This window comes from Mesoplodon mirus (genome assembly GCF_964341445.2).
Source record: "Mesoplodon mirus genome assembly, chromosome: 5".
Lineage (NCBI taxonomy): Eukaryota > Metazoa > Chordata > Mammalia > Artiodactyla > Ziphiidae > Mesoplodon > Mesoplodon mirus.
In genome coordinates this window covers 39622878-39760514 of record NC_138980.1, presented here as the reverse complement: position 1 = coordinate 39760514, position 137637 = coordinate 39622878, and the positions used below count along the sequence as shown (strand labels likewise).

The following is a 137637-nucleotide window of genomic DNA, read 5'->3' as shown; positions in this document are numbered from 1 at the left end:
AGTGGCTCAGGCTGAAGGGTGAGGGTTCAGGGTCTGTGCTCCATTGGAACCCTCCAAAACGGCACCTTTTCCTTAACCTCATTGCCCGCAGTGGTGGCCACCACACTGAAGAACGCCAATGCCTCCCTCGTGTACTCGTTCCTCTACAAGACAGTGGAGGTAGGTCCTGGCCTTCCATTGGCCGGCTGGTCTGTCTGTCTACCTGTCTTGCCCACCTCTTTCGGAATCCATCTCTCCTAGGAAGCTTTCCCTGGGGGTGTCACCATCAAAGCCCCATCACCCTGGGTTCTCATTAGCTGCTGTGGGATCATCTCTCCCTATAGGGTAGGAACCAAGGAGGTCTCCGGTGCTCAAATCTGAACCAGAGGGAACTGGGTTCCAGACCCAGCTCCCCCACTTCCTGGCTGTGTGACCCTGAACAAGTCACTTCTCTCTGTGCCTCTAAACTGGGTTTAGTCCTGCTGCAGGGTTGTTGTACGAATTAGTCAAATTTGTACCTCTAAAGCGCCTAAAACAGTGCTCAGTATACAGTAAGTGCTCAATAAAGGTTTGGTATTATTGTTAGCATTACCACTAATGTTGTATCATACTATCATATAGTAATTTATTGAGCCCTTACTATATGCCATTCTCAATGACTGAGAAAGTGCTCAGTAAATACTTTTTTTTCCTTTGGCCACCATGTGGCTTATGGGATCTTAGTTCCCAACCAGGGATCGAACCCACACCCTCAGCAGTGGAAGCAGAGTCCTGGACTTCCCTGGCCATCCAGTGGTTAAGACTCCGTGCTTCCACTGCAGGGCACACGGGTTCGATCCCTGGTCAGGGACCTAAGATCTTGCATACCGCACGGTGCAGCCAAAAAAAATTCCTAGTAAATATAATATACTTTGACAAACAAGAGATCTGTATTGAGTTGTCTCCTCTCTGCCAGGCAGAGGTAGGGACACAGCTGTGCATAAGACAGGCACGGTCCCTGCCTATGCTGAGGAGTTAAAGGGCAAGAAGGAGGGACTTCCCTGGTGGCACAGTGGTTAAGAACCCGCCTGCCAATGCAGGGGACACAGGTTCGAGCCCTGGTCCAGGAAGATCCCACATGCCACAGAGCAACTAAGGCTGTGTGCCACAACTACCGAGCCTGTGCTCTAGAGCCCGTGAGCCACAACTACTAAACCCGTGCACCACAACTACTGAAGCCCTCACGTTCTAGGGCCCATGCTCCGCAACAAGAGAAGCCACTGCAAAGAGAAGCCCGTGCACCGCAACAAAGAATAGCCCCCACTCCTACTCGCCTCAACTAGAGAAAGCCCGTGTGCAGCAACAAAGACCCAAAAAATAAATAAATATGTATATCAAAAAATAAAGGGCAAGGGCTTCCCTGGTGGCTCAGTGGTAGACAGTCCACCTGCCGATGCAGGGGACATGGGTTCATGCCCCGGTCCGGGAAGATCCCACATGCCGCGGAGCGGCTGGGCCCGTGAGCCATGGCCGCTGAGCCTGCGCGTCCGGAGCCTGTGCTCCACAACGGGAGAAGCCACAACAGTGAGAGGCCCGCATACCGCAAAATAAATAAATAAATAAATAAATAAATAAAGGGCAAGAGGGAGATTCAAAGGGACATTGTGATAACCAGTCACTGGGGTGCTAGTCTCACCCTGATACTCACAGGGGTCAAGGGATAGTGGTGGCTTCACTGAGGAGCTGAGGCCTGTCACAAGGAGGCTGCTGTGAGGAGAGTGTCCTAAGCAGTGGGCATAGCATGTGCAAAGGCCCTGAGATGGGAACAGAAAAAAGGCCAGAGAGGCTGGAGCAGGATGAAGGATGGGGTTTCCAGTGCTGGGTGACTGACAGGTTCTCTGCTGTGGTGATACCTATTAATCCCAGGGACTCCCATCTTGGGGTCCCCCAAGTCCCAAGGGCCCCTGGATAGAATTCAGGGAGTCCATGAACTGAGACGTATTTCTGTGTAACAGTTTTCCTTTGCCATCTTGCGGTTCTTTTTGTTTTTTGCTGTGCATCACGTCTTGGCTTGTGAGATCTTAGTTCCCTAACCAGGGATGAAACCTGGGCCCTTGGCAGTGAAAGTGCAGAGTCCTAACCACTGGACCACCAGGGAATTCCCATCTTGTGTATTTTATTTCATGCATTTACAAACCTTGTTCTGAGGTGGGTCCATTCCAGGAGGGCAGAGACCCTGTTGGCTTTGTTCACCATTAATATACCGACAGTGGTATATTGTAGGCTCTCAATAGTTGCTTGTTGGGTGGCTGGCTGGGTGAGTGGGGACTCAGCCCACAGCTACACCAGCCACACCTCTGTGGATATCGGTCTCCCTGCACCCGCAGGTATTCTCTGAATACTTCAAGGAGCTGGAGGAGGAAAGCATTCGAGACAACTTTGTCATCGTCTACGAGCTGCTGGATGAGCTCATGGACTTCGGCTTCCCACAGACCACGGACAGCAAAATCCTGCAGGAGTGAGTGGGCCATGGGTCAACCACAGGGTGGGCCATGGGTAGAAGAAAGTTGGGGAGGGCTGGGGAACTGTCCCTGGGCCTACCTGCTCATCTCCCTGCCCTCCTGCCAGATACATCACGCAGCAGGGCAACAAGCTGGAGACGGGCAAGTCGCGAGTGCCACCCACTGTCACCAATGCTGTGTCCTGGCGCTCGGAGGGCATCAAATACAAGAAGAACGAAGTCTTCATCGATGTCATAGAGTCCGTCAACCTACTGGTGAGCCCCCATACCTCTGCCCCACCCCTGCCACGGCCTTAGGGCAGGAGAGTGTGTCCTATGCCTGTTGACCCGCCCATGTGTGCATCTTCAGGTCAACGCCAACGGCAGTGTCCTGCTGAGTGAGATCGTGGGCACCATCAAGCTCAAGGTGTTTCTGTCAGGAATGCCGGAGCTGAGGCTGGGCCTCAATGACCGCGTGCTCTTCGAGCTCACTGGCCGTAAGTTTCTGGAAGTGGGTGCAAGCGGGAGCTTGAGACTTCGTCCCATCAGGGGTGGGTGGTACCGAGAGACTTGCAGTCAGTTCTGAAATAGCACTCGCCCGCCCTCTTCTGGTTGTGACCAGTACTGCAGCTGCTGGTTCATTGCGCAAACAACTGCTTCATCATTGAGTGCCAGGCGCAAGGACACCACAGTGAAGAAAAAAATCCCTGCCCTCATGGATCTGACATTCTAGCGGGAGTAAGAGACAGAATAGCATCATATTTAACAACCTGGCAGCAAGAGCCTGATTCCCGGAGTTCAGATCCTAGCTCCGCTCCTGGCCAGCTGGGTGACCCTGGGCAAGTTACTCATTCACTCCGGGCCTCAGTTTCCTCATCTGTTAAATGGGGATGATCGTAGCGGTAGAAAGGGAAGACAAGGATAGGTACCATGCCCCGGGCTCCAGGGTCGCCCCAGGCTCCAGGATCACACTGCTAACTCGGCTCCGAGTTTCAGGGAGCAAGAACAAGTCCGTGGAACTGGAGGATGTGAAATTCCACCAGTGTGTGCGTCTATCTCGCTTCGACAACGACCGTACCATCTCCTTCATTCCGCCCGACGGTGACTTCGAGCTCATGTCCTACCGCCTCAGCACCCAGGTAAGGCAGGGTCAAGCCCCTGGCAAGGGGTGAGAATTGACCCCTGAGCCTCGGAGAACTCCCTCTTCCTCTGTCTGTAGGTCAAGCCGCTGATCTGGATTGAATCTGTCATTGAGAAATTCTCCCACAGCCGCGTGGAGATCATGGTCAAGGTGGGCCCTGGGGAATAATTACTCACAATGCTGATCCGCCCCTTCATACCCACCCCCCACATCAGTGTAACCTCATCTCCTACCTTCCTCCCCGCTCCTCACTTCCTTCCAGCCATGTGAGTCTTCTGGCTGGTTCTCAAACATACCAGGCATGGTCCCTGGCTATTCCCTGGATCATTCTGCCCCCAGCCACCCATATATCCACATAGCTTGCTCCTTCACCTCCTTCAGTTCTTTGCTTAAATGTCACCTCCTCAGAGAAGCCCTCCCTGACTTTCCCACATCCCTTCTTTGCTGTAGTTTTCCCCTTATTACTTACCAGCATCTGACACATGATCTGTTTTACTTATTTACTTTCATACAAGTATATAAACCATATAGTGTATTTATATGATTTAAAGATTAATAATAAACCACACAGCTTATTTGAACGTGCCTGGCTCCACCAGCTCCTCTGAACCCCCGTCTGCCCCTCCCCCAATTACTGCTCCTCCTCTGCCCGCAGGTAATCAAAATTCTGAATTTCCTGTAAATAATTTCTTTGCTTTTCTTTATAGTTTTGCCACCTGCATTTATAACCACAAATATTTCATTCTTCTGGTTTCTGACCTTTACATCCATGGACTGGAGCTGTATGACTTTTTGTATAATTTGCTTTGTTCAGGTAATGTGGATTTTTAAGAGGAATCCCAGCAGCCAGAGCTTAGTGCCTCCATTTCTGTGGCTGTAGAATATTCCACCGTGAGAATCTTCTGTCCCATCTCTTGCACGGGTTGTTTTCAGTTCCTGGCTACTCCGGTTCACCTTCCCATGAATAGCCCTGTGCTTGTCTCCCAGTGCCCCAAGCAAGAGCTCCTCCAGAGCGTATAGTTAGCCCCATTTACAGATGGGGAAACTGAGGCCCAGAAGAATTAAGATGTCATTCATCTAGGAAGGGAGGGGGCACGTTGAACTTGGGTCTGCCTGGCTCAAGAGTCTGTGTTCTCAGATTTAACTTTGTTCCCCAGTCTTAGAGTCTTCGGGGAGCTGGGTTGTGGAGTGGACGGTCACGGGGCGGGGGTGTTGACATCCCCAGTGTCCCCATCTCTGCAGGCAGGGAAAGTGGAAAGGGTCTTAAAGCTGGTGTCTTCCAGAAAGAACAACCCCTGCCTTGTTTTACCTCCAGGTCCTCTGCCCCCAATCCCACCTCTCATATATTCCCCCCCACCACCAAATTCATAAATAAGAGCAGTCATCATAATGCTAGCTACTGCACATGGACACTTAGAGTCCTTGTGTTAAAAGCTTGTCCCAAGTCACACAGATCTAGATCTGCCTATAATGTTGTAACTTATCTGTAAGGAGAACATGTGAGGATTGAGAACACAGGCTTGGGTCAAATCCCTGCTGTGCCGGTTATCAACTATGTGACTCGGGCAAAATGCTCTCTGTGGGCCTCAGTCTCCTCCTCTGTAAAATGGGCCTTAGGAATGGCTCCTACTTTAGAGAATTAGTGAGAGGGCTAACTGCTTGGCACAGGGCCCAGCACATCGTAGGGGGTCAGTAAATGTCAGCTTTCAAATGAAAACTCTGTGACGGGCTGAGGACCCATCAGGCTTTGCAGTCAGAAGCTTCGGCTGCGAGTCTTGGCCAGGAGCCTTTACTTTCTTGTCTGTGAAGTGGGCTGAGAGCAGAGCCTGCCCTAGGGACTGCTCAAATGAGGGATCTTTTGAACGAGGCAAAGGTGTATGACACTTTCCAAACGGAAGGCACCAAAAGCAGGGCCTCTGGGGGACCTCCCTGGCGGTCCAGTGGTTAAGACTTTGAGCTTCCACTGCAGTGGGCGTGGGTTCCATCCCTGGTCGGGGAACTAAGATCTTGCACGCTCTGTGTGCAGCCAAAAAACAAAACAAAAAAACAAAATCAGGACCTCTGGAGTCTCTCCTGGGTGTGGATCCCAGCTCTGCCACTTGTTGGCTGTGTGTCTCCAGGCAAATGCTTTAACTTCTCTGTGCCTCTGTTTCCTCATCTGGAAAATAGGCTGGATTATGGTCCCCACTTCAGGGCTCTTGATGAGCTGGCACATGAAAAGGCCTTGGTGAATATTTGCCTGAGTGAATTCCTCATGCCCCATGTTCTCTCCACTGACAGGCTAAGGGGCAGTTTAAGAAGCAGTCGGTGGCCAACAGCGTGGAGATATCTGTGCCAGTACCCAGCGATGCCGACTCCCCACGCTTCAAGACCAGCGTGGGCAGTGCCAAGTACATGCCAGAGAAGAACGTCGTTATCTGGAGTATCAAGTCTTTCCCGGTGAGCACCATGGATGGGCGGGGGATCTGGGGGACCTACCCGTGCTTCTTGAGGGCAAGGCAGAGAATAAATCAGAGAGCCACCTACGTGTGCACATGGCCATCCTTCGGGGATGATAAAGCTGGAAACCAGACCAGCATAATAGTTAAATTCTCCCAATCCCAGACAGCCTTGGGAATCCCACTTCCTCTCATGGAGCCTCAGTTTGCCCATCTGTAAAATAGGCAATATCATGTTACCCACATCCTTGGGCTGCTGGAGGATTGGTCTGTCCCTGGGATATTGGTGGGGCTGTTCATCGGGGCCTGGAAAATGGGAGGTGATCGTTAGAAGGTTCCTGACCAGGCTTTGCAGTCAGAAGCTTTGGCTGTGAGTCTTGGCCAGGAGCCTTTACTTTCTGGTTTGTAAAATGGGCTGAGAGCAGAGCCTACCCCTAGGGGCTGCCATGAGGATGGTCTGGGGTATAGAGGGGCCCCTCAGTATGTCTGATACTTCCATGTGCCCTCAGGGGGGCAAGGAGTACCTGATGCGTGCCCACTTTGGCCTCCCCAGCGTGGAGAAGGAGGAGGTAGAGGGCCGGCCCCCCATCGGGGTCAAGTTTGAGATCCCCTATTTCACCGTCTCCGGGATCCAGGTGAGAGAAGTGGGCAGAGTGGCTCCTCTTCTTGACCTCAGTGGGTTCCCTGCTCTCCTGTCTCTTAGCTTGGATCACCTCCGTTCCCTGGCCTGGCTCATCTCTCCTTTGCAATCATCCTTGTCTTTTCCTGGAACAGTGTTGCCTCTTCTGCTCTCAGCCTGGGTCCCCTCCCCCTCCCCCTCTTACTTTGCCCTGTGCCTAAACTGTGCTGTGTCTATTCCCTTATACTGGGCCATCTTTCCCACTGTCCTGGACCACCTCTCCCTAACTCCCCCACACACTGTCCTTGCCACATCTTTGCCCTGAGCCATGTTACTTCATTTCTCCCAGCCTGTGCTTCCTATTTTTTTTAAATATTTATTTATTTGGTTGCACTGGGTCTTAGTTGCGGCCGGCAGGCTCCTTAGTTGTGGCATGCGAACTCTTAGTTGCAGCACGCATGTGGGATCAAGTTCCCTGACCAGGGATCGAACCCCAGGTCCCCTGCATTGGGAGCTCAGAGTCTTAACCACTGTGCCACCAGGGAAGTCCCTAAGTCTGTGCTTTCTTATTCCCTGAAGTTGTGTTATATATTTTCCCCTGGCCCCAGCCAGCTCTCTCCCCCTAGCCTGGGCCACCTCCTTTCATCCCTTTTCAGGTCCGATACATGAAGATCATCGAGAAGAGTGGTTACCAGGCCCTGCCCTGGGTCCGCTATATCACCCAGAGTGGCGGTAAGGCAGCCCAGCTCCCTGGGATGATGGAGACAAGGAGATGAAAGGGGATGGATGGTCTTGGGGCTTTAATACATCCTGTCTCAGAGGACTCCAAAACTCAACAGGCCTGGCCCCAAGTCTATCCTGTCTCTGTCAGTGTGCCATCCTGGGCCTCAGTTTGCTTATCTTTAAAATGGGGACAGTTGCCAGCTCCAGGGTAGTGGTGGTGGGGTTTGGATGAGGGGCTGAACACATAGCACCCCCATCTACTGCCTGGAAGCAGGCTTGTTTCTGTGGTTACAATCCCCATGTTTGAGCCAGTCCATAGCCTTGTTACATACCTGTAGGGTTGATCATGAGTACTGGGGAAGGGGCTGGATTTGGGTGGGGGGCCTGTCCCTTTGTCTCCTTTCCCCAATTCTGAGATGGTCCCTGCTCATTGTTTCCCTGCAGATTATCAACTTCGTACCAGCTAGAAGGGAGAAGAAGTGGGGGCTTGAACACAGGCCGTCCTCTCCCCAGGCCCCGACTGCGAACTCTAGAGAGAGAGAGGGAAGATGGGATGCGTGTGTGTGACGGCAGTCCCTGAATTAGCAGTTTCTTAAGGGCTGTCTGGCTCCCTCCCAGCCTTTTCCTTTACCCATAGGCTGGGAGGGATGTTCTCCCTGTCTCCAGGCTCCCGCCCCTCCTCCCTCCCATTTTATATGAAGAAATAGAAAAAGGGCTTGAAGTCCCCCTCATGAGTGCCTTCTTGCAGTGACCTGCCTTAGGAGGTGTGGGGAGGCCCCCCTCCACAGCTGCTGAGCCCAGAGGCCCCGCTGGCCCATTCTGAGTTTTAGGATGGCATTAAAAATGAATCTAGCTGCTGTTATGTGTTTCTTGGCTGGGGGCTGGGGGTGCCAGGGCTGTCCCTGAAGTGCTGGGATAAGCGTGAGCAACACATATCCATTTCTCTTCCCGATGGTCACTCATCTGGGCCCTCGCACTTGCCCCCACTTTGGTTCCCAGGGCTCTGGGCTTCCCTCCCCCACGTCAGCCAGTTACCATCATAGCCGCCAGAGGGCGCCCGTTAACTCCTAAATCAGATCATGGCTCAATTCTTTTTAAAAAGTAAAAGTCAAGCGCTCGCAGCAGCCCACAGGCCTGATCAACATTACCCCTCCCCCTCACCTACCTGCCCTCACCTCCTGCCCCCTCTCTCCCTCTATACCTCACTCCTCCTGGACTTACTAGGCGTGCTCCTACCTTAGGGCCTTTACATCTGCAGCGTCTCCACCTGGTATGCTTTCCCCCAGATATCCACATGGCTCCTTCCCTCACCTTCCGGTCTCAAATCAAATGTCACCTCCTCAGGGTGGCCCTCTCCGACCTCTCTTTCAACTGCCTTCTTTTCCCAAAATACTATTACTTATCCCGTTTTGTCAGCTCCACAGTGTATACCATTCTGAAAATATGTAATTATTGTCTTCTCCAGCCCTTAAACCGTAGGCGTCCTGCAGCAGGAGGCACCCAGCTTGCTCTCCACTTGGCCGCCTAGTACACAGTAGGTGCTCCGTAAATGTTTGAAGGTCTCTGTTAAGAGCCTCCAACCGCGACTCTCGCCTCCCAGGCTCACCCACGTGGCACCTGCAGCGTGAACTTTCCTCCACGCCCTTGCACTTGCTGTGCCCCGGCTGGCCCCATCTGAGCCGAATGTGATTCCTTCCTCACCCACACTATTTCCACGTTTTATTTTCTTCACCGTGCTTAAGACTATCTAAAATTATTTAGTTGCTTGAATGTGCGCTCCCCAGAGCCGGGTTCCTGCACACACAGAACGGTTCCTGCACAGAGAGTGAATGAATCAAATAAAGCGCTCAGCACAGTAAGAGCTAATAAATACTTATCGCACGGTAGAACTCCGAACAGGGCGGCCGCAGCCCTGCCTCCCTTTCCCTCGGAGGTGCCGAGGTCCCGGAGCGGCCCGCGCTACTCTGCTCCTGACCTTTCTCCCCTGGGTCAGTTAAACCGGCCCTCTTTCCCGCCCGCCCGGCGCATTTGAAAAACCGAAAACCCCGCCATTGCCGGCGGTCTACCGGTCGCCGCAGTTCGTCCAATCAGAAGTGGACCCGCCCACGCCGGCGCGCACAGCCTCCCTGGCGGCGCGTGGCCATTGGCTGCGCTGGCCGAGTGGGCGGGGCACTACAGGGTCCAGAGCTGGGCAATGCAGCTGGGCTACAACCTAGAGAGTTCTTAAGAAAACGAATCCGCGGCGTCCGGGGGCGGGACCCCAAGCGCGCTGGCTCCGCCCCCTGGCGGCCGGCTCGGCTGCGGCGTCGGCGTCTGCTCAGAACAGACCCCGCCCGTCGAGGAGGAGGGAGGGTGAGTTGGGGGTGACCCGGCCCCCAAGGGGCGGGCGCCGGGCCGGGCGCTGCGGGCCTCGGAGGGTTGGGCCCGGGCCCACCGGCCGACAGGGGGAGGAGCCGGCTGAGAGGGCGGGGGTCGCGCAGGAGCCCCGGACTGGCGAGTCGGACCAGGAGCCTCGCGCAGGCCGGGGACGCTGTGGGAGGGTTGTTCGGGCCAGCGCCGGTGGGCTCCCCCGCACTGACCGCGTCGGGGTGGGGCGGGGGGCTTCGCAGGCCGCAAATATCGACATGCTGCTGGAGGAGGTCCGCGCCGGCGACCGGCTGAGCGGGGCGGCGGCCCGGGGAGACGTGCAGGAGGTGCGCCGCCTTCTGCACCGCGAGCTGGTGCACCCCGACGCCCTGAACCGCTTTGGCAAGACGGCGCTGCAGGTGAGGCCCGGCCCGCCCGCAGCGAGGGCGAGGAGGGGAGCGGGGCGAGGACCGGGACCCCAGACACCTTCCCTCTTCTCCCCTTGTTCCCGTTGGTAGCCGACTGGGGTCTGTTCCTCCATCGCTGGGCTGACTTGGCTCCCTGATGTCCCCTTTCTTAGGTGGGTGGTGGATGGGGTTAGGTTGGGGGAGGGGAGAACTTTCCATCTTTGGAGTATTCCTCGTTCTCTGATTGCGGAGGATTCAGTTTCCCTAGAGAAGTTCGTATTCCTTGGGTGAGCGTTCAGCTTCTTTGGATCCCGGTTTCATGAGGACGGCTCCGGTTTCTTGGAGCTTGCATGGAGGATCCGACCGCAGGAAGAAAAGATTCATGTTTCCAGGGTGTCCTCATTTTCTGGGGGGTTCTCTGAGAGGTATCCAGTTTCTGGGGGGGGGAATCTCCATTCCCGCGGGATTTTCATATTGGCATATTATTGGGGGGATCCCAGTAAGGGAATAGTTACAGATTGCATGGGAGTCCCTCTTCCCTTGGGGACATTTACAAAAGGGGAACCCCATTTCTTGAGAGGGTCAGGTACCTTTGGGAGCATCCTCACTATATGGGAGGGGGAAATTCCATGGAGATGGAGTTTCAAATTCCCTGGCCATCTACTTTCCCTTGAGGGGGCTATTCTCTGAGGTCTGTTTCCTGGCGGGGGTTTCATATTTCCTGATGATTTCCCATCTGTGGAGAGAAGTGTCTCTGGTTCCTTGGGGGAGGGTCTCAGGTTCCTTGAAAGTGTCCATGGGGCTATACCCTAGGGGGAGTGTATTTTTGGGGGGGTGACCAGTTTTTTGAGGGTCCTTATTCCCAGATCTTCTTCTGTGGGGTCTCAACAGCTGCCTGGGAGTTTATGTTCCCTGAAGTTTCTCGTTCGCTAGAAGACCTCGTCTCTGGCATTCTCTACTCCTGAATGACCCCTCTCTGCAGTCACCCATTTTCCTGGACCTCCTCCTTTGGAGACCCCCTGACCCTCTACCCCCCGAACAGGTCATGATGTTTGGCAGCCCCACCATCGCCCTGGAGCTCCTGAAGCAAGGTGCCAGCCCCAACGTCCAGGATGCCTCCGGCACCACTCCAGCCCATGATGCAGCCCGCACTGGATTCCTTGACACCCTGAAAGTGTTGGTGGAGCATGGCGCTGATGTCAATGCACCTGATGGCACCGGGGCCCTCCCCATCCATCTGGCAGTGAGAGAAGGCCACACGGCTGTGGTCGGCTTCCTGGCTGCCGAGTCCGATCTTCATCACAGGGACGCCAGGGGGCTCACACCTCTGGAGCTGGCAAGGGGAAGAGGCGCTAAGGATCTCATGGACATACTGCAGTGGCACACGGTGGCACCACTGTGACCTGGGGCCACCCACTCCGGCAGCAGGACCCGGCTGGGTTCTGTGTCAGAAGAGGAGGGAAGAAACACTTTCTCCCTTTCTTCCTCCTGCCCACTGCCGAGGGGCACCAGTTTGTGGCTTGTTGGTGTTGATTTCTGGGGTGTGTGTGTTTGAGGTACATTTCTCATTTTTTTTTTCTCACCCCTTTTGGTGTGTTGGGCAGAGAAGGGCTCCTGCAGGCAACAGCCACCTAAACGGTTCGGTTTCCTCCACGCCCCGACTGCTGGGGCTACAGACGAGTCCCAAGGGCAGAGCGTTTAAAGCCCCAGCCCTAGAGTGAGGTCATCGCTTCCAAGGCTCCTGGAACCTGTCGACCTTGGCTGGCTGTACCCAGAGAGAGACCTCAAGTGTGCACACTGCTTTCCGGCATGGGGGAGGGGGGAGTGTTCCAAATCAATAAAAGGGTAGTATGAGTTCATTCATATTTTGTTGAAAGCTTGGTTTCCAGTCCCTTGTACAGCGTTAAAGAAAAAAAAAAGTCTATTTATTATGATTTATGGAAGAAATTGTTGTGTGTGTAATTTAATGTTTTTACCCATTAAATTAAGACTTGTGCATGATCACAGCGCCGGTGGCTTCTGATTTTTGAGGCTGCGATGGAAAGTCGCGTGTTCAGGATGTTTGTGGGGGTGGGCACCGGGGTCGCGGATCCTGGATGCTTTGGGGGAGGGGAGAGAGTGGTAATTCCCAGGGCGCCACCGTGAGTGAGCTGGGTGGGGCAGCGGTTTGCGCTGTCGGAACGGAAGGGAGGCAGGAAACCGCGAGTGGAGAAAGGGCCCCCAGATGTCAGCTGGGTGCCGGGAGTCCCGGCGGGTGGGGGAGTGGGGTGGGCGGTGGCTGCAGCCTTCCCCGCAGAGGCGTGGCCCATGGGCGGGGACTGCGGTCACCGGGCTAGGGATCCCGGAAGGACCCGGGGCGGGGTTAGGTGCGGCCCATGAGGCTCCGCCCCATTTAAAGCTAGCTAGTGAGTAGCCCCGCCTTCTGGGAGGTGGGGCCTCTCCACACGCGTGCGCAGTGGGTCGTAGAGCCGCCATGCCGGAGCCGCGCGGGTCGTCACCCCTGCGGGTGAACGCGGCGTTCGCCGCGCGGTACGGCCGCTACCGGGAGCGCGAGGAGCTGCAGCGGCGTGAGTGCGGGGCGCCGGCGCGTGCAGGGCTGTCGGGAAGTGGGGGTTGATCTGGTCCCCCAGGCTGAGCTGGGGGGATCCCATCTGTGCCCCACAGTGAAAGATCGCTATGGGGATAGGGACAGCTGCGGCGACTCCAGCTCCGAGTCTGACTCCGGCGACGAGCGCGTGGTGAGCTTCCCCGCCTCCCTCCCGGACTTGCGGGAGGTGTCCAAGCCCCCCACCGCATCCCGGCCCCGACTTATATGGGGCGGCTAGCCCCCAACCCCATCGCGCCGAACGGGAGCGTCCATCTCCCACCCCCCATTTCCATGAGGGACAGACAGCGCCCTCCCCATCCCCAGGGAGTGGGCAGATCTCCCCTACTTCCCCTCCCCTACCTCGGATCTACCTGCCCATCTTGATCTGTGAGGTGTGAACCCTGTGTCCACATTTTCGTCCCTAACAGTTTAACCGTTTCTCCGTGTCTGCCTCTGTTCCCAGAGTGGGGCATCCCTCTGCCACATGGGGCACCCAGCTTTTCCCCATATCAGCCCTGATCTTCCCAGCCTCACTGAGCAGTCCAGCCCTTCCTCTCTGTTCTTATGTGCCCTCTGTCCACTTGCCCCTAGGTTGTCTATCCCTTGTTGATACCAGAAAGTACCACCCACCCCCTTGCCTGCTACCTTCCTCTGTCTCATATCCGTTACCTCTGTGTGGCCCACCCCCAAGAGGTCCCCTCTCCTTCCTCCACCTAACTGATCACTCACCCTAATTCACATCCAGCCCTCCACCCCCACCTGCCTCTACCCAGCCGGATTCCCCCCCTTCCTCCTAATATATACCCCTCTATGCACACTAATTCCCACACACTCTCAGCCCACCTGCCCCCGTTGCTTACTGCCCCCGTCACAGCCCCTTTCTGAAGTCTGTCCCCACCCCGTTTCCTGCCCTAGGAATTTGATACTCAGCAGGAGCGTGACTTTTACAAGACCCTCTCCTTACTGAAGAAGAAGGATCCGCGCATCTATCAGAAAGATGCCACCTTCTATCAGAGAACAGGTCTGGGACTACTTCTCCTGAGGCCCAGATTCCTCATTGCTTTATAGGCGGTTGTGACTGTTTAATGGATCTCCACACACATCAAAACTGATTAGCAAAGGGACTTCCCTGGCGGTCCACTGGTTAAGACTCCATTCTTCTACTGCAGGGGGAACGGGTTCAATCCCTGGTGGGGAACTAAGATCCGGCATGCCACGCGGCAAGGCAAAAAAAACAAAACAAAAAAACCACTTAGGTTAAGACCTGTTGTTACTAATAACGGCTGTGTGCTTGGCCCTGTTCTGAGTGTGAATTATTCACTGAATGATCACTGCCAAGTACTTCCAGGCAGTAGTAAGTATGATGCCTCTTTGATAGCTGGGAACCAGTGGCTCGGGGATTTGAAACCTCGGTCTGACTCTGGCCCAGCATAGTCTTACTCTCTGCCTGGGGGAGGAAGGGGTTTGTGGATGTGGGTGATGGCAGGTGTCTTCTGGTGTCCCCGCAGCATCGTCCTCGGACAGTAAGGAGGAGCCAGCAGCTGAAGAGAAGCAAAAGAAGGTGCAGCCCATGTACCTGAAGGACTACGAGAGGAAGGTTATCTTGGAGAAGGGAGGGTAAGGAGAAAGCCTGACCCCTCAGCTCCCACCTTCCTAGGGTAGGTGGACACATCAAGCACTTAGGGGCAGGGGTGGGAAGAAGCTGGTGACTCACCAGAGTTGAGGGAACCCTGGAGAGCAGGAGCCTTGGTGACCTGCCTGCACCCCACTGCCCCCTCCACCAGCTGTTGCTCTTAACAGCCCCCTACCCCATGGGGACAGACAGGCCATGGGGCGTCTATTCTGAAGCCTTCTTCCTTCTTCACACAGCAAATATGTCGATGAGGAGAATTCAGACGGGGAGGCCTCCAATCAGAGACTCCAAGTGAGTGGGGTGGAGGCTGGGTGGGGGGCTTGGGGGCGCTTGGAGCCTCAGGGCTGGGCCTGAGGCCCATGTCACTCTCTCTGCAGCAGACCTCATCGAAAAGTTATGTGGAAGAACAGAAACAGCTGAAGGAAAGGTGAGCCCTGGGGCTGGCTGAGTGGCCAGATGGAAAGCAGTTGAGGCTCTGAGGTTGGGCGGGCCTGGGTTCAAATCCAGCTCTGTCCCTTAATGGCTGTGTGCCCTTGGGCACATCGTTTGCTAGCTCTGGGCCTCAGTTTCTGCATCTGTGATATGGGGTTGGTCATGGGCTGTATGTCACAGCACAGCTCTGGGCTTGTCAGGACGAGCTCAGGGATTAGTAGACGGGGCTTGTCTTGGGGCAACGGGCAGGGCCAGCCCACCCGTTCTGAGGCTTGTTCTCTCGCATGGGCAGCTTCCGGGCATTTGTGGAGGACAGTGAGGACGAGGACAGTGCCGGGGAAGGTGGCTCCGGGTTGCTGCAGAAACGCGCTAAAAGCAGAGAGGAGAAGGTGGGTGCTGGGGCCCAGCTAGACGGGGGCTGGTGGCAGAGAGGGGGCCCCAGGGCTCCCACAGACCCTCAGCGCTGGCCTTCCCCCCAGGCCCAGGAGGATGCTGATTACATCGAGTGGCTGAAGGGGCAGAAGGAGATTCAGAACCCCGACACCCTGAAAGAACTGGTGAGCTCCCATTCTTGGTCCCTGACCCACTGAACTACCTGGTCTGCCTCCATCCAACCTTTCCCTGGAAACCGGCCCTTGAGAGGGTAGCCAGGAGCACATTCTCCAAAGATGGGGTGTGTCCCTCTCTGGGCCTCAGCTTCTACATCTATAAAATGAGGATTAGCCCACCTACTTCATAGGCCGGCTGTGAAGCTGCAGTCACTCAAATCCACTGGGTGCCCACATCTGTGCTCCTTCCCTGTCCCCGAGTCCCTGATCCGGGTCCTATTACCCCCCCTTTACCCTTAGACTCACCTCAAGGAATATTGGAACAACCCAGAGCTGGATGAGGGGGAGCGCTTCCTGCGGGATTACATCCTCAACAAACGCTACGAGGAGGAGGGAGATGAGGAGGAAGAGGAGGAAGGAGAAGAAGGGTGAGTAGCCATGTCCCCCAGGGGCCTGGAGCCAGCACTGGCCAGAAGGGAAAAGGCACCAGGCGTTTACACTTTTTCACATAGATGGTAGCAGAGTTAGCCTTTCTTTTCTTTTCTTTTTCTTTTTGGCTGCGCTGTGTGGCATGCAGGATCTTAGTTCCCCAACCAGGGATTGAACCTGTGGCCCCTGCAGTGGAAGTGTGAGTCTTAACCACTGGACCACCAGGGAATTCCCCAGAGTTAGCCTTTCTTGAGGAAAAGCTGCCGAGTGTGGGCTCTGGAGCCAGGGGGCCCTGCCACTGGATTTCCATGCCTCGGTTTTCCCATCTGTAAATGGGGGTAACGGCGGCACCCTAGCAGAGGGTTCTTGTGAGGATTAAATGAGTTAATATGCTGGTACACAGGAGTGCAGGAGCTCGGCTGACGCCCGCAGTCCCATCCCATCTCGTCCCTCAGGGTCCCTGGCCCCCCGGTCCAGCTGGCCGTGGACGACTCCTCAGACGAGGGTGAGCTGTTTCTGAAGAAACAGGAGGACTTTGAGCAAAAGTACAACTTCCGCTTCGAGGAGCCAGACGCTGCCTCGGTGGGTGGCCAGTGCCAGCTCCGGGGAGGACCTGGCCCGCAGGGTCCAGGCCGGGAGAGCCTGGAATCATCTCTGCTGCCCACAGGTCAGGACCTATCCTCGGAACATCACATCCTCCGTGCGCCAAAAGGACGAGCGCAGGAAGGAGAGGAGGGAAGAGACGCGGGAGCGGAAGAGGAGGGTGAGTGTCTGTTGGGGTGGTGCGCTGTGAGGAGGCGGGGCCCAGCCTGCGGGGGGGGGGGGGGGCGGGGAGCCCATACCCTCCCTCTCCCGTGAACTGCCGCCTGCAGGAGAAAGTGAGGAAGCAGGAGGAACTCAAGCAGCTGAAGAACCTGAAGAGGAAGGAGATTCTGGCCAAGCTGGAGAGGCTGCGGCAGGTCACAGGCAACGAGACACTGGGCTTTGAGGAGCAGGACCTCGAGGACGACTTTGACCCCGCCCAGCACGACCAGCTCATGCAGGTGTGGCCCCAGAGCCCCAGCCCGGCTGTGCAGCCGAGTGCTCAGAGCGTGGCTCTGGAATCAGCAGTCCCTTCCTGGCTGTGTGGCCTCAGAAAAGTGACTTGATCTCTCTGACCCTGTGTCTCTGTCTATAAAGTGAGTCTAACTGCAGCATTTACGTCAGGGCTGTTGTAAAGATAGCCTGAGAGGAATAGTAAATGTTAATTAACTTGGTAAATGCTCAAGGAACTGTGGATTATGGTATTTCCTTTAAACTCATTTATTGAGCCGTTAGTGTTTGTTGTTGTATTTGGGGAAACGCAGCTTCAGGCCATTGGAACAGCCGATGAGGGCTGGATGGGAGAGCACTGGGGATCACAGGCACCGCAAAGCTGCCCCTGACTAAGCCTGGGAGGTCAAGGAAGGAGACTAAGGATGCATAGGTGGGCCAGGTGAACACTGGAGTGTGTGAGTGCTGTGTGGTTGGAGTTCAGCCTTCACTTTCTAGAAGCTTCTCAGTCCTGAGCTTCAGCTTCTCAATATTTGGCAGTAGTTTCTGTCTCTTGGGGAGCTTGTGAGAACATAGTGAGATGCAGCCCAGCGCCCAGCATGTAGTAGGTGCTTATAAATGGCATAGTTAGCAATATCTGCCTTTGCCAGCCAGTGGAACAGGGGGCAGAGAGCAGGGGGGTCAAGGGGACAAGATGAGCCAAAAGTGGGTGTGGAGGGGCCCAGACACACAGGGTTCCCCCGACATCAGGAGCTGAGGGGAGTGCTGCGAGGCCATGTAAGGTGCAGGAGTACTGCCATCTGGGGGGAGTGGGCCCTGCTCACCCTCGCGGCCCCAACCCTGCAGAAGTGCTTCGGGGACAAGTTCTATGGAACCATGGAGGAGGAGAAGCCACAGTTTGAGGAAGAGGAAGGGCTTGAAGGTGAGGTCACCTGGGGCAGTGGGCTGGGGGCGGGGACTGCTTGGCCTGACCTGACCCCCCGGCCCACCCCTGCCTGCCTGTCCTCTGGAATCAGACGACTGGAACTGGGACACGTGGGCTGGGCCGGAGCAGGGTGGAGCTTGGAGCCAGCAGGAGCTGCACTGCGAGGACCCCGACTTCAATGTAGGTGCCCTGGGCGCGGGGATCTGGGGGTCCTCAGAGGGTCCCGAGGACCGCAAGGGCAGGCCTGACCTGCGCATCCCGACAGATGGATGCCGACTATGACCCCAGCCAGCCTCAGAAGAAGCAGCGCAAGGCTCCTTCGTTGGGCAAGAAGAAGCGAAAGTCGCCTTTCGCCACAGCCGTGGGGCAGGAGAAGCCTGTGTTTGACCCTGGTGAGGCCCGGGTGGGTGGCCGTGGGCAGGCAGGGGCTCCACAGGGCCCGGCACACCCTGGCAGCCTGGCTCTGTCCCCGCTCAGGGGACAAGACATTTGAGGAGTACCTGGACGAGTATTACCGGCTGGACTACGAGGACATCATCGATGACCTGCCCTGTCGCTTCAAGTACCGCACGGTGGTGCCCTGTGACTTCGGGCTCAGCACCGAGGAGGTGGGACCCTGGGGGCACCCGCTAGGCAAGGGGGAGCCTGGAGCCATCTGTGCTGCGACATGGCCTGTTTTCTCATCTCGAAAACAATAGGAATATTAGTGCTAATGACAGTACTAATGATATTACCTGCCTCGGGGGCTTCTGTGAGGCAGGGGCTGAAACAGTGCTTTGCCCACAGCAGGCCCCAGTAAATACTAGTTTTAATTCTGTTACCGTATATCGGCAGCAGGGTGACCATTAAGACTTGACACAGGGCCTCCCTGGTGGCGCAGTGGTTGAGAGTCCGCCTGCCGATGCAGGGGATGCGGGTTCGTGCCCCGGTCTGGGAGGATCCCATATGCCGCGGAGCGGCTGGGCCCGTGAGCCATGGCCGCTGGGCCTGCGCGTCCGGAGCCTGTGCTCCGCAACGGGAGAGGCCACAACAGTGAGAGGCCCGCATACTGCAAAAAGAAAAAAAAAAAAAAAAAAAGACTTGACACAGGTTCAAATCCTGGCTCAGCCGCTCACCAGCTGTATAACCTTGGACATGTGACCAGAGCCTCTGTGCCTGGGTTTCCCCGTCTGTAAAATGGGCCTCATAAGAGCCCCACCTCATGGATGTGGATGTGAAAAACATACGCTTTGAATGTCATTTGCGCCTTAGCCACGATGGTTATGGATGCTTGACAGTAAAAATAGACGATGTTTATTGAGCTTATAACATCTGCATTCACTTCATCTTCCTGATGACCTTCCAGTAGGTTCTAAGGGGGTGCCCAACTCATAAGTGAGGAACCTGGGCCTCATCTGTAATTAGCAAACCCAGTCATTGGCATGGAGACCCCTGCCCTGGTCTGAGGCTGCTGGGACCACAGTGCATGGGGTCAGGGCTCAAGGGCCCAAATTGTAATCTGAGAGTAGCCACTTCCTGGCCATGTGACTTGGGGCAAGGATCCCCTCTTTGAGCCGCAGTTTCCCCATCTGATGCCCCCAACAACAAAAAAATCAGTTAGCTTCTGCAGAAATCAGTTCTTTCTCACCATCATGACATTTCTGCTGGGTGGAACTAGCATTACCCTGCTTTGACCCATGAGGTGACTAAGGCTTAAGGGTCAGGGCCCCCTGGGGCTCACGAGCAGGACCCCACTCTCCCTGACCTTGCAGATCCTCACTGCCGATGACAAGGAGCTGAACCGGTGGTGCTCCCTGAAGAAGACCTGCATGTACAGGTGATGGGGCGGGACTGGGCCAGGTGCCCCGGGGGGAGGGGCGGGCAGGCTGAAGGCAAGCATGGGCACCACCCAGAGCACCCAGCTGCCTGCAGGTTGGAGCAGGAGGAGCTGCAGGACAGGAGGGCGTACAGCCAGAAGGCCCAGAACGTATGGAAAAAGAGGCAGATCTTCAAGTCACTCTGCCCAGAGGAGTAAGTATTGCTGGTTGTAGGGGGTGGGTGGGCTTGGGAGCCTGCCAGGCCCAGGTTTGAGTCATGCTCTGTCAGCCATCTGTCACATGACCTTGGGAATGGGGTTTCTCTTCTCTTGATACCTGCGTATCAAGTCCTGGCTGGGCTGTAGCTGTGTGATGTTGGGCAAGTCACTTTCCCTCTCTGGGCCTGCTTCCTTATTTATAAAATGGAGATAAAGATGGCTCACTTCTTGTTGGGTTTTTCTTTTTTTTTGAGGATTAAGTTAATTAATTCAGGTACAGTGCAAGTTCTGGATAGGTATTAGCTCTTGTTATTATGCCTGTTATTTCCTGATCTATAAATCAGGAGTGATAAAAGCTCACGGAGTCGATGTAAAGCTAAAATGAGTTAATTTGTGTGAAGAGCTTAGTGCAGGCTCAGGCTCAACAATCAAAATTATCAGTGACACAATCCAGCCTCAGAGTTCAATAGAAAAATCCCAGTTTGGTATTGCATCAGACCCACGTTTGAGTCCCAGGCAGGCCCCTGAATTGTTTTTTTTTTATTTTTGGCCGCGCCACGCGGCATGTGGGATCTCAGTTCCCCGACCAGGGATTGAACCCGCGCCCCCTGCAGTGGAGGCACGGAGTCTTAACCACTGGACCACCAAGGAAGTCCAGGCCCCCCGAATTCTGAGCCTCCCCTTTTCACATCTGTAAAAATGGGGGATGGAAAGCCTAACTGTGACTGGCCTGGGCTGAGCCACGCCTTCCTCCTCCAGGACTGAGATGCCCACAGAAGCCACAGGGAAGCCACAAAGAGACAAAGCTGGCCCACAGGGGCAGCTGCTGGCACCCGATGGGGCCTGTGGGAAGTGGCCCCAGCCTGAGAGCCCCCCAGTACAGGAAGAGGCAGCCCCTGTGACACCCACCGAGAAGCCGGCCCCCCAGAGGCAGAGGAGGGGCAAGAAGGCACGTCTCCTGGGCCCCACAGTAACACTTGGTGGATGCGAGTTCAGCCGCCAGAGACTGCAGGCCTTTGGCCTCAACCCCAAACGGCTGCACTTCCGCCAGCTGGGCCGGCAACGGAGGAAGCAGCAGAGGCCTAAGAGCCATCCCTGAGCTCAAGGGAGCCTGCAGGGGCCTTGGGGCTCCTCCCCTTCAATCAAGCCCCCTCTTATCGACTGTATAGACCCTCTCATCTACCTGTGGGCAAGGGAGTCTTCCCATCTTAGAGATGTGAAAGCTGAGGCCTACTCAATAAGCTTCTCCAGATGACTTGGAACCTCACCTCGAGACATACCTTGAGCCCCATCCCTCAAATGCTGGGCCCAGCCATAGCCAAGGTCAAGTCAAACGGCTTTATTAGCCCCCATTGGTCACAGCCCCTCCTCCCTCCCACCAGCCCTTGGCAGGATGGGGGCGTTGGGACCGGTGAGGGGCATGGACGGTCCAGTGCAAACTACAGTACTGAGTCAGGCCCTGAGTGGGTGCCCGGGGGCCCTCCCTCCCTGCCCAGTGAGGAGGGCCTGGCTGGTGGGAGGCAGGTGTGCAGGCTCTGTTCCTGGCTGAATGGCCCCGGCCCGGAGGCTTCCTGGACTGCTCTCAGCTGCACTTGTCAGGGGGGGAGTTCAAGCTCCCACACCCAGAGTGACATAAATAAAAAAATAAATAGGGTCATGTCTTCTCCCTCATCCCCTCCCTTTATAAAAACACAAAGTCCTCAGAGCTTGGGCGTTTAGCCTTGAGGAGCCGGCCTGTGCGAGGGAGCCGCAGTGTCGGCTGGGAGGGCTGGGAGCAGAGGTCGTCCAGGCTGTGGTCCTGAGCATGGCCCTCAACCAGGGTGAACATGGGGTATCGCTCTGTGGCTGAGGAGGAGCTGAGGACCTGGTGGGAGGAGAGAGAACAGCTCAGGCCCCAAGCCATGTTAATTAATCCTAGTAGGTATAATTATCTTAACAGGTATGTTTATCAGGTGCTTCCTGAACTCAACTCCCATCCCTCCAGGGCAGTGATGCAGGCCAATCAGCACCTCCTGTGCCCTGGCTATAGTGATTGGCTCAGTGATGAGCACATGACCCTCTGCAGCCAATGAACCACAGCTGTGGGATTTTCTCCTATCTGCTGAGAAGGTGGGGCTCCCTTTCCACTCAACTAAATAAATAGTAGGTGCCCAGAGAGCCTGGTGGCCACTTCTTGCCACCATAAGGGTAAAGCCTTGATAGGAAAACAGAGCCAAAGGACAAGGCAGGGTCCTACCACTTGACCCCCTGGAAGCAGCTGTCCCCTTAAATTTTTCATTTCATGCCTCTTTTTGCTCTAATTAGAGCTGGGCTCTTGCAGCTTGTGGTCAGGATAATAATCTTAACAACATAGCCTGGACGTGGCCTTGCCAGGCCTGCTGGCCTCAAAGCCTCTGTTCCTCTTCTACCCTAGCCCTGCCCTTTGCCTCCCACCCTCCAGCATGCCTTGCTCACCCTGGTCAGCTCTGAGCAGAGCGTCTCAAACTCCTTCCTGTCTCCAGCATAGAACCCCACAGTACAGCTCGGGTCCATCTTGGCAAAGGCCATCTTGCGGGGTGAGGTGCAATGGAAGGACTGGGGCAGACAAACAAGGGGGGCTCGGGGGGAACCCTCCACAGGCCTCCAACCCCACCCTGGGGATCCCAGCTCACCTCTAGGGGGAAGTCAGCCTGGCTGACATCCACAGTGGGCTGGCAGTAGTGAGGGTCCAGGTAGAGGAGGAAGTCATCTGCAGGGGAGGAAGCATGAGCAGGGGTGGAAGAGGGTAAGGTGGGATGGGATGAAGCAGGACGGGGTGGGCCTACCCTGATAGCCAATGAAGTACAGCGAGTGGCGTGGCTTGCCCCCTATGATGCCAAGGCACAGCTCTGAACGCAGGAGCTCCTGCAGGGAAGAAAGCGGGTGAAGGTAAGGAACCACAGCAGGTGCTGTCCGTGAGCACTGTAAGCACTGTCAACAAATGCATAGCACAGGCCCAGTGTGTGCAAACCCAAGCCTGTGCTGGGCCCTGGGGGGTAGCAGTGACCAAGATAGACAAAACCCTGCCCTTAAGCAACTGATGTTCTAGTGCGGGAGAACAAGGAACAAGATGAGCAAGTTACGTCACGTGTCACAAGGCGGTGACACTCTGGAGAAAGAATAAAGGCGGGAAGAAGGCTTTGCGATTTTAAATAGGGGAATCAGGAAAAGGCCTCACTGAGAGATGATGTTTTAGCAAAGAGTTAAGGGAGTTAAGAGTGCATCTTGGGATACATATAGCTGATTCACTTTGTTATAGAGCAGAAACTAACACACCATTGTAAAGCAGTTATACTCCAATAAAGATGTTAAAAAAAATAAAGAGTGCATCTTGGGAAAGAGTGCTCCAAGTGATGGGAACAGCAAGTGCAAAGGCTCTGAGGCAGGTGTCCTCTGAGAACAGTGAAGAGGCCTGTGTGGCTGGAGCAGAATGAAGTGAGTTGTAGAATGTGGGCAGATGGTACAGGGCCTTGTGGGCTGTGGAGAGATCTTTGGCCTTTATTCTGGGTATAAACACATCAGGGTCTTTCCAGCCTTGCTGTTTCTTTTGCCTGGAACACTCCTCCTCTGGCTTCTCTCTTGCTTCTGGCTAGAGAGGGGCTTTCCTAGGCTGTGCAGCCACCCACATCTGCCCTTCATCGTGTTAATTTTGGTTCCTTTAGAGTCCGAGTTGTAACACCACAGCTGTCAATTTGGTTCCACATACACTGCCTGTTATTCCCCCATTAGAACGTCTGTTCCCAGAGGGCATCAGTTGTTGCCTGTCCACCTCTGAATCCCCAGCAGCTGGGACAGTTCTTGGCACATAATTGGTGCTCCGTAACTACTGGATAAACCGATGAAGAGATGAAGGAAGCATGAACACCTAACCCAAGCTGAAAAAGTCTGCAGGGCTCCTGGGAGGAGGCATGGTAGAATCTGGTAGAACCTACCTTCATGCAGGGCACGTACACAGGGTTGAGAGTCTCACCACCCAGCCGCACTGGCACCAGGATGACCACGGACTTCCACTCAGCTGTGGGGTCTGGCCTGGCCACCAGGCGTGCCACATCCGCCTTGTACACTGGAAGGACAGAGCAGCAGGTCACATTTTCTCCGGCCCTTCAAGCCTCAGAGTATGGTCCTCCATCCTCAGAGGACCAACCCTGCCTGAGCAACCTCTTGGGATGACACTCCTGTCATCGGCAGAAAAGCACCTTTCCAGTGTCCCCCCAACCCCAAGCTCCCTCAGACAATCCCAGGGCCTCCAGGCAGGTGTGGACATTCCCATTTTACAGAGAGGGCAACTGACGTCCTGAGACTTAGACAAACAGTGTAAAGCTAGGAGGAGCTGGAGAGCCTTCCCCGCAGCCCAGAGTGCCTCTAGTCCTTCCCGACTCTGCGCCTGGGTTTCTAAGATGGAAATGGGAGCGCTGAGCAATCCGCCAGTCAGCTGAAAGTTCCTGTGTGTCCCCCTCAAGTCCCGTCTGCTGGTTACTCCTCTCCCGCCTCCTCCCTTGTGGCTATATGAGGCCCCTCCTGGCTGCCAGAAAAGTGCATTCAACCCTTTCTGGAGGCAGCTGCTACGGTCTGAATGCTTGTGCCCCCCTCTAAATTCTTACGTTGAAATCTTACCCCCCAAGGTGATGGAATTAGGAAGTGGGGCCTTTGGGAGGGGATTAGGAGTGAAATCACTGCCCTTATAAAAGGGACCCCAGAGAGCTCGCTTGCCCCTTTTGCTACCTGAAGACACAGCAAAATGAACCAGGAAGTGGGCTCCCAACAGACACGAAAACTGCCAGTGCCTTGTTCTTGGACTTCCCAGCCTCCAGAATTATGAAAAATAAATTCCTGTTGTTCACAAGCCACCCAGTCTATTTTTGTGTGTGTTGTTTTGTTTTTTTTGCCATGCCGCGCAGCTTGTGGGATATTAGTCCCCGACCGGGGATCAACCAAGGCCCCGGCAGTGAAAGCGCCGAGTCCTAACCACTGGACCGCCAGGGAATTCCCTGGTCTATGGTATTTTTGTTACAGCAGCCCTAACAGACTAAGAAAAAGGCTCTCCTGAACTGTTTTTGAGGGAATAATAACAATAATAGCTAATGTTTAGTGAATACTTACTAAGTGAGAAGCATTATCCTAAGGGTTTTACTTTTATCACTGACTCACTTAATCCTCATGACAACCCTATGAGGCAGAGACCCAACCTTCGTACATGTTGGAACAAGAGTGAGTTGGACCTGCGAGAGGAATTCCTTATGTCTTTTATTCTATCACTCAGGGAGAAGCCCCTGAAGTCTCCTCTCCTGGTTCCAGAGGGAGGGTAGGAATCCAGAGCAGCCCGACCCAGTGTGGGCCTCGAATCCTTTCCAAGGGTCCCTCTGCCGCAGAACTTGTTTCAGCATCTGAGGAATGTGGGTCCTAAGAGGCAGCTGAGGTAGTGACTGGCTCAGGGTGAGAACCCTGTGACCTTGGCTCCCAGCCCCTTACCTGTGCAGTCCTGAGAAACGTACACCACCAGGCGGGTGACCTCTGAGCAGCTCTCCACAGCTTTCCTGGGGACGGGAGGAAAGGCCTGAGCTCCTGGGGGTACCCAGTAGCTCCCATGTCCCCTGCAGCGGCCCTCACCTGAGTATGTGCGCCACCAGGGACGGACCATACCAGTCACCCGCCTTCTTGCCCGAGCTCTGCCCAAGCTCCACTAGCCGGTGTAGGCCGAAGGGGGCCCGGGGATGGTCAGCGAACCAGGATACAATCTGCCGGTGCCGGCGCTCCTGCTCCGGCTCAGGGGCAGCCTGGGCCCAGCGTGAAGGCATCCAGTGGGCAGGCCCACGGTACCGGTTGGGAGAGGCCAACCCCGATGGCTCAGGGGGGCCCAGGCCCGCGCCCAGGGACCACGTCCAGTCTGGTAGGGATGGAGTTAAGAGTCAAATGGCGATGGTGTAGGGGGTGGGGCACAGTTCCCACTATCCATGATTTACACACAACTTTACCGCTCCAGAGATGCCGTGTTTAACTACAATTTTCACATTCCTTCAACTTATTTTCTAAACAACTCTCACTCCCCGCCCCCCCCCACAAGCTTACTTTACACGCAATTCTAACATGACTTTAAACTCTTTGTTTACAAACCGTTCTAACACTGCTGACCTGTGGTGGGCGCTACGCTCCTACTGTGCCCTTCCCCCTCCACCGCTCACCTCTGGGCAGGAAGTGCAGCAGCAGTCCCTGAGCTAGCATCATCTGCCCACTCCGTAACATGCATCCCCAGCTACAGTCGGAGGTCAGGCAGCCCCCAGCGAGAGGTGGGAAGTCCCGGCGGTATGTGAACCATAGGCGAGATACAAAGTCCCGCTGGAAACGCTGGATGTCACCTACAAGAGCAGACTCGTCAGTTGCCACGAGAAACACCCCTGGGGGACTCCTCCAACCCTAGCCAGGGGCCACCAGCTCACCCTCGCCCTCGAAGCGGTAGCGGCGGCCACAGAGGTGGACGCTGGAAATCTTGCTAAAGCTGGTCCGGCTTTTGACTACCCAACCTGGGGAGACATGGGGCAGTGTCCAGCAAGATGAAGCACTTGCTTGGCAGACACGCAACCTAACAGGGCAGCAACAGCGCTTAAATTCTCCCACCTGTGTGATGGGGACTATCCTAGTTCCTATCTCAGGGAAGGCTCTGGGGAATCCGTGCTACATTTCTCCTGGATGGAGGCGGAGCCCCTAGTAACAGCCACATGCATGTCTGCCGTTAATTCGGGATGAATCAAAGCACGTCTGATTACTGTACCCATTTTACAGAGAAGGAAAATGGAGGCACAGGGAAACAAAAAACCTTGCCCAAGGTCACACGGAGAATCGACTGAGGCTTGTAAACACATTCCCCTTTGGACCTGCCAGCCAGCGGCCCGCTCTGGGCAGGGCAGGGCGGGGGACCTACCCACAGGTGACTCACAGGAGGGGAACAAAGGGTGGAATACCTGACAGGTGCAGGGTCTGGTTCTCCTTGACTCCCACCGACCTCCAAGCCTCCGGCCCGCCTGAACCCTCAGCTCGCTCCCACCTCAGAACCCAACCCCGGGGCCCGCCCCCTCCTCACCGTACTTGACGTTGTTCCAGGCTGTCAGGAACTTCGCTTTAAACTTGTCCACTTCGTCCGGCTCCCCCGGGCCTGTACCGGGCAACGCAAGAGCGGGGCCGCTGGCTCCGGAGGGCCCCAGGCCGTTGGGGTCCGGAGTTCGGGGGCGCCGTGGCCTGCGGCCCTCGGGGCTGCGCGCGTCCTCCTGGCTGCCGCTCCGGTACTGAGCTGCGGCCGGCGACACGGAGTTCATGGGCGCGCCGGGAGGGCCGACCGAGGGCCCCAGGGGCCCCGCTCGAGCGCCCCAGGGGCCAGGACGCGGCCAGGACGCGGGCGCCCAGGAAGGCGCTAGTGGGCCCCCGGCACGGCGACCAGGCCCCCGGGCCCTGTGCGGGACGGTGTCGCCGCCGCCGCCGCCGCCATTTTAGCGGCCCTGGCCCCGGGAGGGAGGCGGGCGTGACACAGCCGGACGCCCCGCCCAAGCCCGGCCCCCAGCCTGGGTCCCCGGCCCCAGTCCCTCGTGGCCGCGCTGTGACCTCCTGACGCCGCGCCTCCCTGCGGCGCCCCGCGACCCCCTGCACCGCCCGCCTTATCGCAGAGCCCAGGCGCGGCCGAGCCCCTGGAGGTCCTTATCGGAAGCCCCAGAGCCGGGAAGCCCGCGCCAGGCCCCGCCCCTCGCCGGTTCCGGCCCCGCCCCTCCCGGCCCCGCCCCCTCCTGCGCTGGGGGACTGACCCCCAGGCGGGGCCCCTACGCGGTTTGCACCTGCCCACGTCCGCCAGAGGATCAGAGCGCTGCTCTGCGGGCTGCGCACCCAAGACCCGCCTCGGTCGGGGGCCCAACCTGTGCGTGACACCCACTCCCACAAACTCCGCCTTCAAGCCACACCCCTACGTGCTTTAGTTTCCCCAGGAGCAGAAGGGCTCAAATACACGCAACAACATAAACGAATCTTCCTACTTTTGCTAAGGGAAAGAAGTCAGACAAAAAAGAAGAGTATATACTCGCTGGTCCCATTTATTTAAACTCTAGAAAATGCAACCTCATCTATAGTCATAGAAAGCAGATCAGTGGTTGCCTGGGGGTGGGGTGGGGAGAGGTGGGAGCGAGGGATAAAAAAGGGCTTAGGATGTGTTTAGTACCTTGATTGTGGTGATGGTTTCCAGCATGTGAAAGCTCAACTGATTGTACACATTAAAAGTGTGTGGTTTTTTGTATGTCAGTTATACCTCAAGAAAACTGTAAAAATTTTTCAGTGCATCTAACTCGGGAATGTTAGGAGGACGAGCTGAGTTCATTCTCATAAAGCGCTTAGCGAGGCGTTTGAGGCACAGTTAGGGCTCAGAGAAAGCCAATCATGACCTCAAAGGCAGGATGAGTGCCCTGGGGACCACAGAGAGGGTGGCCTCTAGTGGCCAACCCACGGGCTCTGTCCTCAGCAGGCAGAAGGAAGTTGGATGAAGGATTTAGACGAGGGCATGCAATGTGAAGAAGGCACAAAAGTACAGTCACCTCCCGGACTTTCTCACCTTTGGTTCTTCCCTCATTCACTTCCCTTCAACCACACACCTGCCTCCTTCCTCAAATTCGACAGGTACCAATCCACCTCAAGACCTTTGCACTTGCTGTTGCCTCTGCCTAGACCTCTCTTCCCTGAGATATCTGCATGGCTGTCCCTCAACCTCTTTCAGGACTTTATTCAAATGTCACCCCTGCAGTGTGGCCACCTTCATAATTCCACCCCACCCCTACCCTTGGGATCCTTCCCCCTTCCCTGCTATTTTTTTTTTCCAGAGCAGTTATCATAACCTGATTGTCTGAGTCAGCTTGGACTGCTATAACATTAGTGCATGGTGAGGGCCCTATTCCTAGCAAAGTCCTCACATGGCCTTTCCTTGGTACATTGTACACAGAGAGAGATATCTCGTGTCTCTTCCCTCTTTTTAATCCCATTAGGGGGGCTCCACCCTCATATCCTCATCTAAACCTAATCACCTCCCAAAGGCCCCTCCTCCTAATACCATCACACTAGGGGATTGGATTTCAACCTGTGAATTTTTTTGGGGGGACACAAATGTTCAGACCATAGCACTGATCTTATATTTATATGTATAATTTTTATGTTTATCATCTCTGTCCCCACAACATCACTAGAGCAGGCATCTCTGTCCATCTTGGTCACTGCTGCCTCCTCAACACTCAATGTGGGACCGGGCATATGGTAGTTATCAAACAACTTGTGGAGTGGAAGGAGAGCTTATAGCTTCACAGGGGACAGATGGACTGGGGTGGCCCCAGGTGACCCCTTCTTTTTGATTTGCTGGCTGAACCCCGCCCCAACCATGGTCACAGCTGTTGACCCAAACCCCCCGCCTTGGTCAGGCAGGATGATAACCACTTGCATGAGTTGTCTCACAACAGGAGCTCCCAATAAAAATATGATGCTGATGCCAGCCCATAATATTGTCCTACAGACCTCCCAGGATCCTTCGCGCTAGGGTCCGTCTTGGCTGAGAGATGCACACGCCACCAGAAAGGACCCTGAGTCAGACTATATATGGGCCAAGCAAGATGACTGGCCAGAGACAACCCGGAAACTAACCCCATCACCATAAAACCTAAGACTGCGAGCCACGTGGCAGAGCAGTTCTCCGGGGTTCCCTTACCCTGCTGCTCTCCACCCGGGCGCCCCTTCCCAATAAAGTCTTTTGCTTTGTGAGTACGTGTGTCCCCTAGGACAATTCATTTCCGTGTTAGACAAGAGCCCACTCTCAGGCACTGGAAGGGGTCCCCCTTCCTGCAACAGTTCCTTCCTGGAGGAGGGCAGTGATTCACAGTGTGACCTTCAATTTCTTCCCTTCACTCCCCTTCCATACAAGTACAGCCACAACCTCAGCTCCCCACCTGGGTCTCTGTCCCCACTCATCATCCAGCTCCCACCTGTATCCCCCCTGGGATGTCCCCCAGGCTCCCCAGTTTCGGTTTTTCACCCCCACTGGCTTTTCCTCCCATGCCCTTGGCTCCTCCCCACCCAGCCTTCATTGCCTTCCTTCCTGGGGGTGCGTCAGTCCACTTACTAATCTGTCCCCAATTGTCCTCATGTCCCCAAAGGAGCACAATAGTTATGGGCAGACACTGCAGCCAGGTGTCTTAGACAGGTGACCTTGCTTATCTGTACCTCAGTTTCTTCATCTGCCAAATGGGAGAGTAATAGTGCCTACTTCCTAGGGTTTGGGAGAAGAATTAAATGAATATGCAAAATGTTTAAAACACAGCAACCACCACTTCACTTTGAATTGTTACTGCTATTGTCTTTCTTATTCCCACCACTGCCCTCTGAGGTCTGGCCCCCATCACCACTGTTGCATCCTTCCTGGCCTCCTGAATGCCATCTCTGACCCCTCAAATCCACACAACAGCTGGAAGAACCTATCTATTTATAAAATTATTTTCAAGAACAATTTCCACCACAACAAAAAAATCTAGAGCAGTACTGTTTAATAGAAACATAACATGAGGTACATTTTTCAATATTCTAGTAGCCATGTAAAAAAAAATACAGCTAGTTCAATTAAAAAGTGGGCATGGGGGGGCTTCCCTGGTGGCGCAGTGGGTGAGAGTCCGCCTGCCGATGCAGGGGACACGGGTTCGTGCCCCGGTCTGGGAAGATCCCACATGCCGCGGAGCGGCTAGGCCCGTGAGCCATGGCCGCTGAGCCTGTGCGTCCGGAGCCTGTGCTCCGCAACGGGAGAGGCCACAACGGTTAGAGGCCCACGTACAGAAAAAAAAAAAAAAAAAAGTGGGCATGGGGTACGTCCCTGGTGGTCCAGTGGTTAAGAATCCGCCTTCCAGTGCAGGGGACATGGGTTCAATCCCTGGTTAGGGAACTAAGTTCCCACACGCTGTGGGGCAACTAAGCCTGTGCACCACAACTACTGAGCCCGCACTCTAGAGCCTGTGTGCCACAACTAGAGAGAAGCCTATGTGCGTAAGGAAGAGTCCACCTGCCAAAATGAAGACCCCGTGTGCCGCAACTAAGACCTGACGCAGCCAAATAAATAAATATTTTTTTTTTAAAAAAGCGGGCATGTAAGCAGATAGGGTAAGGGTCCCTGGAAGAAAAGAACCAGATATACCTTTTTGACATAAGAGAAGCCATTTTTTGCCTAAACCATTTTGTGATCTAAGGCCAGCCACAGTGCTTGCCCTTGAAGGAGTCTCAGTAATTAATGATCTTAAGGGAACAAAAGAATGCAGGAATGAACCACTGTTATCAGGCAAGAGAAGTAACAATAGCAAAGATAATAAATCAGTTGTAAAGACTTCCAGTTCTGTTTCAGTGGTAAAGAGTAGCCTGAAGCACTCTCTTGAGCTGTTTTGCAGAATTCAAACTCCCCTCAAGTGCTCAGTCACCAGATCAACTAGAACCTAAGGAATGATGATGTTGGCCTTTTCTGACCCTCTTGATTTCATCAACTTAAGCTTGGACTCTGTCAACCTTTGTCCAGATTCTATGCTGAATTCTCCTCTGCTCAAACCCCTTCATGGATATGCATATAATCTTAGCTTAAAACGTCCCCAATTTTACTGTCTGGGGAGACACTGCTTTGGGAAAGATCCCTGGGGTTCTCCTTACTTGTTGCAAGTAATAAATCCTTCCTTCTCCCGATCTTATCTTATCTTCGGCTTGGTTGTGTCTTTTGGCTTGACACCCACAAAGAGGCGGGTTTTCTGGTAACAGGCAGAGGGTCTGAATAGATATTCTTCCAAAGAAGACATACAGATGGCCAACTGGTACATGAAAAGGTGCTTGACATCACTAATCATCAGAGAAATGTAAATCAAAACCACAATGACTATGATAATAGTCATTCTAACAGGTGTTAGAATGACTATTATCAAAAAGACAAGAGATAACAAATGTTGGTGAGGATGTGGAGAAAAGGGAACCCTTCAACACTGTTGGTGGGAGTGTAAAACTGGTGCAGCCACTATGGAAAACTGTATGGTGGTTCCTCAAAGAATTAAAAATAGGACTATCATATATCCAGCAATTCTACTTCTGGGTATTTATCTGAAGGAAATGATATCACTATCTCAAAAAGATATGTGCACTCCCATGTTTATTACAGGGTTACTTACAATAGCCAGGATGTGGAAGCAAGCAACCTAAATGTCTACCAATGGATGAATGGATAAAGAAAATGTGATATAGGGGAATTCCCTGGTGGTCCAGTGGTTAGGACTCTGCGCCTCCACCGCAGGGGGCACGGGTTCGATCCCTGGTGGGGGAACTAAGATACTGCATGCCAAGTGGTGTGGCAAAATATATATATATAAACATTACTCAACCACAAAAGAAGGAAATAAGTCAGACAGAGAAAGACAGATACTGCAGGATCTCACTTATATGTGGAATCTTAAAAAAACCAAACTTGCAGATACAGAGAACAGATAGATGGTTGCCAGAGACGGTGAGTGGTGGATGAAATCAGTGAACAGAGTCAAAGGTACAAACTTCCAATTATAAGACAAATAAGTCATGGGAATGTCATGTACAGCACGGTGACTATAGTTAATAATACTGTATTGTGCATTTGAAAGTTGCTAAGAGAGCAGATCTTAAAAATTCTCATCACACACACAAAAAATCAGGGCTTCCCTGGTGGCGCAGTGGCGCAAAAAAAAAAAAAATCGAACTATGTGTGGTGATGGATGTTAAATAAACTTATTGTGGTGAACATTTCAGAGCATATACATACAGCAAAGCATTCTGCTGTATACTTAAAATGAATACAATGTTATATGTCAATTCTATCTCCTAAAAAAATTACAAGAAATAGGTGACATTAATTTTAATAATACTTTTTACTTAACCCACTATACACAAAATACGATCATGTAACAAGTATAAAAAATTATTAATGAGCTATTTTACCTTTTTGGGGGGTACTGTTCTCAAAGTCTGATATAGTTCATGTGTTTTTTTTACAACCATAGAACGCCTCAATTTGGATTGGACACATTTCAAGTGCTCAAGAGCCACATATGGCCAGTGGCTACTGTATTAGTGCAGGAAATGTAACCACTGCCCAGGTGAAGACAGGAGACATCCCAGATGCAGCTGGAACCCTGGGTCCTTCCCTCCATGTTCCCATGGAGTCTCTGCCTGAATTGCGGTGGACTCCTTGGAGCCTGGTGTAGGGCTGGAGCCCAGTCTGTATCTCCAAAGGTACTGACTCTGCTCTTTGAACCCCTTCTCCTCTCTTCCCTCCTCCTCCAGCAAGGTCCCACTACTGTAAACAAACCAGATGCCAGGCACCCCCACTGGGCCACCCCAGGCTTGTCTGAATCCGCCTGGGGCCACCACCTCAGATTCCAAATAACAATGACTCTCAGGGGCCATCTTGCCTTGTGGGCTGTATTGTTTCTCCACAAAAGATATGTTGAAATCCAAACCTCAGGTCCTTGAGGTTGTGACCTTATTTGGACATAGGGTACTTTGCAGATGTAATTAGTTAAGATGAGATCATACTGAATTAGGGTGGGTCCTGAATCAAACATGACTGGTGTCTTTAGAGAAGAGAGATGCAGACAGATACAGAGGAAGAAAGTCATGTGACCATGGAGGCCAAGATTGGGGTGATGCAGCTTTGTGCAAACCAAAGAAGGCCAGTAGGGCTTCCCTGGTGGTGCAGTGGTTGAGAGTCCGCCTGCCGATGCAGGGGACACGGGTTCGTGCCCCGGTCTGGGAAGATCCCACATGCCGCGGAGCGGCTAGGCCCGTGAGCCATGGCCGCTGCGCCTGCGCGTCCAGAGCCTGTGCTCCACAATGGAAGAGGCCACAACAGTGAGAGGCCCGCATATCACAAAAAAAAAAAAAGAAGGCCAGTAACCACCAGAAGCTAGGAAAGAGACAAGGCATAATTCTCCCCTCTCCCCTAGAGCCTTCAGAGAGAGCATAGCTCTGCTGATACCTTGACATTGGACTTCTAACTTCCAGCACTGAGAGAGAATCCATTTCTGTCTCAAGGCACCCCGTCTGTGGTAATTTATTGCAGCAGCCTTAGGGAAATAAGTGCAGCCTGTTTATCCCTTCTCTTCTTCAGGTCTTGGCTTGCCAATCACCTGCTCTAAGAGGCCTGCCCTGACCTCCAGCTTGGGCCAGGCTCTCTTTATTCTCAGGCTCCTCCTGACCACAAATGAATTATTACACCTTCACAATGGTGTCATCGCTTGTTAAAACCAGTGCCCCCTGTGAGAGCAAAAGTCCCACGAAGAGAAGAGTCACAACAGTCCTAATTACTCCATTATTCCTTCAAGAACATCCACGGTAAAGAATGAATTACTTTTTTTTTTTTTGGCTGCACCACGTGGTTTGCGGGATCTTAGTTCCCCAACCAGGGATCGAACCTGTGCCCCCTGCAGCGGAAGCGCGGAGGAATCTTAATCACTGGACTGCCAGGGAATCCTCAAAGAATGAAATTCTGCTATTTGCAACACCATGGATGGGCCTCGGGGGCATTATGCTTAGTGAAATAAGTCAGACAGGGACTTCCCTGGTGGTGACTGTGGGACTTCCCTAGATCCCACATGCATGCCGCAACTAAGAGTTCGCATGCCACAAATAAGGAGCCTGCCTGCCGCAACTAAGCCCCGGCACAAGCAAATAAATAAATTAATAAATATTTTTAAAAAAAAGAAATAAGTCAGACAAATACAAATACTGTATGTTGACTTAAGTGGAATCTAAAAAATAATACAAATAAATGAACATAACAAAACAGAAACAAACTCACAGATACAGAGAACAAACAAAAAGTTACCAGTGGGCTGAAGAAGGAGGAAGGGGCAACATAGGGGGAGGAGATTAAAAGGTAGAAACTACTATGTATAAAATAAATAAGCTACAGGCTACATTGTACCGCACAGGGAATATAGCCAATACTTTATAATGACTTAAGATGGAGTATAGTCTACAAAAATATCAATTCACTACATTGTACACCTGAAACTAATAGAATATTTTATTTTTATTATTTATTTACTATTATTTAAAAAAAATAAATTTATTTATTTTATTTATTTATTTTTGGCTGCGTTGGGTCTTCTTTGTGGCATGCGGGCTTTTCCTTGTGGTGGTTTCTCTTGTTGCAGAGCACGGGCTCTAAGTGCACGGGCTTCAGTAGTTGTGGCACGTGGGCTCACTAGTTATGGCTTGCGGGCTCTAGAGCGCAGGATCAGTACTTGTGGCGCATGGGCTTAGTTGCTCCGCGGCATGTGGGATCTTCCTGGACCAGGGCTCAAACCCGTGTCCCCTGCATTGGTAGGTGGATTCTTAACCACTGCGCCAGCAGGGAAGTCCCTAATAGAATATTTTAAGTGAACTTTACTTCAGTTAAAAAGAAGAAAAACATCCATGGTCACTCTCAGTGTCCTGCACCAGGCCAGCGATGACAAAGAGAGAAAACCAGCCATCCCGGCTCTGTGGTGCCTCTTGTGTTGTTACATGACAGACACACAGTAATTGTTTGTTAAATGACTAAATGAATGATTAAGGAACTTAGCTGTCCTAAGAGCCTCCTCCCAGCTTTTTTTTTTTTTTAATTTAAGTAGGGTTGATTTACAATGGTATGTTAATTTCTGCTTACAGCAAAGTGATTCAGTTATACATATATATACAACCTTTAAAAATTTTTATAATGAATTTTAAAATAAATTTATTTATTTTATTTATTTATTTTTGGCTGCATTGGGTCTTCGTTGCTGTGTGCGGGCTTCCTCTAGTTGTGGGAGCGGGGGCTACCCTTCGTTGCGGTGCGCAGGTTTCTCATGACAGTGGCTTCTCTTATTGTGCAGCACGGGCTCTAGGCACGCAGGTTTCAGTAGTTGTGGCTCACGGGCTCTAGAGCGCAGGCTCAGTAGTTGTGGCGCATGGGCTTAGTTGCTCCATGGCATGTGAGATCTTCCCGGACCAGGGCTCGAACCCGTGTCCCCTGCATTGGCAGGCGGATTGTTAACCACTGCGCCACTAGGGAAGCCCTATAATGATTTTTAAACAATATTTATTTATTATTTATTTTGGCTGCACCAGGTCTTAGTTGCGCCATGCAGGCTCTTCGTGGCAGCATGCAGACTTCTTAGTTGCAGCATGCAGGCCTCTTAGTTGTGGAATGCACGTGGGATCTTAGTTCCCCGACCAGGGATAGAACCCGTGTCCCCTGCATTGGAAGGCGATTCTTAACCACTGGACCAGGACCTTGTTGTTTATCCATTCTATACATAAAAGCTTCCATCTGCTAACCCCAAACCACTCCATCCCTCCCTCACACCCCCTCCCCTTTGGCAACCACAAGTTTGTTCTCTATGTCTGTGAGTCTGTTTCTATTTCATAGATAGGTTCATTTGTGTCATATTTTAGATTCCACATATAAATGATATCATATGGTATTTGTCTCTTTCTGACTTACTTCACTTCAATCTCTAGTTGCATCCATGTTGCTGCAAATGGCATTATTTCATTATTTTCTATGGCTGAGTAGTATTCCATTGTATACATGTACCACATCTTCATTATCCACGCACATGTCAACGGACATTTAGGTTGTTTCCATATCTTGGCTATTGTGAATAGTGCTGCTATGAACATAGGGGTGCATGTATCTTTTTGAATTAGAGTTTTGTCTGGATATATGCCCAGGAGTGGGATTATCATATGGTAATTCTATTTTTAGTTTTCTGCGGAAACTCCATACTGTTTTCCAATGTGGCTCCTCCAATTTACTTTCTTACCAACAGTGCAGGAGGGTTCCCTTTTCTCCACACCCTCTCTAGCATTTGTTATTTGTAGAGTTTTATTGATGGCCATTCTGACCAGTGTGAGATGGTACCTCATTGTAGTTTTGACTTGCATTTCTCTAATAATTAGCATTCCCAGCTTTTTCTGAGTCTCCTCAGTTGGCTTCTCCAGGGTTCAAGATCAATTCCCTCAAGACTTGCCCTACTGGCTTTACCTGTCTTAAGTCATTTAAACCTCAGTACAACCCTAGAAGTTAGATATAATGATTTTTTAAATAAATTTATTTATTTATTTATTTATTGGCTGTATTGGGTCTTTGTTGCTGCACACGGGCTTTCTGTAGTTGCGGAGAGCAGGGGCTACTCTTCGTTGCGGTGCGAGGGCTTCTCATTGCGGTGGCTTCTCTTGTTGTGGAGCACAGGCTCTAGGCACGCGGGCTTCAGTAGTTGTAGCATGTGGGCTCAGTAGCTGTGGCTCACGGGCTGTAGAGCGCAGGCTCAGTAGTTGTGGCTCACGGGCTTAGTTGCTCCACAGCATGTGGGATCTTCCCGGACCAGGGATCGAACCCATGTCCCCTGCATTGGCAGGAGTATTCTTAACCACTGCACCACCAGGGAAGTCCCTAGATACAATTATTAAACCCATTTTACAGATGAGGAAATAAAGTATCAGGAATAGGGGTCATACAGTGGGTGAACTACTGTTATTCCAAGTGGTCATCTTCATAGTCGTCATACATTTAAAACTCAGAAAGCAACCCAATAAAAGCACAGGCAAAAGATCTATACAGTCTCTTCACAAAAGACAAATGGATGCCAAATAAGCACATGAAAAAATTCTTATCAAAAACCATCAGGAAAATGCAAAATAACATGACAATCAGATACCACCACAAACCCACCAGAACAGCTAAAATGAAAAAGACTGACCCTACCAAGGTGAAGATATAGAGGAATCAAACATTTAAAGGGCATGCATTTTGTTGTATGTCAGTGACACCCCAATAAACTAGAAAAAACAAATCAGTATGGTAACATTAGGACACGGACACAAAATTGCATTTGAGTGGAATCCAGTGAGGTAGGATTGGTGACTGTATTCTGGTGATTGTATTTTGGCGTCAGTGCCTGAATTTCATCCTGGGTCTCTCAGCAATTTCAAGAATGTTTCTGTGCTTCTCCACCCAGTTCCCATGCTCCTTAGTGAAATCATCCCTCCTAGGCTGAGCTGACTAAATTACACACTCTTGAAGGAAACACAAATACGTATAAAGATGCTTTCTCACATAGATCACTTTCCTAGTCAAACTTCCTTGCTTCCTTAGAGCCCCCTCGTCCTGCCTCTCATGCCTTTATTGCACCCAGTGTTGTGTGAGAGAATGCTCTAGAAATGAACTCACATATGGCTGCCTTTTTGGCTGAAAGGATGCCAAACTCTTCTTTCATTCAACAAATGTATCCTGGGGGGAGGGATAGATTAGGAGTTTGGGATTAAAATATACACACTACTTTACATAAAATAGATAACCAACAAGGACCTACTGTATAGCACAGGAAACTATATTCAATGTCTTGTAATAACCTATAATGAAAAGGAATCTAATAGATAAAGTATAGATAGATATAGATATAGCTATATAACTGAATCACTTTGCTGTACAACTTAAACTAATACAACATTGTAAATCAACTATATTTCAATAAATTTTTTTTTGGCCGCACTGCATGGCATGTGGGATCTTATTTCCCCGACCAGGGATCTAACCCTCATCCCCTGCATTGGGAGCACAGAGTCTTAACAACTGGACCACCAGGGAAGTCCCTCAATAAAAATTTTAAAAAGTAAAAATAAAAAGTAAAAACAATACTACTAAACACCTAACAAACAAACCAACAAAAAACCCCCACAAATTTATCCTGAGCATTTACTGTCTGCCAAGCTCTATGCTGGGCACAGGGCTATAGAAAGAGGACAAATACCACGGGTCTCCTCTTGGGGTCCTGGAGGTAGGATAAAGGAGATACATGTTGAATTCATTACACAAATAATTACATAGTTATGATTGCAATAAGGGTCACATAGGAAAATGCAAGCTTACAATAGCAGGAAGTAACTTAGTTTGGGGGCTGTGATCCAGGAGGACGTCTGAGGAAGCCACATTTAAGTTGGGCTCTGTATTAGTCCAAATAGGTCAAGTTTCCCTGCAATAGCAAACAAGACCAAAGTCCAATGGTTTAACACAACCAAAGTTTATTCCCCCCTCATGTTACTCATCCTACATGAACTGGCAGAGGCTCAGCTCTACACAGTCATGAAGGGGTCCAAGCTGACCAGGTACATACCATCTTGTGGCTGTACCATCAGGAACTCACTGCCTCAGTTGCCACAAAGGGACAAGAGAGAGACTGGAGAAGCTTGTGTGGGCTTATTTTTTTTTATTTATTTATTTATTTATTTATTTATTTATTTTGGGGCTGCGTTGGGTCTTCGTTGCTATGCATGGGCTTTCTCCAGTTGCGGCGAGTGGGGTCTACTCTTCATTGCGGTGCGCGGGATTCTCATTGCGGTGGCTGCTCTTGTTGCAGAGCGTGGGCTCTAGGCGCTGGGGCTTTAGTAGTTGTGGCACACAAGCTCAGTAGTTGTGGCTCTCGGGCTCTAGAGTGCAGACTCAGTAGTTGTGGTGCACGGGCTTAGTTGCTCCGTGGCATGTAGGATCTTCCTGGACCAGGGATCAAACCCGTGTCCCCTGCATTGGCAGGCGGATTCTTAACCACTATGCCACCAGGGAAGTCCTTGTGTGGGCTTTTTGATGCCTCCTCAGAATTGACTGACATGCAGAAGTGAGGTATGTCATTGCATACATCTCATATTTCAATGGCCAAAATTAGTCAAGAGAGTCACCTAATTGAAGTAGTTTTTCATTCAATAGATAGTGATCCCCAGAAATGTTTATCATAGCATCTAAAGGATGAGTGAGAATTAGTCAGAAAAAGAGAGGAAGGAAGGAAGTTCCTTCCTGGTAGAACAGCACATTCAAAGACATGGGAAACAAAGAGACAATGGGGGCTTCCTCGGTGGTGCAATGGTTAAGAATCTGCTTGCCAGTGTAGGGGACACGGGTTCGATCCCTGGTCCAGGAAGATCTCACATGCCATGGAGCAACTAAGCCCATGCGCCATAACTACTGAGCCTGCGTGCCACAACTGCTGAAGCCCCCGTGCCCAGAGGCCATGCTCTGCAACAAGGGAAGCCACTGCAATGAGAAGCCCGTGCACCACAACGAAGAGCAGCCCCCGCTCGCCACAATGAGAGAAAGCCTGCATGCAGCAACGAAGACCCAACGAAGTCAAAAATAAATAAATAAAATAAATAAATCTATTAAAAAAAAAGAGAGAGCTTCCCCGTCCCGCTCCTGCTGAGAACCTGCCTTTGCTTCCTGCCCTCAGGTGTGTGAGAGGAGCATGTTTCTTTCCAATAAATACCAATACATCAAAAAAAAAAAAAAAAAAGAGAGAGAGAGAGAGAGAGAGACAATGCGGATATGGATTCAAAATTCTGACAGAAAAGGATTTTCAATCCAGACCACTATTTCCAGCCAAAATATTGATCAAGTGTGAGGAGCAAGTAAACACATTTCAAAACATGGAAGAACTCAGAAATGTTATCTTTGATGCTCTTACGTTCTCAGAAATTTACTGCAGGATGCACTCCACAAAAACAGAGGGGTAAACAGAAAAAAAGAAGACATGAGACTGAGGAAACAGGGATTCCAGCTTAGGAAAGAGATGAAGAGAATTCCTGGGATGGCGGCAGGAGGAATACCCAGGAGGAGAACAGAATGCTACCTATAAATTATCTGATGAATTTTATCATTTGGAAAGTTGAATTGAGATAAATTGCCAGAACTTCTAAGAAAGACAACTAAGGAAAAAAAGAAGGTAATTAACTCCAGGTGGAGAAATTATACATCATAATAATTACATTTCTTAACTGTATCCTTCAAAAGGAAATTAAATTACATTTTCATAAAATCAATAAAAAGAATGTGAGCCACCAAGACACCAGGTGAATGCATGTCTCATATTCAGTTGATGACTCAGTGGCACCACCTGATGGCTGGGAGGCATCTCAAACTCAACTGGCCCTAAACTGAACTCCCTGAATTTAACTTCTGCCCTTTCTGTTGTTCCATGCCCTTCTCATCTCAGATGCCTGAAAAGCAACCCACCAAAGTTTGAGGACTCCTAATGGCCCACGTGAAGATGCTCAGACCAATTTTGGGTTGACTCCGCCCACATTCTCCAACCAGACCAATCAGAGCAGTCCACTCCCCAGACCAGGAGATTGGTTTGGTTATGACATGTGATCCTAGCTGGGCCAATGAAATTCAGTACTAGGACTTCTGGTGGAACCCTGGGGTGACTGGATATCTTTTTCCAAGTTGCTACTGAGCGGGAATAATGGATCTGTAGTGCCAGGAAGAATCTCTGCCACCCAAAGGGGAGCTTGATGAGATGAAAGCCCAGCTGAGCCGAGAGACGGAGTTAGATTCCTGGTGACACTGGAGCTTCTTGATCCAGGTATGCCTGAATTTAACCCAACTCCTAGATCCCTAGATTTTCAGCTACGGGAGTCAATTCATTCCTAACAACTGCCCCCACGCCAGTTTGAGTTGTTTTTAAGTTGGACTTAATTTTTTTTTTCTGGAACTTTCAACTAAACAAATCCAGATTAATACAGCCCCTACTCAATGCCAGGCATTGCACTAAACAGTTGACATGACCAGTCTCATCGAACCATATGAGAGGGGAAGAATTATGATTCCCATTTAACTGATGAGAAAACTGAGGCTCACAGATGTCAATCCATCTACCCAAGGTCATCAGAGCCAGAATTCCAACCCACGTCTCTCTGACCCCAAATCCTGCTTCTCTGACCATGAGGAATAGTTGCCAGATTTGGACATTTAGAGACAAGAGGTATGGTATTGTAGGGGGTGGGGAGCAGGGCAAGAGCCAGTGGCAATGGCCTGGGCTGCATGAGCTTGCTTTCTTTTTTTTATTATTTGTTTTAATTGAAGTATAGTTTATTTACAATGTTGTGTTTGTTTCAGATATACAGAAAAGTGATTCAGGTATACATGCATATATATCTTTTCTTTCCAGATTCTTTTCTCTTATAGGTTATTACAAAATATTGAGTATAGTTCCCTGTGCTATATAGTAGGTCCTTGTTGGTTATTTATTCTACATATAGTAGTGTGTATATGTTTATCCCAAACTCCTAATTTATCCCTTCTCCCCTCTGCTTGAGCTTTCTTCAAGGTGCTCCAAGGAGTTACGGGAGGGTCATGAGTGGGGAAGGACAGGAGGAAGGATGCACTGCAGTGTGGGCATTGGGATCAATAAAAATAATAACAGGGGCTTCCCTGGTGGCACAGTGGTTGAGAGGCTGCCTGCCGATGCAGGGGACATGGGTTCGTGCCCCGGTCCGGGAAGATCCCACATGCCGCGGAGCGGCTGGGCCTGTGAGCCATGGCCACTGAGCCTGTGTGTCCGGGGCCTGTGCTCTGCAACGGGAGAAGCCACAACAGTGAGAGGCCCGCGTACCGCAAAAATAATAATAAGAAGAAGAACAGAAAGTAATAACTATCAAACCACAATGAGATGCCACTTCACACCCACCAGGATGACTGTAATAAAAAAGGACGGAAGGGACTTCACTGGTGGCACAGTGGTTAAGAATCCTCCTGCAGGGGACACGAGTTTGATCCCTGGTCCGGGAAGATCCCACATGCCGTGGAGCAACTAAGCCCGAGCACCACAACTACTGAGCCCGTGAGCCACAACTACTGAAGCCCGCGTGCCTATAGCCTGTGCTGCACAAGAAAAGAAGCCACCGCAATGAGAAGCCTGGGCACAGCAACAAAGAGGAGCTCTCGCTCCCCACAGCTAGAGAAAAGCCCGCGCGCAGCAACAAAGACCCAACACAGCCAAAAATAAATAAATAAATAGATAAATAAATAATAAAATAAAATTTAAAAAGGACGGAAAATAACAAGTGTTAGCAGAATGTGGGGAAATCAGAACCCCTATATATTGCTGGTGGGAATGTAAAACAGGGCAATCACTTTGGAAAAGTTTGGCAGTTCCTCAAGATGTTCAGCATAGAATTACCACATGACACCACAATTCCACTCCTAGATATATTCCCAATAGAAATGAAAATATATGTCCACATAAAAAACCTGTACACAGGGACTTCCCTGGTGGTGCTGTGGATAAGACGCCATGCTCCCAGTGCCGGGGGCCCAGGTTCGATCCCTGATCAGGGAACTAGATAGCACATGCATGCCACAACTAAGGAGCCTGCCTGCTGCAACTAAGACCCGATGCAACCAAAAAACAAAACAACAACAACAAACCTGTACACAAATGTTCATAGCATTTTTCAAGGTAGCCAAAAATAAGAGAAGAAGAAGAATAGAAACAAGCCAAGTATCTAAGAATTCCTTGATGGTCCAGTGGTTAGGACTTCGTGCTTTCACTGCAGGGGCCTGCGTTCGATCCCTGGTCAGGAACTAAGATCCTGCATGCTGCACGGCATGGCCAAAAAAAAAAAAAAAAGTGTGACATTTATCAGGTGGTTAGCTCTGGGCCGAGCAATGTGTTAACTCTTTACACCAATGATTGCCTTCATACTCCCAAGATCACTGTGAGAATGAAAAAGACTTCCATGACTTCATTTTACAGATGAGTAGACTGAGGTCAGAGAGGTTAAGTAAGTCACACAGCAAGATGGTGAACAGATACCACAGGCCTGATATTTGAGGTCCACCAGATCTGCCCTTGCCCCACCCCCAGCTTCACCTCCCACTCTTGCTCTTTCCTCCCCCTAAGCCATAACTCTGCCCTACTGACCTGCTTTCTGTTTCTTTTACCCACACATTCTTTTCAGCCTCCACACTTTTGCATGTGCTGATTCAATCCCTCTGCCCAGTTGTTCTTTCCCCTCTCCTCCCTACCTAGTCTGTGAAATGAATGTCTAAGTGTGAGGGGGAAGAGAGAGAGAGAGGAAGAGAGAGGAGGATCTGACTCCAAGTTTCCAAACCTCACTTGGAAGTGAGGGATGCAGGGAGGGGGGCATCAAGAGGGCTGCTTGGTGGGAAAGATCAGGGCCTGCCTCCTCTGCCTTCTGAGGACTTGGTCTGCCAACCATGTCTACAGCTTTTGGAGCCCTTGGCCTGGGTTTAACCCAAGCTGTATCTGGGGACATCTGTGCAGGAAGATGAGGTCAGATTTTCCCCTGGGCAGTTCACCAGGCCCGGAGTGAGCAGGGGAGAAAAGCATGGCTCTGCCCAATTTCTGCCCAGCACCTGGGGACAAGGTGATTCCCCCCACCCCCACCAAGCCCCTCACCCTCCCAACTCAAAGCCTCTTCTCAGAACCTTTTAGAATTTTTAATAAGTACATTAATACAATAGTATTACTCAGTCATAAAAAGAAATGAAGTCCTGCTGCCTGCTACAACGTGGAAGAACCTCAAAACATTATGCTAAGTGAAAGAAGTCTGGTGCAAAAGGCCACATATTGTATGATTCCATTTATATGAAGTATCCAGAATAGAGAAATCCACAGAGACAGAGTGCAGATCAGCGGTTGCCTCGGGCTGGGGGATGGGGATGGGGAACAACTGTTTAATGGGTGTGGGGTTTCCTTTTGGGGTGATGAAAATGTTTTGAAACTAGATAGAGGTGGTGGTTGAATAACATTGTGAATGTCCTCAATGCTACTGAATTGTTCCTTTAAGAGGATTAATTTTATATTATGTGACTATCACCTCCATTTTTTTTTTGGCTGCACTGCGCAGCCTGCAGGATCTCAGTTCCCTAATCAGGGATTGAACCCAGGCCACTGCAGTGAAAGCGCTGAGTCCGGACTTTCCTGGTGGCGCGGTGGTTAAGATCCGCCTACCACTGCAGGGGAAACGGGTTCAAGCCCTAATCCAGGAAGATGCCACATGCCTCGGCGCAACTAAGCCCATGCGCCACAACTACTGAGCCTGCGCTCTAGAGCCCACGAGCCACAACTACTGAGCCCACGTGCCACAACTACAGAAACCCGCGTACCTAGAGCCCGTGCTCTGTGACAAGAGAAGCCACTGCAATGAAGAGTAGCCCCCGCTGGCCGCGACTAGAGAAAGCCCACACACAGCAATGAAGACCCAACACAGCCAAAAATAAATAAATAAATAAATTTGTTAAAAAAAACAAAAAGAAAGTTCTGAGTCCTAACCACTAGACCACCAGGGAACTCCCTCAATTAAAAAAAAAAAAAAAAAAAAAGGAAGTACAGTAAGCTAGGCCTTTGCTCATGCTGATTCCTCTTCCAGGAACACCCTTCCCTCTGCCTTCATGTTATTCTGACCTCAGCTCACTTCACCTCCACAAAGAGGCCTTGCCTGCTCTTGGATCTAAAATGGTCCCCAGGACTTCCCTGGTGGCACAGTGGTTAAGAATCCGCCTGCCAGTGCAGGGAACACAGGTTCGATCCCTGGTCCGGGAAGATCCCACATGCCGTGGAGCAACTAAGCCCATGTGCCACAAATACTGAGCCTGCGCTCTAGGGCCTGTGAGCCACAACTACTGAGCCTGCGTGCTGCAACTACTGAAGCCTCAGCGCCTAGAGCCTGTGTTCTGCAACAAGAGAAGCCACTGCAAGGAGAAGCTCGCACACCACAACGAAGAGTAGCTCCCGCTCACCGCAACTAGAGAAAGCCCACGCACAGCAACGAAGACCCAATGCAGCCAAAAATCAATCTATAAATAAATAAAATATTAAAATTAATTAATTAATTAATTAATTAATTAAAAACATAAAAAAATAAAAAATAATAAAATGGTCCCCATTCCGGGAATTCCCTGGCGGTCCAGTGCACACTTACACTGCCAAGGGTGCAGGTTCAATCCCTGGTTGGGGCCCACAAGCTGCGCGGCCAAAAAAAAAAAAAAAAAAATTCCCCATTCACTCCCGTAACACAACATTATATTTTATTTGTTTATATATAGCACGTCACTATGTGGAATTCTCTTAATAACTTGTGTCTGATTTTTTTTGTCCCCCACAAAAGTGTGAGCGTCTTATGGCCAGAGGACCATGGTGTTTCCATTTTCAGATGAGGAAATGGAGGCTCAGGGAAGTTTAGAAACTGAAAGTCGCCCTGCCACCTGTCTCCTCTAAAATCCATGCTCCTGGCACTGCAGCCAGGGATTTCAAGCTCAGATACTGTGAGAGGCCAGGCTGGCAATAGAAATGTCCAAAGCCTCCTGGTGGCGTGGCCTGGGAGCATATGTATTCTCGAGGACCTCTCAGGCTGTAAAATTACCTTTTTTAAAAACAATTTAATTTAATTTAATTTAATTAATTTTTTTGGCTGTGTTGGGTCTTCGTTGCTGCCTGCAGGCTTTCTGTAGTTGCAGAGAGCAGGGGGCTACTCTACGTTGTGGTGCGTGGGCTTCTCATTACGGTGGCTTCTCTTGTTGCAGAGCACGGGCTCTAGGCACGGGGGCTTCAGTAGTTGTGGTGCACGGGCTTAGTTGCTCCGCGGCACGTGGGATCTTCCTGGACCAGGGAACAAACCTGTGTCCCCTGCATAGGCAGGCGGATTCTTAACCACTGCGCCACCAGGCAAATCCCTGATTTTTATTTTATATTGGAATATAGTTGGTTTACAATGTGGTGTTAGTTTCAGGTGTACAGCAAAGTGAATCAGTAATACATATACATATATCTACTCTTTTTCAGATTCTTTTCCCATATAGGTTATTACAGAATATTGAGTAGAGTTCCCTGTGCTATACAGTAGGTCCTTGTTGATTATCTATTTTATATAGAGTAGTGTGTTAATCCCAAACTCCTAGTTTATCCCTCCCCCCCCCTTTTTTTTTGATTAATAAACTCTATTATTATTTTTTTTTTTTGCGGTACGCGGGCCTCTCCTGTAGCGGAGCACAGGCTCCGGACGCGCAGGCTCAGTGGCCATGGCTCACGGGCCCAGCCGCCCCGTGGCATGTGGGATCCTCCCGGACCGGGGCACGAACCTGCGTCCCCTGCATCAGCAGGAGGACCCCCAACCACTGTGCCACCAGGGAAGCCCAATAAACTCTATTTTTTAGAGCAGTTTTAGGTTCACAGCAAATTGAGCAGAAAGTACAGAGATGTCCCATATACTCACCGTGCCCCACTCCCAACCTCTCCCACTATGGACACCCCACACCACAGTAGTGTATTTAGTACCACTGATGAACCTACATGAACACATCATTATCACCCAAAGTCCATAGGTCCATAGTGGCTCCCCCCACCGCGCCCCGGCACTGCGAGACTGCGAGGCATGCCAGGATCTTATTTCTCGGACAAGGGATTGAAACTGTGCCCCCTGCAGTGGAAGCACGGTCTTAACCACTGGACCACGCGGAGTCCCAGAAGTCCATAGATTTTTTCCATTGAGGTTCACTCTCTGTGTTACACATTCTATGGGTTTGGACAAATGGATAATGACATGTATCTACCATTACTGTATCATACAGAATAGTGTCACTGCCCTAAAAATCCCCTGTGCTCTGCCTATTCATCCCTCCCTCCTCCATAATCCCTGCCAACCACTGATCTTTTTACTGTCCCCATAGTTTTGCCTTTTCCAGAATGTCACAGGGTTGGAACTATACATCATGTAGCCTTTTCACATTGGCTTCTTTCACTTAGGAATATGCATTTAAGTTTCCTTCATGTCTTTTCATGGCTTGAGAGCTCATCTCTTTTTGAGCTAATTGTCCATTGTTTGGATGCACCAGTATATTTATCCATTCACCTACTGAAGGACATCTTGGTTGCTTCCAAGGTTTTTTTATTTCTTTTTTTTTTTTTTTTTTTTTTTTTTTTTTTTTGCGGTACGCAGGCCTCTCACCGCTGTGGCCTCTCCTGTCGCGGAGCACAGGCTCCGGACGCGCAGGCTCAGCGGCCATGGCTCACGGGCCCAGCCGCTTCGCGGCACATGGGATCCTCCCGGACCAGGGCACGAACCCGTGTCCCCTGCATCGGCAGGCGGACTCTCAACCACTGCGCCACCAGGGAAGCCCTGCTTCCAAGTTTTGAAAATTATGGATAAAGCTGCTAGTAACATCCATGTGCAGGTTTTTGTGTGGACAACACTCCTCTTTAGAAGCAAGTCTCAAAGTCCAAGTCTCAAAGTTCCTTCCCTCAAGGAGGGGGGAACTTAGCTCTCCCCCTTAGAGGGAGTTTCCAAGAATTTTTGGACAAAGATTAAGACCACATAGGTGATTAATAAATATTTGGGAGGAGAAACTTTGAGGCTATGTGAATGTCGTCTTTCTCTTTAAAGCTTTACCCATTAATTTTCTCATTAATCAGTGGATTCTACCTGCAACAATTATCACAGTGGTATTCTAACAGTGATTTTCTATTTTCATCATTCATTATACTGTTTTTTTTTTTTTTTTTTGGCTGCATCATGCAGCTTGTGGGATCTTAGTTCCCTGACCAGGGATCGAACTCGTTCCCCCTGCAGTAGAAGTGCAGAGTCCTAACCACTGGACTGCCAGGGAATTCCCTCATTATACTTTTATTAACTGGAATTCTTCTGTCAGGAAGATTTGTTCCTTCTCCCTCATTTTAAAATAGATTCAATCATGTATTTAAATCGGTATGGATTTGTGGACATTTATTTTATTCTTTGGGTTATAATCCAATTCTATCACTATTTATTTTGTTCAAATTGTTCCAGCTTTGGCCAGTGGGAGTTATTTCAGCCTGGTTCTGGTGTCTTTTTGGTTTTTTTTTTTTTTAAGCACTCTGTCTAGAAGATGCTCCAGGGTCCTTGTGCAGTTTCTCTGCCCCAGCCCTAGAAGTGGTCATTTCTCCAAGAAGCCCTGGTTCCTCATACTGGAAAATGGTATTTAGAAACCAAGATCTGGGTGCTGACTGTACTCATTGCTACTGGGGTGCCATTGCTCTGAGCCCTCGGCAGACAGAGCTGGGAACTGTGTGTGTACTAACCCGTGTGTACACTCACATCCATATTTACTTTCATATCTAACTGTTAAAATAAACACTTCATAATGATAACCCCATACGGCACCACACTGCTTATTTGTAACTTCATTCTCCAACAGTATGAAAACTGGTTGTCAGTATCTACAACATATGTACTTATTTGTTCAGTGCTAGTACACAGCAGTTCCAAAATTAACCTGTACCCCTGTGAGAAACAAATATACCGACCAGACTAGTGTTTTTGTACAGTTCAGACGGATGTTTGAACGGGAAACCTTTGAGCCAAGCAAACAAATCTTGAGCTTGTGAGCCAGAGTTGGCCCTTCGACCTCCAGTTTGAGACAATCCCCCACCATCCCCCACCCCCACCCCTCCAAAACCATGAATGCTCTGGTCTCTGACTGTGGGAAAGTTGTCAGTTCCCACCTCCCTGCAGCCACATTCATGCCTCAGGACTGGTCAGAGGGAGATGGAGAGGGGGGGAATGGGAAGTCCTGCTGCAGCCCTCTGACTCTGGATGGGTGGAGGCGTGAGGGTACTGTGGGAGGCATTTTGCTCTTTCAGAGATGAGGATACAGCTCAGTGAGAGTGGGCACAGATTGGGTGGGGCAGCCTCTATGGCTGAGGGCCCTGGCAGCAGAACCTGCCAGGCAGGTGTGCAGGCCCAGGCATGCATCAGCCGGAGGGCTGTGGCAGAAGCGCAGAGACCAGGGGTGCCCTTCCCCTGGGAAAGAGACCAGGCATGGCTGGGGGGCAGGGGGTGGGGGCAGGTTGGGGTGGTAGTGGTGCCTGGGGTTGATGGGGCCTGAGCTGAACCCCTTCCTAATTCCTCCTCTGGGATACAGTGGTGACCAGTAGCACCTGAGCTAACATTTACTGAACTCTCACCTGTGTCTCACAGCTCTGTTCCACTCCTTCCTCCTCAACAGCATCCCTCGGAGTGGGAACTGTCATTATCCATTTTACAAAAGAGGCCATCAAGGCTCAGAGTGGGTGTCACTTGCCCAGAGTCCTAGATTACAAAGTAGCTAAGCCCAGCTCCACACTCCAAGCTCTTAACCTTTACTCAGTAACTGGGCAGAGGGACAGACAGGGTCCCTGGCTTCCTGGAGCTGGGAGTCTAGGGCAGAGACCCACAGTATGCCAGATGAATAAGTAAATATTCAAGGTAATTTCAGATGGTGCCAACTGCCATGTGAGCTTGGGGAGGAGGGGGACGCAGCAGGGAAGGCCTCTCTGAGGAGGTGACCGGCTGGAAGGGCTGGAGGAAGGATGTTCCAGGCAGGCTGATCCCCAAGTGCCAAGGTCTTGAAGTGTGCAAGGAACGGGGGGGAAGTCAGTGGGGCTGGAAGGGAGTATGACAGAGGAATAGCAGAGATGTAGGGAGGAAAGACTGTGCAAGGCCTTGTGGGGTTTGAAGGTCTTGTAGTTAGGGTTTGGACTTTGAGCCACATATGGAGCCATGGGAGGGTCTAGAGCAGGAGAGGGCTGTGATCTTGTGGGATCTTGTGTACGAGGTGGCATGAGTTGGGGGTGCTGGGCCTGAGACCCACGGCAGGAAGAGCCCCCCTCCACCCTGCGGGGCCCGTGGGAGGTGAGATTGCCGCCTGAGAGGTGAGAAGCAGCCACTTTCCCACCCTGGGGTGTGGCTTCCCCTTTGCAGAAGGGGGTCATTTATGGAGCACATGATGTGTGCCAGGCATGGCCCCGCCACGTCTGGGGAATCTTCAGGGCTCATCCCAGCGGGCTTGGCCGCGGGAGGCTGTGGAGCTCTGGCACCCAAACCTTAAGGCGCCCCCCCTTCGCGGGCCCCACTGGCTGCACTGTCCCTGTGTGTGACCTGTCGGAGCAGGCAGGAGTGGTTGTATTTGGAGCCACAGGGATTCCCTAAGAGGCTACACGGGGATGCGACCCGGCCTGGGTGTCCCACGCGGTCCCTCCCCTGGGGGCACCCCTCCGATCCATCCCCAACCTCTGGCTCATGGTCCCTGGGACGCCCTCACCCCACCCGTGACCGGCAAAGCCTGAGGCAGCCGGTGCAAAGGGCACAGTCCTGGTGAAGGTCGTGGCAGCCAGGCCCAGCCCCCCTTCCCGGCTGTGGCCTCTGGTAGGAGAGAGCTTCCCAGCCTGGAGGCTCCTGGGAACTTGGGGGTGTGGGCTACGGGGCCAGCTGGGACTGGCCCGTCGGAGGAGCGGAGGCCTGGGAGAGACGTGGGAGAGGCACAAATAGAGAAAGGCGGAGAAGCGACTGAGAGACACACACACAGAGACGGGGAGAAACAGAGACGGAGAGACCCTGAGAGAACAGAAGAGAGACACAGAGAGAAAGTGAGGGAGACAGCCATTCATTCATTTACTCACTCGGCGGCTGCTCACTGGGCACAGGCTGTGTCCAGGCAGTGCCCACGACAGAACGCAAATTCCTACCCCTGTGGGGCTGACTGGTGGGGACACAGTCCAGAAACATGACAACCGAGTAAATCACGTTGTCGGGAGTGATAAGGGTGAGAGAGACGGGGTGGGGGAAGCGGGAGAACCAGGGAGACTTACGAGCCAGATCTCCTTATCTGGGGAGGAAAAGGTTCCCACCAGTATCTTGACCGCGCCTGCCCCTCCCCCGCTCGCCCCAGACGGGAGGTGGGAGCGGGGAAATGGGGTGGGGCCTGAGCCCGGAGGCCGACGGGACCTATCTGCTGGGGGGAGGGGATTGAGGCTACCTCTGCCGAAGACCCCTCCTAACCCGGGTTGCCAGGGTCCCTCCGCCGGCGGGACGTCCTTGGGGTGCAGCCCAGGACGTTCAGTTGGAAGGTACGTGGAATATAGTGAGGGACCAGTGCCCAGAGGACAGAGAGGGCCCCTTTACTTCGGTGGGGCGTGGGTGGGCGGGGGGAGAGGCTGAAGAACCCTCCCCTTCTCATGTCTCCGGGTCCTCCCACCGCGACGGAGCGTCCCTGGGAGAGCAGCCCAGGCCCGGAGGGGGCAGCTGAGGGCTCTCCTGTGCCAGTCGCCACCAGGGCGCGTTCCGGTGCCTCGGCGGGTGGCACAGGCTGGCAGACACGGGCTGGGAGCCCGGGCCCCAAGGGGAGGGGGCAACTGCTTGCGACCGCCGGCTCTCGGCCTTGCGGGCCCGCCCCCTCGCCTGTCAGCTCCAGCCCCGCCCCCCCCGCCTGTCAGCTCCAGCCCCGCCCCCCGGACAGAGGCCCCTCACTCAGCTCCAGGCAGCTCGACTGCTGAGCGCACAACACCTGGGCGCAGGGGTGAGTGTACAGCACTGGGTCCTTGCGCGCGCAGGGCTCGGCCTGGCCCAGAGGGTGTTGCCCTTGTCACTACCCTTGTCCCCTTGCTTGGGTTCCTCGGCCTTTCCAGAAGGCCTCTCGGGAGGGGAAAACCGGCGACTTCAGGACTGGATGCGGGACCCGGGATGGGGATGTGTGTGGGGCGCCCGGAATCCCCTGGCCTCGCTCCCTCCCAGCCACGCCACTGCAAGTTTCACTACCTCACTCCTGCCTCCAGGCAAGACGAGGCGAGGCGGGCGGTGCACAGGGTATGAGCCTCTGTGCAGTGTTCCCAGCAGAGCGAATGTAACCTGTATCTGCGTGTATTTGATGCCCCCTTCCCCCCCGCGTGGCTGAGTCCGTGACTCCCTGTGAATCTGTATTTGCGCCTGGTTCCCTGTGTGCAGCTGAAGCTGTCTGGGGTGCATTTGTTTCTGCCGTGTCCAACTAAGTCCGTTCCCCTCCCTAGGCCTTGGTTTTCTCATCTGTTAAGTGGGACTCTCGTGACTGTGTAACTGTTTCTGCGTAGATGTGTTTGTGTGGGAGCGTGAAAACCTTTGTGCCTGCTTCTATGCGAGGTACTTTGTTTGAGCCTCAGCTTCCTCGTCTGTAAATTGGGGACGAGGGGATTTTAGCGTGCAGTCACAGCTGGGAGGTATTATTATACTTTAATGACATATATGCCCTTCTGCAAGAGTCTGTGAGATGTGGATCCTGTCTGCTGCCCTCAGGCTCTGCCTCTGCAAAATGCGTGGATAGGCTCAGCTTTCTCCCTGGGGTTTTGTGGCAGATGAAGGGGGGGGGTTCAGGAAAAAGCCCTGTGTGCAGCGAGGTGTGCAGATTGTGGGGCTCTGGGTTCCAGGCTGGGTGTGGGTGGAGTTTGTGAAATTGTGGCCTGTGAGACTAGGCATAAGATCCCGTCTGCGTGTGGCAGAATTTGTATATCTTTGCCTGTGTCTCTCTGTCCATGTGTGAATGTGCATTCGTGTTTCCCTGATGGGGTGTAACTGCGCATTTTGCCCTAGTTTGTGACTATCTGTGCACATGTCCTTGTCGGTGTGTCACTGTATTTGTGTGTCCCTTTCTGTGTGTGGCTATTTCTGTCTGTTTATGATTAATATGCCTCTGGACATCCCTGCTTGTGTGTGAATTATTAGTGCACCTTTCCTGTGGGACTTGTGTTACCCTGTCCCCTTGTGATGTTATTTGTGTGTCTTTGTGTCGGCCTGTCTCCATGGACACGCCCCTGCCATCCCAAACTCCCTCTGGGCCCCGGAGTGCGTGTGGGGTAGGGAGTAGGGGGTTAGGGCCCCCTTCGCAGGTGAGGCCCCGCCCCCCCCCCCCCCCAGCCTCCGCAGGCCGCGGGGATGGTGCACGCCAGGCCTGACATTGCACCCAACCTCTCTGCAGTCTTGGGGCGGGCAGCCCATGGAGCCGGGGCTGCTGCGGCCAGCGCCAGTGAGCGAGGTTATCGTCCTGCATTACAACTACACCGGGAAGCTCCGCGGTGCGCGCTACCAGCCCGGCGCGGGGCTGCGCGCCGACGCCGTCGTGTGCCTGGCCGTGTGCGCGCTCATCGTACTCGAGAACTTGGCCGTGCTGATCGTGCTCGGACGCCACCCGCGCTTCCATGCGCCCATGTTCCTGCTCCTGGGTAGCCTCACGCTGTCCGACCTGCTGGCGGGCGCCGCCTATGCAGCCAACATCCTGTTGTCGGGGCCTCTCACGCTGCGCCTGTCGCCCGCGCTCTGGTTCGCTCGTGAGGGTGGCGTCTTCGTGGCGCTCGCCGCGTCCGTGCTGAGCCTCTTGGCCATCGCGCTCGAGCGCCTCCTCACCATGGAGCGCCGGGGACCCGCTCCCGCCGCCCGTCGGGGGCGCACGCTGGCGCTGGCGGCCGTGGCCTGGGGCGTGTCGCTGCTCCTCGGGCTACTGCCCGCGCTCGGCTGGAATTGTCTCGGCCGTCTGGACGCCTGCTCCACGGTCCTGCCGCTCTACGCCAAGGCCTACGTGCTCTTCTGCGTGCTCGCCTTTGTTGGCATCCTGGCTGCCATCTGCGCACTCTACGCGCGGATCTACTGCCAAGTGCGCTCCAAAGCACGGCGCCTGGGGGCCCACCCCGGGGCTGGCGAGGGTGCCTCGACCCGCGCACGCCGCAGGCCGCGCACGTTGGCGCTGTTGCGCACGCTCAGCGTGGTGCTCCTGGCCTTCGTGGCTTGTTGGGGGCCACTCTTCCTGCTGCTCTTGCTGGACGTGGCGTGCCCGGCGCGCGCCTGCCCTGTGCTCCTGCAGGCGGACCCCTTCCTGGGTCTGGCCATGGCCAACTCGCTTCTGAACCCCATTATCTACACGTTCACCAACCGCGACATGCGCCAAGCGCTCCTGCGCCTCCTCTGCTGCGGCCGCCGCTGGTGCAGCCTAGGCCCGGTTGCCTCCCAGCCGTCGGGGAGCCCCCCTGGGGTTTCAGGTGGCCTGCAGCGCTGGCTGCCTCCTGGCCTGGATGGCAGCTCCAGCCACTCCGAGCGCTCGTCAGCCCAGCGGGACGGGCTGGACACCAGCGGCTCGAAAGGCAGCCCTGGCGCGCTCACAGCCGCCTGGACCCTGGTACCCCCTCCAGCCGCAGACTGACGCCCTTTGGTCCTGCCACTGGCCTCCCTAAGAGCTCTTTCGCAGACTTAGGAAAAGCAGCTGAAGATGGTGGAGGCAGAAAAGACGCAGGAGAATGTATTTTATTGACCTAACCCCCACGGCAATGAACAAAACAGACAAAAATCCCTTCCCTTGTGGGATTGATGTTCTGGTGGCGGACATAGACAATAACGGAATGAAGAGGTATGGAGATAATTCCAGTGACAATACAGTGATGCGATGGTGGTCAGGGGATGCCTCTCTGCAGAGGTGGTGACATGTGACGTGAGATGGACTGTCCTGGGAACTTCTGAAGGAAGATCATTTCAGGGTGGGGCTGCAAAGGCCCTGAGCCTAGAATATGCCTGTGTGTTCTCTGAAAAGCACACGTCAATGTGGCTGGAGCAGAGGATGGCGAGGGAGAGTGGGAGGAAACAAAGGCAGGGAAATAATGGGACAGATGGGGCAGGGACTTATGAGCCCAGGGGAGGACTTTCTTTTGCTCTGAGTGAAGTGGGATTCATGGAGGGTTCTAGGCAGAGGAGGGACTTAATCTGGCTCACGTGTTTACAGATGCCTCTGGTCTCTGTGGAGGGTGAAGCTAGGAGAACAAGGTGATGGTGACTGCACTGGCCTAGGGGAGTGATGATAAGGAATCAGACCGTGTGGATTCTCCATGGATTTGGGAGGTATTGGACAGAATTCCGGAGGAAATTGGGTGTGGGGGAGAAAGGAGTCAAGGACAGCTCTTCACTCTAGAGGAGAGACCAAAGACAGGGCACCCTAAAATTTGACTCTAGGAGACTCAGCCAATTCCTATCTGAAACAAGATTTCTTTGAATGTGGTGTCAGATCCTTCATAAAGAATAAAAATACAATCGAATAATAAAAGTGATTACAGTTTATTGTGCCTGGATAGTCGCCCCATAGTGCTAGGCTCAGGACAGGCCTTTTTCTCATCCTTACTGCAACCTTTCAAGGTAGGTTTCCTCACCCCCATTTGACAGATGAGGAAACTCCAAGAACAAAGTACCTCGTCCCAGTGTCTGAGCCAGGATACAAGACCAGGTGGTCAGGCTCCAAGGTCCGAGAAGGCGCAGGCTTGATGTCTGGCCCCTCTGGAGGGGTCTGTTAAAGCCAAGCAGACACTCCCTCCTTCAAGGGTCTGCATTTTCGGCCAGGGGCGATCCTAGGGCCCCGTTTGTGCCCATAAAAGGCTCCAGGAGCGGAGGCCGCGTCTCCCAGCTGTCCCTGGCCCGCAGGTGTCCCCAGGCGTATTCCTAACCTCTGTGCGGAGCGGCTGGCGGGAGAGGGTCGGGGTGGGTGTGGGGAAAGGACTGGGGGCTTCGGGCTCAGATTGCGGCACGCCACCTGCCGGGAAACAGAGGAACTGCAGGCAACCGTAAAGATCGCGGTGTGTTTTGGGGCGTGGGGGGGGGTGCTGACCCCTGCAGACCGAACGCACGGGGAAACAACCTACTTCCTGGAACACAAACACACTCAAACCTGGGGTCGCATCCCAGGGCACTTCGAGAACTGGACCCAATCTCCCACTTGGCCTGGTTCCCCTATCCCCAGGCTCCTGTTATCTTCCGGGGCAACCTGAGACACCCCATCCCATTGTTCAGTTGTGTGATGGTGTGATGGCAGACGAGTTATTCACTTGTTCACATCTTACAAAATTCAAAAAGCACCAGTTACCCCTCCTGGATGCATACACTATTGGGAAAGTTCCAGAGATATTCTGTGGGTAAATGAGCTGAAATGTAAATATACCTTCTCTCGTTTTACACTTTAGCACTGCTCTCCACCTTGCTTTGATCACTTAATAGTATATCTTGGAAATTGCTGCACATCTAGATTTTGTACTGTGTCAATTGGCTCTGGCTGCCATAACAAATACCATAGTCTAGGTGGCTTAAACAGCCAAAATTTATTTCTCACAGTTCTGGAGGTTGGAAGTCCAAGATCAAGGTGTCAGCATGGTTGGGTTCTGGTGAGAACTCTCTTCCTGGCTTGTAGACAGCTGCCTTCTGGCTGTGTCCTCACATGGTAGAGAAAGAGAGCAAGCTCTCTGGTATCTCCTCTGATAAGGGCACTCATGCCATCATGAGGGCCCCACCCTCATGTCCTCATCTAAACCTAATTACCTTCCTAAATCCCCATCTCCAAATACCATCACCTTGGGGGTTAGGGCTTCAAAATATGATGATGGGGGGGCACAATGCAGTCCATAGTACTTTTTTCTTTTTTTCCACATTAAGAAAAATCGAGGTAAACATGTCTTGCTTCTTTTCACTGGCTGCATGGTATTTCACAGCATAGACATACCACCACTTATTATACCAGGGCCCTAGGGAGGGACACGTGTTGAGTCCAACACCTTGCCTGTATACACAGTGTGGCAATAAACATCTGTGTACATACATCCTCCTGCACCTGTGCCAGTGTAGCTTGGATAAATTTCTACACGTGGCACTGCTGGGTCACAGGGCTTGTAGATGTTATTTTGAGATACCGGAGGTTTCTTTCGGCCTGTGGAGGAGGGTGCGGGTTTCCCCGCAGTCTCAGTCACTCCCCGTACAGTATTTGCCGGCTATGCTATTGCGCCCCCTCTGGAGCTACCCAGAACTTTAGCTTCACGCAACTGGAATGGGAGAAGGGGGGAGGAACCCCACTCCAGCCTCGGACACCGGATTAATCCCAGACCCTGAGCAGGGAGGCTGAATCTTCCAGGTTCACCCCGGAAGCGGGTGGAATCCTTTCTTAGACCAACATCTGTTCAGCCTAGTGTTTCATATAGGTGGACTCTTTTTTAAAAACTTAAATACATTTACTTAAAAACTAACTTCATGCCACAAACAGCATAAGTGGCAAATCAGTATCACTTGCCATGCAAAATAACAATCCATATTTACTAAAGCGTTCTCCTTTAGTTCTCCCGATAACCTAGCAGGTATTAACATTTTACAGGGAGGAAACTGAAGCATGGAGAGGTTAAATTATGAGCCCACCAGCACAGAGCTAGAGAGCGGTAGAGCCGTTGTTCGAATGCCCGCCCGCGAGCTCCACGCACCTCCAGACTGGAGATAAAAAATAAAGACAATGCAAATCCAAGTAGGTAGACAATTCTGGCTGGATCCTGCGGCCGCCTTAATGTGAGGCCTGCACTGTGTGGAGTTAAAGGGAGGACAGGTCGTGGAGAGCAGACCTGCGCTGACACGACGAAACCCGGCGGATGGAAGGGGCTGCGAAGGAGGGACGGGCCGGGTGTGCGCCCTCGCCCGACGCCCCATTCCTCGCTCAGGGCACCTGCGGGAAGGGCGGGGAATCGCGACTCCTTCCCCGCTGAGCCCTCTCCCTGCCTCCTTCCCGGGCGTCCCGAGGCTGCCCCCCATTCGATGGCCGCAATCCCGCAGGCCCCGCCGCCCCAAAGCCTAGGCCCCCCATACGGCGGAAGCGCCCGCGGGACCCTGACAGTGAAGGTTAGGCGGGAGCCGTGCCCGACCGGGCCACGGCCCCTCGGGCTTCCCGGAAGCTAGGTGCGCGGGTGGCACCACCGTCCCCGGAGCCACCGCCGCACCCTGGCATCGCCACCCCGCGGCGAGAGTAGCGGAGGCTACGCAGAGACGCAGGTGAGCGCGCCGGCGGCGGCAGCGGCGGGGAGGGGTGCCCACTGATCCCTGGTGGCGGGGAAGCGCTGGGCCTCGAACCTGGGGCTCTGATTCTCCGCGGCTCCGAACACGCGGCTGGGTGCGCTGCGGTCCTTGGCCCCGCCGCAATGACCTGCGCTGTGGTCGCCGCGCTGGGGCTGCGCAACAGGGCGACAGCTAGCGTCGGCGGGTGAGGGGGGGAGCGGCCCCGCCGCGGGAGGCCTGGGACCGCGGGGACTTTTATTCTGACACGGCCGGCGCCCGGCTCTGCTTAGTCATGGTGACCTGCGCGCGTTCCGCGCCTCCCCCCTGCGCACTGCGATGGAGGCGCCCGGGCCTGGGCGACGGAGGCGGAGCCCGAGCGCGGCCATGGCGGGGTGAGTGGGGCGGCCTGCGCCCGGGCTGAGGGCGCCACGGGCCGTGAGCGCCCTGCGGCCGTGCCCGGGGGCCGGAGAACCGGGAGATGCGGGACCGGTCTCGGGGTTCCCGCGGCTCCGCTGAGGGCCAGGAGGGCGCGGCTCGAGTCCTGTCCTTTTGTTGGACGGCGCGACTCGCGGGGTGGCCCGGGAGCGACACAAGCCGAGCGAGAGGCCCAGGGAGCGCCGCTCGGACGGAGGCCCGGGGACCCCGGGGCGTTGGGGGGCTTGGTCTGCGCCTTGGGGCTGGCAGTGGAGAGGCCGCGGCGGGGTCACTTCCTCCCTTCTCCAGGCCTTGGCGGCTCAGGCGGGACATGCGCAGTCCCCCACTTACCGCTTCTTGGGGGGAAGTGCCCGGTGCCCAGGGGGCACCGTTGACCCATTGGCCAAAGACCGAGGGGCAGGCCTGGGTCTCGGCCGGGGAGAGGCGGCCAAGCGGCATCCAGGGCCCAGTGGAGGAGGGTGCTCTGGCAGGGACAGTGGAGTGGGCAGTCAGCCAGCCACAGTTTACAGAACCCTGCGGGGTGCCAGGCCCCAGGCAGGATGCAGGGTAGGCACATGAGAGGGTGGGCATAACCCTGACCTACACAGGTCTACCTGCCCTCTGAAGCCTGGGGCTCAGGGCCAGAGGGACAGGCCATCCTTCAACAAGCAAGCAAAGGAGCTCCTTTCCATTCCTGACAAGTGCTGTGATGGAAATAAAACAGGGAGGAGGTGACTCTGAGTCGAGCCCAGAGAAAGATAAGATGAAGAACCCAGGGAGCCTCTTGCAGATCCCCTCCCCCGCCACTCCCCGCAGGACTTTTCAGAACATAACTCATGCCCTGGCCCTCCAGACTCCACAGGGTTCACCAAAAGCCTCTCTTCACTAGTCAGTCTCTCTCATTACACTCCTCCCTGATTCTCTAGATTGTCTCTCATCATTCTGCATCTGAGCCTTTGCACTTGCTGTTCCCTCTGCCTGGAACACTAACTCCCACCCCCAGCTTCTTCATACGTTCACCCTTCTGGTCTCAGCTCCAACAGAGGCCTGGACTACTTGACTTAAAAAAAACTGCCCGCATATCACACTGTCCCAATGCTGTTGTCATTTTCTTCATAACCCCAGTTTCTGCTCCAGTCTTGCTTATTTTACTTATGACCCTTCCCTCCCCAGTGTCAGCTCCAGCAGGGCACAGTGCATGTCTGTCTTGGTCACTGCTGTGTCCCCAGTGCCTAGAACAGTGCCTGGCACACAATAGGTGCTCAATAAATGTTGGTGAGGTGAATGAAGGAATGAGTTGGACATGTCCTAGGAAGGGAGGGGCCACCAGAGAGCTGGAACAGAATGAGCAAAGGGAAGAGGTGGACAGGAGCTGACTGTGAAGGGCTTTGCAAGCCATTGAAGAGTTTGGTTTTATTCTTCATGCCACAGGGAGATGTAGGGGGATTCTGAGCAGGGGAGGGACACCATCTGACCTATGATTTAGGATGGACCCTTGGGCTGGTGAGGCCATGGGGCAGGTAGGGAGTGCAAATGCACACTGCTTCACCTGTGCTTAGGAAGGAAAACTGGTCTAGGAGTTACTTTATCTTAGAAAAGAAGGCCTGGCCCCAGGCCCTCCCCCCAGCCCTGTGCTCTCCCTCCTCTAGGCCCCTGAGTGCCAGTGGTGGTGTTGTCCCTTGTCACCTGGAACCTCATGCAGCTGGAACCCGGGCCTAGTGGGGCTGGGGCCCACACCCAATTCCTGCCCCTGAGGTCACAGCGCCCTGAGGGGGCAGGGGACACGGTGATGTACGCCTCCACCGAGTGCAAGGCCGAGGTGACGCCCTCCCAGCACGGCAACCGCACCTTTAGCTACACCCTGGAGGATCACACCAAGCAGGCCTTCGGCATCATGAACGAACTGCGGCTCAGCCAGCAGCTGTGTGATGTCACACTGCAGGTCAAGTACCAGGATGCACCAGCCGCCCAGTTCATGGCCCACAAGGTGGTGCTGGCCTCATCCAGCCCCGTCTTCAAGGCCATGTTCACCAATGGGCTGCGGGAGCAGGGCATGGAGGTGGTGTCCATTGAGGGCATCCACCCCAAGGTCATGGAGCGCCTCATTGAGTTCGCCTACACGGCCTCCATCTCCATGGGCGAGAAGTGTGTGCTCCATGTCATGAATGGTGCCGTCATGTACCAGATTGACAGCGTGGTCCGCGCCTGCAGCGACTTCCTGGTGCAGCAGCTGGATCCCAGCAACGCCATTGGCATCGCCAACTTCGCCGAGCAGATCGGCTGTACCGAGCTGCACCAGCGTGCCCGAGAGTACATCTACATGCACTTTGGGGAGGTGAGCAAGGGGAGGGGACATGGAGCCAGGGCTTGGGAGCAGCATCAGAAGGACCAGGGAACAGACAGGTAGTCATCACTGTCTCCCCTTAAGATGTGAAGGGTCAAGGCAAGGAGCTCGAGAAAAATGGGGTTCTGGTTTCCTAGTCTACATATTTGGGGCAACTCTGGGAAACAGCGAGGAAAGTGAGGTCTTCATGGGTTTCTGGGCCCCCTGGTCTCTCTGGGGTCAAAGGTGGGGATAGGGTGCAGTGAATATGTTGGCAGTTCCACCCTGGTGTGCTGAGCAGGGCCCGACCTTTCAGTCAGTCAGCCAGTATTTTGAACACCCATGACATGCTGTTGACTGCAAGTATGACCCTTACACATGTTTTCTTTCGTCCACGGAGTGTTGTCCTTGCACTATTCTTTGTTTCATTTTCATTTTTAAGTGGAGGAAGTTGTGAATAGAGAAAATAAGTGCTTGTTGAGCACTTGCTGTGGGCCAGCCCCTGTTCTGAGTGATTTTCATCCTTTAAATCACTGAATCTTCCCAGCTCTCCTAGGGGGAGGTATGCTTTGGAGTGCCTTCTTGGAAGTTTTCAAAGCCATCCTCCAGTGGCTGGGACCGGCTGGGGTGGACACTACCCTGATCCCCACTCCTCTTCTTCTCTACCACCTTGGGGGTTGTCCACATGCCCCAAGAAGCTCTGGCATTAGTCCTAAGGCCTGTGGCTTCCAGGAGGGCAGTCCAAAAGCAAGGCTCTCCCACTGACCTGCACAGCATTGGTTTCAAGGGATTGCATGGGCTTGGGGGTACCAGAAAATTGGGAACCCGCTTATGTGGGGTGACTGAAATTATTTATATAGACCAGTGCCTGGCAAGAAGTATTTACCCTAGGAGTAGCCCTGCTATGAGATAGCTACTAATTTAATCCCCTTTTTATGGAGGAAGGAAACCAAGACCTCGAATGTTTCAGGTCTTTGCCCAAAGTCACACAGTTAGAAAGTAGTGGGCCGAAGTTGCAACTCAGGCTGTTTTCTTCGAGCCTGAGCTTTTTTTTCTTTCTAGAATATCCTATTGCTATTGCCTTTGTAGTCTGTCTGTTATTTTGAAAAGTAATTTCCTTAAAAGAAAAGGGTAACGTTCTTATAGTTCAAATACAAAATCATACAGAAACGTACATGGTACATTGTGTCCTTGCCCATTTACCTGAGTACTTATGTACTACACGCTTGGCTCATGTAATGTAACTCATTTGATCCTCACAAACTGTGAGGTTCATACTATTCAAAGCCCCATTTCACACCTGAGGAAGCTGAGGTCGTCAGAGGCAGGTTGAGTGACTTGTCCAAGGTCATAGCACTGTTGAAGGGTGGGCTGTGGGGGTGGGGAGGTGGAGAGAGACATGTAAGTCAGCCCATCACACAAATGCCCTCTGCAGGTGGCCAAGCAAGAGGAGTTCTTCAACCTGTCCCACTGCCAGCTGGTGACCCTCATCAGCCGGGACGATCTGAACGTGCGCTGCGAGTCCGAGGTCTTCCACGCCTGCATCAACTGGGTCAAGTACGACTGCGAGCAGCGGCGCTTCTACGTGCAGGCGCTGCTGCGGGCTGTGCGCTGCCACTCGCTCACACCCCACTTCCTGCAGATGCAGCTGCAGAAGTGCGAGATCCTGCAGTCGGACTCCCGCTGCAAGGACTACCTGGTGAAGATTTTCCAGGAGCTCACCCTGCACAAGCCCACACAGGTGATGCCCTGCCGGGCGCCCAAGGTGGGCCGGCTCATCTACACGGCTGGCGGTTACTTCCGCCAGTCACTCAGCTACTTGGAGGCCTACAACCCCAGTGACGGCTCCTGGCTCCGGTTGGCGGACCTGCAGGTGCCAAGGAGCGGGCTGGCGGGCTGTGTGGTAGGCGGGCTGCTGTATGCCGTGGGTGGCCGGAACAACTCCCCCGACGGCAACACCGACTCCAGCGCCCTGGACTGCTACAACCCCATGACCAACCAGTGGTCGCCCTGCGCCTCCATGAGCGTACCTCGAAACCGAATCGGGGTTGGGGTCATCGATGGGCACATCTATGCTGTCGGCGGCTCCCATGGCTGTATCCATCACAACAGTGTGGAGAGGTGAGTGGCGGCGTCTGGAGGGTGGGCTCCAAGGGTTCCACTGCTGACATGTCCCAAGCCATTGGGATCTGGGGGTGCCCCCTGTTGTTGAGTGCTTTTCTCTGTGCCTTGCCTCCAGGGAGTGGAAGCCTCAAGGTGAAGCTAAACTCCTGGGAGATTTATGGTCGTGACCTTGGATGATGTGTCTGGGCCTGGGAACTGTTTACAGGGCCACCACAAATGCACACAGCAACTTTATGCAGCTTTCGAAAAAGTTTCATCAGTTTGAAATTGTTGTAATGTGCTAATTTTGTTAAAACATGACACCTCACTGCCATCTGTCCACAGATTGTTGTCATAAACATATGTATGAGGCCTGTTACATGGTAGGTCCCCCCTTAGATGTGGTGCCCTTGTGCAATACACAGTCTGCACAACTGTGCGTGGTGACCCTGTGTTTAGAGGCCAAGTATTTTGGGCTTTTGACCCTCCTATAGCCTAGTCCTCTGCCTTCTTGTTTTCCAGAGGTGTGAGCCAGAATACAGTTCTCACCTGGAACTTGTTAAAACAGACTCCCCGGCCCACGACAGGGGATGCTGGAGATCTGGCATTGGTGGATTTGGAGTGAGGCTGGGGAGTAGGAATTTTAAACAACACCCCAGAGGCTTCTAATGTACACGGTCTGTGAATAGGGTCATGAGATGATGCATCACCCTCAGCAGGCCACTTTCGAGAAAAAAAGGGGCCCTATGAATTATTCCAGGAGCACAGGCCTGAACTGGAAGTGCCTGGGCCAACTGGGACATATGGTTACTCCGTCTTTGAGCATCATACTTTGAGAAGAACCATGCCAGAGGGTAGCCTAGTTGTTAGGACTGGGGTTCTGGGTGTCCAAGAGAGCTGGATCAAACCCCAGGTCTGCCACTTCCTGGGTGACCCTGGGTATGCCATCTCACCTCTCTGTGCCTCTGTCTTGTCATCTGTGAGGTGGGGGACGATAGCGAGGACTCCTTTCCCCACCAGGCTGTGTGGGGCTTTGGTGAGATAACACGTAACACTCAGCACAGGCAGTATGATGGAGCCATTGGGGTCCAACAGATGTGCATGTGACCTTGAGCAGATGGTGGCTGTGAACCTCAGTTTCCTCATCTGGAAAATGGACCTACTGATAACTTGTGTTTTGGGGAATCCTTGTGAGAATTAAAGAGTTCAAGTGCCTAAAGACGTAGCAGAATATCAGTGGGGGTTAGTGTTCCAGGTCAGCTGTGGTTGCTGTTGTCATTGTTATTATGTCGTTGCAGGTATGAGCCAGAGCGGGATGAGTGGCACTTGGTGGCCCCAATGCTGACACGAAGGATCGGGGTGGGAGTGGCTGTCCTCAACCGTCTACTCTACGCGGTCGGGGGCTTTGACGGGACGAACCGTCTTAACTCAGCTGAGTGTTACTACCCAGAGAGAAACGAGTGGCGAATGATCACACCCATGAACACCATCCGAAGTGGGGCAGGTGCGCAGGGGCTGCGGGGAGGGGAGAGAAGAGGAACACCCTCCCACCCCTGGGCATGAAACTCGGCCAGGCCTCCTGTTTCAGCCTTAAACCCCGTGGTACACACAGGAGAGCTAGATTCTGATAGAGTCCATGCTCTTCTCTCCCGGCTTTGTTTCTAAAGGGTTACTCGGGAAAGGGGAGAAGGGGGAGGAGAGGGTCCCTCCGCCCAAGAAGGTGGTGGCTGGGGCCTGCAAGGCCAGGCCCCAGAGTCACCCTCTCTGCGTGGTACCACTTAGGAGTTTGCGTCCTGCACAACTGCATCTATGCTGCGGGGGGCTACGATGGTCAGGACCAGCTGAACAGCGTGGAACGCTACGACGTGGAGACAGAAACGTGGACTTTTGTAGCCCCCATGAAGCATCGGCGAAGCGCTCTGGGAATTACTGTGCACCAGGGAAGAATCTATGTTCTCGGTGAGGCCCTGGGGGTGGGGGCCTGGGTGGAGAAGCCTACCTAACCCCATCTTTTAGGGGCAGGCTCCAATCCTGGCAGGAAGGCATCTTGTGGTTTCTTCTCCTTTTTTTCCCCCTGCCCTCGGAGGGAGCAACCATCCCTTCTGCTCTCCCTGCAGGAGGCTACGACGGTCACACGTTCTTGGACAGCGTGGAGTGTTACGACCCAGACACGGACACCTGGAGCGAGGTGACCTGCATGACATCTGGCCGGAGTGGAGTTGGTGTCGCTGTCACCATGGAACCCTGCCGGAAGCAGATTGACCAGCAGAACTGTACCTGTTGAGCCACTTTTGTTTCTTGGGCAAAAAAATGTTCCAATCCAGAGTACTGTCGTCTTTGTACAAAAACAGGGACAAAAGAAAAGGCTACAGAGCAAATGCTTGTCCTCCAGGATGGGAGGCTGGGATGCCTCAGTGTTAAAATGACAACTCGAAAGAAAAGGCCAGAATGGGAACCCCTGAGCCCATCAGAGTAGTCCCAGGAATGTCCAAGAGAGCCTGCCCGGGAGGTGGGTGGGGGAAGGGCGGGCCCCCCAGGGAGAGGCCCCTACACCTGCTACCCCGAGACCAGGCCTGGGTCCCACACCAGCAGCCACCACCTCCCTTTGGGATGAAAGCAGGTGCCGAGGACAGGCTGGTTTTTGTTCCCTGCATCTTCGTGATTGGTTCTTGGAGGCCTGGGAAGGAGCCAACTGAGGCCTCAGGGGCTGAGGCCCCTGCAGAGGTGTGGACCCCGGGGATGGGCCTGTACATAGAAACCATTGGGTATCGCTGCCCTGGACAGTCATTTTGTTGATAAGTAACCCTGTAACTTTCCATTGAAAATAAAGAACAAACTAACTAGTGTCTTCCACCCGGGCTCTCAGCTGGAGGTCTTGAACCAGTGGGAGAGGAAGGACTCTTCTCCTGAAATGCACTCAAGTCTTTGATTTAGGGCTTGGATTTGAAACCAGTTTGTTATCTCGGCCCGTTGAATTTTGATATGTAGGTTATCTTTCTCCCCATGGGCAAGCCACACAGGGCTCACTTTGTCACTTTTAGCTGCTTTGCAGACAGTGACCCAACTCCTTGACTCATCTCCTAGGGCTCCCTGAGGTTAATTGCACATGCGAACAGTTTATATTTTAAGGCAGACTATCCCCAGCACACCTTCCAAATTCCGTGAAAGTTCATCCGTCATCTTTATACACTTCAATAATGTAGACTGAGCCTTTTATTGTATTTAGGTGCCTGGGACAAAGGGGTTCTTGAGAATTTTCTTAGGCAAAGGGTTCAACAGCCTGGTTCCTTCTGAACTATATGTGTGCATGGAGTATGTGGTCTGGATCTTTTCTTCTGCAAGTCAACTCTGTTCGTGCTGGGGGAGTGGAGGAAAGAAGAATGAAGTATGGTCTCAACTATTGGGGATTTCACAGGTTCTTCCAAACAGCTTAGAGGAAACATTTGATTCCTTCCCTGCCACGAGCAACAAGAGAAGCCACCACAATGAGAAGCCCGCGCACCGCAATGAAGAGTAGCCCCCGCTCGCAGCAGCCCGCACGCAGCAATGAAGACCTAACACAGCCAAAAATAAATTTATTAAAAAATACTAATATCAATAAAAATAATATATTTTTTAAAAAGTATCCAGTTGGGGAGAAAACAATTTTTATATTAGGTCTCTCTGTTCATGAACTTGGTATATCTGTCTATTTAGTGAAGACTTTGCTGTCCTTCAGGAAAGCTTTATAATTTCTCCACAAAGGGCTTGCAGTGGGTTTTACGGGAGTTTTATAGGCCTTGCTGCTCTTGTCAATGAGATCTTTACTCATCCTTTTAAATTGATATTTCTGTTATGGGGAAGTTGTTGATATAGATGTATTGATCTTCTGCCAGCTGCTTTCTAGTATCTTTTTTTTTTAGCAGATAGTCATCTACAAATACTGATATTTATTTGTCATCTTTCCAATAGTTCTACAACTCATTTCTTTTCCTTGTCTTACAGCATTAGCTAAGACATTCTATACAATTTTGATTAGTAATGGTAATAGTGGGCATAGTTGTCTTCTAACTCTAAGGTGACTGCTTCTAATGTTCCACCATTAATTCTGATACTTGCCAAAACATTTTCTGTAATCTGTGCCTTAAGTTTTGCTGGAAACTTTATCGAGTTCAGGAAGCTCCCTCCTATACCTAGTTTGCTACATCTTTTTTTTTTTTTTTTTTTGCGGTACGCGGGCCTCTCCCTGTTGTGGCCTCTCCCATTGCGGAGCACAGGCTCCGGACGCGCAGGCTCAGCAGCCATGGCTCACGGGCCCAGCCGCTCCGCGCGCATGTGGGATCCTCCCGGACCGGGGCACGAACCCGGGTCCCCTGCATCAGCAGGCAGACTCTCAACCACTGCGCCACCAGGGAAGCCCTGCTACATCTTTTTTAAAATCATAAATGGGTGTTGAATTTTCTAGATGTCTCTCATTCAATAGGTGGGTGCCAAGAAACTGCATTTCTAACAAGTTCCCAGTTGATGCTGAAGCTGCTCGTCCAGGGACCACATTTGGAGACATTGGCATAGAACAAGAATAATGGGTTAAAGGCAAATTCTGAGAAACAACATTTAAGGAGAAGGAAGTAAGAGAAGGCCCGATAGAAGCACAACAGCAGTAGAAAATTGTGAGAAAAACTAAGAAATGTACAGTGTCACAGAAGCCGAGTGGTGAAAAATTTGAGCACAAAAAGTTTAAAAGAATCACACTATTAAATACAAAGTGGTTCAGAAAGAGACCTTCAAATGCTCACTGGATTTGGCGATTGGAAAGTAAGCTTACTAAGAACGATTTTGGTAGAATTGTGAGGGTAAAGCAATAGATTCTGCAAATGTTTATTGAGTGCCTCTTTAGAACAGGCACTGTTGCCGAGGATTTAACACTGAATCAGTGAAGGATGCTGAAAGAAGGAATATCTCTTTTGAGACATTTGGGTGAGAAGAGGCAAAGAAAGTACACATGACAGCTAGAGAGGAACGAAGGGTTCAGGGAGGGTTTGGGGTTTTGCTTTTAAGATTCAGAAGACAAAGCATGTTTATAAGCTAAGAGGAAGTTCCCGTATAGAAAGAGAAAACAAAGATGAAGGTGAAAGGATGAACTCATAGTGATGATGAGCAAGTAACTTCCCACTCTTAATTAACTGGACAAGTCTAGGGTAACTTTCAGCTCTGTGAAGGCCACTGTAGTTCTGGATGCTAGAGTACCTTGCTTTGTGCAATACAACATACCTTCAATTCAAGGACTATCTTCTCCCTTGGGAGTGTATTCTGGTGCGTTTGTTTTTTAATTGGGTGAAGGAAGTATTTATTACTTGCAACAAGTAAGGAGAACACTAGGGATCCTGGTTTTAAAATATAAATGTTAGTGGGAATATACAGTATTGCAGAAGATAGAATTTAAGAAAATTAAAAGAAAAAAGAATAGAGAAAAAAGACTAGTTTTGAGACCCATATCTGTCACTTACTAGGTGCAAATCCTCTCTGGGCCTCATTTTCCTCCTCTGTAAAATGGGGAATAGTAACAGTATCTAGCACCTGGCACACAGTAAGAATACAATAAATGTAGTATTACTGACTAGGAATGAGATAAGTACTAGAAACCTGAAATGCTAACATTAATTTGAATTATTGAGGTTTTCAAAGTCAGAATGATAATGATAACATTTTATTACCTCAGAGCACTAAACCTGCATTACTTAAAATTCCTCACCGGCTCTCATTACCTGTGAAAAAATCAGTGCTTTCACCAACCCACCTGTCTTATTTTATGATGGTTTTGTAGCTCCCCAAGACCCTCAGGGTTGATGCAGGAAGTGTGGCCTAAAAGGAGTGCAGCACCCTCTTGTGGGCCTTTGGGTAAAAAACGGAACTATTTCCAGAGAAGAAAAGGAGCAAGATTGGAGAAGCCCCAGAGTGTAGAATGCCCTGGTTTTGGCTTGTTCCTATTTTTAAAAAAATCAGCATTCTTCAAAACTCCTGGAAAAATTATATTTTTATAAATAAACAAGGACTCTCCCTCCTGTGAGCACCAGCACCAAATCCACACCTCAGCATTGTAACTTTGTTTTTATTACACCAAATTTTAAGCCGGACACCCAGGAACACTTTTCAGACTACACATCCCAGGATCCCCTGGGATTTATTCAGTTGATTTAGACAACATTTGTGGGAAATTCGAAACTGCAGCCCGATGCTGACGTCAGCTACCTCTTTGCCTTCACTTGCCCTCAGCTTCAGGGTCAGGAAAGATTAATAGCATTAGCCAAGGAGTTGGTGTTTCTTTCTTAAGTCTCAGCTATCGCAGGTGGATTCTCTTTCGTTTCTAGCCCATGTGTCTCCCTTACTGATCATATATAACCGTCTCTGACCATCTCCCAGTTCCTCTGAGGATTCACCAAGTCAAGAGATGAGGCGGGAACAACAAATATTTCAGTGCCTACCATATTCCAGACCCTGTGTAGATACAACTGGGAGCAGGAGACATGGTTTCTGCCCTCCTGTAGCCTATGGTCAAGGGCGGTGAGGGGTGGACAGTTATTTGTATTTTAATAATGTACAACCAGAAACCCTGAGAAGTGCTCTAGGAAAAAGTAGCTTGCAGAAGTCATAAACAATGTATTTTTTTGCCTTGTATTCATAATTATTCTTCTATTCTTCGTCTTGTTCACCATTTTATTTACTGGCACACAACAGGAGCTCTACCCATATTTGAATGTTGAGTAGATGAATTCTTGGTCACAATGGATGTATGATAAACATTTGAGATTAAATGGAATTGGTGAGGGCATGCAGATGCTTCTCCAACGGTGTGGATTTTGCCAGCTCTGTGCAAGAGTAGAGCTACTTAGCCTGTTACGATTTTAGTTCAACCCAAGAAGCCCTTTTGACCTTTCTTTACCTGTTATCATCAGATACCTTGGAACGTCATGGAACAGAGTAATCCCTCTTTCAGGTAACAGCCTGCATATATCCTGTTGCTGAATAAGTACCTGCTGGTGATGTCAGGAGCTGTGAGAAGCACTTGATAAATATTTTAAGGCAGCTTTAGATCCTTCCTCCAGCTCCCATTTTAGGAGAAACAGCCCCAGTTCCTTAAACAATTTCTCATGTGACATGGTGAGTTCCTTTATCAGCTAGTTTCACTCCCCCGCCCCCAAACATTTTGAGGGTGATTTGAGTCTTGCCTTCTCCCTCTCCCCAGCTGGGGATAGAAAAGCGCAGGAGGGGGGCTTTGGGACTTCTCATGTACGGGGACCACCGAAGCCCTTGCCGGGGTCCTTCTCGAATTGCAAGGGAGGAAGAGATTACCCTCAGAGAGAAGGGGGATGATGGGTCCTTTCAGGGTGTGGGGATGGCAATGACGACAAACCCTCAGGAAGGGAGGGAACAATGCCAGACCCCTTCTCAGGAAGGAGGAGCAATACGGGGACCCTTGAGGAAGGGGGGAAGTATGACCCTGGGGGTCCCCTTCGGACAGGATGACATAGGAGGGGACCCCTCAAGAAGAGGGGGTGACGCCAGGGTCGGTCTCCCTCAGGAAGGATAATGCTGGGGCCCCATCAGCAAGGGGCCTGACACCAGGGTTCCCTAAAGAAGTGGGAACGACTCTGGCGTCGCTCTCAGAAAGAAGAGACGCTACTAGGGCTCACTTTAGGAGGGCGAGAGGATGCTGGAGTCCCCCTCAATACGGCAGGAATGACGCTAGGGTACTCTCAGGAAAGGGGGATGACGCCGGGGTCTCCCTAAGAAAATGGGAACGGCGCTGGGGTCTCTCTCAGGAAGGGAGTGACGCCAGGTACGCTCACCCGCCTCAGGGTTCGTCGCACCTGCCTCGGTCCAAGCTCCTCGGCTCCCTCGGTCATCCGGTTCGAAAAGCGAAGCGGCCGCGCCTCTCATTGGCTGCTTTATTGGCTAATGACAGCTACGACAGCCAGTCGTAGCTCGGGGAAGAAAATCTCCCGCGCGACTTTGGCACGCCTTCTTCCCAGTCTACGCGCCGCGCACCTTCCTGCCTGCTGCAGTTCCTCAGATCCACTCTGGGGGGTGCACGGGGGTTCGAACGCCTAGTCCTAACTCCTTCCTCGCCTGTGACCCATTTTATAGAACAGTACCTACTTAGCACGGCTGTTACGAGAGCTAAGTGCAATAATTTATGTAAAACAGTGCCTGGCACATGGTAATCGCCTGGCAAACCTGAACTGTTATTATTTGCATTTTACAGCGAGGGAAACTGAAGCACAGCATGAGTAAGTAATCTACTCAAACTAACTCAGTCATTAACTGGCAGAGTCCCGACCAGAATACAGAGTCTGTGTGCTTATCTACTATGCTTCTGTGGCTCCCAGATAACAAATACTGGCTATGTCTTTCCTCTGATTATGAAATAACTTCCCCTTGATTATGAAAGTAATACATGTTCATTGCAAAAATTCAGAAAACATTCAAGACTACAGAACAGAAAACACCAGTGTCTTTTAATCCATTCACTGGAGACTGTAAATATTTTGATGAACAAGCTGCTTTTTCTATGCAGATATGTAGGGTGGTATAAAGCAGAACATTTAAAAAATTTTTATTTTTATTTATTTATTTATTTTTGGCTGCATTGGGTCTTAATTTCTGCGCAGGGGCTTTCTCTAGTTGCTGTGAGTGGGGGCTTGTTGCAGAGCATGGGCTCTAGGCACGTGGGCTTCAGTAGTTGTGGCCCGTGGGCTCTAGAGTGCAGGCTCAGTAGTTGTGGCGCTTGACCTTAGTTGCTCCTTGGCATGTGGGAAATTCCCCGACCAGGGCTTGAACCTGTGTTCCCTGCATTGGCAGATGGATTCTTAACCACTGCGCCACCAGGGAAGCCCATGCAAAACATTTTGAAGCCTGCTCTTCTCATTGTGAACATCTTGTCATTTCAGTAAATACAGACCCACCTCATTGTTTTTATTTTTATTTATTTATATTTATTATATTTTATTTTTAAATTATTATTTATTTTATCTATTTATTTTGGGCTGTGTTGGGTCTTTGTTGCTGCGCACGGGCTTTCTCTACTTGCAGCGAGTGGGGGCTACTCTTCGTTGTGGTGCGCAGGCTTCTCATTGCAGTGGCTTCTCTTCTTGTGGAGCATGGGCTCTAGGCGTGTAGGCTTCAGTAGTTGTGGCACAAGGGCTCAGTAGTTGTGGCTCACGGGCTCTAGAGCGCAGGCTCAGTAGCTGTGGCGCATGGGCTTAGTTGCTCTGCGGCATGTGGGATCTTCCCGGGCCAGGGATCGAACCTGTGTCCCCTGCATTGGTAAGCAGATTCTTAACCACTGTGCCACCAGGGAAGTCCCACCTCATTGTTTTTAATAAGTGCATATTACTCCATCATACAGGAAGCATAATTTCATGACTACCTAGTGTTGGACATCTGGGTTCTTAACAATTCTTCACTATTCCGACCAGCACTAGAATGGGCATTTGGTACCTGCAACTTTAGGTTTTCATCCAACTGGTTCTTCTTTCTTTGCAAACTTTTTTATTGGAGTAAAATTGCTTTACAGTGTTGTGTTAGTTTCTGCTGTACAATGAAGCGAATCAGCTGTATATATATCTATATCCCCTCCCTCTTGGATCTCCCTCCCTCCCCCCATCCCATCCATCTAGGTCGTCACAGAGCACTAAGCTGAGCTCCCTGTGCTATACAGCAGGTTCCTACTAGCTATTTTACTCCTGGTAGTGTATTTATGTCACACCTAATCTCCCAATTCGTCCCACCCTTCCCTTCCCCCAATGTGTCCACATGTCAGTTCTCTACATCTACGTTGCTATTCCTGCCCTACAAATAGGTTCATCTGTACCATTTTTCTAGATGCCACATATATGCGTTAAAATACAATATTTTTCTCTTTCTGGCTTACTTCAGTCAGTATGACAGACTCTAAGTCCACCCACATCTCTACAAATGACCCAATTTCGTTCCTTTCTATGGCTGAGTAATATTCCATTGTATATACATACCACATCTTCTTTATTCATCTATCGTTGGACATTTTTTTAAAATTTATTTAATTAATTTATTTTTGGCTGTGTTGGGTCTTCATTGTGGTGCACTGGCTTCTCATTGCAGTGGCTTCTCTTGTTGTGGAGCACGGGCTCTAGGCGTGTGGGCTTCAGTAGTTGTGGCACACAAGCTCAGTAACTGTGGCACACAGGCTTAGTTGCTCCACGGCATGTGGGATCTTCCCGGACTAGGGCTCGAACCCGTGTCGCCTGCATTGGCAGGCGGATTCTTAACACCTGGGCCACCAGGGAAGTCCCTGGACATTTTAAAAATAAATTTATTTGTTTTTATTTTTGGCTGTGTTGGGTCTTCGTTGTGGTGCACGGGCTCCTCATTGTTGTGGCTTCTCTTGTTGCAGAGCACGGGCTCTAGGCCCGCGGGCTTCAGTAGTTGTGGCGCGCGGGCTCTAAAGTGCAGGCTCAGTAGTTGTGGTGCACGGGCTTCATTGCTCTGCGTCATGTGGGATCTTCCTCAGCCAGGGCTCGAACCCGTGTCCCCTGCATTGGCAGGAGGATTCTTAACCACTGCGCCACCAGGGAAGCCCCGCTGGGCATTTAGTTTGTTTCCATGTCCTGGCTATTGTAAACAGTGCTGCAATGAACGTTGGGGTGCACGTGTCTTTTTGAATTATGGTTTTCTCAGGGTATATGCCCAGTATTGGGATTGCTTGGTCATATGGTAGTTCTATTTTTAGTTTTTTAAGGAACCTCCATACTGTTCTCCATAGTGGCTGTATCAATTTACATTCTCACCAACAGTGTAAAAGGGTTCCCTTTTCTCCACACCCTTTCCAGCATATGTTCGTAGATTTTTTGATAATGGCCATTCTGACTGGTGTGAGGCGATACCTCACTGTAGTTTTGATTTGCAAAAATATGGAATGCTTCACGAATTTGCGTGTCATCCTTGTGCAGGGGCCATGCTAATCTTCTCTGTATGGTTCCAATTTTAGTATATGTGCTGCCGACGTGAGCAACAACTGGTTCTTTAGGATAAATATTTTTAAAAGTGCAACGTCTGCGTCAAAATGCATGCACGGTTATGTTTTTGATAAATATTGCCAGACCACTCCTGGAAAGCTGTATGTGCTCATTTCTACCAGCACTAACGAGCTATGAAAGTGCTTTGCCCACCCTGGATGGTCCATCTTTTCATTATTTGCCAATAGGTGAATAAAAGAAAACTGTCTTCTCTTCATTTTACTTCCATATATTTTTATGCTGAGAAAGAGGGAGAAATATTACCCACATCTCAGGATTTTGTGCATGTGAACTAAAATAGCAATAATAATATAAAAGTACCAGGCAGGTATCATTGTCAAACAGGCATTGGGTGAAGTGAGATCCCTGCCTTATTTCCCTGAATTTTCTCAACACTGTGAGATCACTTCTCAGCCTCAGTTTCCTCATCTGCAAAATGATAGTACATATCTCAAGAACAGTTGGAAAGTTGATAAAATAATCTGAGTAATGGGTTTAGCATAGGGCAGAGCCCTCTAAAGGCTGGGCGAGGTGGAGCCATTTGCCCCAGACCCCTGCAGCCTGCAAGTGGCTGATGTCAACTTCAAAGAATGAACTGACTCCACCCCTTCCCAGGGCCCCCTGTCCTGTTCAGATTACAGGGCTTCTCTGCCCCTGGCCACCTTTCCCTGAGGAAAGATGAACTCCCCAACAGGAGAATTTTAAAGAGCCAGCAGACAGTCACATGCCACCTCTATCCTTTGACCCACATTCTCAGACTGTCACCAAGTCCCAACTCAGGAGGCATGTGGGACATCACTCCTACCCTTTTACACTTGGGAAAACTGAGGCCCAGAGCAAGAAGGCTCACCCAGAGCCACCCACCTAACCCCTGCAGGCTGGGATTGATACTGTCGCCTCCTGACCCCCAGCCCGACACCCTTTCCCCGACTCTGCTTCCCTTTGAAACACCCTCGGGAAAACAACTGTGTCTCCTCGTTGCTTCTTGCGCAAAATTCAGATTCCCTGGAAACTTCTACCTAGTTTTTCAGCTTTGCTCCTCCCCCCCTGGGTCCAGGCTGGCCCCTGCTCCTCTGGCCCAGGATATCTACTATGAATCTTTAAGCCAAAGTCAAGCAGGAGAAACTTTGTATACATTAAACCCTCTACATTAACTCTCTCGCTTAAGTGCCAATACTGCAGTCAGATATAGTAGCCATTGGTTAAACGTGGCTACTTAATATAAAGGAAAAGTAAAACTCTAGTTCAATTGCACTAGCCACATTTCAGGTGCTTAATAGCCACGTATGGCTAGTGGCTACCTTATTGGATAGCGCAGACATAGAACATCCTCATCATCACAGAAAGTTTCACTGGACACCCCTCTCTAGTCTGGAACTTTTGTTAACCGCATTTTATAAATGAAACAATTGCAGGTCAGAGAGATCACGCCCAAGGTCACACAGCTAGAAATGGGATCCAAACCAGTCCTTGGTCACTAGAGACAAACAGCAGAGTAGGTGGGTCGGCCTATCCTCAGATCCAGGGAAGCTGCCGTCTTTCTTTTTTTCTTCAGTATTTTTTATTTGGCTTGGTCGGGTCTTAGTTGTGATGTGCAGGTTCTTTGTTGCGGCACGCGGGCTCTCTAGTTATGGCTCTCGGGCCCTAAAGCATGCGGGCTTAGTTGTCTCGTAGCATGTGGGATCTTAGTTCCCCCGACCAGGGATCGAACCCGCATCCCCTGCATTGGAAGGCAGATTCTTAATCACTGGACCACCAGTGAAGTCCCAAGCTGCCATCATTTTGTTTCAGAAGACACATGCTGTGAATATATACTGGTCCCACTGTGCTTAACCACTTAAGGACTGTGTGTGTACAGTGTGTATCTCTGTTTATTACACACCAGAGGCAGCCCATATTCTAATCTGAAAATCTGCATCACAAACACTTCCTCCATCTTTATCTCTATTCACAAGGGAAGTTTTGCTCATTAGCATAATGAATGGCAGAAAAGTTTTATTGGTGAAATCGGGGCTTGTTAATTAGGCTGATAAAGGTTGGAAAAATGGGCTCCCAGGGGTGGAGTTAACAGTATTCAATTATGTGGATTGGTTAAAATATCTGAGACTCACTAGCTCCCCGATCTTGTATGAACTCGTGGGAAAAACAGAGCTGAAATCCCAAGCTGGTCCTATGTGAACGTGGAGGATTCAGCTTGCCTGATATACATCGTAAGGTTCACAGGCTTTAGGATAGTCAAGTTTGTTTGTTTGTTTTGGTTTTGTTTTAATGCAGCCTCGAGGGCTGCAACACTATCATGGCCAGAATTCATGGAACTTACAGATGTAAATTCTCTTGCGCTAATAAATCAAGTTTAATGTCTGCAGGGCAGAATTTGATCCAAGAGCTTTTATCATGACCTGGCAACCAGACGTTGGAGGCGGGGGTCAGTCAGGTTTCCAGGAATGACTTTGTGGTACCAGGAGAACCCGAGTTGCGTCAGATATGCTCCACGTGAGAGAAACAAGGCTTACCTGGGTCTGCTGGCCTCCAAAAACTGTGTGGTCTGAACCTCCACTTTACAACCTGCAGCCCCTGTGCCTGAACCTGGCCCAGGCCAGGGGGCTGCCTCCCACCGAACTATCTGCACCCCCTTCAAGTTCTATCTGCTTGGGAAGGGTCAGGGACAGAGCCCGCTCATTTTCCCCACCCCTCCCCAGACAGATAGCGAGAGAGACACACACCTTGAGAAACAGGATGGGAAAGGAAGCCACATCAGCCAGGAAGATCGGTGAAAGCCTCGGTTTAATTGGAGACAAGATCGAAGGATTGAGTATCGATCAGCAGACCAACTGACTGATCATCAAAGTGGACAACACTCGAGCAGCTCAAGGGGGTACTGACTCCCCCCGCGCCGCCCCCCGGGGTCCCTGTCCCCAGTTGCCAATCACTCCTGGCCCTGGGGCCGGGGGAGGTGCAGGCTCTGCGCAGTCCTCCCTCACCCCCTCTGATGACATGACTCGCTGTTCAACAACAGCGCTGAGTCCACACTTCCGGGGCCTATGGTACAGTTTGTATAATACAGCAGGAATGGAGGCTCCCATCGGGAGACCCCCAACCCCTCCTTCCCCTGAGTCAGCGGGGGAAGGGCAAGTTTATTTTCCCTTTTTGCCTCTGTAGAATAATTTACAAACCAACCTTACAGTATGTACAAAAAAAAAAAGAAGAAAGAAAGAAAGAAAAGAAACAAAGAAAGAAGGAAAACCAAAAAAAAAAAAAAAAAAAAAGGCCCACTCCGGTGGCCGGCTGGGACTGAAACTACTTTCGCTACAAAAATGAACCCTGTACAGCATCATGGGGGTGGGAGCGGGTGGTACTCCCCACAGGGAAGGACAGACAGATGGAAGGCTGGGGGGAGCTGGGGCCTACAGTACCGTGTGCTCCGAACTGGAGGGGCGAGAAATGAGAGAGAGAGGCCGGTCCTGCGCAGCTGCAGAGCCAGGCTGAGGGGCAGAGCGGAAGGGGAAGAGGGGGTCTTTCTTTCCAAACAGCCCCCCATGGCTTGGAGAAAAATGGCCTTGCATCTGTCTGTCGTATTGCTTGGGGGAAGAGCTGGGGGTAGAGGGGGAGGCTTGGCAAGGTGCGGGCAAAGGAGAGATGACCTTGGTTGCCAGGGTGGGAAGGGCTGCCCAGAAAGGGGACGTGGGTGTACACCGTTATTGCTTCCTCCTAGGGCAAAGAGTCGGGGAGGGGGGGCAGGAGGATGCTGGGGAGGGGGCTGTGCCCACGATGGGGGCTCCAGGCCTGGCCCTACTCCACCCAAGGTGCAGGTGGGAGCCACTGCAACCCCCCCTCCTATGGCCGTGGGAATCATTAAGGCAGAAACAAGAGGAGAAGCAGCTGGAAGGAGGGGTGCGGCTCCAAGCCATCCTCCGCCCCCGCAAACGGAGAAAATTCAAACGGAAACCAGACTGGAAGGGGAAAGGGGTGGCCGGTGCAGGGGGTAGGTGGATCACACCCTCCTCAAACCTCAGACCCCAGGTAGGTGGTGTGAATGTCCCTCCAACACCCTACCCCTGCCTCCTAAAATCCCCCCATCTCCCCCCTGCCCATCCCCCAAGTCAGTATTGCCAGGTTTGTGCAAAATGAGGCTGAAGACTTCTGGGGGGGAGGGCAGAGAGCTCATGGGGCGCCCCCTCCCCGCCCCCAGAGGCCCTGCCCAGAATGGCTATTCCTGGCTGGGTTCTAGAGACCCTCCCAAATTCAGAAGAAAAGTCTGGAGGGAGACCCTACACCAGGTGAAGAGCCCGAAGAGGCCGGAAGACTGAGCCTGGAACCTGGGGCAGGGGGGAAGCGGGGGTGGATCAGAGGAGGGGGTTGGAGCTGGCCGAGAGGAGCTGGGAACAGGAGCATCTACAGTTGCTGTGTTTCATCCTGGGCTTTTTTGTTTTTTGTTTTTTGTTTTTTTTCTAAAAATGTAACAATTAAAATTCCAAAAATAAAATCCCTTCCGGGACCTCAGCCCCTTGTCCCCCAGCCCCCACCTCCAAAAAGAGGCCCCATGGGAGGGGGTGGGGGGAAAGGGGAAAAAAAGAAAAGAGAAAAAACCCCACTTTTCTGTTTTCTTTTTTCTCAGGAGGCCCAAGAGTCTTTGAGGCAGTGGAGGAGGTGGGGGGGTGATGGTGGTGGCGGGACGCAGGGAGGCCAACAGGGTGTAGAGGCTGAGGCTCAGGTAGGGCCTCCAGCTGACCCCCACCCTCCAGGAGCTGGGAGTGTGGATGGATCCTCGCCCGATGTTCCTGTGCAGGCGCAGCACGCCCTTTTGGCAGCCTGATCCTCTTTTTGGGCCCCCACCTCGGCCGCCGTGGAGGGGAGGCCCAGAAGGCCCGGGTCCTCCTCTGGAGGGGGCGGGGTCCTCAAGACAGGCAGAGGGAGGCTCTCAGGAGACAGGGCAGGGGGGCTGCTGCAGCCTACAGATGCATCTGGGGGCGTGGACGCGTCCTGACCCTTAGCCACACTATCTGCTGGGTCTGCTTGCTGTGTCAAGTACATTTCCTCTACCTCCACCTCCGTAGACTGGTCCTGGCCATCGACCTCCAACGGTTCCTCAGCTGGGAACACATCCTGGGCGGTGGACAATTCCTGCATTTCAGTTGCACCTGGGGCAATGGACACCTCCTCCTCTTCTTCCTCCTCCAGCGTCAGCTCAAACTGGAACTTATCCGGTGGAGGGGGGTGGCCTGGTCCCCCGGGCTCCTCCTCGGGTGGTGGCGATGGGCTCTGCCGAATGGCGCTGTAGTACCAGTCCCGGTTGTCCTCCAAAGTGTCCAGGATCTCTTGGGCATCTGGGTGAACCAAGTCGGCCCACGTCTCCCACAGAGGGTGTACAATGTAGTCGATGAAACCCACCTGAGGGAGGGAGAAGGAAGAATAAACCAGGGATCTGCTGGTGCAGATGGCACCGCATACTGCGGGATCTAATAAAAAAAAATTTTTAAGTTTTATTGAATTTGTTACAATATTGCCTCTGTTCTATGTCTTGGTTCCTTGGCCACGAGGCATGTGGGATCCTAGCTCCCCGACCAGGGATCGAACCCACACCAACCCCCGCGTTGGAAGGTGAAGACCCAACCACTGGGCCACCACGGAAGTCCCAAAGATCCCACATGCTGCGTGGTGTGGCAAAAAAAAAAAAAAAAAAAAGATGTTGATACCCTTGGACCCAGCAATCTTGCTTCTCCAGAGCCACCCTGGAAAAACTCTTGCACAAGTAAGAAAAAAAGAAAAAAAATACGTATGAGATGCAAACAAAAACTGGAAACACCTCCATATATACATCAGTTGGGAATTCGTTTATATTTTTTAAGTTCTTATTATTTTTTTTGGCCACACCATGCGGCATGTGGGATCTTAGTTCCCTGACATTCCAGGGAGGAATGGTTGGAGCTTCAACAGCATCTGTGACCACAAGAGACATCTCTGAGGAGAGAAGTCCCAAGCTTCGCATGACAGAAGAGAAACACTAAAAGTTCTGGGGTGCCTGCCAACTATGTGGAGCCACAGAGAGCCAAATTTCCTTTCTCCAGACTTTCCTTACATAAGAGAAAACAAACCAACCAACCAATAAAGCTTTATCCTGTTTGAGTCACTGAGAATTCCTAACTAATAAACACTTATATGTCCACCAACAGAGCAATCACTACACGAACCATTATCCATCTGTCTCTGTGGGAATACCATACAGTAGTGAAAAAGGGTAAGCTTAATCTATGTGTAATAATGTGGACAGATCTCCAAGCCATTTTTGGAAAGAAAAGGCAAGCTGTATAAAACTAGGTATACATTGGGATTCCCTGGCGGTCCAATGGTTAGGACTCCGCACTTTCACTGCCAAGGGCCCAGGTTCAATCCCTGGTCGGGGAACTAAGATCCTGCAAGCCATGCAGTGCCACCCCCCCCCCAAAAAAAGGTATACATTGATAGTTTATATATATATATATATATATATTTTTTTTTTTTTTTTTCGGTATGCGGGCCTCTCACTCTTGTGGCCTCTCCTGTTGCGGAGCACAGGCTCCAGACACGCAGCCTCAGCGGCCATGGCTCACGGGCCTAGCCGCTCCACGGCATGTGGGATCTTCCCGGACCAGGGCACGAACCCGTGTCCCCTGCGTCGGCAGGCAGACTCTCAACCACTGCTCCAACAGGGAAGCCCCAGTTTATATTTTTTTAAAAAGCTAAACCCACAAACTATTGCTATTAAGTTGCTTGTGAACATAAATACATAATAAAACAAGCAAAACTGGTTTTCATCAGGGGTTTGGGGCTATGTGCATGCTCTGGGAACATGTGGAAGTGTTTGGAGATATTTTTGGTTGTTACCGCAGGAAGGGGAGGGTGTTCCTGGCATCTAGTGAGTGGAGGCCAGGGATGCTGCTCAACACCCTACAATGCACAGGATGGTCCCACCACAAAGAATGATCCAGCGCCAAATGCCAACAGTGTTGAGGATGCATAACCCTGGATGGGAAGGGCATACACACCGAACTGGGAAGAGGAGGTCTCACCAGGGAGGAGGCTGGAAGCAGGGAGAGTGAGAAACTCTCATATTCACACTTCAGTGTTGTCTTTTACGAGACTGTGCTTCTGTCCCTCTCGTTAAATTAAAAAGGCACGTGATGAAGACGAGTCATTTAACTTCATTTCAAAATCCACCAAGGGACTTCCCTGGTGGTCCAGTGGTTAAGACTCCACACTTCCACTGCTGGGGGGCACGGGTTCAATCCCTGGTCAGGGAACTAAGATCCCACATGCCACGTGGCGTGGCCAAACAACAACAACAAACTCCACCAAAACTCAGGCACAAAATGAGTGGCCAGGTTATAGGGAAACCGAGAGGCTGAAAGGACACGAAGTCTGTAACTAAGGGCCGGGTAAGTGTCATTACTGATGTTATGGCAGTTGCTACAAACGAGTTACAACTATCTGGGTGCAAATCTACAACTTATGAGTCCAGAGGCTCAGTTCAATTGTTTTGTGGAGGAGAAAGTGTTGCCTATTTCCCATCAGGATAGAGAAGGAAAAAACAGACAAAGACAAACTTGACACTGTGTACAGGCAGGTTAGGACCTCTTGGGACTTTGGAGTTCCAGGCCGGTGTGGGGTGAGGAGGCCCGCCCTGCTCTCTTCCAGTGGTGCCGAGACTGTACCTGAGACTTCTCCACCGAGGCCGTGTGCTTGTCGCACATGGGGCTGATCTCCATGCCACGCTCACGTTCACGGTCGCCCTGCTGGAAGAACTCGGCCATGATGCGGTCGGTCCACTGGCGGTACAGCTCCAGCGGCTTGGTGGGGTTGCTGAGATCTGCACAGTGCACCATGTTCCGTAGGACCTGCATGGGGTGGGGGACCTTCAGAGGCCGTGTCCCCGTCCTAGTCTGAGGCCTCAGGCTTCCTTACTTCCCCTTTGGAAGGAGAGTAGGGGAGAATGGGTAGCGGGGAGATGGAGAAAGGTAGAAGAGGTGAGGGAAGAGGGTCGATGAGTCGGGGAGAGAAGGGGAGATGAGACGAGGTTGATGAGCAAAGGGCAGAGGGAGGGAAGGGAAAAGAGGCGGTGGGGAGACAGGGGTGTGGGGGACACGGAAACGGGTTGATGAGGAAAGGCAAGAGGGAACTGGAGGAGATGGGGGGAGATGGGATGGAGAGGTGGGAGTTGGAAAGGGTTAGATGGAAGAGAAAAACAGACAGGAAGATGGGCAACCTGGGAGCTGGAGCAGAGGGACGGGCAGCAACCCAGACCTAAGGGGGGGGGGAGGGTCCAATCTCCCTATACAGTGTGGGGAGGGGGGCACCTGGATGCGGTCGGCATAGTTATCCAGCAAGAGGACCCCCGAGCTGGTCACTTTCTTGGTCTCCACCATGGTCTTCAGGTCAGCCAGGAGGGTCATGTGTTTGGACATGTCCGTGGCCAGCACCTGTGGGCAAGAAGTCACAGGGGCCATCGAAGCCTGGCCGCCCGCTGTACTGAGCTGGGCAGGGCCTCTGAAGTTTTCACTCCACACAATCAGCCGCCACGACCCACTCCCAAAGGACGCCTCCCCCACTAGGGGCCTTTCTGTCCCAGACTCAGAGCTGGCCCTCCCCAATGCCCCCTTGCTCCAAAGGTGACCTTTCCCGCTCTGTCCCCGCCCCTCGCCCCGCCCACCATGTCGATGACCATCTTGCGCAGGCTTTGCCGCTGGCGCTTGCTGAGGTTCTGGAAAATGTCACAGTTGTCTTCCTGCAGCAGCTTGAAGCCCACGGCCAGGTGGTGATTCTCCAGCACCGACTCGTCATTGTACATGAGCGCCAGTTCAGAATCTGTAGCCCAGGCAGGGTTGGGCAGTCAGGGGAGGGGAGGACCCACCTAGGGCGCCCCCTGCTGGGAGGGGCACCGCAGGCCCCGCCTCCAGCCCAGCAGGCCCTGCCCCCGTGGCGGGCCACTCACTGGTGTTGATGAGGAACTGGTTGGAGACCCCAGGGTGGTCCACATCATGGATGGAAGCTGCGAAGAGGGCGGCGAGAATCTCCAGGTCCGTGAATACGGCCTGGGGGCAGAGGGAGATGGGTTAGAAAGATGGGGAGTCAGAGAGACAGGATAAGAGAGAGACGGGGAGTCAAGAAAGATGGGGAGGGCTTCCCTGGTGGCGCAGTAGTTAAGAATCCATCTGCCATTGCAGGGGACACAGGTTCGATCCCTGGTCCGGGAAGATCCCACATGCTGTGGAGCAACTAAGCCCTTGCGCCACAACTACTGAGCCTGTGCTCTAGAGCCCACGAGCCACAACTACTGAAGCCCGCACGCCTAGAGCCCATGCTCCACAACAAGAGAAGCCACCGCAGTGAGAAGCCTGCGCACTGCAACGAAGGGTAGCCCCCGCTCGCCGCAACTAGAGAAAGCCCGCACGCAGCAAAGAAGACCCAACGCAGCCAAAAATAAATAAATAAATTTATATATAAAAAAAAGAAAGATGGGGAGTCAGGAGAGAGAGGAATGGGGTCAGAGAGAGATGGATGTCAGAGACTCAGGGTCAGAGAGATAAACGGAAGATTGGAGATGGATAGTGTGGGGGGCAGCTGGGGAGACATGGGGGCCAGGCGATGCTTACATCCAGTGCAGGTGTGGCCAGCAGCACGTGAGTGGACTGCAGCACGTCAGCCGCGTGCAGGCTGTTGTGGTAGGCCACATCGGGGTGGTAGTGGTCCTCCAGGGTCAGCATGTATGTCACCATCGTGTCCACCGGGATGCGGAACTTCTTCAGCAGGTCCCGCTCCTGAGGGCAAGAGTAGGGGGCGGTGACCCCCACACCGGCCCTCTGCTCCCCGCCCTGCCCCCTCCCTTGCATCCAGCCCCACTCAGCCCGCCCTACCTGGAATATCGTGTACATGATGCAGCTGAGGGAACGGCCCCCCGCATAATCCGACACGCAAAAGATGTTCAGGCCCCACTTGTTCAGATTTTCCAATTCCTGGTGGAGATGGAGGCCAGAGGTCAGGAGCCCCCAAAGGCCCAGGGCCCTCCAGACTCTTTTCTAGGAGTTCAGAACCCTGGTCTGAATAGTGGCACCATTATCGCTCACCCAGTAGGTGGCATGCTCAGCAGTATAGAATTTACTGCCCAGGTCCTACTGGGCCAGAAAATAACAAAGCAACCCCAGAGTCTACTGAGTGTGTATTATCCACCAAGCACTGCACTAAGTGCTTGATTTCACTTGGCAGGTGACGGAACCAAAACTCAGAGCAGCGACATGACTTACCCGAGACCTTGCATCTCACAAGTGGCAAAGCTAGGATGTGAACCCAGCATGGCTGACCCCAAAGCACAGCTCAGCCTCAGTTAAACTGCTCATGAGCACTGAGAGGAAAGGAACATGGGCTAATTTTCCATGTCTCCCCAGAATTCAGAACAGCACCAGCACATAGTAGGTGCTCAATAAACACTGCATGACTGAATATAGCCCTGGCCAGTACTGGCACGCAGAGGGTTACAATAAATGTCAGCTGAGGGAGCCACTGAGCTTGCATCAAGTCCACTGTACAAATCACTGTGGGAGCCCCTTGGCTTAAGATTTCATGGAAAAGCCAGGAGGCGAATCCACGTCTGGTCTGTAGTGGATGCTGTTTGGGTTCTGCCCAGATTCCCTTCACTGGTCAATGCACCCATCACCCAGCTGCTGGGGCTGTTGTTTACAAAGACTCACAGCTGCCCGTTGTCAAAAATCTGCTCTTTCCCCACAGGAGCTCTGTGGAGGGGGTGATGCCATCCACCCTGGGGACAGCCCCCAGCCAATGACTGTCACAAGGGTATAAAATGCCAGCACACTTGCCTCAAGGTGGGCTCAACTCAGTGCTGTTGTTCATACTCCAGAGCCCCCTGTGGACACCAGCTGAGACCACTCTCTCTCTCCTGAGAGTCTCATAAAGCAGGTACACCCGAATCCTCATCTCAGGCTGATCCAAGGCCCAGTCCTTCTTTGGGCCCCAGGAGAACCCTGCCCCTCTCCAGCCCAGCCCCCACTGAGGCCCCACCCACTTGGGCCAGGAGTTCCTCTTGATCGGTCTTCACCCCAAAGCGGGGGATGCTGGAATCGTTCAGGCTGCTGCTATGCATCAGCTTCTTCACCCCGGTGATCTGAGACATGGGCTGGAACTGTGGACCAGGGGGCGGAGGCTGCTGGGAAGGTCTCTGCCGTGGCACTTGCTGTTTTTCTCGATCCTTCATTGCGGGTGATGGGATCTCCACTTCATTCTGCTTGTCTGCAGAAGATAGAGGAGAAGCCAGCATGAGAACCTCACAGAGGCTCCCTCATCTGGCTCTCAGACACCCCCACCAAGCCCTCAAGCCCTGGGAAGTCTCACCCAGGAGGGCAGACCTATTCTGGGTGTCATGCTGTTGGTTACTTATGGACTGGAAACCAGAGAGGAGGTAGGAACTCTTCTGGGAGGTGGTGGGCTGGAGTGGGGACCCTGGGGCCAGCCCGGAGCTATAGGGTAGCCCCAGTCCAATCACAAAGTTTGGCATGGGGGTGGCATGGGAAGTCAGGAAGCAGCGTGGGGATGCTAGAGAGAGCCACTGCCTGCCTCGGATAGGCAGGGAACCTTCTCCAGCAGGCAGGGAAGACACCCCCATGGTGACCCAGAGGGCGGGTGGAGGTGGACAGCGCTGGGAGGCGGGAGGGAAGGGTGGTCTCTGGCTCCATGGATCCCCACCCCCACCCCCTGGCCACCAGGCTTTCTGGGGGCCAGCCCCAGAAGCCCCTTTCCTGAGCTCTTTATGGTTTCCAGAGCCTAGCCAGGGCCACCCATAGTGACCTGGGGACCGCCAGTCAATGACAGGGCCTAAGAGGGCTCATTTGCATGCCGTGCTCTTATTGGCTGGATCTCAGGCACAACACACCCCCATTGGCGGGAGTGTTTGAAACTCTGAAACCTTCTTTCCAGCTTGGTGGGGGGGTACCCTGAATTCGGGGACCTTTGGTGATAAATTCTCAGCTAGGTCTCTTGGGTTCAGGATGAGGTTAGGATGAGTTGGAGATCCCCATGAGCTTGAGGGTTCCAGTGAATTTGGGGTATTCTACTGTCTTCAGGGTTCCACTGAGTTAGGAAATTCTCTTAAGTTTGGGGAATCATTTACAGGTTCTTAAGCGGGAGAATCCTATTAAATTTGGGTATCTAAAGTTTGGGGGGGTCTACTGAATTTGGGGGGTCATACCAAGTTTGGGGATTCTACTGAATTTGGGAGACTTTTCAGCTTGGTGGAAAGGTGTAGGGGTCTTTTATGGGCTCTTAAGGGCAGGGTTTCCCTTGAGTTTGAGAACCCTACTGAGTTCGGGCATCTCTCTTGAGTTTGAGGGGTCTTCTGAATTTGGGGGGGCCGAAATCCAAGTTTGGAGATCCTAGTGAATTTTGGGAGACTTTTCAGCCTGGAGGCATTTTAAAGTTTAGGAATTCTATTTGAGTTTGGGAGTTTCTTGGGGTCTTGAGTTTAAGAGTTCCAATGGGGTTCCCCTGAGTTTGGAGGAGCTTTGCAGCTTGGAGAGATTTTTAAATGTGGGTGTTCTATAGAAGTTGGGGTCCCACTAAATTTGGAGGCATCGCGATATAGTAGCTCTTGAGTGTGGTGACTTTGACCTTTGGGGAGTTGAGTCAGGGTTCCCTGGGCAAATGTGGGCAACAGGACCCAGGGTCTGCGGTGGCCCCCTGCAGTCCAGTTATGCAATGCCTCCCCCCACACACCCACCCACACACAAGTGCCACCCTTCACTCACCTAGGAATGTGGTGGAGATGTACTCAGAGACCTGGTTTCCTGACCTGCTCATCTCTGACAGGTGTGTGAGTTCACGGTTTAGCATCCTCTTGAACTAAGGTGAAGGAGGCAAGAAGGAAGGAATGATGGGGTCATGGCAGGTGTGGGTGGGGGGGGGGTGAGGCCAGGCCCTCTCAAGAAACTTCTGAAGAACCCGTGAGTCCCTCTCACTTCTCTGCTCAGCCAACAGAGTCCTCAGCAGGCTGCTAGAGGGGAGGGGTCAGTCCTTCCTCTCCTCCCAGCTCTGGATGGGGGTCCCCAGGCTTGGGGAGTCAGGACTCAGCATACCCCTCCCTGTCTGAGGAAGCTGGGCTCCTCTCACCATACTCCCTCCTTCTCCCCCCAAGGAGGAGCCAGAGGGGGCACCTGTGGAAGGGAGGGGCTCCTACCTAACAGGGAGCCAATGGGGTGCCAGGAGAATCCTGTCACCATGGTGATGGGAGTCTCCTTAGCAACTCCCCCTCCAACCAGCTGCTGAGCTGGGGAAAGGGGGGGCAGCCGGCGGGTCCTTTAACCCCTGCCTTCCCAGAGCTACCCCTGGCCCAGGTCGTCCCAGACAGGGACCCCACTCCCTGGGGTCCCCGCCCCCAGCCCCCAGCCTGGTTTGGAAGGAGGGAATGTAGTCCTGAAGTTCTGGGTGGAGAGGTTTGACCGGGGCAGGGAGAATAGTGAGCTGAGGAAACCCTAGTCCAGTCACCCAGGGGAGGGGGTTCCCATCATAGCCCCCTCTCCCCCAACCTCAGAGTGGTGAACAGATGCACAGATGGACGGAGTATACCCAGAACCAGGCTGGTCCCCCCATAGCACTTCACACAAGCATCTGCTGTGACATTGTACATGAGGAGAAAGGGCATCGGCTCCCCGCCCCCAAGCTCCACCAAAGCACCCCCAAAGCAGGAGCAGACTCTGTCCAGAGAGGCAAGAGGGACACTTGGCAGGAAGGGTGAGCCCGCATGGCCCACATCAGGACGAACGCTCCCTCCTCCCACTGCTGCCAGAGGCCTGGGCACACATAGAGAGTCACACACACACACACACACACACACACACAAGATGGACCCACAAAGTCACACAACCGCACACAGTCACAGACTCCCATATTACACAGTTCTACACAGCCCCAGACACACAAACCAAGGAGCATACACAATAAGGCAGTCACTGACACTCGGGGTCACATGCCCCAGAAAAATCACGCCGCTTTGGGCTCATAAACATGGCCCCAAACACAACACCACAATCAGAGCCACGTGATTTCAGCCAGGGCCACCCCCTGGTCCCTGACCCAGGCAAACAAGCATATAGTCAGGCAGCCCCCCACCACTGCAGACACACACGTGTGTGCACTGACAGTCACACCCAGAGAAAGACCCACACCCCCAGCCACCCGCCATCCACGCCCAGCCCTGGGCCACACACAGAGACCCAGTCACAAGGCTTCACGTCCAGGCCGCACACGTGCACAGCTGCACATACAAGCCTAGACCGGGGGCTGGAGGGTCTGAGGTGGAAGGACCAGAGCCGGGTCTCCTGCCCATCCTCCACCCCAAGTTCCCCTACCTGGTCCCACCAGCCCACCAGCCATGGCTTGGAGCAGGTCTCGCAGAAGAAATCCACCAAGGGCATCTTGGAGTCTTAGCCCTGCTCAGGGCTGCCGCACACAGAGGCTGGGCTTGGGGAGTTCCGGGATTAGCAGCTACTGTGCGGGGGGCGGTGGGGCAGGGTGCTGGGCAGGTGGGCAGTGGAAGGGGGAGCCGCGGAGGGGCCCGGGCCGGCCCAGCAGGGCTGGGGGCTCCCTTCCCCTCCGCGCTCCCGGCAGCAGACCTGGTTACATGGTCCGCCAGCCCCTGGCCCAGATGGGCACTCCCACGGCGGTGGCTGGAGGCGGCCAGGGACCCCTGCCCATGGGGGGGGGCACGGTAAGGGTCCCAGGAGGAGGCTTCGGAGGCTCTGGGCTCCGTGTGTTCGCCTGTGTGTGTGCGTGTGCGTGCTCACTGCAGCACTGGCAGGCTGCACTCGATGTCAGGTGGTGCTGGAGGTGGGGGGGGCGTTAAAGGGGCATTGGAGCCCACGGGCCTCAGGCAGGACCCAGCTGGGGCTGCTGGGGAGAGGCAGGGAGGCACACACACCCTGGAGAGGACGTGCCCCCTCCGTGGACACACCCAGAGACAGACACACACCCACATGCTCCACACACAGACACACCCACACTCAGACACACCTTCCACACCGATACAACCAGACACTTGACACACTCATGCACTTGAATACACTCCAACACCCAAATGCTCTCCGTCCTTTGCTGACCACACACACACACACACACACAGAGTCACACCTCTGTTGTTCAACACATTTATAGGTATATAGTTGACCTCACAGAAATACAAACGCCTTCAGACACACCCCTTCCAAGAACGCAGACTCACACTCAGATGTGGAGACACACACTAAGGGCTAAACACCTAGATACTGGACACACTTACAGACACACTCAACACACCCACAGACACACTTGTAAACAAACACAAATACCCATGTGTCCTTAGACACATATGTGCCCTGACAAATCCATAAGGGGATACTCACACTCATTCCCAAAGATACACACGCACACACCCCATCGCAGAAATACACCCACAGACCTACATTCAGAGACACAGTCACATTCTCGGATGCTCAACACACCCTCAGGGACACAAGCGCCCTCAGACTCACATGTTTCCAGACAAACCTCCACCCATGGGTGTATGCACCCCCCAACACAGACATCTCTACCTGCACATTCATTTCCTGAGAGGCATCCTCCCACAAGGGCTGCTACCATGCTGCACAACCCCAGGAAGTGTCATTCACATTGCCTGCTTTCTGAATGGTGTCCCCTGGAGTTGTGCAGTGCACAGTCTGCACAGCTGTACATGGAAGCCTTGCACCCTCTCCCGCAGCCCTGCAAGCGCGCACACATACGCACACGCACACACACACAGAGTTACAAACACATGGAGATATACACTCAGATTCACATCTGGACCAACTCACACCTCTAGACATACACACCCCTCTGCCACAGCCCCCCACACTTACAGCCCCGCGCAATCAGCTGTGCACACCCATACACACTCCATAGATACACACGTGCATGCCACTCCTGCCGGATCCTATTGGAACACACCTTCCCATGCTGCAAATGTGTAGCCAACAAATCAACAGCCACATAGACCCATAGCCACAGATACACATTCATAAACCATACAAACATACAACCCACCCCCCAGGAGAGATGGTCGCCTACGGACACACACACTCACAAACACGCACACACATACACACCAGGGCCCCCCAGCCCTGGGAGAAGTCAGAATCTATAGATGCTACCAAGTCCGCCCAGGGATTGGCCCCACCCCATAGGCTCCAGCCACAGGCTGACCACGCCCACCAGCCACGCCCCACAGTTAACCCCACCCCAGCAGGCGGCCCCACCCCACAGGCCTTGCACACCTTGTGGGATGCCATCTCGCTGACAGAGCGGTAGGTCTGCATGGTCTCCAGCTGCTCCAGACACCAGTCGAGTTCCTCCAGCGTCTCCCGGGCCAACTGCTGACACGTCTCTTCTGGAGAAAGGGCAGCCGGGGCAGTGACTGAGGAGGTCCACATGCAGACCCCCAGAGGTGATGGGGGCCCACCAGGTGAGTAGGGTGCAGGGAGAGGGGGGTGAGGCAGGCTCCCCGGGTGAGGGACCCCCCACTGGGGCAGCAAGAGGGGTCTTTCCCATCCCCCGGGGCTTAGTTACCTGATAGCGTGGCCTTGCAGACGGGGGTTGGGCCACCCAGCGGGGACCGCCTGAAAAGAAATGGGGTTCCAACAACAGCCTGGTCTTCCCCCATCTCTGCTTCCCCCTGTCCATGAAGAGTGCTGATTTTCCTTTTTCTGAGCCCTCTCTGTGTCCCAGGCATGCTGCCATGTACTCTGCCCACAGCCTCTCACATAGCCCCACAAGAATCCATTTTACAGATGAGGAAACTGATGCTCCAGGAGGTGAACTGGCTTCCTCAAGACTACACGGCTGGTAGGGTCAGGTCCTGTGTCTCCAGTCCCTGCTTTCCTGACCACCCCTCCCCCCAGCTCCTTGAACTTGAGGATGGCTCTGCCCCCGACTCCCAGAGGGACCAGCAGCTCTCAGCCACACCCCTGCCCCCAAATAATAAGAACTACTTCTATTTAGTGAGCACTTACTATGTGCTGGGCAATAGTCAAGCACTTTCTATATATCACCTTCTGAACTCCTCAGAGCAGCTCTCTAATGGAGACACTATTAAATTCCCATATTATGGAGGGGAAACAGAGGCACCAGAGGATGCTATTTGCCCAGCAAGTTGGCATCAGGGCCAGGAGTGGCCCAGAGGCTGGGGTGGCTGGCCACCTAAGAACTCTGTCCAGACCCCTCCGTCTTTACTTATAAAAGTTTCTGCGTCTTAGGCATTCAAATCACAATGATTTACTGGCTCAGAGGGAGCTGTCACTTGAAAAGAGGCTCAGAGAGGTCAAGTGCCTGCCTGAGGTCACACAGCAGCACGGAGAGTTGAACCCAGGTGTGCTGAGCCTCATGATCATGGGGCATTGGGGCCCAGCCTCCACTTACTTGTTGCTGGGAATGGGCACATTGGTCAGGAGGGAGAAGTTGCTGCGAACGCTCCGGAGACTGGCCAGCACCTGAGTTGGGGAGCCACAGTGAGGAAAGTGGTCCACCCAGAGGGGCAGCGGGGGCTGGGCCCCTGTCCCCAAGTGTGGGGTAAGGTTAGAGCCCCTCCCTCTTTAGGGGAGGGGGTCTTACCTGGGCGAACGGTGTCACGATGAGGTCCTCTGCATGCCTACAAGGACAGGGCCAGGTCAGGGGTCCTCACAGTGGGACCCCCAAGGGCCCGGGGTGGAGAGGGGCTGGGGTGCAGGGAAGCAAGTCTCTGGGGGGGGTCACTCTGGGGGGAGCTGGGCCTGGGGAGGCTTGTGGGCAAGAAGGGGGCTCTGTGGGTTGGTGGGGTGAGGACACTTACACCTCACAAGGGTGGCCACGCTGTGGGGGGCCGGGCAGGGAGAAGGGCTCAGGGGTGTGGGTGGGGTGGGGGGTGGGTGGGCGGAGAGACAAAAGGAGGGCGATGAACACACCATAGGGGCTGGGCTTGGGGAGACCAGTGGCGGAGAGGGGGCAGAGGGCCGGAAGGAGCTGTGGGGAGGTGAGATGGATGCCTCGATGGGTAGGGGCAGGGCTGGAGGACTGGGTGAGAGGGAAGGGGGCTGAAGAGATTAGGAGTGCTCACACCTCCACAGGTGGTCATGATAAGGGGGACTGGCTTTGGGAAGCCTGGAGTGGGGGAGGAAGAGGGGGTCAGCCAAGATGGACACACTGGAAGGAAGTGGTGGCCAGGAGGGGCTCCCTTCTTTTGGAGAGACGGGATGAGGTGGGCCAGGTCCCCAAAAAACAAGGGGTAGGAGTGGGCTTGGGCAGGTTGGGTAGGCGGGGACTATATGGACTTGAGTCCGGGCTGGGCCTGAGGGAGGGGTTCAGCGTGGCTGGGCAGGGGGCAGAGATAGGGTGGGCGCTCATACGCCACCAGGTGGACATGCTACAGAGGGGCTGAGCCCTCGACAGGGGATACGGGTGCTGTTTACTTTTCACTAGGGGTGTGCAGGTGGACGGGGACTTGGGCAGTGTCCCCCTCCTTGCTGGGAAGGGCAGCTTGTGCCGGGGCCAGGCCTGGAAGAGCTGGCGGGTAGGGACCGGGGGTGCTCACGCCTCGCTGGTGACCGACGAGTTCCGGGACATGGTCTTGGGTGACATGTCATAGTCGCTGTCTGAGCGGTAAAGAAAGGATTCTCGGCGCTGGCTGGTGGCCGCCCCAGCGTGTAGCACGAGTCCCGGGCTCGCCTGCGAGTCCAGGGGGCTGCGGCCTGGCGATGGCGTTGGCCCATTCTCCGCCTCCAAGCTGCAAGGGGCGGGCAGGAAGAGGGGTCAGGGGGTGCTGAGATGGCATTGGGGGGGGTGGGTCAAGAGGAATAAGGGGACCAAGGAAATTCCTGGCAGGGAGACAGGTACCCCAAAAGAGATGGGAGACAGGAAATGACAGAGATCAGTGACTGAGCGCCTTTGTGGACCAGGTCCTGTTGCAGGAGCTGGAGACACAGCAGGGACCAAGACAGACCATGAGCTGCCCTCACAGAGATGACACGGGGAGGGCTAGACTATCAAAAGGTTAACCTAGCAGCAACGCACACCCCAAAAGTCGTGGGGTCTTCCTTGGCTCTGTTTTTTCCTTTGCACCTCAAATCAACCAAATTTGTTCAGAATCTGTCCGCTTTGCACCCCTGCCTCGGCCAGCCCCACCTTATCACTTGGCTGGACCAGTACATTCGCCTCTGCCCTGGTCCCCAGCTCCTGTCTTTGCCCCTCAGTCTGCTCTCCTACAGCGGCCAGAGGGAGCCTGTGAACACCTGAGTCAGGTCACATCGCTCCTCTTCTCAGAACCTTCTATGGCTCCCAGCTCACTCAAAGCAAAAGCCGAAGTCCTCGCTGTGCCCACAGACCCTGCCCCACGACCTCCCAGTCTACCCCTCACGTACTCTGCTCCAGCCATAATGGCTGCCTTACTGTTCCTTAACATTCCAGATACATTCCTGCATCAGGGCCTTTGCAACATCCCTTGCCCAGATCTCCACTGGCTCCTCCTTCACTTCCTTCAGGCCCCTTCTCAAATGTTGCCTCCTCAGGAAGGCCTCTCCTGACCAACCCATCTAAAATGTCAACCCCTGCCCTTATATTTCACATTTCCCTTCCTTAAAATAAATACTACTTACCTGACACATTCTATATTTTACTCTTCACTATTTGCCTTCCCTTCTAGAACTAAGCTCTGCAGGGCAAGGACTTTTGTCTGCTTTGTTCACTACTGTATACTTTAGGCCAAGAACATGGCCTGGCACGCACTGGATGCCCAATAGATGTCTATCGCATGAATCAATGTATGAGTGAATGAATGAATATACGGACTGCCATGCAGAGAATTAAAATGAGGTGGGTAGGGCTTCCCTGGTGGCGCAGTGGTTGAGAGTCCGCCTGCCGATGCAGGCGACACGGGTTCGTGCCCCGGTCCGGGAAGATCCCACATGCCACGGAGCGGCTGGGCCCGTGAGCCATGGCCGCTAAGCCTGCGCGTCCGGATCCTGTGCTCCGCAACGGGAGAGGCCGCAACAGCGAGAGGCCCGAGTACCACAAAAAAAAAAAAAAAAAAAATGAGGTGGGTGACTGGAGAGGGGATTTTAGCTGATATGGTTGAGACAGGCCTCTCTGAGGAAGTCATATCTCCAGGATATCTTTCAGGAGCAGGTCCTGAAAGATGAGAAGGTGTAGGCCACAGGTCAGGAGGTAGGAGAAAGTACTCCAGGGTGAGGAAACAGCAAGTGCAAAGGCCCGCTGGAAGGATTTGGTTTTTGTTGGAGGACCAAAAAGGAAACTGGTGTGGCTGGAGCAGAAATACAGACAGATGACATAGAGACAGGACACAGCCTGGTGGCACTGGCAAGACAGACCCTCAGGATGAGTCAGGGAAAAGCTGGCTGTGCCACTTCCCGGCTGTGTAACTTGAGGGAAAGATGGAATTTCAGTTTCCTCATCTACAAAATGGGGACAACCACCATCTGCCTCAGGTCATCCAGGTGACCAGTGTTAATACAGGCAAAACGCTCAGAATGGTGCCTAATAAAGAGCTCAGAAAACATTGGCAACTATAAGTCTATCAGCCCCATATATGTCACTTGGGGAGTGAACTCAGCAAGGCAATCAGTATGAAGATTTGAGGATGAGAGTGGGGAGCTGTGTGCCTGTGACATGCTGTGTGACTTCAAGAAGGTCACTGCCTTCTCTGGTCTGTTACTCTTAAAGTGAGGGGGTTAGTAGACTGGTCAGCCGACTTCAGGCAATGCTCTGGTGGGTACAAGGGGGTAGGGGGAAGAAATAGAACCCTCCCTCCCTTTCTGGTCCTACTACTGAATGTCAGCCTAAGATTTTATTTGAATGTTCCCTCTGCCAAGAAATAAATCTGAAATCTCCTAGGCCAGGACAGTGATATCAACTTCCGTACATTGAGCCTTTTTTCCGGGCCAGTCCTGGGGTGAGGGAATGGGGAATGACTTCATTGCCTCCATTTTACAGATGAAGAAACTAGGGTTCAGAGAGGAGAATGACTGGCTCTGCGTCACACAGTAAGGTCATGGTGGGGTCAGAATTCAACCAAAGTCTTGTGATTCCTCAGACCAAAATGTTAACTGCTGCCCTCTGCTGACTTGACCCCCATCAGAGCACATTCCTCCCATTAGAGCAAATGTTTCCAGGGGTCAGGTGGCCAACATAAAAAGCAGAGTGGAGCTGGGGACCCTGACCAACCAAATGTTCCAATTTTAGTAAAGAAACGAGAAATTTTAAATAGTCAAAAATTCCAACTTCTTTTAAAAACAAACTTCAAAAAACATTTTAAAAACATTGAAAACTGCTCTGCAAAAGACACTGTCAAGAGAATAAAAAGACAAGCTATAGACTGGGAGAAAATATCTGACAAAGGACTTGTAGCCAGCGTACATGATGAACTCTGAAAACTCAATAATAAGAAGACAAATAACTCAGTGAAAAAATGAGCAAAAGTATGGTCAGTTCAGTAAAGAAGATATACAGATGGCAAATCAGCACAGGAAACATCATTCCTCCTTAGGGAAATGCAAATTAAAACCATGAACTATCACTTCACACCTACTAGGATGCTAAACAAACAAAAACTGACAACGATATCAAGTGGTGATAAGGATTCAGAGCAACTGGAACTCCCATTCATTGCTGATGGGAATGCAAAGTGGTACAGCCACTCTGGAAGACAGTTGGTCAGTTTCTTATGAAATTAAACACACGCTTATTTTACAAGCCAACAAATCCACTCCTATATATTTACCCAAGATAAAGAAAAACATACTTCTACTCAAAAACCTGCTGACTGATGTTTATAGCAGTTCTGTTCATAGTCACCAAAAACTACAAACAACCAAATCAAGTGTGCGTCAACTGGTGAATGGATAAACTGTAGCAGATCCATGCCATGGAATACTATTCAGCAATTTCAAAAACACAAACATGAACTACAGATCTTCCTTGACTTATGACAGGGTTATGTCCTGATAAACCCACCATAAATTGAAAATATCGATAGCTGAAAATGCATTTAATACACCTAAACTACCTACATCACAGTGTAGCCTAGCCTATCTGAAACGTGCTCAGAACACTTACATTAGCCTACGGTTGGGCAAAATAATCTAACACAAAGCGTATTTTATAATAAAGTGCCGAATATCTCATGTAATTTATGGAGTACTGTACTGAAACTGAAAAACCGAGTGGTTGTATGGGTCTAGAACGGTTGTAAGTGTATCAATTGTTTACCCTCATGATTGAGTGGCTGGCTGGGAGCTGCAGCTTGCTGCCGCTGCCCAGGATCACAAGAGAGAATCAGACCACATGTTACTAACCCAGGAAAATATCAAAATTTGAGGTACGGTTTCTACTGAATCCGTATCGCTTTCACATCATTATGAAGTTGAAAAATCACAAGTTGAACTATCATAAGTCGGGGACCATAAGTACTGTGAAAGAATAAATATATATATTTGGTCTCAGCCTTGGTTTCCTGGCACACAGTTCCTAAAACCCTGGAAATCTCCACAGTAATAGGTATCTTTTTGTAAGCTAACGAGATGACTGACTGCTAGGGACTCCTGGACAGCCTCCGGATGGGGGCTGGTTGCCAGGAGAGCCAACCATGTGATTAGAGAGGCTGGACCAGTTCAGGGACCAGGACTGAAGGTTGAGTTAATCACCAGTGGAATGGCCAATGGTTTAGTCAATCGTGACTACATAATGAAGCCACCATCAAAATCCCTGAATGACACGGTTTGGAGAGCTGCTGGGTTGCTGAACATATCAAGGTGCTGGGAAGGTGGCGCACCTGGGGAAGCTCCAAGTCCCTCCCCCAATTCCTTTTTCTATGTATCGCTTCCATCTGGCTGTTCCTGAGTTGTATCTTTTAAAATAAACCAGGAGGGGAATACAAAAAATGAATTTTAAAAAAATTAAAAAACAAACAAACAACGCAGCAATCTAGTAAGTAAACTGGTTTCCTGAGTTCTGTGAACCGTTCTAACAAATTATCAAACCAGAGGAGGGGGTTGTAGGTACCTCTGATTTATAGCTGGTCGCCCAAAAGCACAGGTGACACACAGGTGGGGGAGGTCTTGTGGGACTGAGCCTTTAACCTGTGGGATCTGCACGAACTCCAGTTAGTGTCAGAATTGAATTAAACTGTAGTTCACCCAGTTAATGTCCATAGAGTATTGGAGAATGGGTTGGTGTGGGGAAAAAACCAAACACATTTTGTGTCAGAAGTTTTCTGCAAAAGTAGAAAGAAACAGTTTCCTTTTTAACTACTCAAACACAAAATAATTTGGATGACTCTCAAATGAATTTTGCTAAGAGAAAGAAGCCAGTGGTGGGGATTACATGTGTCAAAACTCATACAACTAATAAATGAATTTAGCCAAGTTGCAGGATATAAAATCAACACACAAAAGTCAGTTGCTTTTCTATGCCCTTAACAATGAACAAACCAAAAAGGATATTAAGAAAACAATTCCACTTACCATAGCATCAGAATGATTAAGATACTTAGGAATAAACTTAACCAAGGAGGCAAAACCTCTGTATACTGAAAACTACAAAATGTTGCTGAAAGAAATTAAAAACACGAATAAATGGAAAGACATACCATATTCATGGACTGGAAGACTTAATAATGTCAAGATGTCCATACTACCCAAAGCAATCTACAGATTCAATGCCATCCCTATCAAAATCCCAACAATGGGGCTTCCCTGGTGGCACAGTGGTTGAGAGTCTGTCTGCCGATGCAGGGGATACGGGTTCGTGCCCCGGTCTGGGAAGATCCCACATGCCGTGGAGCGGCTGGGCCCATGAGCCATGGCCGCTGAGCTTGCGCGTCTGGAGCATGTGCTCTGCAACGGGAGAGGCCACAACAGTGAGAGGCCCACGTACCGCAAAAAAAAAAAAAAAAAAGGTACACATCAAAATCCCAACAATGTTCAGGACTTCCCGGGTGATGCAGTGGTTAGGAATCCACCTGCCAATGCAGGGGACACAGGTTCGATCTCTGGTCCGGGAAGATCCCACATGCCGCAGAGCAACTAAGGCCATGTGCCACAACTACTGAGCCCGAGCGCCACAACTACTGAAGCCCATCCACCTAGAGCCCGTGCTCCACAACGAGAAGCCACCGCAATAAGAAGCCCGCATACCACAATGAAGAGTAGCCCCCACTCACTGCAACTAAAGAAAGCCCGCATACAGCAACCAAGACCCAATGCAGCCAAAAAATAAATAAATAAATGAAAAAAATAATTAAAAAACCCAACAATGTTCCTTGTAGAAAAAAAAAAAAATCCATCCTAGCATTCATATGGAATCTCAAGGAAGCTGAAGAGCCAAAACAACCTTGGAAAAGAAGAACAAAGTTGGGGGACTCACACTTCCTGATTTCAAAACTTATTACAAAGCACAGTAATCAAAACAGTGTGGTACTGTATAAGACAGATGTATAGTCCAATGGAATAGAATAGAGAGCCCAGAAATAAACCCGCACATACATGGGGTCAAATGATTTTCAACAAGGGAGCCAAAACCATTCAATGGAGAAAGGACAGTCTTTTCAACAAATGGTGCTGGGAAAACTGGTTATCCACTTACAAAAGAATGAAGTTGGAACCTTACCTTACGCCATATACAAAAATTAACCCCAACTAGATCAAAGACCTAAGCATAAAGGCTAAAACTATAAAACTCTTAGAAGCTTCATGACATTGGATTTGGCAGTGATTTCTTGTATATGACATCAAAAGTACAGGCAACAGAAGAATAAATTGGAGTTCATCAAAGTTAAAAACCTTTGTGCATCAAAAGACACTACTCAGGGGCTTCCCTAGCGGTGCAGTGGTTAAGAATCTGCCTGCCAATGCAGGGGACACGGGTTAGAGCCCTGGTCTGGGAAGATCCCACATGCCTCGGAGCAACTAAGCCCGTGCGCCACAACTACTGAGCCCGCGTGCCACAACTACTGAAGCCCGCACACCAAGAGCCTGTGCTCCGCAACGAGAAGCCACCGCAATGAGAAGCCCTTGTGCCGCAACGAAGAGTAGCCCCTGCTCACCGCAACTAGAGAAAGCTGGCGTGCAGCAACGAAGACCCAATGCAGCCAAAAAAAAAAAAAAAAAAGAATAAATAAAAATAAATTTTAAAAAAGACACTATTCAGGGAGTGAAAAGGCAATCCACAGAATGGGAGAACATTTTTTAAAATAGTTTTTTTGTTTGTTTGTTTGCTTGTTTTTGCCTGCACCACGGGGCATGCAGGATCTTAGTTCCCCGACCAGGGATTGAACCTGTGCACCCTGCAGTGGAAGCATGGTGTCTTAACCACTGGACCACCAGGGAAGTCCCGGGAGAACGTTTTTGCAAATCTCATATTTGACAAGGGATTAATGTTCTAGACTATGTAAAGAACTCCTAAAACTCAACAACAACAAAACAAACAACCCAATTAAAAAGTGGGAGGGGGGTTTCCCTGGTGGCGCAGTGGTTGAGAGTCCTCCTGCCGATGCAGGGGACACGGGTTCGTGCCCCGGTCTGGGAAGATCCCACATGCCGCGGAGCGGCTGGGCCCGTGAGCCATGGCTGCTGAGCCTGCACGTCCGGAGCCTGTACTCCACAACGGGAGAGGCCACAACAGTGAGAGGCCCCCGTACTGCAAAAAAAGAAGAAAAAGTGGGAGAGAATTCCCTGGTGGTCCAGTGGTTAGAACTCCGTGCTCTCACTGTTGAGGGCCCGGGTTTGATCCCTCGTTGGGGAACTAAGATCCCACAAGCCACGTGCGTGGCAAAAAAAAAAAAAAAAAAGTGGGAAAAGCACTTAAATAAACATTTCTTCACAGAAGATATACAGATGGACAATAAACATGAGAAGATGCTCAACACCATTGGTCATTAGGGAAATGCAAATCAAAACCCCAATGAGAGGGACTTCCCTGATGGCATAGTGGTTAAGAATCCACCTGCCAGTGCAGGGGACACGGGCTCAATCCCTGGTCCAGGAAGGTCCCACATGCCACAGTGCAACTAAGCCCATGTGCCACAACTACTGAGCCTGCGCTCTAGAGCCCGCGAGCCACAACTAGTGAGCCCACATGCCACAACTACTGAAGTTTACGCACCTAGAACCCATGCTGCACAATGAGAGAAGCCACCACAATGAGAAGCCCGCGCACTGCAATGAAGAGTAGCCCCCGATCACCACAACTAGAGAAAGCCCGCGCACAGCAACGAAGACCCAACGCAGCCAAATATAACTAAATTTATATTTTAAAAAATCCCAATGAGATACCACTGCATACCCATCAGGATAGCTATTATTTAAAAAAAAAAAAGGAAAATAGCAAGTGTTGGGGAGCACGTGGAGGAATTGGAATACTTGTGCGCTGCTGGTGGGAATATAAAATGGTGAAGCCAGTGTGGAAAACAGTTTGGCAGCTCCTCAAAAACTTGAGTACAGAATTACCATGTGATCCAGCAAAGCTACTCCTAAATATATACACCCCAAAGAATTGAATGGCAGGACTCAAACAGATACTTGTACACCAATGTTCATAGCGGCATTATTTACAACAGCCAAAAAGGTAGAAACAACTCAAATGCCCATTAATGGGTGAATAAAGAAAATGTGGTATATATATATATACAATGAAATATTACTCAGCCTTAAAAAGAAAGGAAATTCTGATGCATGTTTCAACATGAATGAACCTTGAAAACATTACGCTAGATGAAATACGCCAGACACAAAAGGACAAATATTGTACAATTCCACTTACATGAGGTCCCTAGAGGAGTCAAATTCATAGAAACAGAAAGTAGAATAGTGGGTGCCAGGGGCTGAGGGAGTGGGAATGGGGAGTTAGTGTTTAATGGGGACAGAGTTTCAGCTTAGGAAGATGAAAAAATCCTGGAGATGGATGGTGGTGATGGTTGCACAACACTGTGGTTGTACTTAATGACTGAATTGTACACTCAAGTTAAAATGGTAAATTTTATTATGCACATTTTACCACAATTAAAAAAAAACCCTTATGCAATATATACTAAAAAGGCTGAATTTTGGGAATTCCCTGGCAGTCCAGTGGTTAGGACTCTGTGCTTACACTGCCAGGGCCCTGGTTCGATCCCTGGTCGCAGAACTAAGATCCCACAAGCTGCTCAGCGCAGCCAAAAGCAAGGTGAATTTTACTTTAGGTTAATTTTTTAAATTAAATTAAAAACAAAAACAAAAACACACTCAGGGACTTCCCTGGTGGCGCAGTGGTTAAGAATCCGCCTGCCAATGCAGGGAACACGGGTCGAGCCCTGGTCCGGGAAGATACCACATGCCATGGAGCAACTGAGCCCACGCACCACAAGTACTGAGCCTGCGCGCCTAGAGCTTGTGCTCTGCAACAAGAGAAGCCACTACAGTGAGAAGCCCCTGCACTGCAACGAAGAGTAGCCCCCGCTCGCCGCAAGTAGAGGGAAAGCCCGCACGCAGCAACGAGGACCAAATGCAGCCCCCCACCAAAAAAAAACAACACACACTCAGGAATGAAAATACTCTTAGATCATGAGCTTGGGCCTTTGATGATAATGCCCATTTATTAAGCACCTGCTGTGTACTGGGTGCCAGGTTAGATCCTTTAAGTTTATAGTAATAATAATAAGATACTTATTCAGTATCTGCTGTGTGCCTGGCACTATCAAAGTGCTTTGTACACGTGAACCCAATGAGGTCTCCCACTAACTCTGTGAGTTGGGTTCTGTTAACGTCCTGGGTCAATGAGGAGGCTGAGGTGCAGAAAGGCAGTGAGGGGTTGGTGGCCTTGCTGCCTGCGAACCATGTCCTGTCTCCCAAGGCCCAGCCTGGAGGTTCTGGCTCTGCTGAGTGCCCCTGTGGAGGGGAGAGGAACATAGCTCCATACTGAGGGCCTCAACCCCGCCCCAGGAACTGAAGCCACAGTTCGTTGGGGGAAGGTGAGACCCAAGTCCAGAGGGCGCCCGACTAGCCTTGCAGGCAGATCCTGCAGCCCCAGGGGACTCAGCTCACGTAAGCAGGAGCCCAGAGGCCGGGATGGGAAGAAGAGGCTCCCTGGGGCCCTGCTGTTTGTGCTTCCAGGAGCGAATGTCCCCTGGGCTGTGGAAGGGCAGAGGAGAGAGAATTGGGCCTGTTGAACTGCAGCCTGAGTGTGTGTGTTTGTGTGTGTGTGTGTGTGTATGGGGGGGTGGTCCCCTCAGAACAAACCCCAGAGCTGTGGGGACTCACCCCTCCCTGACCTGCCACTGCTCAGGGTGGCCAAAATCAGGCTGGAGGCTGTTCCAGCAATGTCCCAATAGGACCTGAAGCCACAAATCAGAGTCAAGGGCAGCCGACAGGCCCTGACATCACAGCCACACACCCAGACACTTCATCACAAAGGAAACGACTTGCCCAAGACTCCCCTTTGGACAGGCTGACCGCTTAATGGCATTCTCATTTGAAGCTGCTACCTGCCTCCACCCCTCTGGGGCCCCGAGGCCTGCCCACCTGGGCTCCCAGAGCATCAGATTGGGCCTCTGCAGGACTGTGCAGCCTAGGGGCAGATCCAGGCTTCAGAGAGTTCTGCTGCAGGGGCCGATGGGAAAGAAGCAAGCAGGGGAGGGGGGTGGCCAGGAAAGGGGACACATCCCAGTTGGTAAAGATCATAACAATGAAAGTAGCCAACTGCTACTGAATGTCACATGCTAGGCACTCTGCTATGCCTGAATGTGTACTAATGCCCCATTTTCCAGAGAAAGAAACTGAGGTACAAACAGGATGAGTAACTTTGCTAGTGGTAAAGCAAGGATTTGAACCAGGGCAGCTGGGCTACAAGGCTGCCCAGTAAATCACTGGGTGTCTGTCTCCCCCAGGCAGGCCTGGCATCTCCCTGGGCTCCCTGCCCCACTCCACCTGACTGCCTTGTAGGAGGTGCCAGGCAGGCTTCATGGAAAGGCCTGGCATTTGCTTTGTGAAGGTCACACGGAGGTTGGGGGCGGGCGCTGGTGTGTGTCTGCCAGGAGGGCGCGTGGTGCCAGGTGACACGGCAGTTTGTAGGTCTGGGTTGCAAGAAGGGTCGGTGTATGTGTGAGTCAGGGTGTGTGTGCACGCTCAGGAGCCCTTGTGTGCATATAGTTGTCTGTGTGTATTTGTACATGTGTGTGTGTGAGTGGGGTCTGGGTGTTGGTGGTGCCTGTGTGAATCTGTGTATCTATGTCTGTGTCTGTGGTCTGTATGACCTTGGGAGAGGGTACCTGTGTGTTGCACACGGGCTCTGACTCCTCAATGGGTATGAGGTATGAAAGCTCCCGTGTGTGGCCATGTCCAGGTGGGAATTGGGCCTGGGTGTGTGTTGCAGTGACAGTGTGTTCCTGGGGTCAGCGCAGTGTATGCGAGGCTGTGTGAGACCAGGGTTTCTGTGGTGTTTGTCACCATGGCCATGGGTCACCTGTGGGGTTCTCTTTTTGGCCCTGTCAGCCAGAAGACCCATGCCTAGCACAGTACACACCAGGTGACCTCGATTACCCTGCGTGTGGGTGTGTCTGTGTTTGTGCCCTGTGTAGCTGCACATGTGGAGTGTGTGTATCCATGTGGGAGAGCATGTGCATGTCTGGGTGTCTGAAGGGGTTGGTGCAGGGGAGCAGGTACAAGGCTGGAGCACCCTGAGAACTCTGAGAACCTAAAGACCACTTCTCTGCCTCAGCGCTGTCCAGCTGATTCTAAATACCCACCAGGAGTTCCGGCAGGAACCTCCTCCCCACCCCCACCCCAGCTTGGTTTTCATCCTGGCAGCCCCAGCAAGGAAGAAGGGAGGGTAAGGCTGGAGGCACTGAGCAGAGCAGGGCCGGAGGGACATGGCTTGAGGCCAGTAGCCCGGGAGTGGAGCCCGGGTGATGCGGGACACCCATATTTGCTGTTACAGTGAATGCCAGAAGCCCAGATTTGGGGCACGAAGAGGGTTAAGGGATCCCATCTTGGGTAAGCAGGAAGGGGGCAGGACCCAGCACCCATTCTGGGGGTCACCACCTGCAGGAAGCCCTCAGCAGCATCCAGACAGTTTAGGGCCAGGGAAGGAGGTGAGGCTCCAGACCAGACAGACCCTGTAAACCACTTTGGGGGCTCCCCGCAAGGCAGATTGCTCCCCTACCCCCCCCCCCACACACAGCAGCAAGAGCCCTCCGGTGGCAAACGAGGGGACTGGCCAGGGGCCACCCACCTGACAGATCTGCCTGGAGGGTACCAACAGGTGTCCTCGTCGCTGAAGGAGAAGTGGACCAGGGACTCAGGGCCCGCGGGCGGCAGTGCCAGGGCAGGGGGCCGGGGTCGGGCCCGGGGTGCTGCACTGGAGCGCATGAGTGCCAAGCACCGTCGGGGCGCGCATGGGGACGGCTGCACGGTGGTGTGGCGCGCACTGCTCTCCAGGCCCTAGGTGTCTGCGGCCGCCGCCGGCACCGCCTCCACACCCGCCCTCCCGGTGACCACCCCCCCAGGGACGGCCCGGGGCGTTCGGGCGTCCCCCCGTCCGCAGCGCCTGGGCGGGCTCTGCGCCTGCCTCCTCCTGCGGGGGCCCTGCGGAACTCTGCGCATACTTCCCGCCTGCCTCCCTTCCCCCGGGCCTCGGAGGGTGCCCCGGGCTCCGGTTTCCCGGGTTCCGAGCCCTCCCCTGGCCCCGCCTTTTCCACCCCTTCCCTGACGTCGAGCTGGGCCCCCTGGAGGTCTCCGAACGCCGTGCGTCCTGGGGGGGGAAAGACTTGCCCGCGGGCGCAGTGCGGGGTCCGGTGACAAAAACCCGGGGGAGGGATGATGGATGTGGGGGAGGTGGAGTTGGGGGCTTGGGGGCAGCGTAACAGAGACAGGAGAGGCAGAGGTGAAGACAGAGACACAGAGAGAAACCGGAGACAGGCACTGATTCCCCCCCACACACACCCTTCCCGACCCCACGCGGGCCTCCCAGGGGCCTCGACCCCTCCTCCTTATCTCTTCCCGCCCCAATCTCGTCCCCAAATCCGGACGCGGGCCCGCGTACTGTCCCTGCAGTGCCCTCTCTCAGCCTGTGTCTCCGGAGTCAGGTTCTAAACAAGTGCACGCGGAGAGTATTGAGGAGAAGGGCAACCAGAGGACCTCTCCGGGCTCCGGAGAAGCCCCCGAAGCCAGCCCGCGCCTACCTCCGGGCCGCCAACCTCCGTTTCCAAGATAAACGGACACTGGAAAGCCAGACCGGATGTGGCCTCCAGGCTCCTCACCCCCAAGCTGCCCGCCCCCGCGGCCCACCCCGGGTCTGGCCAGGAAGGGAACTTCCATTTGCCCTCCTTGCTCGGTGCACGCGGTAATATTCTAGTGCCTCCTGGCAAGGCAACCCCCAGAGGGCAGCGCTGGCCCCATTTCACAGGCCTGTGGACTAAGGATAACACAACTGAACACACGTCCCCACATCACCCTGGATGGCAGGTTGGCTTCACTCCCCCAAAGCCTGACCGCAGCTTTAGGTCTGCACAGGAAGTGGGAGGAACATAGCGTTTATTGAGCGACTACTGCATGCCTTATCAGATGTCTCCACGGCAACCCTGGCGAGCAGACTTGATTTTTATCGCTGCCCTGTGACGGAAGAAAAAAAGTGAGGCTGACAGAGCCAGCTACGAACCCCAGACCCTGGCGCGCGCCTGATGGCCAGGGGGGACTCGAACCCACAGCCACCAGCGCGCACTTACCCGGCCCACGCCTGGCGACCGAAATCCTGAAAGCCGCGGAGAAGCCGAAGGCGCCTGCGGAAAGTTGGGGACGGGATGGCAAAGAAGACAGGCGAGGAAGGTGGCGAACGTGGGCGGCGGGGCGCGCGCGGGGCCGGAGGCTCGGGCAGGAATGCCTCGTCCTCGGTGGCCGCCGCTGCCGCCGCCGGGAAGACCTCCAGCTGCAGTTCGGGTATGCGGCCCAGGCCGTGCGGCCGTGCCATGGCTTCGGAGCGGGGGGTGGGGGTGGGGGCCGCAGGGCGGCCCGGCCTCGGCGGGCGCTGGGGAACAGCGCCGCCCGCCCCGCGCGGCCCACGCAGGCCGGCCGCCCTACCCGCGGGCCCACGGGCCCCACCCCTCCTGGCCGCCTCGGCCCTTCCGGCTACGCGCTGGGGCCGCCCCTGGGGCGGGGCGGGCCAGCGGCCCCCACGTGGCCGCGGCGGGGACACCCCACAGTCGCCAGGGGTCCCCCGCAGTCCCTCTGACGTCCTCACAATCGCCGGAAGCATCTCTACAAACACCTGGAATGCCCCCAGATCTCTGGGGTTCTGTCACACACACACACAGCCTCCACGATGTTGAGAGGTACTACAGACCTCAGGGGCATCCCCAGAGTCCCTCAGACTTAGATCTCCACAATCCCAAGGAGTGTCCCTACTATCCCTGAGCTGTCCCCGCACAACCCAGAGGTACCCCCCAAATCCCTGGGTTCCCCCACAAAACCCAAAGGTGCTCTGAGAGGCTCCCATAGACACCGGACACTCTCACAGCTCCCCAGATGTCCCCTCTTTGTTACTGAAACATGCCCACAGACTCCAGGGGCACCCCAACAATCCCAGGATGCACCCACAAATGCCAGAGGTGCTCTGAGAGTCCACGAGAAACCCCTTCAGATCCCAGGACAACCACTATGCTTCCTCAGATGTCCCCCAAATCCCCTGGGGCAGTCCCACCATCTCTGAGTCAGGCAGAGACCCTCCAAACACCCCAAGAATCCCCCACAGCCACAGAGCATTCCCACAGATCTCCGTGAGGGGCCCCCCAAATCCTAGGGTCCCTTACAGACCTCGGGAAGGCTTCCACAACCCTCAGATCCCCTCCCCTAGTAGCTCCACAGCATTCCTGAGATGCCCCCAGAAGTGCAGAGAACCCAACATTACCTCAGGGGGTGCCTTAGGACTCAGAGGATATTCCCATAACCATGGGGATGCCACCAAAATCCTGGGGTGCCCCCCACAGATCCCAGAGGCACAACTAGATTCCTCCACAGCTCTTAAGACAGGCCTACAACCCTAGGCTACCCCCAGAATCCAAGATGTACTCACAATGCTTGGGGCATCCCCAGAATGCACCCCCTACAGGCTCTGAGACATGCCTTATAAGTCTTAGACACCCCTAGAAGCCTGGAGCGTGCTCACAGCCCCTAGACACTCCTAAGAATCCCCCAGTCCTCCCACTCCTTAGCATCTCTGAGGCACCTCTTAGAACTGGGGGCCCCACAGCTCCTGAGGTGGCTCCAAGAACCCAACCTCCCCTCGGCACTGACTTCTGTGGAGTCCAGTGGTGGTGACTCTGCATGCCCAGCCACTGTGACTTTCTGGGGGGCATATTATCCCCTCTCACAGATGGGGAAACTGAGACTCAGAGAGATGATTCTTGAATAAAGTCAGCTAGCTAGTTATAATTCCAGAGCCTATCCCTCCTATCTACAGTTCTTTGGGGTTAGGGAAGGGGGAGAAACTTGTTTAAAATAAGAAAATGGGGCAAATCTCTACTTTAAATCTAAATTGCCTCTGTGAATATCTTTCCCTCTCTACCTGTTGGCTCCCATGTCAAGGGGCCCAAAGTTGGATGACCTAGGCTTGAGTCCGGCCTCCGGCGCTTCTTATTCATTTGACCTTGACCCAGTCACTTCATTTCACTGAGCCTCAGTTTTCCTACCTGTAAAATGGGTAAAATAACACTACATACCTCATGGATGGACATGTAAAAGGCTCAGAAAAGTGTCTGTACATAGTAAGCGCTCACTGAATGTTAGTTATGTTTCTTTTTTTTTAATTTGCTCCAACCACCAAGCGCTGGGGCAGCTGGTGCTGCTTTGAGGAATTTTGAAGGACTAATTATCAGGACAAGTGGTCCTAGCAGCTGCTAGGGCCTTACCTGAAAACTCCCCAACAACAGCAGCAAGGCTCCTGGCTGGCTGCACCAAAATTTGTTACCAAGTCCAAACTTGTACTGCTTGCCACACGACAGGCCAATAAATTGAGTGCTAAGTTGTTGGAGCAAGGAATAGTGACTTTATTCGGAAAGCCAGCAGACCAAGAAGATGGTGGACTCATGCCCCAAAGAACTATCTGGTTACGATTATTATTATTGGACAAAATATTTATGGAGAGCTTATAATGTGCAAGCTATGCACTAGACAGAGGATACAGATGATGGTGATGATGATAATGATGATATAGCAGCTAACCTTCAGAATGCTTCCTGTGCATTTACCGCCTCTAGCTATGATCTCATTTAATTCTCACAAAATCCCATCAAGTGACAGTTATTGTCCCATTTTACAGATGGGAAAACTGAGTCTTGGAGAGAAACAATCTGCTCAAGTTCACAGAGCCAATGAGTGGCTGAGCCAGGCTCCAGACCAGTGGTTGTCTCCCTTTATTTCACGATAATCCCCCCGAGTGCCTTTTTAGACGCTCCCTTCCCCACCCACCCCCAAGTTGCCTCCTCCATGAAATGTTAATGCCATAGATATGCTGTATATCTATTTATGTACTGGGTGTTTATCTGGGCTTTATACATAAAAGTAAGCTTTTTTTCACACCTCCATCCCAAGAACCAAATTTCACCCCGTTGGAGGTGATGTCGCCTTGCTGGGAATGCAGGGCTTCCCAACCTTGGCACCACTGACATTTAGCACCAGATGGTCCTTTGTCCTGGGGGGCAGTCCTGTGAGATAGTAGCAGTGGCAGAATCCCTGGCTCCTCCCCACTAGATGCCAGTAGCACCCCCTCAGTCACGATGACTAAAATGTCTCCAGCCATTGCCACATGTTTCCTGGGGGGCAGAATTGCCCCTGGTTGAGAACTGTTGCTCTAAACCCACTAAGACCCATGCCCTGGCCACCGGTACCCCTCAGTCTAGGTACAAACAGAAAGGAAGGGCATTTGTATTTACCTGCCCTCAGGGTTCCCTGCATTGTTTTGCTGATTCCTCACATCAGACTTTGGGAATAGGGTTCATACTAGACCCATTTCAGAGATGGGGAAGCTGAGGCCCAGAGAGGGAAGTGACTTGGTCAGGGTCACTCAGCCTGGAAGGAGCACAGCTCGATTATGAGTTGATTTTTTTTTTCCGTGACACGTGGCTTGCAGGATCTTAATTCCCCAACCAGGGATTGAACCCCGGCAGTGAGAGCGCCGAGTCCTAACCACTGGACCACCAGGGAATTCTCTCGATTACGAGTTGAGTTGTCTGACTTCAGAGACTGGAATTCTGGCCAAAAGGGCCTGCATGGTTCAGTTTCCTTCTGGCCCCCTGAAGTCAGATATAAACTGAGGTCTAAAGCCAGCCCTGACCATGATCTACAAGGCCCTACATGAGCTGCCCCATCACTTCCACGCCCCATTTCCTTCCAGCACCCCTTGCTCACTCTGTCCCAGTCACACTTGCCTCCCTGCTCTTCCTCCAACATATGAGACAGGTTCCCACCTCAGAACCTCCGCACCTGCTATTCCCTCTGCTTGTCAACCTCATCCTTCAGACACCCACATAGCATCTTCTCTCGCTTCATTTAGGTCTCTCCTCAAATGTCACCTCCTCAGAGAGGCATTCCCTGACCTCAGAGTCTCTCTTTTCTTCACATCCCATGCGTCACCATCTAGAATTATTGAATGCTTTTCCTTATTTCTTCCTCACTCTCTAGTCTGAGAACTCCAGGACGGCGGGAACTGGGTCCATTTCAGTCTTCACCACAGCTCGAAGATGCTCAATGTTTTTTGTTTTGTTTTTTATTTTTGGATTTTTTTGGCCGCGATGTAGGGCATGCAGGATCTTAGTTCCCCGACCAGGGATCAAACCCACGCCCCCTGCAGTGGAAACGCCGAGTCTTAACCACTGGACTGCCAGGGAAGTCCCACTTAATCAATGTTTTTGGAATGAATGGCCCTGTTGCAGATGAGGAAACTGAGGCTCAGACAGGTGAATTCCTTTCCCAAGGTCACACAGCAAGTCAAGGGCAAAGGCTGGATTTGGGCTCTTAGGAGTGAAAACAGTGGGCTCAGATGCCCCCCAAAACTCTGCCCTAACCCTGCAGATCTGCAGTTCTCCCAGGCCCAAAGCCCTAGTTTCCTGAAACTCAGAGGAGCTTGCAGTCCATCTGTTAACTGCTGAAAGAGGGGGCACCCTGGCAGCCAGAACCCGGGTTTGTGGTTTGGGGGACGCCCCCTTTCGCTTTGCCGAGGAAGTGCATTTTGAGGAAGTGCAGTTCTCAAAACAACAGCTCCTCGCTGCCCAGTCCCAATGTCGGCTATCTCAGCCTTACCGCAGCCCGGGGGGTGGGCAGATCTTATTCAGCCCGGCTTTACTGATCAGGAAACTGAGACCCAGAGAGGCATGATGCTGGCCCCAGGTCACACAGCGAGTCAGCGGACGGGGCTACAAACTGAATCTCACCCACTGGTCTGGAGTCGAGGAGACCTGGTTTTTAACCCCAATTCTGCCCTTCCTTCCTCGCTGTGTGCCCTTAGGCAAATCACTTGTGTCTCGGTTTCCTCGGCAGGAATGGAAAGCCAAAGATGCCGGGAGTTAAAACGCAGGTTGGTGTTGGGAGGCCCTGGCATGGGCATTGGCTTGGGCAAGCGCGCGCGGAGGCGAGACGGGAACTCCGCGTCCTCAACTTTTCCGCCAAGTTCCTCTCCATCCGCCAGGCGGCCGTCTCCACCACGCTCGGCTGAAGGTGGAGGATGGAGGTAGCGGCCTGGTACCAACCCCGGGTGGGCGAGGACCTCACCCGCAGCCTGCGGTCGGCCGGCCTGGCGCCCGCTGTCCGGGACGCTCAATAAACTGAAGTAATAATACGGGGCGCCGCGGCAGTGACGGCGGCGGCGACTTTGCTCGGGGACGAGAGTTCTGGAGGCAGGTCCGGACTCCGAGCGCACAGTCAGCCTGTGCCTTTCTTGTCACCCGGCAGAGGGCGTGCGGAGGGAGGGGCGCGAGGAGAGACCTACTCCCGATACACACGCAGGGATGTGGGAGCGCCAGGGACTGGGGGAGGCGAAGACCCCAGTGGAGACCACGGGTCAGAGAAAGACCCCAGTCCGGCTGTATCCACCTCCTCCTGGGGCCAGGCAGAGCCTCCTTCGGTGGGGAGAGCCTGGGGGTTCAAAAGGGGTCGGTACGTTGGCCTCGCCCCCCAGTTCAGGCAAGTCTCCCCATCTCACCACCAGAGTCCTTCTCTTCCTCCCGTTCCATCTGCCTTTTGACAGATCGTGGCGGTGCCGTGACTCAGCCACACAGGGAGCCGGGAGCGCAGGCTCTCACATCCCCAGGTCTGGAGGGGGGTTCAGATGCCATCTCAGATGGGGGGGCAGTGCCCTCTCTTTGGAGGTTCCTGTGATTCAAGTCTGGAGGGCTCTCTGGATCCCCTTTCTGGTGGCTGCATGAACTCTAACGTGGATAGCACTGGAACCCCGTGTGTGCACCCTTTCTGGAGAACTGGGCTGGCAGAATGCTCATTCCTAAGGAGTGAGTTCCCATGAGAGGCCTTTCAGTTTCTCCTTCCTCCTTCTGCCTGGGGGTGGGGGGAGGATGCTGGCACCAGTACCCTCCCTCCGGCCACAGCCACTGGAGGCTACGCAGGCCCACAGTGAAACAGAAACCTGAGCCCCTGCGGGGATGTGGTTGAGGTTCCTGTTTTTCCTTCCCACCCTACAGGAGCAGGGTCTACGGAGGCCCCACCTCCTCTCCCAAATTTGGGTCCCTGAGTGACTACCAAGCACTCGCTGTGTGAAGTCCTTTACACACATCCCCAATCTCACAGAACTCTCGAAATGACCCCCACAGGGCAGTGACAACAACAGCCTCACTTTACGGATGGGAAAACTGGGGCTCAGAGAGGGCAAGACACTTGTGCCAGGACACACAGGCATCAGATGGGACCTGTGTCGGAATCTCAGCTCTGCCATTTCCTGGTTGTGTGAACTTGGGTAAGAAGGAGAAGGGGGGGACATCACTGGCGGTCCAGTGGTTAAGACACCGCACTTCCACTGCAGGGAGCGCGGTTCAATCCTTGGTTAAGGGGAACTAAGATCCTGCATGCCATGTGGCGCGGCCAAAAAAAAAAAAAAAAAAGGAGAAGGGGCTTTGCCCCTCTGGGCCTCAGTTTACCTCACAGGTCACTAGGGATGAAGATGTGTGGAAAAGTCCCTGGCATGGAGCCCAAGAGTGAGCCATTATGAGATGGATCTCACTAAGATAATGATGATGATTGTCACTCAGCCACTGTCCCCAGAGAGTCAGCACCACAGAGACCAGGGTAGGGGGAGTCCCTGGGGCCTAAAAAGGGACTAATGCCCAGTTCCTATTGGACCCCGCACCCCATTGGGTCTCTCAGGACAGTGACCTGCGCCAGTTTGGCGCACTGCCCCTGGTCTTGGCATTTCCTGTTGATTCCAGCTTTGTTTTCCTTCAGCCTCTCTCCAGTTCCCTGTGGGAAACAGCAGGCTGTGGGTGCTGGATCCATGACACTTGCTTCCTGGGGGTGGGCAGGGGTGCTGGAGTGCCCCGAATGGAGGTGGGTGGGTGACCTGGAGGCTGTGGTGCCTGCTGGAGATCCCCAGAGAGAGTTAAAATAGTAGGGTCCCAGCCTAGAAGGGCCTCCCTCAGGAACTCCAGGAGAGGCCTGACTCTGACTGTCCCAGTGGTGTTCCAAGTAGAGGGGCACCCACGGGAGTCAGGCAAAGCACTCAGTCAAAGCCATCAGTCACACATGTCACCAGGACACAAAGTCAGACCCCATCGGAACACTAGGTGGTTAGAGGACAGCATGCCAGGGAGTTGGGTGCACGCCCCAAAAGTGAGAGCACCAACTCTCAGACACAGGGCACACAAGCAGCCGAGAACATTTCACAGGGTCTCAATCACAGTGTCCCCAGGAATATACACATCACAGTGCCACCATCACTGCATCCCAGAAACACACGCTGTCACAACCTAGGAGCACACAGAGTCACTGTCACAATCACTGTCCTAGGAGCACAGAGTCACTGTCACAATCACTGTCCTAGGAGCATGCACAGTCACTCTGTCACAATCACTGTCCTGGGAGCAGACACAGTCACTCTGTGACAATCACCACATCCTAAGTCAGGGACACAATCACAATGTCCTGGGAACACATACAGCCACGCTGTCACAATCATAGTATTCCAGTAGCACACACAGTCATCCCATCACAATCACAGCACCCCAGGGGCACACTCAGTCACCCAGCAAAGTCACTGTGTCCCAGGACCACTCGATGTCACTGTCACAACCTCTGTCCCAGAAGCACACAGTCACTTAGTCACAGTCCTGGGAGCACAGTCGTACAGTCACAATCACCATGTCCCTGAAGCACACAAGTCACACTGGCACAATCACTGTCCTGGGAGCACACAGTCAACATGTCACAAACTATACTATCCTGGACACACACACAGTTATGCTGTCACAATCATAGGACCCCAGAACCCCAGGCAGAGCATGCAGCCAAGGCAGCCACAGCTGGCCATCCCCAACAGCTGGAGCAAACTCAGCTCAATGAAAGGGTACCCAACTCACACTTCATCACTAACACTGTTACCTAGGGAGCCAGGGACTCCCTCACCCTGTGGTGGGACTGTGCACCCCATGAACACTGTTCCCTCCCTCTGGGCAGCTACTGAACCCTAACACTCCTGCCCTGAGCGGGGGCTCTGACATAGCACACAGGCCCCCAACACAGGGCTCCCCAAGAGGCCCCCTTTAGATTACTGACCCCAGCTGCAGGGCAAGTCCATGAATCCCGCTCCCAATACAGTCCTCCCCACTCTAGAAGGACCCTGGGAGCACCCCAGCCTGCAGAAAGCATTGTGGTTCTAGCAGGCACCCCCTACAGACTGACCCCTAGGCCATCCCCAAACAGTGAATCTAGACCCGTCAAGTGGCACCCAGCCTAGTCACTGTCCTGCACTGTCACCGATGAAGGCTACAGACCCCTAAAGCTGCAACCCTCAACCAAGACCCCGTTAATAGCACACGCAGCATGGCGCCCCCATAAATCGATCTCAGGATCATCTTCAGTAAGAAGTCTCGGGTACAGTGCACCACCGGGGGTCAGGTCCCAGACGCCCCCGCAGTAGAACTCCTCCCCCCAGCCCCGTCAGTCACACTGATCCCACCCGCATCACAGCGCCCCCCCGCGGTCAGCGGGGCGAGTTGCGTCCTCTCTGCGCGCCTATCCGCTCCGCGCGCGTCCGCCGCGGAGTCTTACCGCCTGCAGCTGCCTCCGCCCGCGCTGCCGCTGCCGGTGCCGGTGCCGGTGCCGTGAAAGGACGAGGGCCAGGACATGCGGGACGTGCGCAGGCCGGGCCGGTCGCCAGTGTCCACGGCGTCGGCGCGCTCTATGGGCCGGTGTGGCGGCCGCTCGGGCTCGGCGCGCTCCGCGCTGTCCGAGTAGCCGCGCTGCTGGATACGGATGGGGGTCCGCGGCTGCCGCCACAGGTGCTGGGGGGGCGGCTTCAGGGTGGCCTGGCCATCCCGGGACCCTGGCAGAGACAGAGATAGGCTCCTCTCTGAGGGGACGGCCGGGGGCTCCATGGCCCCGGCCCCCACCTGCACCCCAGGGGGCCCCGGCCTCTCCAAGCTGCACCCCGTTCAGCTGCGCGCGAGCTGACGCGCCCGGGGCCCCGCAAGTGCCCCTGGCCTCGGTGGGGCCATGGCGCCCCGGGGAGAGACCCGGGGGCGCTACGGGCCGATCGCCCCCGGGCCGGGCGCGGACGCTTCCTGCCAGCGCCTGGCGCTCTGCTAGATGCGGGGCAGCGCTCTCCGCGCTCGGCGTCCCGCTCTGAGGCAGCCCCGGCTCCCCCGCCCCGTCCCGCCTCTCCCCGCCCCACGCCCGCCGCGGCTGTCAGCGCCGCCCCCCTCCTCCTCCGTCCGGGCCAGTGGGGGGCAGCCACCCGAGGGGGGGCCCTTCCCGCCCACGCAGAGCCCCGCTCTCGGCGGGGAGGGGGCGCCGGAACTCAGCTCTCTCCAGAGCACCCTGCCTTAGCCGCGGCGCACACGGCCACGAAGGAGTTAAACGGTTAATCCGATCGCAAAGGAGACACCCGACTGGTTGCCGGTGTGTCAGTCAGTCCGTCCATCATGGTGGGGGCGGAGCCCAGTGCTGGCTTGTCCTCTTCGCTACCCCTGGCCAGGGGGAGCTTGTGGGAAGTGGTCCCGGAAACACGGATGCGGTCCCTGCAGCGGGCGGCGACGGTGTTCGGGGAATCTCCTGTTGGTGGGTCGGAGGACGGTGATGGTGTGTGCCCGGGGCGGGATGTGCGCGCACGTGGCCTATTCCGAGGGATGTCTGTGTTTTCGGTGTCTGCTCGAAGTGTGTGTGCGCACGTGGTTGGCTGCTGCGGTCTGCCTGTTTACCTGGATTTCGCTGTGCGTGTATCTGCGTGTCTGTGGCTGAAGGAAGTGTGTGCACGTGTGCTGCCTGTTTGGAGGGTGTGTGCCTCTTGCAGGGTCTGTTCTGGTGGCCTGGGGTCTGTGCTTGTGTTCCCCCGCGACTGGGTGTGTACTGTGGTGGGTCCGCGCTCGCGGAGCTGTGCACTCGATTCAGCCTCTGTTGTTTGACTGTGGTGTCTGAGGGAGTCCATGTGTGTTGGTGTGTGTTTGTGTGGCCGGCCTGGGGCCACTCTGAGGTGTTACTGGGGTGTGTCCCTTTGGCTCCTGTGTGGCTCCAGGAGGACACCCCGGCTCTGATACCCCGACTGCCCGCCCACCGCTCTGTGTATCGCTGCTCCTTCTAAAGTGCTTCTGCAGCAGGTAAACTGAAGCAGGTCCCGGGCAGCCGCGGGACGCATCCCCGTGCCCTTTTCAGGCGAGTAAACAGCCGCGCCTCCTCCCTGCTGCCCCCGCCGGCAGAGCCCCCCTTCCGGCACCTAAATCGGGAGTCGCCGTGACTCACGCTCCCGCCTCCCCCAGCGCCGCGCTGAGCGCGAGCGAGCAGAGAGCTAGCGGGATCCGAGCGCCCTCCCTTTTCCCCCGCCCCGGCCCGGGCCGAGCCCTGGTGTCGGTGGCTGCCGGGCAGGGGGAGAGCACACACACCAGTGGCCCGCCCCCGGCCGTTGAGCGCTCGGATTAACCAGCTTGGGTGCAAGTACGTGCAACCAGGCCCCGCCTCCCCCAAGGGCTCCCCCCGGGCAAGCCTTGCCGTCTGCCACCGCCCTCCCTCCGCACTGTTCTTATTGGAAAAAAAAAAAAAAAAAAAAAACAAAGCCCGTCTCCAACCCTCACAGCCGCTTTTCTCCCCGCCAGAGGGGGCTCCAGGCGTGGGCGAACGCAGAGCCAGAAACGCCCTCCTATTAGCAGCGGCTGGATGTCCCAGAGGCCAGAGCTGTGTCCCCCAACTTCTCTCAGGGACCCTCCCCACAAGTGCATACTCAAAAAAGCTTCTAGGGGATCAGTAAGGGCTGGAAGTCCTCCCCAGATCACTTGAGGGTCTTGGGCTGGACCAAATTATTGGCGGGGGGCGGGGGGTTGCTGTTGTCTTGTCAAAGCTCTGGGTGGGGTAACACAGGGTGGGGTTGAGGGTGGGGGTCAGGTCACAGCGGGGGCTGCACAAAAAGGAAAGCCCAAGGCAGTAGGCCAGAGCTGGTAGTTGGATCTGTGGCCTGAACCAGGTAGAGGCTAGAGGAATTTTCTTTTTTTTTTTTTTGGTGGGGGGGTACATTAGACCACTGGAGAGGGGAATGACAGTCACTTCCTCCCCCATTTGGAAATGAACCATTGTACCGTGACCCAAGCAGAGACCCTGGAGTCCTCCGATTGAGTAGACAAAGGGGTGGATGGGGAGATTGAGGCTGCAGAGAACAGTGGCAGCTGTCTGGCTTTCAAATTCATCCTTGGGCCAAGATGGGGGTTGAAGTGCCCTCTGAGAACCCCAGATGAGAAAGAGCAAGGAAGTGCAGTGTGAAGCTGAGCTCAGGAGAAAGAAAAATGCCAGTCCAGACCTCCTCCAGGGTCCCACCATCTCCTTTTAAGGCCTTGAAGAAACTGCATCCTCTCAGAAAGGGAAATAGAGGTGCACAGCGGATTGGTGGGAGGCTCACTCCCTAGCCTGTCCCAGCTCTCTGATTATGGGAGCATCGTTGGGGACTGGAGGGTTGAAACCCTTTCCGAAATCCTGCCCCTTGCTTACTCAGGCAGCAGCAAAATGGAAGAAGGGGTTCCTAGGGGCTGCAAGAGGTGCTTCTTGCAGGGGCGGGGTTATGTCACAACCTGACCCACCAGGCTCCAGGAGAAGTTTCAGCTGCTTTTGCAAAACATAGGGAGCCAGGAGCCTAGAGCACGGGAAAGGGTTGGTGGCTGGACTTAGCCCAGGTGGCCCTGTTCCTCCACCCCACCTCCCAGCCTGGTCCACCTCCTGCCTACCTGTCAGCTTTGGTGATGGAAATCCGCGGGGGGATCAGCAGTGGCAGTGTGGTGGGCCGTGGTGGCAGAGGGACCCCAGTTTCCAAGGGCTCAGGCTCAGCCCAGCCCAGGCCTGGACCCATGGAGAGGCGTCGGCGAGGGCGTCGGAGGGCAGCCCCGAGCATGTTGGCTCGGCCCGGTTCGGGGGTCTCTCGCGGCCTCTGAGGTGTGACAAGGGTGGGATAGGGGTGCAGCCTGGTCAGGCAGCTCTGAGCCCCTCTCTGCAGTAACGTCCCTCCCTAACCATCTGAGATAGTGGCCGATGGGGATATAGGCTCCTGTGCCCCTCTCACATCTTAGCCACTCACTAATCCCTCCCACAGAGGGTCCCTTCTCAGCCCTTACATCTGAAGGGTGCCTGTTCTCAGCCATAATTTTTGTGGGACTCCCTTTTTTCCTCTCTCTCTCTTTTTTTTTTGGTGTGTGTGTGGGCACACCACGCGGCATGCTGGATCTTATTTCCCTGACCAGGGATCGAACCCGTGCCTCCTGCAGTGGAAGCACAGATTCTTAACCACTGGATGGCCAGGGCTCTGGGCCCTCATGCCTGTACTCTGCCCTTCACTGTGAAACCCCTCTAACACATCACCATCCTCCACGTCCAGGAAGCCCCCTCTTGGCCTAAACGTCTGTGGCCCCCTCTCCTCATATCTGAGACCCTCAAGGCCTCACCCCCAGCACCCTCCCCTCCACCCTACAATCCTCTCCCTATTTGGAAAGCCCCTTGGAAGACCCTGCCTTCTACCCCTGGGCTGAGAGCCCTTAATTTGGGCAGCAGGAGAATAATGAAGTCAAGGGAGTAAACTGAGGCACAAGGGGACAGGACTCCCTGCTGCCCGGGGGGAAGTGAAGCCAGGCTTAGTGAGCAGTCAGTCTTGGTCTCTAGAGGGCTCCCTACTCCACCTCGCAGCCCAAGCCCCGCCCCCACCCCGGGCCCCGCCCCTCGCACCTCGTCACCGGTTCGGGCCACCGACAGGACACTGCGACTCCTCTTCATCCTGCCAGACTAGTGCGCCTTGGGGGCTTCAGGGACCATGTCGGCCCCGGCCAGCGCCTCCTGCAGGACCGGGCCGAAGGCATCCGCCATTAGCTCCCGGGGGCTCCCCCTGCCGGCTGAGCATGGAATCCGCCCCCGCCCCTCGGCAACTGCCTCTCCTGGGGCTTGACGTCAGCAGGTGGCTGACGCACTGCCTGTCGGTGACGTCGCCCGTCTGTTGCCAGAGCGACAGCTGATGCACGACTGGGCTCTGAACAGCGTCAATGCCTGGATTGGCCACTAGGGGGCCGAGAGCCTCCGGCCCGGGTCGCCCCAGCCCCCACCTGTCCTCTTGCGGGGGCTTCTCCAGCCTGGGGATCCCTCAGAGAAGACAGGGAGCTCCCAGAGCCGGCCGCGTGTGGCGCGTGGTCCGAGTCGGGGGCAGGAGGAAGCGTCTTCTCCGAGCTGTTGGGCTTTTATGCCTAAACCCGAAATAGCTCCGATGTGCGGGGGCCGGGCGCAGCGAGACGGCGGCTTGGGCACAGATGGGGGACGCGCAGGCAGAGGCGCGCAGAGAGAGACAGGGACGCGTGGAAATAGAAACAGACAGGGACACAGACGCAACTCCCCATTATGAGTGCGCTCTGCTGCCGGCAATCCCTATCTAAAAGCTTGCGGGAGGGAAAGGCTGGCTCGCTCGCTGCACCATCACACCCAGGCGCTGCAAATTATTGCTGTGTGGCCGTAGGTCAGTGGCTTAAACTGTCTAAGCCTCAGTTTCACCTCTGTGAAATGGAATGATAATCCTTGCAGGGTCTATACGAGAACGAAATGAGATCAGACCATATTGAATTCTCGAAGAACAGCGTCTGGCACGCAGTAAGTGCTTAATAAATACTATTACCATCTGAGCCTGTGGGAGTCTCTTAGAACCCAAGTCAGATCATGTCCCTCTTCTGCTCAGAGCCCTCCATGGCTTTCACCTCCCTCAGAGGAGACGTCAAAGTCCTCAACAAGAGGCTCACACACTCCTGCTGTCCTCATCTCCTCCCACCCTCCCCCAGGCTCACTCTGCTCCATCTACACTGGCCTCTTGGCTGTTTCTGGACACACCAGGCAAACTCTAGCCTCAGGGCTTTTGCACTTTCTGTTCCCCCTGCCTGGAACTTTCCCCCCTTAAACATCAGCAGGTCCCTCACATCCTTCAGGTCTTTAATCACATCTCACCTTTTCAGCATTTCTCCTGGTGTTTCTCTCCACCCCACCCCTGTTTAAAGTTGCTAGCCCCTCAGGATTCTTAAACTCCCTTATCCTGCTCTATTTTTTCACAGCATTTATCACCTCATAACATACTATGTAATTTACTTATTACCTGTATTGTCTGTCTTGTCCCATACTAGAATATCAGCTGCAGGAGGACAAAAATATTTTATCTATTTTATTAATATGTCCCCAGTGCCTAGAACTGAATCTGGAACATCGTAGGCTCTTAATAATTTGTTAAATGTCTAGTCACTGTTTTGAGGACTCAAGAGCATATTAATAATGTTCCTAGAAGGTCTCCTATGGACTAGCTCTTATTTCTTTTTCTTGCCGTATAGCTCTAACTAGCACTTCAGTTCAATATGAACTAGTAGAAATGAATGTAAACGTCATCTCACCCACGTAGTGCTTAGCACCAGGCAAGTCTATGACAGACAATCGTTGAACAAATGGATGAATGTATAAAGATAGCTTAAAGGTCACCTCCACTTCTGAGCCGGACAGAGCCAGTCCATGTTCTGGGCTCCCACTGCTGTTTGTTCTGCCCCTATTAAAGCACTCATCATCTGAGGTTGTAATTATTTGTATTCCCCACTAGAGCTCTGTGAGGGCAAGAAATGGTACCCATTCATCATGGTCCCCCACACATAGTCTCAATGAATGCTGAGTGAATAAATGAAGGAATGAGTTAGACATACAGAGAAAGAGGCACCCTCTCCTCTGTATGCAGACAGACACATATGCTCAGACAGGCAGAGAAAGGGCCACGTAGTAAGGACCATGCTTAGGCTCCAGTATTACATGGACAGACATGCATTCAAATCCTGACTGTGCCACTTATTAGCTGTATACTTGGGGGCAAGTTGCCCAGCCTCTTTGAGCTTCAGTTTCCTTATCTGTAAAATGGGGATAATATTCATACCTATCTGAGGAGGTTGTTGTGAGGATGAAATGAAATAATGCACGTAAGGTTCTGAGCACAGTGCCTGATTCATAGTAGGTGCTCATGAAACAGTAGCCACTATCTTAATAATACTAACAATTATCACTGTTGTTGACTCAGTGGAGCTATGGACATACATGGGAGACAGCTACACATTCACAGAGACCTCAGTTCCTCCCGTCCTCCCCCCTCATCCCGCTGGCCTCCTCACTGTTCCTCAAACACTTCAAGCATATTTAGGCCTCAGGGGCTTTGCACTTGCTTTTCCCTCCCCTGGAAAACCAGTCTCAGATATCCTGCGCTCCTCCCACCCCTGATCTCCCTTGGCTCTGCTTTCATTTTGTTTTAGACTTACAACATTCTAACAAGATATATAATTTACCTATTTTATTATTGCCTGTCCTTTGATTAGGACATGAGGTCAGGACGTTGGTCAGTTTTGTCCCCTGCTAGATCTCCAGGACCTAGGACAACGCTGGTATACAGTAGGTGCTCAACAAATGTCTCTTGAGTGAGTGAATAAATCCACTTGACTCCCTCACCTCCTTCACCTCTCTGCTCAAAGTCACCTCCTTTTAGAGGCCTTCCCTGGCATGGATGCCTCCCCCCACCCCATCACCTTCTGTTTCTCACTCATCTTTACTTTCTGTTCTCAGTACTCATTACCCCTGCGGTATCATATGTTTATGTTTCTGCTTGCCCCCACTCCTTAGTTCCATGAGGGCAGGGGATTTTTCTGTCTTGTTCTAGGGCCAACTTCATGGACACGTGACCTGAGCAGTCCCAATGGGCCCCATGCTTAGAAGGTTTAACGCACTGCTGTTGTGGTCTTGAAATTCTTAATAATTTTAAATAGGGGCCTTGCATTTTCATCTGGCCCTGGGCTCTGCAGAATTCTTTAGCCGGCCCTGGCTGTATCCTCAGTGCCCAGAACAGCTCATTGTAGGTGCTCAAGGATTTGTGGAATGAAGGAAGGAAGGGAGGAGGCCAGGGGAGAGAGGTGGAGACACGCATGCCACCACTGTCTGGACACCTGTGCACATTTGCAGAAATCATCTCTGGCAGAAACCTGGGCATGGGACACAGGGCCTCAGAAACTGACCTGAGTGCCCAGGTGGACGGGAGCCACTAAGCCTGCCTTCCCCTCCCCTGCGCAGCAGCCGGCTGGCGAGGGGGGTCCAGATGGCAGAGCAGGCACCAGGCTCAGGCTGAGAAGAGGCCTCTTCCCTCATCCAGCTTGTCAGCATCCCTGGCCTGGTCTGACAGAGGAGCACTGGCTTCACCCAACCTCCACTGTCTTCAGAAGGACAGGGTGATGGGCAGCTAAAGAGGGATGGAAATGAGGATGAATACCCTTGTCCACAGCTTGCCCCAGATCATTCAGGCCTGAGGAGGGACAATGACTACCCAAGCTCCATGACCTGGAGCTGGGAAGGACTCTCAGCCCCCCACCCCACGGGGCATGCGTGTGTGTGTGTGCACGTGCACACGTGTGAACGTGAGACTGTGTACACAGCTGTCCACATGCAACTGGACAGGTAGAACTCTCTGGGAGTCTGAGTGTTGTATAGTTGAGACTGGACCATACCTACAGGAGTGTGTGTATGTGACAAAGTGACACCATATCAGTCTATGTGGGCACGAGGCTGGCTGTGTCTCTGTGTGACTCTGAGTATGTGTGTGTGTGGAGGCGGGGAGGGTACATGCATGTGGGTGCAGCGGGAGGTACACTGGTTAGAAATGTGGATTCTGTGTTCAAATCTCTGCATGGCCACCCAGTAGCTATGGGGCCTCAGGCACACTATTAAGCTTCTCAGGCTCCAGCCTGTATGTGGTGATTGTATGATTACGTTTGTCTGGATCAAAGTGTGTGCGTGTGTGTGTGTGTGTGTGTGTGTGTGTTTGAAGAGTAATGCAACTCCTCTGGGAGGTCTTCCTGGATACCCAACCCACAGTAGACCCCTCCATTTTTCTCTCTTGTCACAAGCTATTTCTATCACTGTCCTAATCACAGTTTGTTGTTATATATTTATTTGTTTGTTTATGCTGTCTCTTCTCTGTTTTCTCTACTAAATGTCAGCTCCATGGGCGTAGGGGGTTTTCTTCTGTTTGCTGTTGTGTCCTGAGCACCTGGCACATAGTAGGCACTGAGTAAATACTTGTTGAATGGACGAATGCAGGGCTGTGTCTGTGTGGTATGGGGAGAGAGTTGGGCACTGGCTGGGTGTCATGGGTTCCTGGAGGGACCTGTGCTCAAGTCTGGTCTCTACTCTCTTCCATTCCCCGCTGTTCAAAACCATCCCTTCAGCCACCCTCACTTGTGTGGGAATGATGACACCCCATCAACTCCCTTATTGCCTTTGACGACATCTTTCCCTTTTCTGGGTCTTAGGGACTCACTCGCCTCATCCGTAAAATAGGAGAGACGATGGATTGGTTCATGATAAGCCTCTTACCTGATCTAAAGTGCTATGAAAATAGTCTTAATCTAAGCCCCTCTTTAACTCATTCAACATTTACTGAGCACCTATTGTGTACCAGCCACTCTTCTAGACCTGGCCCTCCCCTCATGGAGCTGAAAGTGAATGAGGAAGGCAGATACAAACCGTAAATCTCATTTAATCTTGAACATCCTTCCCTGCGGTCACTCTCTATGCCTCATGAAATTTTAGTCTTCACAGTCTGAAATCACCGTGGATATTTCTCTGTTTACACACTGATCTTGCTCCCTCACCAGTGTCCAGGGTCAGCAGAGCAGGGACTCAGCTGGTCTTGTTGGTTGATGTAGCCTGACAGCCTGGTCACAGTGTCCTGCACATAGTAGGCTCTTGGGAAATATGTGTGAAATGAGCTGTAAAATAAATGATGGCGTAACGGCAGACTCGCATGCATGACCTCCCCGAATCCTGGGTGTGTCATTACCCACTTTGCAGATGAGGAAATTGAGGCTCAGGAAGGCAAAACCGTTTGCCCAGTCCCACAGCCGCAGCTAAGCAGTGTGTGGCTATGGGATGCAGCAGAGGAAGCTTGGGAGCCTAGAGGAGCATTCCCAGCCCCCCACCCCCACCCCACAGGTACAAGACGCCCAGCAGGGGGTGCGCTGATGGGGGGAGGGCGGTTGGGAGTCCGAGGGACAGTGCAAAGCAACTCAGGGGTCTCTGTCTCAGTCCCCCAGGCTGGAGATGCTGTGTTGTCAGGAGATTAGTAAATGCTTGGCGCTGATCGGGGAGCTTCCGGCGCCCTGTCCCCAATTCTGGGAGCTGGGGCTCCTGGGACCCTGTTTCCCTGGGGCCAGGCAGCTCCGGTCTCCAAAGCCAGGTAGAGACCCCCGCGCCTACCCGGGAATCCGGCATCCGGGGTCCTCCCTACACACCCTCAGCCTGGAGGCCGGCCTGAAGCTCTCAAAGGGCGTACAGGGGGCTCCTGACTTTCTTGGGGGGCGAGGGAAGTCCCCCCCCCGTCCAGACCCCCTCCCTCCCGGCGCCTGGTCCCCCTCCCCACCGCAGCTTGGTCCAAAGCTTACCTTGCAGTGGGGCTGGGCAGAGGATGCCCCGCCCTCTCCGGCCTGAGGGGCGGGAGGGGACGGGGGTGTCCAGACCCTTTGTTGCTGGTGTGTGTGTGTGTGTGTGTGTGTGTGTGTGTGTGTGCGAGAGAGAGAGAGAGAGGGAGAGGGAGAGAGGGAGAGATTGTGAGACTCGCCGAGGTGTGGGTTCTTGCGCGCGCGTGCCCGGGACTTGACTGCCGCTGTGATGCTGGACTGCCGGGGCTGGAGGGGGAGGAGGAGGAGAGGGGGACTCCCCGCCCCCGCCCGCCTACTCGCGGGTTTGAATGGAGCGCGAGGGGGAGGGGCGGCAGCAGGCGGGCACTTTTGTCCGGATGGCCCCGCCCCTTCCGTGGGCAGGGGAATCCCCCACACCCCCACCCTTTTAGAGACCTTTACTCCAGTCGCTCCAGCCCCTCCCTCCAACGCCCGCTCTGGGGGAGTCTGGAAAAGGCTCCCTTCACCAGAGTGGCTGAAGCTCCTCCCGTCCACCCCGTCCCCCCAGCGCCCTTTAATCTGAGATAATCCTTGCCCTAGGCTGCAACGAAGCCTTTTATCCCGTGTCACAGCGTGGATAGGGATGTACGAAAATGTGTGGCTGGGTCGCCCAAGCTCCGTGTAATGGAGTCCTTAGCGCCCGGGACGAGGAAGGGGGCAGGCGCTGCGAGCAGTCCTAGAGTACATCAACGGGTCAAGACCCCCCGCCGTGCTCACGGCCAAGATTCCCCCCCACCCCCACCCGGCGCGAGGCCAAGAGCACGGGCCGCTAGTTAGACACTAGCGACACCCAGCGGCTGCACGGGGGGGCGCAGTGGACAGGCTCCCAAGGCCCGTTAGTGTGGTCCGGGTGATTCCAGAGGGGGCGTGTATGCGCGAATCCCCGCTAAAGAGGCAGAAGATGCGGGCGCGAGGGGTAGGCTGTGGTCCTAGCCGGGGAAACACCAGCCCTTAAGGCAGGGCTACATCGCCCCCACCTCCGACTCCTCAAGGGCAGGGCCATATCCTTCCTTTACTTAGACCCTCCCAGGACAGGGCCCTGTACCTCTCGGACTGGGAATGTTCTTTCCTATCAGGCACAAAGTTAAGTTCCTCTTCACAAGGGGCGGGAGCGAGGTCTTCTCGCCGAGACCCGGCCCCAGCAGTGGGCTCGGGCTGACGTCACTGCGGCGTGGCTAAGGGGACAATCCTCTCCCTCAGTCTCGCCAACTCCCCCCCTCACGGCCGCCGTAAACGCCCACCGTGGGGCAGCGGGAGATACAGGGAGCTCGAGGATGGAGAATCCACCCGTATACCCCTAGGAGGTGCCTAGCGGAGGCCCCGAGCCCGATGGGGTGAGGTCTCGGCGAAGACTCCCGGGAGCCGGAACACGTGCGCAGGGGTCTTTAAGACCTAGGTCGCCAGTGCCGCTGCCGCGGTTACTAGGGATGTGACGTTACGCGAGGGCGGGGGCGTCCGCGTCCGGGCGGAAACGGAAGGGGCGGGGCTCTGCGGGCAGATCTTGTGTGCTGCTGCCGCCGTAGCCCCTGTTGCTGCCGTCGCCGCCGCCGCCGCCGCTGCTGCCGCCAGAGCCGGAGCGGGCTGGGCCGCGGAGGCAAGATGGTGGACTACAGCGTGTGGGACCACATCGAGGTGTCTGACGATGAAGACGAGACGCACCCCAACATCGACACAGCCAGCCTCTTCCGCTGGCGGCACCAGGTAGAGCGCGCGCGCCCAGCGCCTTCCCCCACTCCCGGGACTCCGCTTCAGAGTTTTGACCCCTGATACTGCCGGGGGCCCAGCCATTGACACCTGGGTTTCCCACCCTACAGTCTGGACTTTCAGGATCTCCCGGGGTTCCTTGATTCAACTCCGGGGCAACAGAACTGCCGAGACCCTTGGGTTCCTTGCCCGTGATCCCGGGCCCTCCCCCCTCCCCTTCCAATTTCTTCTTGGAACTCCCAGTTGACCCCTAGGGCACCTTCTTCACAGTTTAGACTACCAAGACAAGCTTTGGACGTGCCCCCCCAGTCCATCTGGGACCTTCCACTTACACCCAGAATTCTACCTCAGAATCTGCACCCTGAACCTTTTCGGGTACCCACTTATGATCTTGGATGTCCCACTGGCCCCTACCAACCCCTAGAGTTCCCAATACTTTAAGTCTAGTCTGTGACCTGCCTTTCGGAATCTTGACGGTGATTCCCATTTAGATCTAGAGGTTCTGCTCCTTCAATAGAGCAAGGAGTTCTATCCTCCCTTGAGATTTCTGTTCCTGGCCTGGGACTCCAACCCACACCCAGGACCCCTTCCCTAGAACGTAGACCGGTGCCCCACCAGGGCCCTCAGTCCCATCTAGGACTGGAATTTTGAAACCTGGTTCCCCATCAGACTGAACCACGAGCTCCGCCCTGATGGAGCCTCCAATTCCGGCCGCTCTCCTTCAGCCTCATGTACTGTAGACCCAATTTCCCATTGCATCAGGAAACCCTACCCACGTGGCGTCCTGCCCAGCCAGAGCCCCTGCCCCTACTTGGTACTGCAGGCCCAGTCACCGCCCACCCCCAAGACAGGCTTCCTGTAGGAACCTCCGCCAGCATTGGAATGCCTCATTCAAACCCAAGTCCAGGACCTAAACCCACCCCAGCTTCCTTCCGACCCCAGTTTGGTCTGCTGTCCTCAGACACCCACACTGACCCTGCTTTTACCAGGGACCCTCCCAGTCTGATTCCAAATTCCCTGCACCTTCTTTTATTTATTTTCCCCCAATCCAGACCCCAGAATCCCAAGTCTGTGTGTTCTCTCACCCCTCTCAGGCCAACAGAATGGCTCTCATGAGACCTAATGTTCTAATCTACTCCACCAAATCAGAGCTCCTGCTCCCACATTCCTATGCTTGTTACACTCTCAGACTGAGGGCATATATCTCTCAGAATCTTCCAGTTAGGAATTCCTCACCCCACCTTCCCATATATCAGCTCCCGGTCGTTTATCTAGAAGCTTCTAGAAGGGCCCTTCCCCATCCTGCTAAGACCCAGCATTAGTCCCTACATCTGGTTCCCAGTCCCAGTTCCAACCCATGCCTTAAAGCAGCAGCCTCCTGGGTAGTGTACCTGCCGGGTGGGCCCCTGGAGTGTAAGGAGAAAGTTCTAGCACTTCTCTTTCTTGCCATGTGTAACATTTTATTATGAAATATTGAAGATCTCTGCAAGCTCTCAAGGCGATTCTTGGGAACACCTATTTCTGTCACATAGTTAGTCTATATCACCGTGGGGAGGACGGTTTGGTCCTGCTGAGTTTGGAGGCCGATGCCCCCTCTCCTGCAGTATCCTCCTCCCACCACACCCTTCTCCCTCTTGGCACAAAACCTTTTCCTGGGCTGCTGCTGGGAGCCCCAGGGCTGGAGTGGAGGCGGGGAGCCTGGTGTCTCCAGCACCCAGTTCAGCGGCCACCAAGCCTGGGTTCTCATCCCAGCCCTGCCACAGGGCCATTGCTGCTTTAGGGGGAGTGAGACCCCGCCTCCATGAGACCATCATAAGGAAGACATGAAATGAGATCTGAAAAGAACTTGGCTCAGGGCCTGGGAGGGAGTAAGCAGGACCAGAGGGGAAAGGGGGATTAGAGAAAAGGTAGCCTGGTGTGCTTCTGAGCACAGGCCTGCCCACCCGGGTTCAGATGCTGGTTCCTGCTGAATCACTGACCTGCTGCATTGCCCCCAGTGAGTTTTGATCTCTCTGTGCCTCAATTTCTCCAGCTGGGGATCTTATTAGTATCTACCTCATAGGGTTGTTGTGAGGGTTGCCTTATGTATTTAATGTGTATAATGCTCTCAGGACAGCACCTGGCATGTAATAAACTGTGTAGAAACTTTAGCCACTATCATTATTATTACTCATGTAATTCACGCTCATGGTAAAAAAATAATCCAAAGGTTCCAGAAGGGGACCAGCGAGTCTTCCTGGCTCCAGCTCCAGCTCCCTGGCTCCCTTGCCCAGAAACAGCCACCAGTACTAGTTTCTTGTGGCTCCTCCCAGCGAGCTGTGTGGCATCCAGGTTCTGTGAGCCTCGGGTCCCCTGTCTGTAAGGAGGGCAGTTATACCTGTGGCCCCTACTCACTGCCAAGGCTTCTGCCCTGCCCAGGCTGCTACAGCCCCTCCCGGAGGCGTAAAGCTCAGGCTGGGCAGGCTGCCACCCCCAGCAGCTCCAGGAGGCCTTTATTTAGCTTTGGCCTCCCTGGCGGCTGCTCAGAGGATGCCGGGAAGATTTTGATGGCCGTCCAGCAGAAACCAGCAGTGTGGTAGATTCCTGCTGCCACCCAAGGCCAGCTATAATGCCAACCATAACCCTCATAAGGCAGCAGGAAGGCTCCAGGTGACACAGGCCCGTCATGGAAAAAGAGAGGTGGCAGAGGCCACAAGGTGTCCTCTGCAAGGCGAGGGCCTGATCCGAGTGGGAAAAGTGAGGCTCAGGGTTGGCCATGTCGGTCCTATGGGGCGTTAGAGAAGGATTCAGGTCTCCCAATTCTCACCCGCCGTCTTCCTGGCCCTGTGCTAGAACCTGGAGATACAGCCTCTAGTAAAGCGCACAGCTAGTTAGCAGACCATTCTGGTGGCCGTGGCCGTGGCCATGATGACGGTGATGACAGTTGAGGACACATATACTGAGTGCTGTGTTGCAAGCAGTTTCCTGGGAGTAACTCATTTAGTCCTCACAACAACTCTGTGAGGCCCCATTTCATAGAGGGGGACACCAAGGCAGGGAGAGAGATGAGACTTGGCCAAGGTCACATCACCAGTAAGTGGTGGAGCTGGGCTGCTCTGATGATACAGTAACAACTGCTCCCAGTTACCAGTTACAAGCATTTACTGGATATCGAGCTAAGCACTTGAAGGACATTTTCTTGTTTGAGCCCCAGTACAGTCCCCAGAGAGAGACAGATTGTCCCCTTGGACAGACAGTAATGACAGTAGCCAACGTGGGAATGGTGCTGACTGAGCACCCAGCACGGCTCTGGACTGTCTCATTTTATAACCTTTTTTGCTTTTCCCAGTGCAACCTTGGCACTGTTGTCTGCATCTGACAGATGAGGAAACTGAAGTTAGGGGATTGGCCCAGGGACACCCGGCCATTACATGGTGGCTGTGAGATATGACCCCAGGTCTGGTGCCCCAAGGCCTTCCACTAGCATCTCATCACATCATCTGATGATCACAGAGGGGCCTTTGGGGCTCAGTGACTCCGGGGGTCGGGCACTTGGGGAAGGCTCTGTCGAAGCTGAGACTTGGGGACAAAGCAGATGGAGTAAGGGGAAGAGAGTTCCAGGTGCGAGGAACAGCATGTGCAGAGGCTAAGAGTCAGGAGAGAGCTGGTCCATTCAGGGCTAGCATCAACCACAGGGGCCGGCATCAGCCTGGGACCCAGACACCCAAGGAGCCTTGGCCATCTGGCCAGCGTGGGGCAGGGGTCTGGGGTCCCCTCTGAACCCAGACACTCCAGTCTGAGGTAGCAGGGAGGGCTGTGGTCAGACAGGTACATTTCAGAGGCTCCTGTGGCAGCTTCCGAGCCTGGATTGGGGTGACAGTGATGGAAGATGGTGGCACCTCTCAGGGTTCAGTCATTGGCTCTGGGTTGAGCAGGCACTGCTGGGAGCCAAGCAGGGTTGGAGAGTGACAGGGCCCAGTGATCTGATAGGGGTCGGGATGGGGGACTGAGGAGATGGGGTGCAGTGGAAGAGGAGGTCTGAGGAGCGGCGTCTGGGGTAGGGGGGGACAGGAGGCTGGTGGACACTAGGCTGGGCTCAGGAGGGCATGCTGACCTGGAGACAGAGCTGAGCGGGCCTCTGCAGATCCAGGTGCAGCCCTTGGGGTGGAGCAAATTGGAGAAACAACTGGAAATGAAAAGTGTCAGGGGAGTTTCCTGGTAGCCTAGTGGTTACGATTCTAGACTTTCACTGCCATGCCCCGGGTTCAGTCCCTGGTCGGGGAACTGTGATCCCACAAGCCACGCAGCGTGGCCAAAAGAAAAAAGAAAAAAATAGTGTCAGGATTTGGTGGCAGAGCGGGAGGGACAGGGCTCACAACAGGCCTCAGCTTGGGACAGGAGGCGGGGGCAGGCTCTTTGCTGAGGGAGGACACAGCAGAAAAACAGGTCTGGGGGCTCCGGTGGGAAGTTCAGTTTTGGGCACAGAATTGGAGGTGCCTGTGGGACACCCAAGCAGCGGTGGCTTGAGGGGCATGGTGGGCACAGGAGGGTGCTCGAGTGTTACTGAGGGTGGCTCCAGGGAGGAGGGGGAACCTGAGACCCTGGGGAGAGGTGAGGCCTCTATCCAGTATCTTATTACTTTATTACATCCAACAAGGCTTTCCTGAGTCCGTACTGTGTGTCAGGCCCAGTTCCTGGCTCTGGAGGCACAACAGTGAACAGATCCCCACCTTCGTGGAGCCAGTATCCTTGGAGGAGGACAGTGCCCGAAACATGATAAATAATTGTCACAGGCTGTTGTCGGGTGACAAGTGCTGAGGAGGAAGATCAAGAAGAGCAGAGTAGGGGGAGGTTGAGACCTTCAGCCGGGTGGTCAAGGAAGGCCTCATCTGTAAGGGACTTTTTTTTTTTTTTTTTTTTTTTGGCTGCACTGCACAACTTGTGGGATCTTAGTTCCCCAACCAGGGATTGAACCCGGGCCCTCGGCAGTGAAAGCACGAAGTCTTAACCACTGGACCACCAGGGAATTCCCTGTAAGGGACATTTGAAGATGATAAGGGGGACTTCCCTGGTGGTCCAGTGGTTAAGACTCTACACTCCCAGTGCAGTGGGCACAGGTTCAACCCCTGATGAGGGAACCGCGATCTCGCATGCTGCAGGGTGTGGCCAGTGAATGAATAAATAAATAAATAATATATTTTTTTAAAAAAAGAAGATGTTAAGGATGCTGGGGTGGGGGGTATCTGGGGAGAGAACATTCCAGGCCAAGGGAACAGCCAGTGCAAAGGCCCTGAGGTTTGAAGTGGGTCCGAGAAAAGGTGAGGCAGCCAGTGTGGCTGGAGGGAGGGGGTGAGCAGGAAGAGGTGAGGCCGTGGAGGGCACGGGACAGATTGCGCATGGCCCTGTGGGTCACAGGGAGGACTTAGGTTTTTGCTCCAAGTGAGGTGGCAGCCGTAGAGGGTTCTGAGCAAAGAGGGACCGCCCTGGCTCAGGTGCACCTGTAGGGGCGAGAGCGGGAGCTGGGAGTCCGGCACACGGAGGTTGGTGCTGACGTTCTCTGGGGTCATCCCAGGTGCAGCTCTTGGGGTCCTGGGGCTGGGGCTGGGGTCAAGGGACAAGCCGTTCCACAGAGTGATGGGCCGTGCCTGTCCCACAGGCCCGGGTGGAGCGCATGGAGCAGTTCCAGAAAGAGAAGGAGGAGCTGGACAGGGGCTGTCGCGAGTGCAAGCGCAAGGTGGCTGAGTGCCAGCGGAAGCTGAAGGATCTGGAGGTGGCCGAGGGCGAGGGCAGCAGGGCCGAACTGGAGCGGCTGCAGGCCGAGGCACAGCAGCTGCGCAAGGAGGAGCGGAGCTGGGAGCAGAAGCTGGAGGAGATGCGCAAGAAGGAGAAGAGCATGCCCTGGAACGTGGACACACTCAGCAAGGACGGCTTCAGCAAGGTGTGCGAGGGCCGGGCGCGCTCGGCAGGCGGCGGCAGGTGTGGCGGAGGGGACTGCTCAGGTCCAGGGACCGGTGGATGGGGGTGGCGGGTGAGGGGATCAGGTGTGGGGGCCCAGGCAGGTGCGGCACCCCACCGGTACCCCCCCGCTCTGATCTGCCCGAAGGCCCTAGTCCGAGGCCACACCTGCCACGCCCACGCTCCCGCCACACTGATGTTCATGGCGCCGTCGCCACCTCCACCCTGGATGGGATGGGCGCTGCGGCCGCGGCCCACCCGGCCACGCTTGAGGCGCCGCACAGCCTCGCCCCAGCCCACTCCCCTTCTCGCCCCACCACAGAGCATGGTCAATACCAAGCCTGAGCGGGCGGAGGAGGAGTCGGAGGAGGTGAGGGAACAGAAACACAAAACCTTCGTGGAGAAGTATGAGAAACAGATCAAGCACTTCGGTGAGTTGGGCCCAGGTGGGGGCCCGGTGGGCGGTGCACGTGACAAGGGGCTGGCCTCCGCCTCCAGGGCCCTTCCAACACCTCGCCAACACCTTCCCGCAGGCATGCTCCGCCGCTGGGACGACAGCCAGAAGTACCTGTCGGACAACGTCCACCTGGTGTGCGAGGAGACCGCCAACTACCTGGTCATCTGGTGCATTGACCTAGAGGTGGAGGAGGTATGTGGAGCCCGCCCCCGGGGCTGGGGAAAGGCTCTGCCCTGGGTCCTCCACTTGGTGACGCTGTGCTTGTTTTCCCTTGGCAGAAATGTGCGCTGATGGAGCAGGTGGCCCACCAGACCATCGTCATGCAGTTCATCCTGGAGCTGGCCAAGAGCCTGAAGGTGGACCCCCGTGCCTGCTTCCGGCAGTTCTTCACGAAGATCAAGGTAGGGAGGGCCCGGCGCGGCCAGGGCAGAGTGGAGGGCAGTGCTCCTCAGAGAACCGGCCTGCGGTCCGCTGGAGGAGACAGACACGGGTTTACTCGGACTCAGGCCCCTGTGATCAGTCCTCTCCTCAGTCAGGAGAGGGCTGGGCCACGGAGGAGCTGCCAAGTGGTCGGCTCCTGGCACGTGTAGAAAGCCGAGCTGGCATGATGTGCTGGAAGTCCTAACCTGGGGTGAGGGCCAGAATCAAGGATGCCTGTGGGTTTCTTACCTGAGCACCTGAAGAGCAGAGCTATCCCTGCTGAGCTGGGGGAGATGCAGGACAGACTGAGGGGTGTGACCTGGAGCTCCAGGGTGGCTGTGTTGCATTTGAGAAGCCCGCTAAACTCCACAGGAGGACCCGGAGGAGGTGGGTGTCCCGAGTCTGAGGTTCAGGGGGATGTGCGGGCAGGTGGTTGTGAGCACAGAGGTATAAAGTCGAGCTCGGAGGAGGCGGAGGAGAGCCCTGGGGCCCAGGGTGCCCGTCTGTCAGTTCAGGACCAGATGTGGGGAGCCCTGCGGCATCTCTGAGCACCTGCAGTGGGGCGGTCTTGGCTCCCCCAGTTGAGCCCTGTGCACACCCCTGCCCCCCGCAGACTGCTGACCGTCAGTACATGGAGGGCTTCAATGATGAGCTGGAGGCCTTCAAAGACCGCGTGCGGGGCCGGGCCAAGCTGCGCATCGAGAAAGCCATGAAGGAGTACGAGGAGGAGGAGCGCAGGAAGCGGCTCGGTCCCGGCGGCCTGGACCCCGTTGAGGTCTACGAGTCCCTCCCTGAGGTGCGGCTCCCTGGGCCCTGGCGGGCAGCAGGCAGGCAGCCAGTGGGGTCCCCAGGCTCCCTGGGATCCAGGCCCTGACCCCACCCCTCTGCACCCACAGGAACTCCAGAAATGCTTTGACGTGAAGGATGTGCAGATGCTCCAAGATGCCATCAGCAAGATGGACCCCACCGTGAGTAGCTGCGCCCAAGCCCACCTGGGCGAGCGATGTGTCTCCCCGGCCCCCTCCAGCTCTGTGGCCCACATCATTGGTAGAAGTGTCCCTCCTGGGCTTCTCAAAGGAACAAGGGACGTTTTGTCACTGTGTGGCCAGCACACGAGGCAGCCAGGCTTTGTGCCACCTGCTCACTTACATTTATTGAGCACCTACTGTGTGCCCAGCGTCCAGATTGAGTGTCCCTGTCCCTGTGGGCTGTTGATGAGCACACCAACTGACCCCACCTTTGCCAGCAGCTCAGAGTGGCCCAAGGAGGGGTCCCTTTCCAGCCTCAGTTACCTCATCAAACCACTTTCTCTCGATATTAACTCATGAAATCCATGGGGAGGGCTGAGCACATAGTTGGTGCTGGTAAAAACATCAGCTGTTTGGAGCAGTAACCGCGCTGGCAGATAAATACTTTGAGTCTTGATAGACCTCGGTTTGACCCCATTCCTGCTGCCTGTCTCACTGGTTGGCCACACTGCTTTCCTCATCTGTAAAATGAGTCTAGTCGCAAGACCTGGCCCAGGGTTTCTAGACGCTTCTGTGGGAATGAACATCTAGACCAAGGGTCTTCCGCCTATGGCTTGCAGGCTCATTGCCTGTCTCTACATAAAACTTGATTGGAATGCAGCAGCCAGGCTGGTTTATTTTCATCTTGTCTGTGGCTGATTTTGTGCTACAACCATAAAGTTGAGGAATGATGGGTTGAGAGGTTTTGACACAGACCTGAGGGCCCGCAAGCCAACAATATTTAGTCTGGCCCTTGACAAAAAAGTTTGCTGACCCTTGTTCTAGACTACACTGTTTAAACTTGAATTAAAGTTAAGTGAGATTTAAAGTTCCCCTGCACCAGCCACATTTGAAGTACTTGGTAGCCACACGTGGCTGGTGGCTACCATATTGTACGGCACAGATTACAGGCCATTTCCATCATTGCGGGCAGTTCTTTTGTAAAGCTGTGATCTAGAAAGAGCAGGAAGCAGGCTCAAGGATGTGCAGGGGACAGGCGGGCCACCAGAAGGTGGCAGCCCAGCCTCACCAACCCACCCTTCTCCCTGCAGGACGCAAAGTACCACATGCAGCGCTGCATCGACTCCGGCCTCTGGGTCCCCAACTCCAAGTCCAGTGAGGCCAAAGAAGAGGAGGAGGCGGGTCCCGGGGACCCCTTGCTGGAAGCCTCCAACCCGGGCGACGAGAAAGACGTCAGCGCATGACCCACCTCAGCTGCTGCCCGACTGCCTGCAGGCCCCTGTGCGCCCCTTTTCAGAAAACAAAAATAGACACCATCTCCCCAGCTCCTGGCTTCCTCCACTTTTGCTGCTCCCACACCTAGCCCGGAGGGGCCTGCCCACCCCCCCTCCACTGACCCCACTCCCCGAGCGCTCATCCAAGTCTGCTTTGAGTCAAGGGGCTTCACTGCCTGCAGCTCCCCCACTTCAGCATTATGCCAAAGGCTCGGGGGTCCAGGGAGGGGTAGAGGTTGCCAGGCTGGTCCACGGGGTATGGGTGGGGTCCCCAGCCGAGGGCCCTGCCCCAGTCACTGTGGGCTCCGTTTTCACTGTTCATCTGCTGTTGAGTCTCCTATATAGTAAACAGCAATTATCTTCCAATAAAGGATTTCAGATGCTCCGCGAGACCTCAGGAGGGCTGGCACAGCTCTTCTCTTGCGGGGTGGGAGGGAACCCTGGTCGGTGTTGGCGCCTGGGCCTGTGAGGCCCCCAGCTTTGCCCTGCAGCAAATGGGCAAAATGTCCTCCATTCTCACTCCAGGCTCTCCAGGAATGTGTCGTTCCGCCGCCTGGAACACTTCCTCAGGACACCTTTGTGTCGAGTTCTCACTCCCCCCCTACCCCTGTAAGTCTTGGGATTATCTCATCCCTCTGAGACCCCCACCACTGTCCGTTCAGGAGCATCAACTTGCACCATGTCTCACCTTCCACGTGGCCAGCTCTGCCTCCAAAACGAATCTTGCGTCTGTCCACTGCCCTTCGTCCTCCACCCCGGTTCAGGTCCCTATCACCTCTGGCCTGCATGCCCACTCCAGCCTCTTCCCTGTCTCCCCTGCCCTCACTGGACCCCAGCAGGCAGCCGCCAGTGGGCACCTGTGAACACCTGAGTCAGGGCACATCCCTCAGAGCAGAAGCCTAAGACCTCCCTGCAGTTCACCAGGCCCTGCACCATCTGCCTGGTCACCTCCCTGCCCTCGTCTCGTCCTCCCCTTCTCATCAACTCCCTCCTTGCTGATCCTTAAGCACTTTCAAGTTTTTCTATCAGTGTGACCTTGGGCAACTTCCTCAGCCTCAGTGTCCCCCGCTGTACAATGAGTAAATATTCATGCCTTCCTCCCAGGGTTGCGATGAGGAGTAGGTGAGATAATGTACAGGCAAGCATGGCGCCTGGTACTCATGCTCCAAATCTGGGCCTCGACACATGCCCATCCCTCTGCTTGAACACCCTTCCCACCCTTCCCTTTAAAAAGTAATCTTTTTAAAGCAGTCTTCCTTTTAAAGGTAATGGAATATTCAGGCCACAGGAAAGGCTTAAAGAATACTATAATAAACAAGGACCATCAGCTTTTAAGACATGAAATACCAAGGGTCCAGTGAAGCCCACTGCCCACCTCTTCTGGGGGGCACCACCCCCTGGCAGCTGCTTCTCACTCCAATCAGAGCTCTGCCACCTCCTCCCAGAGGTCCTCCTTGACCCGCCTTTTGAGTCACCCATCACGTCTGGCCACGCAGCTTCTTCACCTGCCTGGCTTTGCTGATGTGTGTTTTGCTGTCTCCTTTATGCTGTGAGCACCACCACGGCACAAACTGAGTCTTTCTTGGTCCTAAAATATTCCCAGCGCCCCGAAGGGGTCCTGGCCCTCAGTAAATGCCTTTGTGTCCAAGTTGGTCACCACCAGGGGGCAACAGTAAGCTGCAAACGTGAGTGGCGTTGCCTAATGCTTTTCATATAGATGAGAATGGCTGGTGGGAGGGGGGGATGGGGGGCCCTCCTAAGGCCCTGGATAAACCCCACCCATCCAGGATCCACTCAGGATCATCAACTTGTTAATTCTTTACTGAAAAAATTTTCAAAGATAGAATCCATATTCCTGATATTTCGTTTGACCTCAGGCTTCAATAGAATTCAGCACTGTTACTGATTTTTTTTAAAATTAATTTATTTTTGGCTGCCTTGGGTCTTCGTTGCTGTGCCCGGGCTTTCTCTAGTTGCAGCGAGCGGGAGCTACTCTTCGTTGCGGTGCGTGGGCTTCTCATTGCGTTGGCTTTTCTTGTGGAGCACGGGCTCTAGGTGCATGGGCTTCCGTAGTTGTGGCGTGCAGGCTCAGTAGTTGTGGCGCACGGGCTTTGTTGTTCCGCGGCATGTGGGATCTTCCCGGACCGGGGCTCGAACCCGTGTTCCCTGCATTGGGAGGCGGATTCTTAACCACTGAGCCACCAGGGAAGCCCCGTTACTGATTTTTGACTTAAAATTTCAATGTTCATCATGTTTTTTTTTTCACATTAATGGTGTTTTTAGACAATGTTACATTAAAATATTTATCTCGATTACTGAGTTGGCGCCCTCTTTGCTTTCATGCCTCGCCTGCCTCACCCTAGCGCCGGCTAGGATTTAAAACATCAGCTATTAAGAGAGACACATAGAGTAGGTTCTCTACTCACCCTCCACCCACCCTGTTCCCTGCCCCTAACCATGGGAGCCCACTGTCTACGGTGTCTCGTGACTCCTTCCAGGGTTTCTTTTTGTAAGTTCAAATGTAATCTTACCCCTTCCGTTCCTTTTTTACACAAAGCTAACACACT

General features: G+C 53.4%; 8 protein-coding genes across 24 annotated transcripts in view; 6 read left to right on the top strand and 2 right to left on the bottom strand.

Moving 5' to 3' along the window:
- The window catches only part of AP1M2 (adaptor related protein complex 1 subunit mu 2), a 9936-nt gene extending 1503 nt beyond the window's left edge, over nt 1-8433 (top strand). Inside the window, exons 3-12 of one of the 3 annotated variants that reach the window (XR_014294217.1) lie at nt 92-159; nt 2346-2476; nt 2587-2734; nt 2829-2955; nt 3449-3597; nt 3678-3749; nt 5880-6038; nt 6591-6672; nt 7313-7388; nt 7824-8433. Coding sequence is in view for 2 of the 3 variants with exons in the window: in XM_082622870.1 (XP_082478996.1) it covers nt 92-159; nt 2346-2476; nt 2587-2734; nt 2829-2955; nt 3449-3597; nt 3678-3749; nt 5880-6038; nt 6547-6672; nt 7313-7388; nt 7824-7846 (1079 nt within the window). In the remaining variant the exon portion in view is untranslated. Of the gene's footprint in view, nt 1-91; nt 160-2345; nt 2477-2586; nt 2735-2828; nt 2956-3448; nt 3598-3677; nt 3750-5879; nt 6039-6546; nt 6673-7312; nt 7389-7823 lie in introns of all 3 variants that reach the window. The other 2 variants (XM_082622871.1, XM_082622870.1) reach the window with 2 other exon arrangements.
- Nucleotides 8434-9634: 1201 nt separating this feature from the next.
- CDKN2D (cyclin dependent kinase inhibitor 2D) lies at nt 9635-12133 on the top strand. The gene is made up of 3 exons (XM_082621990.1): nt 9635-9731; nt 9989-10144; nt 11175-12133. The coding sequence occupies exons 2-3, from the start codon at nt 10004-10006 to the stop codon at nt 11532-11534; spliced, it is 501 nt and encodes a 166-aa protein (XP_082478116.1). The 5' UTR covers nt 9635-9731; nt 9989-10003; the 3' UTR covers nt 11535-12133.
- A 461-nt stretch (nt 12134-12594) lies between these two features.
- On the top strand, nt 12595-21386 carry KRI1 (KRI1 homolog). 2 transcript variants are annotated; one of them, XM_082622778.1, is made up of 19 exons: nt 12595-12699; nt 12797-12870; nt 13635-13740; nt 14228-14336; nt 14589-14643; nt 14733-14779; nt 15077-15173; nt 15264-15341; nt 15633-15760; nt 16217-16343; nt 16429-16524; nt 16634-16804; nt 17640-17715; nt 17810-17898; nt 17984-18110; nt 18196-18326; nt 19470-19534; nt 19630-19728; nt 20492-21386. In XM_082622778.1, the coding sequence occupies exons 1-19, from the start codon at nt 12606-12608 to the stop codon at nt 20829-20831; spliced, it is 2109 nt and encodes a 702-aa protein (XP_082478904.1). In that variant the 5' UTR covers nt 12595-12605; the 3' UTR covers nt 20832-21386. The 2 variants fall into 2 exon arrangements, with proteins under 2 accessions (XP_082478904.1, XP_082478903.1); XM_082622777.1 differs by having other exon boundaries at nt 14730-14779.
- Nucleotides 21057-27427, bottom strand: ATG4D (autophagy related 4D cysteine peptidase). 4 transcript variants are annotated; one of them, XM_082622781.1, is made up of 10 exons: nt 26826-27427; nt 26185-26268; nt 25930-26103; nt 25358-25634; nt 25220-25284; nt 23683-23813; nt 22537-22615; nt 22384-22460; nt 22187-22306; nt 21057-21596 (listed from the first exon to the last, which is right to left on the bottom strand). In XM_082622781.1, exons 1-10 carry the CDS (start codon nt 27055-27057, stop codon nt 21414-21416), a joined length of 1422 nt encoding a protein of 473 aa, XP_082478907.1. In that variant the 5' UTR covers nt 27058-27427; the 3' UTR covers nt 21057-21413. The 4 variants fall into 4 exon arrangements, with proteins under 4 accessions (XP_082478907.1, XP_082478906.1, XP_082478905.1 ...); XM_082622780.1 differs by lacking the exon at nt 22187-22306 and having other exon boundaries at nt 26826-27202; XM_082622779.1 differs by lacking the exon at nt 26185-26268 and having other exon boundaries at nt 26826-27202.
- Nucleotides 27428-40911: 13484 nt separating this feature from the next.
- On the top strand, nt 40912-55447 carry S1PR5 (sphingosine-1-phosphate receptor 5). Of its 5 annotated transcripts, none has more exons than XM_082622972.1 (3): nt 40912-41181; nt 41480-41580; nt 53358-55447. In XM_082622972.1, the coding sequence occupies exon 3, from the start codon at nt 53376-53378 to the stop codon at nt 54570-54572; it is 1197 nt and encodes a 398-aa protein (XP_082479098.1). In that variant the 5' UTR covers nt 40912-41181; nt 41480-41580; nt 53358-53375; the 3' UTR covers nt 54573-55447. The 5 variants fall into 5 exon arrangements, with proteins under 5 accessions (XP_082479098.1, XP_082479099.1, XP_082479097.1 ...); XM_082622975.1 differs by lacking the exons at nt 40912-41181; nt 41480-41580 and adding exons at nt 51387-51480; nt 51847-51929; XM_082622973.1 differs by lacking the exon at nt 41480-41580.
- Nucleotides 55448-57682: 2235 nt separating this feature from the next.
- On the top strand, nt 57683-65375 carry KEAP1 (kelch like ECH associated protein 1). Of its 2 annotated transcripts, none has more exons than XM_082622119.1 (6): nt 57683-58207; nt 60274-60959; nt 62383-63068; nt 64349-64554; nt 64833-65009; nt 65168-65375. In XM_082622119.1, exons 2-6 carry the CDS (start codon nt 60321-60323, stop codon nt 65332-65334), a joined length of 1875 nt encoding a protein of 624 aa, XP_082478245.1. In that variant the 5' UTR covers nt 57683-58207; nt 60274-60320; the 3' UTR covers nt 65335-65375. The 2 variants fall into 2 exon arrangements, with proteins under 2 accessions (XP_082478245.1, XP_082478244.1); XM_082622118.1 differs by lacking the exon at nt 57683-58207 and adding an exon at nt 58505-58602.
- Nucleotides 65376-76849: 11474 nt separating this feature from the next.
- Nucleotides 76850-124540, bottom strand: PDE4A (phosphodiesterase 4A; the record flags this gene model as incomplete). 5 transcript variants are annotated; one of them, XM_082623922.1, is made up of 17 exons in its annotated part: nt 76850-79471; nt 81772-81954; nt 82414-82536; nt 82767-82921; nt 83049-83148; nt 83710-83874; nt 83971-84069; nt 85134-85357; nt 86869-86962; nt 90406-90518; nt 90698-90747; nt 91547-91617; nt 91739-91775; nt 92694-92885; nt 117555-117754; nt 118543-118650; nt 124299-124540. In XM_082623922.1, 16 exons carry the CDS (start codon nt 118588-118590, stop codon nt 78791-78793), a joined length of 2535 nt encoding a protein of 844 aa, XP_082480048.1. In that variant the 3' UTR covers nt 76850-78790. The 5 variants fall into 5 exon arrangements, with proteins under 5 accessions (XP_082480048.1, XP_082480051.1, XP_082480047.1 ...); XM_082623925.1 differs by lacking the exons at nt 117555-117754; nt 118543-118650; nt 124299-124540 and adding exons at nt 105867-105920; nt 114403-114850; XM_082623921.1 differs by lacking the exons at nt 117555-117754; nt 118543-118650; nt 124299-124540 and adding an exon at nt 114403-114850.
- Nucleotides 124541-125816: 1276 nt separating this feature from the next.
- On the top strand, nt 125817-135467 carry CDC37 (cell division cycle 37, HSP90 cochaperone). Of its 2 annotated transcripts, none has more exons than XM_082623930.1 (8): nt 125817-126014; nt 131653-131934; nt 132100-132382; nt 132485-132600; nt 132687-132809; nt 133442-133624; nt 133725-133796; nt 134888-135467. In XM_082623930.1, the coding sequence occupies exons 1-8, from the start codon at nt 125913-125915 to the stop codon at nt 135038-135040; spliced, it is 1314 nt and encodes a 437-aa protein (XP_082480056.1). In that variant the 5' UTR covers nt 125817-125912; the 3' UTR covers nt 135041-135467. The 2 variants fall into 2 exon arrangements, with proteins under 2 accessions (XP_082480056.1, XP_082480057.1); XM_082623931.1 differs by having other exon boundaries at nt 125821-126014; nt 132274-132382.
- Nucleotides 135468-137637: the final 2170 nt, after the last annotated feature.

Excerpts from the sequence above, each read along its gene's own strand:
- S1PR5 (XM_082622973.1), top strand. The coding sequence starts at position 53,376 with ATGGAGCCGGGGCTGCTGCGGCCAGCGCCAGTGAGCGAGGTTATCGTC.
- KEAP1 (XM_082622119.1), top strand. The coding sequence starts at position 60,321 with ATGCAGCTGGAACCCGGGCCTAGTGGGGCTGGGGCCCACACCCAATTC. Across the intron at positions 63,069-64,348 it reads CATCACAACAGTGTGGAGAG|GTATGAGCCAGAGCGGGATG; the intron begins GTGAGTGGCGGC and ends ATGTCGTTGCAG. Across the intron at positions 64,555-64,832 it reads CACCATCCGAAGTGGGGCAG|GAGTTTGCGTCCTGCACAAC; the intron begins GTGCGCAGGGGC and ends GGTACCACTTAG.
- ATG4D (XM_082622781.1), bottom strand. The coding sequence starts at position 27,057 with ATGAACTCCGTGTCGCCGGCCGCAGCTCAGTACCGGAGCGGCAGCCAG. Across the intron at positions 22,461-22,536 it reads GTACTTCATTGGCTATCAGG|ATGACTTCCTCCTCTACCTG; the intron begins GTAGGCCCACCC and ends CCTCCCCTGCAG. Across the intron at positions 21,597-22,186 it reads TCTGCTCAGAGCTGACCAGG|GTCCTCAGCTCCTCCTCAGC; the intron begins GTGAGCAAGGCA and ends TCCTCCCACCAG.
- CDKN2D (XM_082621990.1), top strand. The coding sequence starts at position 10,004 with ATGCTGCTGGAGGAGGTCCGCGCCGGCGACCGGCTGAGCGGGGCGGCG. Across the intron at positions 10,145-11,174 it reads TTGGCAAGACGGCGCTGCAG|GTCATGATGTTTGGCAGCCC; the intron begins GTGAGGCCCGGC and ends CCCCCCGAACAG.
- KRI1 (XM_082622777.1), top strand. The coding sequence starts at position 12,606 with ATGCCGGAGCCGCGCGGGTCGTCACCCCTGCGGGTGAACGCGGCGTTC. Across the intron at positions 14,337-14,588 it reads GTTATCTTGGAGAAGGGAGG|CAAATATGTCGATGAGGAGA; the intron begins GTAAGGAGAAAG and ends TTCTTCACACAG. Across the intron at positions 15,342-15,632 it reads CCGACACCCTGAAAGAACTG|ACTCACCTCAAGGAATATTG; the intron begins GTGAGCTCCCAT and ends CTTTACCCTTAG.
- CDC37 (XM_082623930.1), top strand. The coding sequence starts at position 125,913 with ATGGTGGACTACAGCGTGTGGGACCACATCGAGGTGTCTGACGATGAA. Across the intron at positions 132,383-132,484 it reads GAAACAGATCAAGCACTTCG|GCATGCTCCGCCGCTGGGAC; the intron begins GTGAGTTGGGCC and ends ACCTTCCCGCAG. Across the intron at positions 133,797-134,887 it reads TCAGCAAGATGGACCCCACC|GACGCAAAGTACCACATGCA; the intron begins GTGAGTAGCTGC and ends TTCTCCCTGCAG.